This window comes from Pleurodeles waltl, chromosome 8 (genome assembly GCF_031143425.1).
Source record: "Pleurodeles waltl isolate 20211129_DDA chromosome 8, aPleWal1.hap1.20221129, whole genome shotgun sequence".
In the NCBI taxonomy this organism is placed as follows: Eukaryota; Metazoa; Chordata; class Amphibia; order Caudata; family Salamandridae; genus Pleurodeles; species Pleurodeles waltl.
Window position 1 is genome coordinate 11,828,980 of NC_090447.1, and position 144,179 is coordinate 11,973,158.

Consider the following 144,179-nt stretch of genomic DNA (forward strand, 5'->3'; position numbering starts at 1 on the left):
AATGGAGGTGGTGCGGATGGCGGAGCGGGGAGCTACCTGCCTGCAGAAGCAGGGTCAAAGGTTCACATTTTATGATGACAGTCTGCATGTGTTTGAGTGGGGGTGTCTCTACATCCTGCAGCCCTTAGGGACCCTCTTTAGTACACATGCCCTGGGTACCAGTGGTACCACTTACTAAGGACTTACAAGGGTGCCAAAGTCCTTACCAGTTGGGTTAAAATTGAGCATCACCTAGTTTTAGGGAAAAGCACTGGCACTGGGGACCTGGATAGCAGGGACTCAGTTCAACTTAAGGCAAACATCTGTCAATACTGGGGCAAAAAGTGTGGGTGACCATGTCAAAAAGGTCACTTTTCTACACAATGGAACCACTAGCAACATATGTATGCTTCAGTGGAAGAGATGAGGGAATCTCCTTACCTGACAGGATTCATGCAATTTCGCTGTTTGCGGATGATGTGCTGTTTTATCTTAAAGATTTGCATTCCAACCTTTCCAGCATCGCCCAACTCTTAACCACATTTGGGATACACTCAGGTCTTCAAGTTAGAGAGAGCTGGAATAAGTTCTGGCTGCAGCACAATTACATCTAGGGGAGGGCCCAGTGAGGTGGGAGGCCAGTTCATTCCAATACTTGTGAATTCAGATATTCCATACTGAAGAGGACGGTGCCTAGATGTAACCTTAACTCTGAGTTGCACCCCTACAGGCTCAAGTACATTGTGGCGATCCCTTCCCTTATCAGGTATGAGCTCAATCTCCATCTCCAAGATGGTGATGCTACCACAGCTCCTTTACCATTTTGTCAACTTTCTGGTGATACCCTATTGAAAATTCTTCTGGGACCTTGATACTTTACTTGGCAACTTCATCTTGCACAAATGCTGCAGTTGAGTGGAGATACCTAAATTACAGCTTTCTCCTGCTCAGGGATGATTGGGAGCTCCCAGTTATGGGTTCTACTATTTGGCAGCCCAGCTCCAATGGCTATCCTGTGGTTCGCTGGACATCTCCTCCAAAGACATGTGCGTTCTTCATCCTCCCTCAGTCAGACTGCTGTCTTGGCCTTGACCGCTTCAGTTGCCTACCCTAAGAGTGGCCAACCAGCCTGTTTCAGGTGGATCAGAAAGGCCTAGCTATACTAGGAATCTTCCCAAAGGCCAGATTGCCTCACTGAGCATGATCTATGGCCTTGGGACTGGGTCAGATTTTCGACTATGGGTGACCTATTTCATGGTGGCAAGCTCTTATCCTTTAAAGCTTTTATGGATCAATTTGTTCTTCATGGAGGTCAATTTCACATATATGGCCTGATGCGTTGCATCCTTTGAGATTTTCCTTACATCTGCTGAGGAACGAAAGACAGCTAGTTACATGGTTATCAAGGCGCTTGTTACTCACGTACAAATCTCATTGCTACAGTTGAGGTATACCTGGGAGACAGAATTCAGCAGAGGAATAGGCAAGAGTATCCTGGACCTTAAGCATATGCTGTTGGATTTCCCTACAGATGACTGATTTTGTGCAAAGATACTATAAGGTTAAGCATAGGTTAATTTAGTGACTTTTGTGTTTCATCCTAACTAGGACTGAGGTTGTCGCTTGAGAAGGGTTATTTAACACCCTCCATCAAAAACCTAGGGCCATATGTACAAAGAGTATAAATAGAGATTTCCAAATAGAAATGTATCTGAATCTCTATTTGGAAATCACTATTCCTTATGTATGACACTTGTCATTTCATACTTGCGATTCCTAGTGGGTTCCAAATCGACCTGCCTCATTTATTAATATTAATGAGGTAGGTTGCAGTTTGCGACCCATGGACATGTCTGCATCACAGGGATGGTGGCCTGCTGGGGTGATTGCCTTTGAATAAAGGTTCAGGCCTCACAGAGGGCTCCAGGCCCCACAACCACTCGCACCAGGAGGTGCTGCTCCAGTTGACAAGGAGAGGAACTCTCAACCCTCTCAAGCGCTACAAAGCTCCAATGTTTCATCTGCTGCTTGGGACACCCACGGGCCATGCTCGGGTAAAGCCCAGACCAATGGTGGGCCCATCCTGTGTCAGCACCAGGGCAGGGCAGGGCCTCGCCCTTGACCCCTGGATCCTCCAGAAGAGCCTCCTACGTTTCATCAACCAACCTATCATGAACATACTGTTCCCTAGGATTTCCTTTTTTATCCTTGGGTCAGAAGGTTTTTTCTTTATTTTTGGCACTTAGGCTGAGATGGGTAAACAGAAGTTGGCAGAGCCTGGTGGCCAAAGTGTACCAGATAGTACTCAGTATGGGTTCATTAAGAGAGCAGTGGTTTTAGTAAACAAAGAAATCAACTTGGTGGAATGTCGACTTTCTCTGACCCAATCCCACTCTGGACCTGCACCTTGAGAGGCTAGGTCACCGACCAGCCCTGAGCTGGGGCATTGAGTGGGTGTTGATGCTCCCTGCCCCAACTCAAGTAAGGAGCCAAGTGTCATACATAATGTAAGCGCAGCTCTAACTGGGCAACAAGAAGAGGGGCTAGCGCTCATAGGGAGTCTGTTATTAGTTCATGGAAGCCCCGTATCAGCAAAAGATGCAAGATGCAAGAGGAAAAAAAGTGTCTCCAATTTCCAAACCAAAAAAAATATGTTTGCCAGTGGGATCACTGGGGGATGGGCTCCCGGTCATATCGGTTGATGGCTCTCAAGATCTATGCGACAAACTCACTGCTCTGATAAGGGAAAGCTGAGAGTCCATCTACAAGAGATTGTGTCTGATTGAGTCTATGTTAAGAAGATTGAAGTTTGCAACGAGTGTTAACCAGGATACACCAGATCTATCCAAAGTGCCAATAACTAACAAGGTGAGACCCCCACCCCCGTATAAGCTGCCTCTTACTGTGCAATCCCCTATTACAAACATTCACCCTCCTTCGGGTGAGCTAGAAAGAGCTAACCAGTGTTGATTAGACCATAGCAAGGGTGTTGTGGAGGGAGGGTTGGGATAGAGATGCACTTTGCCCACCCAGTCCCCCAGATCAATAGACTCCTTGAATTAACCCGTGGACACTTGCCCCGAGGTTATCATTTTGTCTAATGTGCCTTGTCTAGCTGAGGGAATAGAGGAAACGTTTGTGTAATTAAAGAATAAAACATTGCATTGGCTATGCACTTATGCTGGCCTTTCCTACCAAGATGCTTGGCACATGCTAATGGTCAGGAGAGTGGCATGGGTAGGGCCACTACCCAAATTATACAGGGGGACTGTATTGTGAACGTTAGCCATCCCGCTCTGGTTTACCATCTACTTACCCATCACTAAGATCCAAATCAGCCATCCCCTAGCATTTTTCTCCATCCTTTGAGTTTTTTGTACTGCCACCCGAGGGGTAGGAGTGGGCCAGAAGCGCACCATGTAGATGATTTTCATTCAAACAGGGTGTGGAGAGCAGAGCCTGGTAAGCTGGTAAAGACTGTACCATCTAAGCCTTCCACCCTGATAACCGAGGTGGATTGACTCATTTAATTTCTTAAGGGACCTGCTAAAGGTACGACCAGCGTTGAGGTAGTGAGAACAAGCATGGGAATAGATTGTGGTAGAAAAGAGAACCCTAGACTTTTAGAGCATGATGTTCTGGACCCCAGATAGGCGAGATAAGATCTATGGATTGTAGGAAGTTGGCTCTCTATGCACTATTTCAAAGTAAGGAATAGTATGCACAGTGTCCAAGGGTTCCACTTAGAGGTAAGATGGTGGCAAAAAGAGATAATTCTAATGCTCTATTTTGTGGTAGTGAGGTCGAGCAGTAGGCTTATCAGAGGGTAGTGTTAAGCATTTGTTGTACACACACAGGCAATAAATGAGGAACACACACTCAGAGACAATCCCAGGCCAATAGGTTTTTGTATAGAAAAATATACAGTATGTTATTAGTTTATTTTAAGAACAACAGGTTCAATATTTACAAACAATACTTTAAATGAAAGGTACTTCACTTAGGAACTTTAGGAACTTTGAATGAGCAAAATAGCATATACAGTTTTTACATAAATGACATATAGCTATTTTAAAACTAGACACCGCAATTTTCAACAGTTCCTGGGGGAGGTAACTGTTTGTTCGTTTTTGCAGGTAAGTAAACCACCTACGGGGTTCAAGTTTGGGTCCAAGGTAGCCCACCGTTGGGGGTTCATAGCAACCCCAAAGTTACCACACCAGCAGCTCAGGGCTGGTCAGGTGCAGAGGTCAAAGTGGTGCCCAAAACGCATGGGCTTCAATGGAGAAGGGGGTGCCCCGGTTCCAGTCTGCCAGCAGGTAAGTACCCACGTCTTCGGAGGGCAGACCAGGGAGGTTTTGTAGGGCACCGGGGGGGACACAAGTCAGCACAGAAAGTACACCCTCAGCGGCACGGGGGCGGCCGGGTGCAGTGTGCAAACAAGCATCGGGTTAGCAATAGGATTCAATGGGAGACCAAGGCGTCTCTTCAGCGATGCAAGCAGGCAATGGGGGGGGCTCCTCGGGGTAGCCACCACCTGGGCAAGGGAGAGGGCCACCTGGGGGTTGCTCCTGCACTGGAGGTCGGATCCTTCAGGTCCTGTGGGCTGCGGATGCAGAGTCTTTACCAGGCGTCGGGTCTTTGAAGCAGGCAGTCGCGGTCAGGGGGAGCCTCGGGATTCCCTCTGCAGGCGTCGCTGTGGGGGCTCAGGGGGGCAACTCTGGCTACTCACTGTCTCGTAGTTGCAGAGGAGTCCTCCCTGTGGTGTTTGTTCTCCACAAGTCGAGCCTGGGGCGTCGGGTGCAGAGTGCAAAGTCTCACGCTTCCGGCGGGAAACGTGTGTTGTTTCAAAGTTGCTTCTTTGTTGCAAAGTTGCAGTCTTTGGGGAACAGAGCCGCTGTCCTCGGGAGTTCTTGGTCCTTCTAGATGCAGGGTAGTCCTCTGAGGCTTCAGAGGTTGCTGGACCCTGGGAACACGTCGCTGGAGCAGTGTCTTTAGAAGTGGGGAGACAGGTCGGTAGAGCTGGGGCCAAAGCAGTTGGTGTCTCCGTCTTCTCTGCAGGTTTTTCAGTTCAGCAGTCCTCTTCTTCTTAGGTTGCAGGAATCTATCTTGCTGTGTTCTGGGAGCCCCTAAATACTCGATTTAGAGGTGTGTTTAGGTCTGGGGGTTAGTAGCCAATGGCTGCTAGCCCTGAGGGTGGCTACACCCTCTTTGTGCCCCCTCCCTGAGGGGAGGAGGGCACATCCCTATCCCTATTGGGGGAATCCTCCATCTACAAGATGGAGGATTTCTAAAAGTCAGAGTCACCTCAGCTCAGGACACCTTAGGGACTGTCCTGACTGGCCAGTGACTCCTCCTTGTTTTTCTCATTATCTCCTCTGGCCTTGCTGCCAAAAGTGGGCCGTGGCCGGAGGGGGCGGGCAACTCCACTAGCTGGAGTGCCCTGGGGTGCTGTAACAAAAGGGGTGAGCCTTTGAGGCTCACCGCCAGGTGTTACAGTTCCTGCAGGGGGAGGTGAGAAGCACCTCCACCCAGTACAGGCTTTGTTACTAGCCACAGAGTGACAAAGGCACTCTCCCCATGTGGCCAGCAACATGTCTGGTGTGTGGCAGGCTGCTAAAACTAGTCAGTCTACACAGGTAGTCGGTTAAGGTTTCAGGGGGCACCTCTAAGGTGCCCTCTGGGGTGTATGTTACAATAAAATGTACACTGGCATCAGTGTGCATTTATTGTGCTGAGAAGTTTGATACCAAACTTCACAGTTTTCAGTGTAGCCATTATGGTGCTGTGGAGTTCGTGCATGACAGACTCCCAGACCATATACTCTTATGGCTACCCTGCACTTACAATGTCTAAGGTTTTGCTTAGACACTGTAGGGGCATAGTGCTCATGTACTTATGCCCTCACCTATGGTATAGTGCACCCTGCCTTAGGGCTGCAAGGCCTGCTAGAGGGGTGACTTATCTATACCTATAGGCAGTGTGAGGTTGGCATGGCACCCTGAGGGGAGTGCCATGTCGACTTAGTCATTTTATCCCCACTAGCACACACAAGCTGGCAAGCAGTGTATCTGTGCTGAGTGAGGGGTCCCCAGGGTGGCATAAGACATGCTGCAGCCCTTAGAGACCTTCCCTGGCATCAGGGCCCTTGGTACCAGAGGTACCAGTTACAAGGGACTTACCTGGATGCCAGGGTGTGCCAATTGTGGAAACAAAAGTACAGGTTAGGGAAAGAACACTGGTGCTGGGGCCTGGTTAGCAGGCCTCAGCACACTTTCAAATCATAACTTGGAATCAGCAAAGGCAAAAAGTCAGGGGGTAACCATGCCAAGGAGGCATTTCCTTACACAAACCCCCCCCCCCCCCAAACGAAAGAGGATGAGACTAACCTTTCCCAAGAGAGTCTTCATTTTCTAAGTGGAAGAACCTGGAAAGGCATCTGCATTGGCATGGGCAGTCCCAGGTCTGTGTTCCACTATAAAGTCCATTCCCTGTAGGGAGATGGACCACCTCAACAGTTTTGGATTTTCACCTTTCATTTGCATTAGCCATCTGAGAGGTCTGTGGTCAGTCAGAACTACAAAGTGAGTACAAAAGAGGTATGGTCTCAGCTTCTTCAGGGACCAAACCACAGCAAAGGCCTCCCTCTCAAGGGCACTCCAATGCTGCTCCCTGGGGAGTAACCTCCTGCTAATGAAAGAAACAGGCTGGTCAAGGCCATAATCATTTGTTTGGGACAAAACTGCCCCTATCCCATGTTCAGAGGCATCAGTCTGCACAATGAACTGCTTGGAGTAATCTGGAGCTTTGAGAACTGGTGCTGTGCACATTGCTTGTTTCAGGGTGTCAAAGGCCTGTTTGCATTCTACAGTCCAGTTTACCTTCTTTGGCATTTTCTTGGAGGTAAGCTCTGTGATTGCTGTCACTATGGATCCATATCCCTTCACAAACCTCCTGTAGTACCCAGTCAAGCCAAGGAATGCCCTGACTTGAGTCTGGGTTTTTGGAGCTGCCCAGTCCAGAATAGTCTGGATCTTAAGCTGGAGTGGCTGAACTTGGCCTCCACCTACAAGGTGACCCAAGTAAACCACAGTTCCCTTCCCTATCTGGCATTTGGATGCCTTGATAAAGAGGCCTGCTGCTTGCAGAGCTTTCAAAACCTTCTTCAGGTGGACCAGGTGATCCTGCCAGCTGGAGCTAAAGACAGCAATATCGTCAAGATAAGCTGCACTAAAGGACTCCAAGCCAGCAAGGACTTGATTCACCAACCTTTGGAAGGTGGCAGGGGCATTCTTTAAACCAAAGGGCATAACAGTAAACTGATAATGCCCATCAGGTGTGGAGAATGCTGTCTTTTCTTTTGCTCCTGGTGCCATTTTGATTTGCCAGTACCCTGCTGTCAAGTCAAAGGTACTTAAGTATTTGGCAGCACCTAGGGGCATATTTATACTCTGTTTGCACCAAATTAGTGTCATTTTGTTTTACTCTAATTCAGTGCAAAACTAACTCCATATTTATACTTTGGTGCTAGACCCCTCTAGCACCAAATTTATGGAGTTAAAGTCATTTTTTGAAAGTGGAGACCTACTTTGCCTTAATGAGATGCAAGGTAGGCGTTCCCGTGCATAAAATGACTCTATGGCCTTAACGCCATATTTAGGGGCATATTTATACTCTGCGGCATATTTATACTCTGTTTGCACCGAATTACTGTCATTTTTTTTTACTCTAATTCGGTGCAAAACTAACTACATATTTATACTTTGGTGCTAGACCCATCTAGCACCAAGGCCCTGATTTAAACTTTTTTTGCACCGCATTAACGTCATTTTATGACACAAAAGTGGCGCAAACTTACAAAATATTGTCCCTTATTTATACTTTTTGATGCAAAACTGCACTAACTCAGTTTTGTACCAAAAGGTTTAGCACCGGCTTGCACCATTTCTGTGCACCAACCGGGCACCATATTTATGGAATGGTGCAAGCCGGTGCAAAGGTTAGGCTAGAGTTTTAAAAAATGACTTTAGTCGGGTGGGGCAGGCAGTATAGAAGAACAGGGGTTAGCACCAAAAAATGGCTTAAGCAGGTTAGAGTAAAAAAAAATGACTCTAACAATATTAGTGTAATTTTATGGTGCTAAACCTACCATGCCACATGACTCCTGCCTTAGAAAAGGCAGGAGTCATGTCCACCACCCCAGTGGCCAGCACAGAGGACGGGGTCCCCTGGGCATGGCCATTGCACCCTGTGCCATGTATGGGGGCCCATTTCAGGGTCCCCTATGGCACTTTCAAAAATAAAATGCACTTACCTGTACTTACCTGGGATGGGGTCCCCCATCCTCGCAGTCCCTCTAGTGTGGGTGGGGGTGCCCCTAGGGCCTAGGGAGGGCACCTCTGGGCTTATTCCATGGTGTTCCACCATGGAAATAGAGCCACAGGTCCCCTAGCGCCTGCCCTGACCCAGGTCTTAAAAAATGGGGCAAAGCAAGCTTTGCCCCATTTTTTGACCCCTCCTCCCTCCCTTGCACCATTTTTACATGGGAGTATAAATATGGTGTTAAGGCCATAGAGTCATTTTTTTGCACGGGAACGCCTACCTTGCATCTCATTAAGGCAAGGTAGGTTTCCACTTCCAAAAAATGACTTTAACTCCATAAATTTGGTGCTAGACGGGTCTAGCACCGAAGTATAAATATGGAGTTAGTTTTGCACTGAATTAGAATTTTTTTAAAATGACGCTAATTCAGTGCAAACAGAGTATAAATATGCCCCTTAGCGTCAAAAAATGATGCTAATCTGGTCAGAATCATTTATTTTGACTCAAAACTGCCTAACATTATTTTTTTTTAAGATAGACTACCCTTTGCACCGGCTTGCACCATTCCATAAATATGGTGCCCAACTGGTGCTAAAAAATGGTGCAAGCCGGTGCAAAACTTTTTGGGGCAAAACTGCCTTAGTGCTGTTTTGCACCAAAAAGTATAAATAAGGCCCCTAGTTTGTCTATCAATTCATCTGCCCTTGGAATGGGATGGGCATCTGTCTTGGTGACAGAATTAAGTCCTCTGTAGTCCACATAAAACCTCATCTCTCTCTTCCCATCTTTGGTGTGAGGTTTGGGGACTAGGACCACTGGGCTAGCCCAGGGGCTGTCAGAGTGCTCAATGGCTCCCAATGGCAGAATCTTGTGGACTTCCACCTCGATGCTTTCCTTAACTTGGTTAGACTGTCTGAAAATGTTGTTTTTGTCAGGCATGCTGTCTCCTGTGTCCACATCATGGGTATACAGGTATGTCTGACCAGGGGTTAGGGAAAAGAGCTCAGCAAACGGTTGCAGGACCTTCCTACAGTCAGATTGCTGTTGGCCAGAGAGGGTGTTTGAATAGATCACTCCCTCAACTGAGCCATCTTTAGGGTCTGTGGAGAGGAGATCAGGGAGAGGTTCACTCTCAGCTTCCTGGTCTCATCTGTTACCATCAACAGATTCACATCTGCCCTGTCATGGAAGAGTTTTAGGCGGTTCACATGGATCACCCTCTTGGGGGTCCTGCTAGTGCCTAGGTCTACCAGGTATGTGACCTGACTCTTATTTTCTAGCACTGGGTAAGGGCCACTCCATCTGTCCTGAAGTGCTCTGGGGGCCACAGGCTCCAGAACCCAGACTTTCTGACCTGGGTGAAATGCAACCATAGCAGCCTTTTGGTCATACCAAAACTTCTGGAGCTGTTGGCTGCCTCAAGGTTTTTACTTGCCTTTTCCATATACTCTGCCATCCTTGAACGTAGGCCTAGTACATAGTCCACAATATCTTGTTTAGGCTCATGAAGAGGTCTCTCCCAGCCTTCTTTCACAAGAGCTAGTGGTCCCCTTACAGGATGGCCAAACAGAAGTTCAAAGGGGGAAAAGCCTACTCCCTTCTGAGGCACCTCTCTGTAGGCGAAAAGCAGACATGGCATGAGGACATCCCATCTCCTTTTGAGTTTTTCAGGGAGCCCCATGATCATGCCTTTCAATGTCTTGTTAAATCTTTCAACAAGACCATTGGTTTGTGGATGGTATGGTGTGATGAATTTGTAAGTCATCCCACACTCATTCCACATATGTTTCAGGTATGCTGACATAAAGTTGGTACCTCTGTCAGACGCCACCTCCTTAGGAAATCCCTCTCTGGTAAAAATACCAATGAGTGCTTTGGCTACTGCAGGGGCAGTAGTCGACCTAAGGGGAATTGCTTCAGGGTATCTAGTAGCATGATCCACTACTACTAGTATGTATTGGTCCCCTGAGGCTGTGGGTGGTTCAAGTGGACCCACTATGTCCACACCCACTCTTTCAAAGGGGACCCCCACCACTGGAAGTGGAATGAGGGGGGCCTTTGGGTGTCCACCTGTCTTACCACTGGCTTGACAGGTGGCACAGGAGACACAAAACTCCTTGACCTTCTGGGACATGTTGGGCCAATAGAAGTGGTTGACTAATCTCTCCCACGTCTTGGTCTGTCCCAAATGCCCAGCAAGAGGAATATCATGAGCTAAGGTCAGAATGAACTCCCTAAACTCCTGAGGCACTACCACTCTCCTAGTGGCACCAGGTTTGGGATCTCTGGCCTCAGTGTAAAGGAGACCATCTTCCCAATACACTCTATGTGTTCCTGTTTTGTTTCCTTTGGACTCTTCAGCAGCTTGCTGCCTAAGGCCTTCAAGAGAGGGACAGGTTTCTTGCCCCTTACACAACTGTTCATTTGAGGGTCCCCCTGGGCCTAGGAGCTCAACCTGTTAAGGTTCTAACTCCAGGGGCTCAGTTCCCTCAGAGGGCAGAACTTCTTCCTGGGAAGAGAGGTTCTCTTTCTCTTGTTGTGTTGATGCTGGTTCCCCAGTCTTCTTTCCTTTTCTCTTGGAGGGTTGGGCCCTTTTTCCAGGCTCCAACACCACTTTTTCACCCTGAGCCTTGCACTGTGCCCTTGTCTTGACACACACCAGTTCAGGGATACCCAGCATGGCTGCATGGGTTTTTAGTTCTACCTCAGCCCATGCTGAGGACTCCAGGTCATTTCCAAGCAAACATTCTACAGGGATATTTGAGGAGACCACCACCTGTTTCAGGCCATTGACACCTCCCCACTCTAAAGTTACCATAGCCATGGGATGTACTTTAGTCTGATTGTCAGCGTTGGTGACTGGATACGTTTGTCCAGCCAGGTATTGACCAAGGGAAACCAGTTTCTCTGTCACCATGGTGACACTGGCACCTGTATCCCTCAGGTCTTCTACACTTGTCCCATTAACTAAGAGCTGCTGCCTGTATTTGTGCATGTTAGGGGGCCAGGCAGCCAGTGTGGCTAAATCCACCCCAACCTCAGAGACTAATGTAGCATCAGTGTGAACCCTGATTTGCTCTGGGCACACTGTTGATCCCACTTGGAGACTGGCCATTCCAGTGTTAGCTGGAGTAGAGTTAGAAGTGGAACCTTTCTTGGGACAGGCCTTGTCCCCAGTTTGGTGTCCTGGCTGATTACAGCTACGACACCAGGCCTTTTTGGGATCAAAGTTTTTACCCTTGTACCCAAAATTGGATAATGAAGAGGCTCTGGGCCCTACCTCCTGAGCAGGTTGTTGGGGCCCTATAGAAGACTCTTTACTATTTTTCCCTTTGGATGTCTCAACACTCTTCCCCTGGGGAGGCTTTGTGACCCCTTTATTTTGGTCACCGCCTGTGGAAGTCTTGGTCACCCTAGTCTTGACCCAATGGTCCGCCTTCTTTCCCAATTCTTGGGGAGAAATTGGTCCTAGGTCTGCCAGATGCTGATGCAGTTTATCATTGAAACAATTACTTAACAGGTGTTCTTTCACAAATAAATTGTACAGCCCATCATAATCATTTACACCACTGCCTTGAATCCAACCATCCAGTGTTTTCACTGAGTAGTCAACAAAATCAACCCAGGTCTGGCTCGAGGATTTTTGAGCCCCCTTGAACCTAATTCTATACTCCTCAGTGGAGAATCCAAAGCCCTCACTCAGGGTAGCCTTCATGAGGTCATAGGATTCTGCATCTTTTCCAGAGAGTGTGAGGAGTCTATCCCTACACTTTCCAGTGAACATTTCCCAAAGGAGAGCACCCCAGTGAGATCTGTTTGCTTTTCTGGTTGCACAAGCCCTCTCAAAAGCTGTGAACCATTTGGTGATGTCATCACCATCTTCATATTTAGTTACAATCCCTTTAGGGATTTTCAACATCAGGAGAATCTCTGACCCTATTTATGTTGCAGCCACCATGGATGGGACCAAAACCCATCTCTTGTCTTTCCCTTTCTGTGGCTAGGAGCTGTCTCTCTAATGCCAATCTTTTGACCATCCTGGCTAACAGTAGGTCATCTTCACTGAGGCTATCCTCAGTGATTCCAGAGGTGCTGGACTCTCCTGTGAGAGAAGCAGCATCTCTGACTATCACATTTGGAGTCAGGGTTTGAGGGACCCTAGCCTCCCTAACTAGGACTGGAGGTGGGAATTCCTCCACTTCACTAGCTTCCCCCTCTGGGAGGTCATCCTCAGAGGGGTTGTTCTTGGCAAACTCTGCCAACAGCTCCTGGAGCTGTGCTTTGGTAGGGTTTGAACCAGTTTTAATCTTTTTGGTTTTGCAGAGAGACCTTAACTCTGACATCCTAAAATGCAGGTAAGGGGTCATGTTGAGTTCCATCACACTCTCTTCTGCATTAGACATTATGTTTCTAAAAGTTGGAATACTTTTTAAGGATCTAAAACTATCTCTAGAACTTAATTCAAACTTTTACAAAACTTTTAAACTCTAAAAGAAATGCTAACAGGGACTAACACAAGGCCCTAGCAGGACTTTAAAAAAATTAGAAAAATAGCTCAAAATCAGTTTCTAATGACAATTGTTGGAATTTAGTCGTGTGATCAGGTATTGGCTGAGTAGTCCAGCAAATGCAAAGTCTTGTACCCCACCGCTGATCCACCAATGTAGGAAGTTGGCTCTGTATGCACTATTTCAAAGTAAGGAATAGTATGCACAGAGTCCAAGGGTTCCCCCTTAGAGGTAAGATAGTGGCAAAAAGAGATAATTCTAATGCTCTATTTTGTGGTAGTGTGGTCGAGCAGTAGGCTTATCAGAGGGTAGTGTTAAGCATTTGTTGTACACACACAGGCAATAAATGAGGAACACACACTCAGAGACAATCCCAGGCCAATAGGTTTTTGTACAGAAAAATATATTTTCTTAGTTTATTTTAAGAACCACAGGTTCAAGCTTTACAAACAATACTTTAAATGAAAGGTACTTCACTTAGGAACTTTAGGAACTTTGAATTAGCAAAATAGCATATACAGTTTTCACGTAAATGACATATAGCTATTTTAAAACTAGACACTGCAATTTTCAACAGTTCCTGGGGGAGGTAAGTGTTTGTTAGTTTTTGCAGGTAAGTAAACCACCTACAGGGTTCAAGTTTGGGTCCAAGGTAGCCCACTGTTGGGGGTTCAGAGCAACCCCAAAGTTACCACACCAGCAGCTCAGGGCCGGTCAGGTGCAGTGGTTAAAGTGGTGCCCAAAACGCATAGGCTTCAATGGAGAAGGGGGTGCTCCGGTTCCAGTCTGCCAGTACCCGCGTCTTCGGAGGGCAGACCAGGGGTGTTTTGTAGGGCACCGGGGGGGACACTAGTCAGCACAGAAAGTACACCCTCAGCGGCACGGGGGCAGCCGGGTGCAGTGTGCAAACAAGCGTTGGGTTCGCAATAGGATTCAATGGGAGACCAAGGGGTCTCTTCAGCGATGCAGGCAGGCAAGGGGGGGGGGGCTCCTCGGGGTAGCCACCACCTGGGCAAGGGAGAGGGCCACCTGGGGGTCGCTCCTGCAATGGAGGTCGAATCCTTCAGGTCCTGTCGGCTGCGGATGCAGAGTCTTAACCAGGCGTCGGGTCTTTGAAGCAGGCAGTAGCGGTCAGGGATTCCCTCTTCAGGCGTCGCTGTGGGGGCTCAGGGGGGTCAACTCTGGCTACTCACAGTCTCGTAGTCGCCGAGGAGTCCTCCCTGTGGTGTTTGTTCTACACAAGTCGAGCCGGGGGCGTCGGGTGCAGAGTGCAAAGTCTCACGCTTCCGGCGGGAAACGTGTGTTGTTTCAAAGTTGCTTCTTTGTTGCAAAGTTGCAGTCTTTGGGGGACAGAGCCACTGTCCTCGGGAGTTCTTGGTCCTTCTAGATGCAGGGTAGTCCTCTGAGGCTTCAGAGGTTGCTGGACCCTGGGAACGCGTCACTGGAGCAGTGTCTTTAGATGTGGGGAGACAGGCCGGTAGAGCTGGGGCCAAAGCAGTTGGTGTCTCCGTCTTCTCGGCAGGTTTTTCAGTTCAGCAGCCCTCTTCTTCTTAGGTTGCAGGAATCTATCTTGCTGTGTTCTGGGAGCCCTTAAATACTCGATTTAGGGGTGTGTTTAGGTCTGGGGGGTTAGTAGCCAATGGCTACTAGCCCTGAGGGTGGCTACACCCTCTTTGTGCCCCCTCCCTGAGGGGAGGGGGGCACATCCCTATCCCTATTGGGGGAATCCCCCATCTGCAAGATGGAGGATTTCTAAAAGTCAGAGTCACCTCAGCTCAGGACACCTTAGGGGCTGTCCTGACTGGCCAGTGACTCCTCCTTGTTTTTCTCATTATCTCCTCCGGCCTTGCCGCCAAAAGTGGGGCCGTGGCCGGAGGGGGCGGGCAACTCCACTAGCTGGAGTGCCCTGGGGTGCTGTAACAAAAGGGGTGAGCCTTTGAGGCTCACCGCCAGGTGTTACAGTTCCTGCAGGGGGAGGTGAGAAGCACCTCCACCCAGTACAGGCTTTGTTACTAGCCACAGAGTGACAAAGGCACTCTCCCCATGTGGCCAGCAGCATGTCTGGTGTGTGGCAGGCTGCTAAAACTAGTCAGCCTACACGCGTAGTCGGTTAAGGTTTCAGGGGCACCTCTAAGGTGCCCTCTGGGGTGTATGTTACAATAAAATGTACACTGGCATCAGTGTGCATTTATTGTGCTGAGAAGTTTGATACCAAACTTCACAGTTTTCCGTGTAGCCATTATGGTGCTGTGGAGTTCGTGCATGACAGACTACCAGACCATATACTCTTATGGCTACCCTGCACTCACAATGTCTAAGGTTTTGCTTAGACACTGTAGGGGCATAGTGCTCATTCACGTATGCCCTCACCTATGGTATAGTGCACCCTGCCTAATTTTTGTTGGCTTTAGGACTCTTCACACTTCCCACTGCAAATCAGTGCTAAAGTGCATATGCTCTCTCCCTAAAAACATTGTAATATTGGTAAATACCCAATTGGCATATTTAATCTACTTGTAAGTCCCTAGTAAAGAGGACTACATGTGCGCAGGGCCTGTTGATTGAATGCTACTAGTGGACCTGCACCACTGATTGTGCCACCCTCATACGTCGCCCCTTAACCATGTCTGAGGCCTGCCATTTCCAGGCCTGTTTGTGTAGTTTCACTGCCACAGCGACTTGGCATTTAAAAGTACCTGCCACGCCTTTATCTCCCCTTTTCATACATATAAATCACCCCTTAGGTAGGTCCTAGGTAATCCACAGGGAAGGGTGCAGTATAGGTAAAAGGCAGGACATACATCTGTGTGTTTTTATGTCCTTAATTCATTTTCCACTGATGTGTGGCCTGCTCCTTTCATAGGACAGCATTAGGGCGATCCTCATATACTGTTTGAGTGGTAGATTCTGTTCAGAAAGGAGTAGACAGGTCATATTTAGTATGGCCAGAATGGTAATACAAAATCCTGCTGACTGGTGAGTTTGGATTTTATATTACTATCTTAGAAATGCCACTTTTAGAAACAGAGCATTTCTCTGCACTTGAAATCCATCTGTGCCTTACAGCCTGTCTCCAATCCTAGTCTGGGCTGGGCTGGGTGAAAGCTTCCTTGTGCATTTCTCTCAGACAACCACAAATGTCGGAAAAATTGACGCATTGTCTGTGAGCGTCAGGAAATCTGACGCAAACCTTCCTTTTTCCACACATCTTCTCCTCTGAGGTCTTTGTGCGTGTAATTTTGATGCACACCAGGTCCTTTGTGCACACAATAGATATTTGTTATTTTCTAAAGACTTAAGACTCTTCCTATCATTGCAAAAGTGATATTTCAAATTGTGCTTATCAAATCTTCATTGTTTTGACCTTAATTTACTCAGATAAATATCTTATATTTTTCTATACCTGTGTGGTGTATTGTTAAGTTGTTTTCACTGTGTTATTGCATGATTTATTGCACATATACTTTACAGATTGCCTTCTAAGTTAAGCCTGACTGCTCAGGGCCACGCTACCAGAGGGTGGGCACAAAATAATTTTGATTGTGTGTGACTTACCCTGACTAGGATTGTGGTTTCTTCTAGGACAAGGGTGTATACCTCTGCCAACTAGAGTCCCCATTTCTAACATGGAGCCTACAATTACATGGGGCATATGTGCTTGTAATGGGTGGTCATTGTCAGATAAAGTGCTAGTTGCGACCTTTTGGGGAGGTCTTTACTGCAGTAGAATCGACTACATCCTTGGTCGACATGGTTGTAATTGAGAGAGAGGAGAGCAACCACAATCCCCTGTCACTGAAGCTGAGAGTTCCAATGACCCTTCCTTATCTGCTGGACATTTAGATGGTCAGTTGTTCCTCATAAACAACATGAGGAATTTGAGGTGGGAAACATTAGCTTCCTTTCTGAAGGTCCTCATATATTCTGGCTTCTCATATGGAGAGTATACATGCCAATTGGAGGACAAATGATCTGATCCTTGTCGAACACGGCATTTTATTTTCCAAGCTGAGCAGTGTTCTAACTAGAGAGGCTGGGAATGGTAAAAAAATCAGCCAAAGGGATGGCAAATGACCAGTGTAAAACAGGTAAGGCACCTATTGATAGCTATAAAAAGGGGAGACACACAGTCTCTAAGGGGCGATCTATCGGACATGTCTAAAAGCAGCAAAAGTAGCTTGGGAGAAAGATATGTGGGCTGATTTGCTAGACTCCGCTGAGAACAAGGAACAGAAGAAGTTCTGGTCCATAGTCAGCAGGAGTGAAGGACGCTCAGGCCACCCTGCAGTATCCTCTATTTTGCCCTATGAGTGGGTTGCACATTTCAAGAGTCTGTATGTCTCCAACCCTGCAACTGAGGGACCACCTATAGCGTGAAGAGCCAGATCCATCCCACAGTAACATTTTCCCTCCAGGAAACCAAACGTGTGGTGGTCTTGTTGAAACCTAGGATGGCACTGGGTCTTAACAAAATACCTGCTGACATTTCTAAAGCAGAACTTGGGGTGTGGGTCCCCTACATCAATGTGGTCTCAAACATCATTGCGGCACCAGGAGCTATCCCCCCTTTAATGGAAAGAAGCAGAGACTGTGCCCGTTTAAAAAAAGGGAAACTCTGGCAAGCCTTCTAATTATCAGTCTAATAGACAATTTAAAAAACATTTTTTGTAAGCAGGTCCTTGAGCATCTCTTGGGATGGTGTGAGGACAACAGCTATTGTCAGGGATCCAGGCCAGATTCAGTGGGTACCAAGGGTACTTACACTCTGTACCAGGTCCAGTTATCCCTTATTAGTGTAGAAGAGGTGTTTCTAGCAGCTTAGGCTGATAGAAGGTAGCTATAGCAGAGCAGCTTAGGCTGAACTAGGAGACATGCAAAGCTCCTACTATACCACTGGTGTCATATGCACAATATCATAAGAAAACACAATACACAGATATACTAAAAATAAAGGTACTTTGGTTTTATGACAATATGTCAAAAGTATCTCAGTGAGTACCCTCAGTATGAGGATGCCAAATATACACAAGATATATGTTCACAATACCAAACATATGAAGTAATAGCAAAAGGAAGTAATGCAAGCAATGTAAAGTCACAGTAGATTGCAATAGGAGCACAAAGGTATAGGGGCAACACAAACCATATACTCCAAAAGTGGAAAGCGAACCACCCATGGACCCCTAACCTATGTGAGCTTGTAGAGGGTCGCTGGGACTGTAAGAAAACAGTGAGGGTTAGGAAAATAGCCCACCCCAAGACCCTGAAAAGTAGGTGAAAAGTGCACCTATATTCCCCAGAGAGCACAGAAGTCGTGATAGGGGAATTCTGCAAGGAAAACCAACACAAGCAATGCCACCAAAGTGGATTTCCGGACGAGAGTACCTGTGGAACAAGGGGACCAAGTCCAAGAGTCGCGACAAAGTCGAGATTGGGCAGATGCCCAGGAAATGCCAGCTGAGGGTGCAAAGAAGCTGCCACCGGATGGTAGAAGCTGTGGATTCTGCAAGAACGAAGAGGGCTAGAAACTTCCCCTTTGGAGGATGGATGTCCCACGTCGTGAAGAAGCTTGCAGAGGTGTTCCCACGCAGAAAGACCACAAACAAGCCTTGCTAGCTGCAAGGGTCGTTGTTAGGGTTTTTGGATGCTGCTGTGGCTCAGGAGGGACCAGGATGTCGCCACTTGGATGAGGAGACAGAGGGGGCACCCAGCAAGTCAGGGAGCCCTCACAGGAGCAGGCAGCACCCACAGAAGTGCCGGAACAGGCACTACGAAGAGGAGTGAACCGGAGCTCACCCGAAGAAACAAAAGGGAGTCCCACGATGCCAGAGGACAACTCAGGAGGTTGTGCACTGTAGGTTAGAGTGTCGGTGACCCAGGCTTGGCTGTGCATGAAGGAAATCCTGGAAGAGTGCACAGGAGCCGGAGCAGCTGCAAATCACGCGGTACCCAGCAATGCAGTCTAGCTTGGGGAGGCAAGGACTTACCTCCACCAAACTTGAACTGAAGAGTCACTGGACTGTAGGAGTCACTTGGACAGAGTTGCTGAGTTCCAGGGACCACGCTCGTCGTGCTGAGAGGGGACCCAGAGGACCGGTGATGCAGTCTTTTGTTGCCTGCGGTTGCAGGGGGAAGATTCCGTCGACCCACGGGAGATTTCTTCAGAGCTCCTAGTGCAGAGAGGAGGCAGGCTACCCCCAGAGCATGCACCACCAGGAAAACAGTTGAGAAGGTGGCAGGATCAGCGATTCAAGGTTGCAGTAGTCGTCTTTGCTACTTTGTTGCGGTTTTGCAGGCGTCCTAAGCAGTCAGCGGTCGATCCTTTGGCAGAAGGTGAAGAGAGAGATGCAGAGGAACTCTGATGAGCTCTTGCATTTGTTATTTAAAGAATTCCCCAAAGCAGAGACCCTAAATAGCCAGAAAAGGAGGTTTGGCTACCTAGGAAGGAGGATAGGCTAGCAACACAGGTAAGAGCCTATCAGGAGGAGTCTCTGACGTCACCTGCTGGCACTGGCCACTCAGAGCAGTCTAGTGTGCCAGCAGCACCTCTGTTTCCAAGATGGCAGAGGTCTGGAGCACACTGGAGGAGCTCTGGGCACCTCCCCTGGGAGGTGCAGGTCAGGGGAGTGGTCACTCCCCTTTCCTTTGTCCAGTTTCGCGCCAGAGCAGGGCTGGGGGATCCCTGAACCGGTGTAGACTGGCTTATGCAGAGATGGGCACCATCTGTGCCCACCAAAGCATTTCCAGAGGCTCCTACTATACCACTGGTGTCATATGCACAATATCATAAGAAAACACAATACACAGATATACTAAAAATAAAGGTAATTTGTTTTTATGACAATATGCCAAAAGTATCTCAGTGAGTACCCTCAGTATGAGGATGCCAAATATACACAAGATATATGTACACAATACCAAAAATATGCAGTAATAGCAAAAGGAAGTAATGCAAGCAATGTAAAGTCACAGTAGATTGCAATAGGAGCACATAGGTATAGGGGCAACACAAACCATATACTCCAAAAGTGGAATGCGAACCACGAATGGACCCCAAACCTATGTGAGCTTGTAGAGGGTCACTGGGACTGTAAGAAAACACTGAGGGACAGAAAAAGAGCCCACCTCAAGACCCTGAAAAGTAGGTGAAAAGTGCACCTATATTCCCCAGAGAGCACAGAAGTCGTGATAGGGGAATTCTGCAAGGAAGACCAACACCAGCAATGCAACCAAAGTGGATTTCTGGACGAGAGTACCTGTGGAACAAGGGGACCAAGTCCAAGAGTCACGACAAAGTCGAGATTGGGCAGATGCCCAGGAAATGCCAGCTGAGGGTGTAAAGAAGCTGCCACCGGATGGTAGAAGCTGTAGATTCTGCAAGAACGAAGAGGGCTAGAAACTTCCCCTTTGGAGGATGGATGTCCCACGTCGTAAAGAAGCTTGCAGAGGTGTTCCCACGCAGAAAGACCACAAACAAGCCTTGCTAGCTGCAAGGGTCGTGGTTAGGGTTTTTGGATGCTGCTGTGGCCCAGGAGGGACCAGGATGTCGCCACTTGGATGAGGAGACAGAGGGGGCACCCAGCAAGTCAGGGAGCCCTCACAGGAGCAGGCAGCACCCACAAAAGTGCAGGAACAGGCACTACGAAGAGGAGTGAACCAGAGCTCACCCGAAGACACAAAAGGGAGTCCCACGACGCCGGAGGACAACTCAGGAAGTTGTGCACTGCAGGTTAGAGTGTCGGGGACCCAGGCTTGGCTGTGCATGAAGGAAATCCTGGAAGAGTGCACAGGAGCCGGAGCAGCTGCAAATCACGCGGTACCCAGCAATGCAGTCTAGCGTAGGGAGGCAAGGACTTACCTCCACCAAACTTGGATTGAAGAGTCACTGAACTGTGGGAGTCACTTGGACAGAGTTGCTGAGTTCCAGGGACCACGCTCGTCATGCTGAGAGGGGACCCAGAGGACCGGTGATGCAGTCTTTTGTTGCCTGCGGTTGCAGGGGGAAGATTCCGTCGACCCACGGGAGATTTCTTCAGAGCTCCTAGTGCAGAGAGGAGGCAGGCTACCCCCAGAGCATGCACCACCAGGAAAACAGTCGAGAAGGCGGCAGGATCAGCGATACAAGGTTGCAGTAGTCGTCTTTGCTACTATGTTGCGGTTTTGCAGGCGTCCTGAGCAGTCAGCGGTCGATCCTTTGGCAGAAGGTGAAGAGAGAGATGCAGAGGAACTCTGATGAGCTCTTGCATTCGTTATCTAAAGAATTCCCCAAAGCAGAGACCCTAATTAGCCAGAAAAGGAGGTTTGGCTACCTAGGAAGGAGGATAGGCTAGCAACACAGGTAAGAGCCTATCAGGAGGAGTCTCTGACGTCACCTGCTGGCACTGGCCACTCAGAGCAGTCCAGTGTGCCAGCAGCACCTCTGTTTCCAAGATGGCAGAGGTCTGGAGCACACTGGAGGAGCTCTGGGCACCTCCCCTGGGAGGTGCAGGTCAGGGGAGTGGTCACTTCCCTTTCCTTTGTCCAGTTTCGTGCCAGAGCAGGGCTGGGGGATCCCTGAACCGGTGTAGACTGGCTTATGCAGAGATGGGCACCAACTGTGCCCATCAAAGCATTTCCAGAGGATGGGGGAGGCTACTCCTTCCCAGCCCTGACACCTTTTTCCAAAGGGAGAGAGTGTAACACCCTCTCTCTGAGGAAGTCCATTGTTCTGCCTTCCTGGGCCAAGCCTGGCTGGACCCCAGGAGGGCAGAAACCTGTCTGAGGGGTTTGCAGCAGCAGCAGCTGCAGTGAAACCCCGGGAAAGGTAGTTTGGCAGTACCCGGGTCTATGCTAGAGACTCAGGGGATCATGGAATTGTCTCCCAATGCCAGGATGGCATTGGGGTGACAATTCCATGATCTTAGACATGTTACATGGCCATGCTCGGAGTTACCATTGTGACGCTGTACATAGGTAGTGACCTATGTACAGTGCATGCGTGTAATGGTGTCCCCGCACTCACAAAGTCCGAGGAATTTGCCCTGAACGATGTGGGGGCACCTTGGCTAGTGCCAGGGTGCCCACACACTAAGTAACTTAGCACCCAACCTTTACCAGGTAAAGGTTAGACATATAGGTGACTTATAAGTTACTTAAGTGCGTTGGTAAATGACTGTGAAATAACGTGGACGTTATTTCACTCAGGCTGCAGTGGCAGGCCTGTGTAAGAATTGTCAGAGCTCCCTATGGGTGGCAAAAGAAATGCTGCAGCCCACAGGGATCTCCTGGAACCACAATACCCTGGGTACCTCAGTACCATATACTAGGGAATTATAAGGGTGTTCCAGTATGCCAATGTGAATTGGTGAAATTGGTCACTAGCCTGTTAGTGACAATTTGGAAAGCAGAGAGAGCATAACCACTGAGGTTCTGGTTAGCAGAGCCTCAGTGAGACAGTTAGTCATCACACAGGGAACACATACAGGGCACACTTATGAGCACTGGGGCCCTGGCTGGCAGGGTCCCAGTGACACATACACTAAAACAACATATATACAGTGAAATATGGGGGTAACATGCCAGGCAAGATGGTACTTTCCTACACAGGGTTAGTGCCGTTGACCAGGTCTTCTGGTTCATTTTGGATAGATGGAAGGAGGTTGACCCAGCCAGGGGCAACCTGTTTGTGGCATTCATTGACTGGCATGCCATATTTGACCTGGAGCCCAGAAGGATACTAAGTGAGGTGCTCTCGGGGATGGAGATTCCACCTGATCTCTTACATGTAATCAGGTTATTGCATGAGGGGAACTTTGCTAAAGTACTGTGTGAAGTCAAAGGAGAATTAACAGAGGCATTTCCAGTTAATCAAAGTGTTAGGCAGGACTGTGTGCTTGACCCCACCCTCTTTCTCCTCGACATTACCAATTGCATTTCCTACTTGACCAACTGTGTCAATGATTTCCCCTTGCTGGCAGGAGTAAAAGTTCTGGCCATCCTCTTTGTGGATAACATGTTGTTGTTGTCCAAAACCAGGAGGGGTCTGGAAAGGCTGATTGAAAGCTTCAACCAGTTCTGCAGTGATTTTAGTCTTAAAATAAATACCTCAAATACCAAATATATGACTTTCAACAAGAAGTGCAAAGGTGAATGGGGTCTTTACGGTGGGGCCAGAAGTGCTCGAAAGGGTGCAGAAATTTGATTACCTGGGTATCAGGCTAGACAACTCAGGATCTTTAAAGTACCCTAATTGTCAAGCAGCGGGCAGAAGCCATACTCAAGCTGGCCAAAAAGGCCTCTTGGTTCCCTGTATGGCCAGTAGTGGAAATTATTAAGGCCCAAGCAAGGGGCAGCCCTCTACGGGGCAGAATTATCGGGGCACTGCAATACTAGCACCTGAGCGCAGCAGAGAATAATTTTGTCAGAAGCTAAGTGAGCCTAGGGAAGGACACCCCACTTGTCCCACTTTGTCTGGACCTGGGGATTCAGCAAATCTCATCTTTGGTGGTGTTACCACCCTTATTTTATTGGATTAGGATATGGGGCATTGATGAACGACACCTCTTAAGAGAAGGCATGCAGGAAGTCATCTCAGCAAATGGTAAGAGGGAAATCAAATGGTTGGGTGCACTTAAAAAGGGTTGATGTTAGTTGGGGCTGGGTAAGTTCTGGACAGACTCACACTCCCTTAAGAGAAGGGATGCTGCCCTCATTAAAAAGATGATGGAAGAGAAGGCTATTAGACGTACCACCTGTTCTCATGCTCACAAGGGAGCCTAACAAGTGCTTTTCTAATTCTAAAATCAGTGTGCAGTGAGGAATTCCTGGATTGTATCATTGTTGTTAAAGCGCGGTCACTGTACCTTTAATTTAGGTACAGGTCACTTCCTTTCGCAGCCTGCACCCCAGTTAGAGTGAGATGACCACAGTGAGCTGATCAGTGCGCAGGGCTGGACCATGACACCCCTCTAACGCCTTATGTGTGGTGCTTGGACACTTATGACACAGTGCTTCAGTAATCCAATTAGCTCTTATTAATGTGCTCCCCGCTGTAGCCTCTGTTTTCCTCTGTCTGATCCCCTTGTGTTTATGCACAGGTTCACACATCGGATCTGCACATCTTTCACTGTTGGGTCCTAATAAAATCAAGCTTGTTTCATTTTTTGCAGATTGTTCTTCAGTCCAGGCACTGCACCACCCGCTTCCCTCAGGCTCTGCCTGGACGGTCACCCACCAGTCTTAGCAGTGCAGTAGTGGGTCAGCTGGCGGTGTGTGGTTTGTCCATCTAAAGTCTGAGGTGGCAGCGCCAACAGGTAGAGTTTACTGGAAGTTCATTAGCATCCAAATGATTAGTTCTTGTAGTGCTTAATGCTCTCTCAAGCGCTGTGATACTGAATATTCTGGTTAGCACAGTTGCTGGAGTCACAGTTCCATGTGTGACATCACACCTGAAACATACATGTCATACATCATTCTGAGATGCTACTCCTTGGGTATGATTTCTCTTCCAGCTGGCAGTGGCCGTGCCACAGTCTCATATCAGAGGCATCATGTTTGCAAGTTTACAATCTTCTGTTTCTGGGACATGATTCCTAAGAGCAGATGAGGCAACCCCCAGCCACTGTGCAGGATCAAGATCCTGGATGAGATGTGGAGACGTGGAGATGGCGCTTCCCTGCCAAGGATCTCTTGTGCCTTGTAGATGCTCTTCACTGACACTAGTTTCTTTTTGCAGCTCTGCACGTGCACAATGGAAGAAGTTCCAAGTCATTTACACGCGTCCACCTACACATGCATCCATCTCTCTACATGCACAACCACACACAAGACCCATATATATGTTCAAGTATGCATACACACCATATGCATACGTCTATGCATACCACAAGCACTAAGGCCCATATTTACACTTCTTTTGTGCCAGATTTGCGTCATTTTTTTACTCAAAACAGCGCAAACTTACAAAACATAATAGTATTTTGTAAGTTTGTGCTGCTTCTGCATCAAAAAATGACGCAAATGCTGCATCATCCCTCCTGGCTCAACTACCCACTTTCCCTTTTACAGACATTTCTTCATCCACATTCACCATTCATCTATTCATCCATCAGTTGCCACACTTCAGCTTTCATCAAGTATAAATCAGATGAGTTCTTGAGGCATCGAGCCGCCCGCTCACCAAATTGTCCACTAACTGACAGCACCATCCATGGCTGCATCTATTTACTCACCCAGTACAGCCGCTCGCCCCTCCATACATAACATACGTTGACATGGCACATTCCCCCTTTGGGCATCTTGGCACCAAAATAACAGATGTTTATGCTCAGCTATCCATAGTTTATCGCTTTACTTGCACAACCATCCAGGCTCCTCCTGTTCCAGACAGCCATCTTGGTCGTACCCTTCCAGTGGGTGGGTGTTAGCACTGCCCCGCCAGGCTGTTCCATGTGACATGAGACAGGGGCCTTCACTGACCCTTCCTGAGCCTGGCCTGTCATGCCACAGTCGGAAGCTGGTCCTGGTGCTGCAGTGTCAGGAAGGGAAACTTCAGCCCGAGTTACCATGGTGTACTTGTTTCGCGACGAAGGGCTCTTCCACAGGTTGGGTGTAATTTAAATTACGCCTCCATAGTTCATTTACTTTCGGGAATTTCACGATATGCTTGTTCTGCGAGATTGCTGCAATTACTCCATTATTCAACTTCTCATAATTATGCACCAATCTCAGTGTGAATTCACCAGGAATGGGCCCATCACCACACATGCACCCAAACAGCACAATGCGGGTACCATTGTTCGTTGTGCTTTTGTTAAATGTCTCTTTGTACCAAAAACTGAAAAAAGGATGCCCTTTGTGCTAAAATGTAGCTCGAAATGATGGATTTGCATTTTATTTAATTATTCATAATTTCGAGGAATTTTACAGAAATGTTGGCAATTCAACAACAACTTTCACACACACCTTCTCTTGCACTTCTGCCTAGGCTGTACCTGTCCATGAGGAGTGGAAGCCTGCACATGCTGTGTGAGGGAGGGAAGCTTGTACTCTCATGCCTCAAGAGCCTTACTCAGACCTGCTGTGTGAGGGAGGGGAGCTTGTAATCTCATGCCCCAGGATCCTTACTCACACCTGCTGTGTAAGGGAGGGAAGCTTGTATTCTCATGCATCAGGAGCCTTACTCACACCTGCTGTGTGAGGGAAGGAAGCATGTACTCTCATGCCTCAAGAGCCATACTCACACCTGCTGTGGGAAAAGGGAAGCTTGTACTCTCATGCTTCAGGATCCTTACTCACACTTGCTGTGTGAGGGAGGGGAGCCTGTATTTTCATGCCTCAGGAGCCTTACTAACACCTGCTGTATGAAGGAGGGAAGCTTGCACTCTCATGCTTCGCCAGCCTTACTCACACCTGCTGTGTGAGGGAGGGAAGCTTGTACTCTCATGCCTCAAGAGCCTTACTCACACCTACTGTGTGAGGAGCGAAGCTTGTATTCTCATGCTTCAGGAGCCTTACTCACATCTGCTGTGTGAGGGAGGGAAGCTTGTACTCTCATGCCTCAGGATCCTTACTCACACCTGCTATGTGAGGGAGGGAAGCTTGTTCTCTCATGACTCGGGTTGTACTCTCGTGCCTCGGGAGCCTTAGTCACACCTGCTGTGTGAGGGAGGGAAGCTTGTACTCCCATGCCTCGGAAGTCTTACTCACACCTGCTGTGTGAGGAAGGGAAGCTTGTACTCTCATGCCTCTGGAGCCATGCCTCAGGAGCTTTACTCACACCTGCTGTGTGAGGGAGGGAGAGGGAAGCTTGCACTCTCATGCCTCGGGAGCCTTACTCACACCTGTTGTGTGAGGGAGGGAAGCTTGTACTCTCATTACTCACACCTGCTGTGTGAGGGAGGGAAGCTTGTACTCTCATGCCTCAAGAGCCTTGCTCATAACTGAAATGACAGATGGTATGCTTCAGGAGCTTTACTCAGGAGCCTTACTCACACCAGCAGCAGCGTCCACCAGCAGAACACTACTAGGCCGTATCATTGGTCATAATATGGCTGGAAGCAGTCTACTGGTGTGGTAATGCTGCTGGCAGCAGCGCCACCTTACTGCGATCCGCCGGCATGGCCACAGCCGGATTTCCGCTATCCTTCTGGCAGAAATCCAACTGTGGTCATAATATGGTGGACAGCTGGTAACCGCGGCGGCGGTCTTTTGGTGGCCGTCACCGCGGCAGTAGGCATTTTTTTACTTCCACTGTCATAATGAGGGCCATAGTGTTAGACCTGACAGCCATAGGGTGGTCATCACCCAACTTTTTGCCTGCCTCGCTCCACTTTTCTGACACTGTTTTTGCTGGTTTTAGGACTCTGCACACTTTACCACTGCTGACCAGTGCTAAATTGGAAATGCTCTCTCTCTTAAACATGGTAATATTGGTTGATCCCCAGTTGACATATTTGATTTACTTATAAGTCCCTAGTAAAGTGCACTACATGTGCCCAGGGCCTGTAGATTAAATGTTACTAGTGGGCCTGCAGCACTGGTTGTGCCACCCATTTACGTAGCCCCCTAACCATGTCTCAGGCCTGCCATTGCAAGGCCTGTGTGTACAGTTTCACTGCCACAAGAAACATCCCCAACCACGACTCCCGGAGAACGAAGTCGTGAACAATGCTTCTGTTAACCACAACTTTGTTGTTCTGTGCCTTAACCACTCATGTGCTGAACAACTTACATGCGTGCTTAAGGCACAGAAGAAGGGAGTCGGCTTCGTCGGAGGATGTGATCAAGTAAGTGGGGCTGGGGCCTTTTTAGGGGAGGGGTGGGAGGACAGGGCATTTTTAGTTTTTGGGGCGGTGTGGGGGCTCAGGGTAGTTTTAGGGGTGGGTGGGGGTCGGGGTATTTTTAGTTGTTCAGGGCAGGGGTGGGGGGTCGGAGTAGTTTAGGTTTAGGGGCGAGGGTGGGGGGGTCGCAGTAGTTTCAGGAGCGGGGTGGGAGGTCGCTGTAGTTTTAGGGTAGGGGGTCGGGTATTGTTGAGTGCAGGGTGGTGGGGGCAGGGTAGTTTAGGTTTAAGGGGCGGGTTGCTGTAGTTTTAGGGGCGGGGGTGGGGGTGTCGCTGTAGTTTAGGTTTTAGGGGTGTGGGGGGTGACTGTAGTATTAGGGGGGGTAGTTTAAGTTTTAGGGGATGAGGGCCTCAGTAGGTTTAGGGGTGGTGGGTCATTGTAGTTTTTGGGGGTTGGTGGTCAGGGTAGTTTAGGTTTTGGGGGGATGGGTGTCACAGTAGTTTTAGGGGTGGGGTGGGGCTTGCAGTATTTTTAGTTTTTCGGGGCGGGGTGGGGGGTTGGGGTAGTTTTAAGGGTGGAGTGGGAGGACGGGGTATTTTTAGTTTTTAGGGGTAGATTAGGTTTTAGGGGAGTGGGGGTTGCGGTCATTTTAGGGGCAGGGTGGGAGGTCGGGGTATTTTTCGTTTTTAGGGGTGGGGGGTCAGTGTAATTTAGGTTTTAGGGGTAGAGGGTCGTGATAGTTTTAGGGGCAGGAATGGGGTGTCGGGTATTTTTAATTTTTAATTTTTATGTGGGTGGACAGTCGCTTTAGTTTTAGCAGTGGGGCTGTTTAAGTTTTAGGGGTGGTGGTGGGGGTTGGGGTAGTGGTATAATTGTTTTAGGGGTGGGGTTTGGGGTCCGATTGTTTAAGGGGTAGGGGAGTCACATGCTGTAACCACAAATGCCGTTCACACATGCCTTTACCATGAATGCCTTTACAATGAAAAATCATTGTTAAGGCATTTGCCGTAAAGGCATTTGTGGTAACAACACGGTCGTTGTTCAGACCGCATTGTTTAGACATGCGTGGTTCCAGCAAGCGTTGATCCGTCTCCTATTCCACTGCCACTTCGACTTGACATTTAAAAGTACTTGCCTGCCTTAAACACTCCTTTTTCTACATATAAGTCACCCCTTAGGTAGGCCCTAGGTAACCCATAGGGCGGGGTGCTATGTAGGTAAAAGGCAGGACATGTACATATGTGTTTCATATGTCCTGGTGTGGTTTTTCATGGCCTTGTAAATATGGACCCCTTTCATGCATAACACTGCGTGAAAGAAGCATTCCATGGGTGTTGATGTGGGTGTTCCCACGCAACACCCATGGAACCCAAAGGAATCTAATGCATTCCCAGATTTACAAGTCTGGGAATCCATTGTATTGCTACACCACCTCAGGAGTGGCGTAAGAATGATGCAACAGGGAGAAATATATTTAATTCTTCCTGTTTTTCCTCTATGTATGGTGCATTCTGCAACACACATAGAGGAAAAAAACACTTCTGATTGTTTTTGTGCAGGAAGGTGCCCCTTCCTGCACAAAAACAATTACCCTCCCAATAACACAGGCATCCTTGCATCATGGTGCAAGGGTGCCTGTGTTGGTTCTAGGCAGTAATTTGTGCGCCAATTGAGGGGGGGGGGGACAGAAATATCTTGAAGATACAGCACATTTTTGCCCTTTCCAAGTGGCTCAGGGCGGCGTAGCAAGGCATTTGCTGCACCGCCTTGCACCACTGGCCTCATAAATGAGGCCCTTTATTCTTTATGTGAACATTGACACAATTACGAGATGTGGTGTAATGGTGTCATTTTGGGGATTTCAAGTAACAAATGTAACGCAGTTTCCAGAAGTTGCGCAAATTACACTAGTGTAGTTTACATTTCACCCCGGTTAACAGTACTATGATGTGTGCCATAAACGCTCAAACGTGATAATATTCATAAATGCACATGCCTGGTTAACAAGGTGGTATTTCTACACTTCACAACACAACGATAACATATAGTAGTAGAAACGCATATATGTTGGCGTTTTGATCCCATTAACATCGAATTTTGCAAGTCATCATCAACACTCGTATGTATGCAAGACACATACCTCTCCATTTAAAACGCCAAAAAATGGGTGCATTTGTTTAAGGTAAAGTACAGTCCAAACGAATAGCAGAAATGCCCAAAGTGACTTATTGCCTCGAAGGGCACATGTAGGAAAACATGTTTACCCTCTGACCCAGGAAGGTGGAGTGAGAGGTAACAAGGCACTTAAAGGTGGTAATCTAAGGTAATTATTATCTATTTTTTAAACACGTGTACTCTGATGTTCCAGGGGCTACTGATTTGCCCTAGTTCTTCAAGCTGTGTAGGACATATGTAAAGCAACTCACTGGAAGACTACAGACCATCCAGAACGCTGCAAGCAGGCTCATCCTCAGCCTACCACATAGAACTCACATCAAACCACACTGGCTTCCAATTCACAAACCGGCTCAGTTCAAACTCCTCACACATACATTCAAATCCACAACTCAGGCTCCATCTCTCTGAACAGTCACATCTCCTTCCCTCAACAATCCAGACACCTCTGCTCTACAGAACTGCACCTTGCAACCATCCCACTCATACACAGAACCAGATCAGGAGGAAGAATGTTCTCTTCTATCGCTCCTAAAGCGTGGAACGACCTCCCACTCCACATCAGACCCTCCTTTTCACTTCTTGAATTCTGCAAAAAGCTGAACACCTGGCTTTTCAATTGACCAACCTACCATAAGTAGGGCTAGGCACACACACACCAACTAAGCGCCAAGATACCCTCAAAAGTGATAGGGGGCTTTACAAATACACATAACTTAAAAATAAAAAAGCCCAAATATGGAAATTATTGTAAAGCAGTGCAGTACTCTGTGATAATGTTGTAATGTCAGACTAAATATAGCTCAGTGTAGGAGGCAGGCAAGGCCAGTGCAGAATTGAATTATATTCCCACAAGATATTAAAGAGTCATATTGCAGAATGTCTAGTGTGAGGCACTTTAGCTCTGCCCCCTGGAACCAGAGGTACCGGGTACTTGAGAGACAAAGTTAACTTAAATGACAGGTGGTGTTCTGAGACTCCCATTAGGAATGTGGAGTTGCCGGGGGAATCACTAATTCCTGGCCCAATTCTACTGGTAACTTCACCTTGGGACTACATTTGTAAATACACTGTGGGAACCCCCCTTTCTGAGGGCATCCTTATAGCAGGTGCACCCCAGTGAGCTGCTTTACTTGAGCTTTAGTTCACCCTATGTGCAAACATTTCTTGTTTGACACCCTCTGTTCTTTGCAGCACACATGGATGCATTACAATGCTATAACATACTTTACTTCACAAATAATACATTTAAACAGAAACATGAACAAAGTCATGCACTATTCTCTTTATTTAAGATGTGTTTACAAGGATTGCAGGTGTGTTCATTCTAGGAACTTTGCTGCTCCTGTTGCTTGTGTTCATCAGGAATTCTAAGATACAACCTCATAAGAAGGGAATCTCAGGTACTACATCATCTGAAATCAATATGTGTACAAACCATAAGTATTTATTACTGAAACTGATCCAGGTGGATGATACTGTAAATGCCTCAACCCAGGTCTAAAATGGATATGTGAGACAAGTGGTTGATGGGGATGTGGGTGAAGAACTCACCTGTGTAGAAGATGAGGATTATGGAGAAGAGAATTAATGGACTGAGGACACAGAACAGGTGGATAATGTTGGAGTGGGTGTTAATCTGGACCATGTAAAAGGTAAGGAGTGAAAAGGAAAGGAGGAATGGGCCAACTATGAAGAATCAGTGTTTTATGAGGGAGTAGTCAGGGACATGGACTGTGTAAAAGATGAGGAATTTTCAGAAGAGGAGGGATGTGCTGAAGTCATAGAACGAGTGGATAATATTGGCACAGATGCAGACGTAGAATATGCAGAAAATAAGAAGTAAAGAGGGAGAAAGATACCAATGATGTTGAATCAATCGTTGATGAGGTAGTAGGCAATGATCTGGGATGTGTAGAAGATGAGGAATGTGCAGAAGAGGAGGGATGTGCCGAAGACATATCGTAAATGGACAATGCTGACTTGGGTGGAGATTTGGAATATGCAGAAAATGAAGAAAGAGCAGAGGAGGAATGGGCTAATGATGTTGAATCAGTGGTTGGTGTGAAACTGTAGAAATGTGAAATGTGTAGAAGATGGGGAATATGGAAAGGAGGAAGAATGGATTAAAAATGTAGAAGGAGATGTTAATAGGTATGTTGGAGATTTGGAATGCAGTGAAGACATAAAACGGGTAAAGAAATAGAACCTGGAAAAGATGAAGAGTTAGAATTATGTTATGAAATAAGTGATTGATGTGGCTGTGGATGGAGAATTGAAATGTATAACACATTAGGAATGTGGAAAAGAGGTGAATTTGACTTATGATGTAAAATCAGTAGTTGGCGTGGATATAGATGGATATTTTGGAATATAGAGAGAATGTGGAATGGAAACAATAGGGGGAAGAGGATACAGTTGAGAATTGGTCATACGATGTGGAATGAGTGGTTGATGGGGATGGAGATTTGGAGCAGGAAAATACTTTAAATTGAGAAAAATACATAGAGGGGGAAAATAGTGGCATTACAAGATAAAAAATGTTCTTTTGTGGGTAGTGACTTTGACATGTAGAGAAAACATGAAATGTAAGGCCACATAGACTGCAGAGAACACCAGAAAGATATGAAATCTACCCCCAGGCTAGGACTAAAAGAGAAATTACTAATGCCAAGAAATACAGCACAGGTGTGGGTGGAAGCATGCAATTTGTATCAGATGTGGAATGACTTGAAGAGCTGGAATGGGCAGAAGTCATGCTCATGCTGGAAACTGTATGAAAAGAGGAAGAAGTTGTGGGATTTGTTGTGGAATTTGTTGTGAGATTTGTTGTGGGCTTTGTTGTGGGCTTTGACTGCAAAACAGCTGGAGCAAAGCCAACCTGGTTGTTAGCTCTGTCAAAAACTGTGTAATATTCTCTAAGGAAGACATCTCCCAGGATCCAGTAAGATGGTGATGATGAGTTCTGGAATCTAAAGATGCAGGTATTCTGAAATGAGAAAAAACAGTAAAAGTTTACGACAATTTTCTTTATAATTCAATGTGACAGAGTTTCTGTTAGTTTTACAGCAGAATCCCTTGACCTCCTAATAACAATGTGGCCAAATATCCTAGAACACTGAAACTAGACAGAGTGTACAGAGGCATGCACATCTAGGACATGACACACCATATATCCATTTGCAGTAACAGCGATTAGAAAGGTAGTATTAATGTTACTCCAGTGGTCCATTGTAGGATTTTCTGCTCTTGAGGTGAGGTTTGTAAAAAGTCATCATCAATGGATATTTCCTGTGCTTCTAAGGAACATTAGTCACCAGTGTATCTGTTTATTGTACCATTTCCTAATGAAGTAATCTTGAATATTTAATGTCAATTAGTTCTGACCAAACATCAATTAAATGCAGTTAACAATACACCATCTGCCGTGGATCTGTATGAAAGCAGTTTGTCAACCTATGACCAAGAAAGTTTGAAATGTCCACGCAGGCACTTTGCAACTTATCTTTTTTATAGAGGTTTTATGTAGTATTTCTTGGAAAGGCCAGTCAGTACCATCTTGTGGCACTCATTCTAGGAGGTGCCCGGCAAGACGCAAGGCAACTGCATCACATGTGTTTGGGCAACAGTTGATGAGATATGCGTGTTTTAGAGCAGAAGTGCACCTCAAGAGACCAACATTTGGTTCATCCTAGGCGCTTGGATTCCTCACGTTGTACACCAAGATCTGCTTTTACATTGCCGATGCTGCATTGGGCGAATGTTAGACACACTAAGGAAGCTATGATCTACGAACAAAAACTATCTATGAATAAAATGTGCCACTCCAAACTGAATTTTATTAGATCTGCTACTGCAATTAGGAAACAATATGAATTGTTGACGTATATGAATGAATTAAATTAGAAACATGTTTATGTATTTAAAATGTCATGTAAGACCCTCCTAGTAAGTAGGAAAGGGTATGGTCTGATGGATGTACTTTTAAACTTGATATTTTACTTTTACTTGAGTCTCATATTCATGGGTTTAATGGTATAAGTTATATGTTTAGAATTTCTAAATTGTAATATTGCAGTTTTATGTGATTTTAAGGCGATTGTGGAATGAAGATTTTGATTGATTTTGACTGAACACTATTGATAAATGCTTCTTCTAGGATTAAAGACAAGTATGAAATTCAACACTATTGAAAAACGCTCCATCCATAATTAGAGACAAGTATGAAGTTATGAAGTTCACTACTATTGATACAGGCTTAGTACTGACTAGTTGACGGAGAGGTTACCTCAAATTCTTGGTCCCAAAAGCAGAAACTCATCTTTGGAAGCACTGAGGTGTAGTTCTAACTCATGCATCCAGCCTTTCATTCTCAAAAAGAGGTTCCGATTTGCTGATATCTCCAGAGCCTTCAGAGAGCTCCAGACGTAGCTGATACGTCAAGGATTAATGACGTAAGATATTGATTTTCGGTACGAGTGGCATATACACATCATCTGATCCTTGTGATCCAGGGGTGGCCGCAGAGCTTCAGAAATATGAACAGCTCTTGACCTGTTAAGCACAGTTTCCCAACAAAGAAGTACACCACTCTTGATTCATATCTTTATATCGTTACAACATGCTAAGGCATTTGATCAACCATGTTGATTGCTACCTAGAGGCTCAGTTGTGTGAGGATCTGTGCATGACTTAGGTTCGTTGAAGTCCTGCGTTGACCTCTTATATTGATATATATGGCAAGTAATCCCTGCTGAGGTAAAAGCCGGAGGCACGTTGATGATGATGATGATTCTGGATAGAAGAAGAGTTGAATATTGATAATTATATCAAGAATCTTAGCTATGGAAGGTGGGCCCTAAAATGTTCTAAAGTTGTCAAGAATGTCACTACAGGAGGTGTTTGAATAATAATGAGCCAGTGCTTCTGAGCTATTGCTCCACCACGGAACTGGTAAGCGTGGTGAGAAAGGGTATGGAAGCTAATTGTACCAGTTTTGAATGAAGCTCGTTCTGGCTTTCAATGAGTTTATATATATATATAGTCATTCCTGGGAATTTCTGAAATAGTGTAACAAATTCTGTTGAGCACAGGGTGGGGATGGCTCTGTACGTACACCCTACTGGGGTGGAAGGAAGTAATAGACTGTGGAAGACTTCACTTCTGTCCCATTTATATTGGTTGTGGGCTGGTTGTAGCCCAGTTTGTTGATGTGTTTTTGTGATACCTACATTATAAATGTAATGATCCTCCAATTGGAGAGGCCAGAATAGCAAATCATCTCACAGGTGTTGTCGTAGTTTGGACTCTTGCTTTGGGCAAGACTGCTGGTTCAAGGATGACAGTACTTATGCTTGTAGGTGACTATGCCTATCCTACAACAAGTTGCAACTGTAATCCCAACCCTCCCGGCTCACTAGCAGCACCTCCCAACAACCCAAACAGTTAAAGGTGATTTGTGGCAGCCTTTATGCATGGATTCAGAAGTACAACATCTCAGGGGTGTCATGGTTAAACGGAGATTACCCCTTTCTCACAGATATATCATGTCTCAACGAAACACAGGCAATGACGAAGATGCAGTAATGTTTCAATAGTTTTTATTTAATACAATGCGTTGAATCGCATGGGCTGCAATGATTAAGATATTAAGATAATGAACAGTGCAAGAAATAGAATTGTAAAGACGAGAGTCATAATTATGAAGACCCCCACCATCTTGCGTTAGCATGGAAAGACATAAAGTATGTAGTATGTCCTAGTACCCTATCATGATAGGTCTAACCTTCTACCTAGAGGACAGCTAGGCATGTTAAACCTAGTCTGCCAATGCCATGTCGCTGGAAGGAGCCCACAACCCTGGTTACCTTGAGTGAGGTCTCGAGCTCAGACATCGGAAGAACACGAAGTCCTGGTCAGCGTCAAGGCGACGTGCAGCATCGATAGCAGCGATGGTAGCAACAACATCAATGGCATCTGGTCGGAATCCCTCTGATTATCTGTCTAATGTGTGATGTATTTAAACAGATCTACTTGGACCCCTGACGTAGGTTGTTCCAAAACAATAGATAGCACTGTATGCTTGGAACGGTAATTTCTAATGTGAGCACCTACAGTTTGTTTGTCTTTGTTGTATGAGTTGACGCCTTAGCGCGGTGACACTGATAACATAACTCTAAACAAAAGGGCCTAACTATAAACAAGGCAGCCATCTTAGAAGAATTAATTAAATAAACAGTCTAAGACAGAGCAAGCTAAGTAGGTTAAAAGTCACTAGGTGACGTGGGCACGAGTCTGCAAGCCAAAAGGCTATGCTAACTCCTGTTATCCCATAAAAAAAAAAACTAGGATTCACTACAGTGTGTACAAAAAGTGCCATGTATTGGGAGAAAGGAAAGACACTGATTCATAACAAGTCAGGAATTGGAATTAAAAATTGGTAAGGTAGCATACACTTGCAAACTCATAAATGGGGGCTGATTTAAAATTCAGCAGACTCCCTTACAAACATGACAAGGTCCCCATTTACCAAATGTTAGACCTGACAGCCTTAGGATCATCTTCCCCCAAACCTTTTGCCTTACTCCTCCATTTATATGCTGATTCTGATTTTGTTGGCCCTAGCACACTTTAGCCTTGCTGACCAATGCTAAAGTCTGTGTGCTCACTCTCTAAAACATGGTAAAGTGACATTGTCTTACACCCAACTGGCACATTTAAGTTGCTGGTAAGTCCCAAGTAAAGTGATACTACCTATAACCAGGGCAAGTAAATGAAATGCTGATACTGGACCTGCAACACTTTTCGTGCCACTCACTTAAGTAGCTTTTTTAAACATGTCTCAGGCCTGCCATTATGTGCGGTTTTAAACTGCCAGTTTGACCTGGCAATATAAATCTTCTGCCATGCATAAACCTTCCGCTTTAATACATATACATCCTCCCTAGGATATGTCCCAAACAGCCCATAGGGGAGGGTGCAGTGCATTAAAAAAGTTCTACATTTTATAAGTCCTGGTAGTAAAAAACATTTAAATTTGTTTTTTACTATTGCAAGGCCTTCCTCTCCCATAGGCTAATATTGGGTTACCTGATTACATTTAATAAATAATAATTTTCAATTGGGAGCATGTAGGAATGTTAAATTTGGTGTCTGAAGATTTATAACTTTAAACCCTCTTTAATAGTAAAGTTTGCCACTTTTAGGAAATTGTCATTTTCTTGTCCCAACCAATTGGTGCCTACAGCCTGTATTCTGCATCACATGACTAGGTGTTGTTGGCAGCTGCCTTTTGTGTATTACTCCCAGACAGTGAGACAGGTCCTCACATTGCAGCCTGCAGCTTCTTCAGAACCACTGCTCTGGGCCACATATATTCGATTTAGGACACAAGCCTGCATCAGTGGCATCCTCAGTGGTGATGCAGGACCTCGCATAGAAGCCTTGTCGATGGCTTCATCATAACCGTCACTGAGTGATACAGCTCTGATACAAGACCTCGCATCCCGCAGATTCTCAGAACTTTTGCTGAGCAAATCATCCTCCACACAGAATCCCGGAAAGCTCTGCAACCAGTTTCTAAGGTACTTTGTTCAGTTGACTTAACTCAGTCCCTGTGTCCGGCCTGTACTCCAACATGGTTGACCTGAACTTGTAATTTTGTTTTAGTCTGGCATGCCCAGAAAAACACAATTTGTGCTTTGTGCTTTTAAGCACTATTTCACCTAAATCTTTAAAATTGCATATGCCCTGTTCTATTGATTGGATTTTTGTAATTTTCACCTCAAATAATGTATTACATTTACTCTATTTTTCTAAGTTGGTGTTGTGTTTTCACTTCATTACTGTTTGAAGTGCTGCATAAATTCTTTACACATTGCCTCCCAATTAAGCCTGACTGGTTTGCACCAATCTAGCAGAGGGTTGAGCACAGATTTATTTCACCCTGACAGGAATTGTGGTTGCTACTTGAGTAGGGTTTCACCCCCCCCCCCTCAGCCAGTAACCCAATTTCCTACACCAAACATTTAATCAGGTCCAATAAATTTAAACTGATTTTTCACACCCAAATTGCATAGCTGCAGAGTGTCAGAAAATGGTGGAGGAACTATGGAAGCAAAGAAGGGAAGCCCCACATTAAAAAATACTTACAGCCTTGACCAAAATAGAAAATAGAAAATCAGCTGAACTCAAACCTCAACCCTCAATGTAAGCCAGAGGATTGTACGCCAATAGACAAAGCATTGGTTTAGAGTTCATCTTCTTCATAGAAATCTATGGCTTCAATTGATTTGCACACACAGGTAAAAAAAACATTATCTTCATAAGCCCTCCAGTAGTGCAAAAGGCAACAATCCAGCAACAATCAATACTGTTTTGCCAAAAATATCAGGATCTCAACCGAAACCCATGACGCCCTAGATGCCGCTGAACATCGGCACTTCCAGATATACGTCAACGTCAACACCACCCTGAGAGGAACCCTTGTCTACAGACTCCCGGACCCGCCCACAATTCTGCGACGCCATCGCCGACACAATCAGCTCCCACTCCCTCGCCTCCATGTACTACATGCTCCTCTGTGACCTGAATTTTCACCTGGAGAACATCGGCGACAGCAACTCCTCAGCCCTACTGGACAACCTCGCCAACCTCGGCCTCAAGCAACTTGTCACCACGCCCACCCACTCAGCCGGCCACACACTCAATGCCATCTTCTCCTCCAGCAGCCACGTCACCTTCACTCACACCACCAAACTCCACTGGACCGACCACCGCTGTGTTAATTTTTCCTTCCAGAAAACCACCACCCACCAGCATCAGATCCCTCACCGCAAGTGGAACAAGATCTCCAAGAACCAATTGATCTCCAACCTCGCCCACTCCCTACCACCCAACACCAGCGACCGCAACACCGCCGCCTTCAACCTCAAGCAATGGCTCAACGACTGCACCAACACCCTTGCTCCACTCAGGAATGCCACCAACACGCGCGCCAACAAAAAAGCTCCCTGGTTCACCGCAGACCTTCAGGCCTCCAAACGGGAATGCCGGAAAGCCAAGAAGATCTGGTGCCTAGAACAAACAGAAAGCAACCACGCCGCCCTAAAATCCGCTATCCAAAAACATCACCAGCTCATCCGGACCACCAAAAGATCCTTCTACAAAGAACAAATGGACAATAACGCACACAACAGCAAGGAGCTCTTCAGCATCATCAAGGAACTCACCAACCTCAAGTCCTGCTCTGCCAACCCTCCCCACTCGCAAGACTTCTGCGACTCCCTTGCGACCTTTTTTCACTGCAAGATCACAGACATCCATGGCAGCTTCGCACCGCCGTCCCCCACCACTGCCAAGGTCGACGCCAACGCACCCATCCACACCAACATCCTGAATGCCTGGACCCCCATCAATGACGAGGAAACCACCAAGACCATGAGCACCATCCACTCCAGATCACCCGCTGACCCCTGCCCTCACCACGTCTTCAATAAAGCCAGCCAAATCATCGCTCCCCAGCTCTGGACCATCATCAACAGCTCCTTCGAGACCGCCATCTTCCTGGAGAGCTGGAAACATGCCGAAGTCAACGCCCTGCTCAAAAAGCTCAAAGCCGACCCCAAAGACCTAAAAAACTACCGGCCCATCTCCCTACTCCCTTTCCCTGTGAAGGTCATCAAGAAGATAGTCAACATCCAACTATATCGCTTCTTGGAGGACAACAGCCTACTCAACACCTCCCAGTCTGGCTTCCACAAGAACCACAGCACCGAGACCGCCCTTATCACTTGCACCGACGACATCAGGAGCAGCCTCGACAAAGGTGAAACCGTTGCCCTCATCCTCCTTAACGTTTCCACAGTCTTCGACACCATCTGTCACCACACCTTTCGCACATGCCTCCACGACGCCGGAGTCTGCCACAGAGCCCTGGATTGGCTCACATCCTTCCTCCTTGGAAGAACCCAAAGAGTCTGCCTCTCCCTGTTCCTGTCTAAAGCCACCAAGACCATCTGCGGAGTCCCCCAGGGATCCTCACTCAGCCCCACCCTCTTCAATGTCTACATGGCACCGCTCGACAACATCGTCCGATCCCACAGCCTCAACATAGTCTCCTATGCAGACGACAGTCAGCTCATCCTCTCCCTCACGAAGGACCCCGCAACTGCTAAGACCAACCTCCACACCGGACTTCACGCCATCGCCAACTGGATGGAAGAAAGCTGCCTCAAACTGAACTCGGAGAAGACCAAGATCATCATCTTTGGCTCCAACAGAGCCTGCCACTTTGGGGTCTGCCCCAACGCCCACCACCCACGCACGCAACCTCGGCTTCATACTGGACTCCTCGCTCTCTATGACCCAGCAAGACAACGACATCTCATTCTCATGTTTTAACACTCTTTGCATGCTTCGCAAGACCTTCAGATGGATCCCCATTGAAACCAGAAGAACGGTCACCCACGCCCTCGTCAGCAACAGACTGGACTATGGCAACTCCCTCTACGCGGGAACAACGGCCAAGCTCCAGAGGAAACTCCAGCGCATGCAGAACGCCTCAGCACGACTCATCCTCAGCCTCCCTCGCCACGAACACATCTCAGCTCACCTCAGAGACCTCCACTGGCTGCCCGTCAACAAAAGGATCATCTTCAAACTCCTGATCCACGCTCACAAAGCTCTCCATGATGCCGGACCTGCCTACATCAATGAGCGTCTCAACTTCCACATCCCAACACGCCAGCTCCGCTGTGCCAACCTCGCTGTCGCAACCGTCCCCCGCTTCCACCGGACCACAACCGGAAGCAGATCCTTCTCCCACCTTGCTGCCAAAACTCCCCATCAACCTACGCCTGACCCAGGACCTCCCGACATTCAGGAAGCTCCTCAAGACCTGGCTCTTCGATCAGTAACACCCCCCCAGCACCTTGAGACCCTTCCAGGTGAGTAGCGCGCTTAACAAATTACTGATTGATTGATTGAAAACTTAGTGCCTCGTATCATGTTTCCCATTAACATTGTGAGGAGAGATGGAGTCACAATTAACGATTCTGGTTGGTATCTCCCCATAAATTAATTTAGGATGAAGAGTTAAGCTCCCCAGAATGGAAATACAGAATAGTGAATAACCTGGTAGAGCTGGAATGTTCAGGTCATCTCATGCAGGGTTTGCCCTGTTAAGGGGTTTACTGCTTCCATGTAGCACCTTCTCTTAGTATGTGACATATGGCAATGCGGGTGGTGGTGCAGGAAACGGGAAGCGTGGTCATGGCAGGCTGTTGCCTGCTTAGGGAAGCACGGTCTGCTATGTTTGGCGATGAAAGGATTGGTGGGGTTTATGTTGCGCCTCTGTCTGCTGACCCAAAAAATAGAATTATTGGTACAGATCTGCATCCACTCCACCTTGGTTCTGTGTTCCCTGATGAAGTAATTTTGTGCTCCTGGAACACTGGACCTCATGAGTCCTCTGAAAGGTATTTCTGCCAAAAACGCGACTTTGGACAACTTGTCATTGAGCCCACAGAATCTTTATCAGTTGATGTTAGCTCCTGAAATTTCTGTGCTAAATTAACAATGTCAAAAGACATTTCCAAGGAGTAACAGGGCAAAATGATATCCTTACCTGCCCAATATTAAAAATATAAGCATCCTGAGTCACAGAGTAGGTCTGTCCATCAATGATGAAGACAACTGGTGGCATTAAGTTCCTTGTGCTGCAGTTCACAATATACTAGAAGTAAGAGAAAGTTGAAGGGTGGGTCAGTGACAGGTATGAAGTTTGCTTTATTAAGGATTCTCTGTAAAAGTCAAGACCATCTTTGCAAATAGGAGAAATACCTTCATGTGTACATCAAGAAAGAATTCCACTACAACTGACACCATCTTTTTTAAACTCTCACATACCATGGAATTCAACATGTGGATGAAAGGCTTCTGATAGTGCTTAATAGGTACAAGGCGTGAGGTGAGCAGAGATGGTTTGAAGAAAAACGAGGAAGAGGCCTTGCATTTCGGCAGGGAAGGGCAAGAGATTAAATTCATTCAGTCAATGACCCAGCAGCAGCACCTGATACTCTCCCAAAGTTCAAGCTGTTTCCATTGGTTGAGGTCACCTCAGCTGTCGGTGTGTTCCATGGGTTGGTAGGTGCACCAAAGAAGCTGCCCAGACCCCACCAGTCCACCACACCAAAAGAGGAACATGTGTGGGTAGTGTGCACCAAAGAAGATGTCCAGACACCACCAGTCCACCATATAAGGAGAGGAATATGTGTTGGTAGAGTGCACCAAAGAAGCTGTTCAGACCCCACCAGTCCACCATACCAGGAGAGGAATATGTGTTGGTAGATTGCACCAAATAAGCTACCCAGAACCCACCAGTCCACCACACCAGGAGAGGATTATGTGTAGACAGAGTACACCAAAGAAGTTGTCCTGATCCCACCATTCCACCATAGCAGGACAGGAACATGTGTGGCAAGTGGTGAATGTGGGTATACTCTCAGCTGTGCGCTGTTCAGGTGGGCTGACTGAAGAAGTTCAGAAGAGGTTCCCCACTGAAAAGGTAGAAGAGGAAGGAGGACATCCAAAATGGGGGAAACACTGAAGAGATCACTAAAAGAAGTAAGAGTAAGCAGTGGGAAGAAGGAAAACAGACTAAAACGCAATAGTTGTTTTAAAAAAAGAAGTAAGTCTTCAATAGACAGTTTACTAGAAGTCATCAACATCCTGAAATTCTATTGTCCAAAGTACTGTTAACCAGAGAAAGCAAGGCTTTGTTTGTGTTTTAAAAATGGAAAGTTTTATAGAGTATGGGCCTAGACTTCTTCGGGACTCAGAGCACTACACAACATTGTAATAGACTAGAATTTCAGTGATATGTCTGATAATTAAGGGATATGGTCCAGATGAAACATGGGTTTCAAGGAGGCTGCTTTGTAGTGATCATATCGTAGGTGATGGCGGCGTTGTTCAACCAGTAATCGTAGGCATGAATTAGTGACATTCCACATAGATTTTCCATTATACAAATAGATTTTTCCCTTATTTCCTTTTCCTCTAACAATTCTGTTGGAAGTGTTATTATAAGTGACTTGAGGCTAGATCTTAAGTTTTACTCAGAGTAGCAATTTGCACTCCTACTTCATCATTGAATGTTGGGAGCTCCATTAAAAACAATGGAGTGCTCGGACCTCTAATGGCCGGTGAAGCCTGGAGCCCCAACATTCCACTGTTGGTCACAGCTATTGCTGTGAAAAAAGGCCTCCCGGAGCCCATGGGGATTTTTCTTATTAGAACATTCTGCCCTCTTGTGGTGGAAGGCTCTAATAGTTTCATAGTCCTCCGTAGCTGGGCTATACCTGCATGAAAGTCCTGCTCCCTTGTTAAAGGCTCTCGCCTTCAGGTCAGACCTTTAACATTAAAGCGGGCCTTTAATGGCTGGTATAGCCCACTTCAGTTTTTATTCTCAAATCTGTCTTTACATGGAATAAATAATCTGACATCAACATGACTTCATATATTTGCACCTAGGGGCATATTTATGAGCCCCTTCTGCCGCTGTTGCATCACTTTTTGTGATGCAATGGCGGCACAAACCTTGTACTTATATATATTAGGCCACGCAAAGGCATTGTGTGTGGATTTGAATGGCCACATAGATATGGAGTAAGACACAGCAGCGTAAATCATTGCGTTGCCTTACGCTGCATCAGGAGGGGCATTCCATGGGCGCTGCAGTAGGTTTTCCCATGCACACCTATGGATTTTGATGCTGCCCCAGATTTACTTAATCACATAAAGGCGCAATGAGGTGAAATATCTTTATTTCTCATCGTTCTCTCTCTCTATTTGTGCTGTCTTCTGCCGCACACAGACAAAGAGTAAAAAGACTCCTAGGATGGTTTTTGTGCTGGAAAACAATCCTGCATGCTACGCAGGCACTCTTGCACCGTGGGGCAAAGGATGCCTGCATTGGCGCTAGGCAGCCAAAATAGCACCAGCGCAGTGGGAAAGGACAGGAATGCGCCCTATCGCATAGATACGGCACATTCCTGCCTTTTCCATTTGCCTCAGGTCAGCTCAGCAAAGAAACATAAATATGGACCCTCGGCCTCAACTGGACATAGACCGTAACACGACGGGACTCTGGTAGGATTTCAACCCGCTCGATGAAAACATGTTGTATGGCAGGATTGTCTTTGTGAGCGGGACTTGGGTAGCGCAGGTGTGAGGCAGAAGTAAAGCAAACTGGGGGTGCCCCTTGGTCTCCACCAGTCTGGGTAGAGCTGGATCATCCATCGTCACCATCACCACTACTGCTGTTATTGTCAGTGTTACTACTAGTAACAATAATAATATGGTAGTAATTATTATGATTATTAGTATCATTATTTTTACTAACAATAATAATAGTAACAATAATAATAATAATAATAATAACAGTTTTATTATGAATCAGCGCCATCACCATTATTATTATTATTATTATTAACAATTATTATTATTTTTATTATTAGTAGTAGTATTATTTGTATCATCAACATCTCATCATTGACGATCATCACCATCATGATGATGATTATTATTATTATTATTATTAATTAGAAGTAAAAGAAGCAGAAGAAGAAAACGAAGAACCCTAGTAAGCATAATAATACAATATAGGCATGATTGTCAATCATCACCATTATTGTTAGTATTATTAATGTTATTATTATTATTATTATTATTATTATTATTTTTATTAGCAGTATTATTATTCTCAATCATTAATATTATTAGCATTATTATTATTATTATTCACCATTATTATTATTGTTGTGATTATCATGCACAATGTTTATTGGTATTATTATTTTTAGTATTATTATTATTAACACATCATCAACCATCATCACTATTATGATGATAATTACAATCATTATCCTTATGGTTATTGTTATCTTTTTTTATTATTAATAATATTATTATTAATATTAATAACAATAAAACTAATAATTATAGCAATAATGATGATGATAATAATATTATTAATAATAATAATAATAATTGTAATAATACTAATAAGAAAAAGAACAATAACTATAACAATAAATGTAATATGATCAACCATCAGTATCATTATTATTATTCACCATTATTATTGTTGTTGTTATTTCAATTATTATTATGTTGTTGTTTTTGTAGTTGTTGTTAGTATTATTATTGAGTTGTCACTGTTATTACAAGAATAGTACCTCTTTGTATAGTAGTTACCACCACGGTTGTGGCTGTTGTTCGCGCTGTAGTTGTTCTCACTCAGATCAACCATAGAGAAATCCTAGAGCAATGAAACTTGCGTATACATTTAACTTAGCCAGCGTTTAACATTCCCATGTGACTGCAATCCTAAGTAAGGATGCTCTGGTAAAACGTAGTGCTGGAGCATCGTGAGCTAGTACTGGCTTACAGCCATCCATGGGGTGCACCTCGATCAGAAGGGCTGGGGCTACTAGATTCATTATGCAAATGTTCTGCCTCTGTGGCCAGAAGAGAATGGCTAATGGAGTTCTGCATCTCCAGTCGTCATGGTTACCTGAGTCCTAATTAGTATTTTTTCCTCAGCTTAGGGATGTGCTTGCAATGCGCTGTTCCAAGCAATTTGTCACGAACAAGATCTGTTGGAGATTGGAGGTTGTTCATTGGGTGAACACAACACACTACGACAGGTGCTTGATGGACATTTTTACTCAATCGGTGTGTGTCACACTCATCTAGTGGAGGAGTACAAGTGGAGTGCCTTATGGTGTTTACTGGTAGTTGTGCTATATACTGCTCCACCTGTACACTTACCTCTCCGTAAGAGTTCAGCGTTGCCCCTACTGTCTTCAGGAGCGCTGAGAAAGCAGTAGGGGGGGCAGCAATCTGAGATGTGCCAGTGTCTACAATGGCGTAGCAGCCTTCTAGGCAGCCTAAAGGAGCTTCATTCATTGTGACCCTGGAAAAAAAGAGATGAATCATTTAATAGGGTTAGAAAAGAAGGTGTACTTTCATATAGCTGGAAATCCCACACCCTTAACCATTTCAATCATCTTACATGCAGCAGATTAGATCCTGATGCCGAGCAGAATACTTTACATCCCTAGGGAGAAGTTTATCAAGATACTTTATGTTTCTAGGGAGAGGTCTTTCAGGATACTTAACATCTGTAGGGAGAGGTCTGTCAGGATACTTTGTGTCTCTAGGAAGAGGTCTATTAGGATACTTTACATTCCTAGGGAGAGTACTATCAGGATACTTTACATGCCTAGGGAGAGGTCTATCAGGATACTTTACACCTGCAGGGACAGCTCTGTGAAGATACTTTGTATTCCTAGGGAGAGGTCCATCAAGATCCTTTACATTCCAAGGGAGCAGTCTATCAGGATACTTTATATTCCTAGGGAGAGGTCTATTGGGATTCTTTACATTCCAAGGTAGCAGTCTATCAGGATACTTTACATTCCTAGGGAGAGGTCTATCAGAATACTTTACATCCCAAGGGAGCAGTCTATCAGGATACTTTACGTTCCTAGGAAGAGGTCAATCAGGATACTTTAGAACCTTAGGGAGAGGTCTATCAGGATACTTTGCATCCCTAGGAAGAAATCTATCAAGATACCTTACATTCCTAGAGAAAGGTCTATCGGAATACTCTACAGTTATAGGGAGAGGTCTATAAGGATACTTTACATTCCTAGTAGAGGTCAATCAGGATACTTTACTTTCCTAGGAAAAGGGTCTATCAGGATCCTTTACATTACTATGGAAAGGTCTATCAGGATACTCTGCAGTTATAGGAAGAGGTCTATGAGGATACTTTACACTCTGTTTTGCTTTCACTAATGACTGAGCTGACAAAAATCTATGTAATGCACCTCTTAGTTAAAAGAAGACATTTATTATTATTTCACCACAAGGTGCCTAAAAGGAGATTAGTGTGTTGAAAGCACACATTTAAAAATAGTCACAGCAATGAAAGGAAAGTATACCAAAATGATTCTCCACCGCAATGTACATAGCACATATATGCATTTATGTTATACTATAATGCAAAGCAAATAATGAAGTAAAAATTCATCACCATTGGGCCTGCCAAGCTCTTCATTATTCGCATGCCAGCAAGACCATGACCCCGTTCGACTGTGAAAGAGAAAGAGATCTCCACCCTCAAGGGAAAGATATCAGGCTTCCGACGTTGAGAATCCTGATTGAGGCTACTCACTCTCTCACTGTCACACTGGGTCTTTTTATATCTTTAAAAAAAAACTAATTTCGTAATTCAAACATGCTGGCTAGTTTAGGTATGCTTTGAAAATAGCATGTTGGGGTTTGGCCACAGTCTGACGGTATCAAATCAAAACAAGGCCGTTTCCTGCCATCTGAGTACATCCTTATCAACCAAAACCCTTGGTGTGAAAAAGCTTGAAAACAAGCACAGTTTACAATGCGGAAAAGTACGATCAGCTTTTAACATGGCAGTGTCTAATTCTATGATAAAGTCAATAGGCAGTTAAACTGAATACAAAATGTAGTCTGCAAATGGTGAACACTAGACAGCTAATCCAGGTGCAAAGTGGTGCAACACAAAGTCGGTGGTCAAAAACACATATTTCACTACACACTCCTAGGACGAGATCTATTAGGATACTTTACATTCCCATGAAGAGGTCTATCAGGATAATTCAAGTATCTAGCGGGATACTTTCCATCTGTGGGGAGAAGTGCAAAACCAAGCGATGCCAGTGGGGACAGTTTTGAGAGAGAGATACTTGGTGAGGTGGAGCGATGGGATGAACTAAATGCTGTTTGTACACAAAGCTGATGCTGTACCTCAGAGACATGATCCCCTCCCTCAATGTGTTTGTGTGAAGTGGATAGCATATCTGAAACTGTGAGGTATGAAAGACTCAGGGGCCTCTCATCACAATCTTCAGAGAGGCCCATCATTTTGAGTTACTTCACTGGTGGGGTTGTGCAAGACCACCCATTGTGTCATACGTTATCTTGGCTTCCTTGTCACTCAAATCCCTGTGTCTACTCCAATCCTCATTTTAAATATCCATCTCCCCTCTGTCCCCTCCTAGACATGCATCCACCATCTGCTCTGTGAATACAATGTTCTCTACTGTGGCTCGTGAACAGCTCCCATTCAGTCAAACTTTCACAACCTCTGCTTTGACAGAACATTTTATCGTCATTTAATAAAGACATCAGAAGCTCAATCATTGAGGCACTGCAAGGTCCACTGCACTGGAGCTATGGAGAAGATCATGATGCTGGAAGAGAGTATTGGAGGAAGAGGAGTGGTTGTGTGTATAGAAACCCCCTCTCACTGAGATCAGGAAATGTCCTATCTGTATTCACAAGGTCTTGATATGTGTATGGGGCATCCCCAGCTTCATATACAGATTTCTCAATTAAAGAATCAGAGCCGTTCCTGGATGGTGGAGGGCGGGGAAGTAGCAGAGCACATGTGTTTAGCAATATCCCATCGGCAGCAGGAGTTCCAAACCAATAACAGCGCACTCTACCCCTGAGTAGCCTTTAACTCCTAGAAATGCCAGAAGTGCAGTGTAGGGGACCAAGAACAGCCAATAGGACCTGGAGATCTATGAATAACAGCAGATCCCCACAGAATATACACAGCACATTCCCATAGAACATGCACAATAGATCCCCACAGATCACACACAGCACACTCCCATGGAACATGCACAGTAGATCCCTACAGAATATGCAAAGCACACTCCCACAGAACATGCACAGTAGATCCCCATCCAACATGCACAGCACACTCCCACAAAACATGCACAGTAGATCCCCGCAGAAAATGCACAGCACACTCCTATGGAACATGCACAGTAGATCCCCAAGGAACATGAACAGCACACTCCCACGGAACATGCACAGTAGATCCCCATGGACCACACACAGCACACTCCCACGGAACTAGCACAGCACATCCCCACGGAACATGCACAGCACATCTCCACAGAATATGCTCAGCACACTCCCATGGAACATGCACAGTAGATCCTCACGGATCACACATAGCACACTCCCATGGATCACACACAGCCCACTCCCATGGATCACGCACAGCACACTCCCACAAATATGCACAGCATACTCCCACGGAACATGCACAGTAGATCCCCACGGATCAAACACAGCACACTCCCACAGATCATGCACAGTAGATCCCCACACAACAAGCACAGCACACTTCCATGCAACATGCACAGTAGATTCCCACAGATCACACACAGCACGCTCCCACAGAACATGCACAGTATGTCCCCACAGAACAAGCACAGCACACTCCCATGGAACATGCACAGTAGATCCCCACAGAACATGCACCCTCCCACAGAACATGCACAGTAGATCACCACAGAATATGCATAGCACATCTACATGGAACATGTACAGCAGATACCCACAGAACACGTACAGCACACTCCCATGGAACATGCACAGCACACTCCCACAGAACATGCAAAGTAGATCTCCATGGAACATGCACAGCACATCCCCATGGAACATGCACAGCACACTCTGATGGAACATGCAAAGCAGATCCCCACGGAACATGCGCAGCACACTTTCATGGAACACACACAGCACATCCCCACAGAACACACACAGCACACTCCCACGGAGCACGAACAGCATACTCCCACAGAACATGCACAGCACACTCCCACAAAAAATGCACAGTAGATCCCCATGGAGCATGCACATCACACTCCCATGGAACAAGCACAGTAGATCCCATGGAAAATGCACAGCACACTCCCAGGGAACACAAACAGCACACTCTCACAGAACATGCACAATAGATCACCACAGAACATGCACAGCGCATCCCAATGGAACATGCACCATAGATCCCATCGAACATGCACAGCACACCCCCAAGGAACATGCACAGTAGATCACAATGGAACATGCACAGTACATCCCCATGGAACATGCACAGTAAATCCCCACAGAGCATGCACATCCCCACGGAACATGCACAGCAAATTCCTACAGAACATGCACAGCACATCCCTATGGAAGATGCACAGTAGATCCCCATGAAATATGCAAAGCACATCCCCACAGAACATGCACAGTAAATCCCCACAGAACATGCACAGTAGGACCCCACAGAACATGCACATCCCCACGGAACATGCACAGCAAATTCCTACAGAACATGCTCAGCACATCCCCATGGAAGATGCACAGTAAATCCACATGGAATTTGCTAAGCACATCCCCATGGAACATGCACAGCACATCTCCACAGAACATGCACAGTAGATCCCCACGGATCAAACACAGCACGCTCCCACAGAACATGCACAATAGATCCCACAGAACAGGCACAGCACACTCCACGGAACATTCACAGTAGATTTCCATGGATCACACACAACACACTCCCACAGAACATTCTCAGTAGATCCCCACGGAACATGCACAGCACACTCCCATGGAACATGCAAAGTAGATCCCCACAGAATATGCACAGTACATCCCCACTCAACATTAACAGCACTCCCATGGAACATGCACAGTAGATCCCCACTGAATATGCCCACTCCCACAGAACATGCACAGTAGATCACCACAGAATATGCACAGAACATCCCCATGGAAAATGTACAGCAGATTCCCATGGAACACGCGCTGCACACTCCCCCAGAACATGTAAAGTAGATGTGGAACATGCACAGCACACCTCCATGGAACACAAACAGCACACTCCCATGGAACATGCACAGTAGATCCCCACTGAACATGCACACTCCCACAGAACATGCACAGTAGATCACCACAGAATATGCACAGCACATTTCTTTGGAACATGTACAGCATATCTCCAGGGACACGAACAGCACACTCCCACGGAACATGCACAGCAGGTTGTGCTGAACTCAGGATTACGCTGCTGATTACAACCTGAGGCCCCTGCACTTCCCATGACTGTGGCATGGGTGGTGCATGGATCCCCCTGCCCAGCACCCTCATAATGTCAGTCTGTTATGCTTGGGGTCTGGCACGCTGGAGGTCATTTCTGGCATAAGTGACACCAATAGAATAATGTTAATGCTGGAACACCAGCATACGTGAGATAATTCTAGCCATAAGGACATCTGTGGTAAAATGTTGGTGATGGAATAGTAATGTAATTTTTGGCACATGAGGCACCAGTGCCAAAATGTTGGCACTGTCATTTTGGAGAGAATGCATAGTGTAAGCAGCATCAGTGCTAAAATGCTGGCACTGGCACACTATACGTAATTCTTGGCATAAGGGGCACCCATGGCAGAATGGTGGCATTGGCCCCGGTTGCATGTAGGATCATGCACAAAAAACAGCCACCTTCCTCTTTCCTTGTGTAATGCAGAATGCAGCACACATTAAAAAAGGACAGAAAACGAGTAGAAATAAAGATATTTCTCCTCGTGACACCTCACCTGGGGTGGCATAGGCTTTTGGCACATTCCCAGGTCTAACAATTCTGGTAAATCAGGGAATGCATTAAAATCAGTGGATGCTGCATGGGAACACCCATGAAACACCCACAGAATGCTTCCCTGGTGCAGAGTAAGGCAACGCAGCAATTTGCGCTGTGTTGCTTTGCTCGAGATTTATGAAACCAATCAGGACCACCGAAGCTGGCCTTGCGTGACTTCATAAGTCTCATTTTGAGTTGTATTGCACATGTGGCACATTGCGTGGTGCAAGTGCGACAGAACTGAGGTCATAAATATGGCCTGTGGGGTATGGGACTACCTTGGTAAAATCCAGGTCCTGCAATACTGGAAAGAATTATGGCCATTACAGGTGAACTACCATGGCATATGGTGGGCTGAGGGCAGGTAATAATGTCAAAATTCTGGCCCTAACACAAAGAGATAATTTTGACATATGGGTTACCTATGGTGTATGATGGATGGCAAAGTGCTCGGTCTGTCAGTTTGTGTGACATTATTGGCATAAGGGGACACCCATGGTATATGCTAGCCCTGGCAGAGCGCTACTGACATATTGGGGGCAACCCCTGTACAATCTGAAAAAATTAGGGTCTACACCTGGGGAGCATGTGTAGGTTCTGCACATCATAAAAGTACTTGATTATTGAAAGAGTATGGTTTTGATCCATATATGTGAAAATTATGTTTTAAACGCAAACTTTGATCCCATTTTTAAAAATGTTCTCATGGTGGCAAACCTCCTGGAAGATTTTGCGTTCTCTCTTGTCGCTGGAATGGGAGGCTAGCATTGCCAGCCTTCACTGACATCTGTATGATGGGAGAACTCTCAGTTGGCTCCAGTAAGTCTCTGTCAAGGGGATGGGGATGCAGAAGGGTCGGTCAGAAATGTGCATAGGCAGGGACTCACCGCTTCACCAAGCCATGCAGAGGACCATTCTCCCAACAGAGTGGAAGTCACTCATGAGGATAGCACTGAAGAAGAAGATATTCCGTTTGCCACCTTCACAGAATGAACTTTACCTTTTCAGTTCTCCTGCCGTCCTTTGTTAGTTGTATGTGGTAGTATGACATAGGAGCATGGCTGCACAGCAATTAACACAATGAACACACACATGGGCTGAACACGTCTCCTTCGCCCCACGGGTTACGACTACTTACTTCTCCACACAAATAAGCCAGAATTCTTCATCTGTGACTGGGACCCAGCTGATGTTTCCATGGAAGTAGGAAGGGTCACACCCTCCGAAGATGATGAAACTTCCATTCACACTTGAATAATCCCTATTGAAGCAAAGCACTGATTGTCAGTTATGTGATCAGGAAAAGGATTATAACAGGATGTGAATGAAAACACACAAGTCCAATATCACCAAAAGGTTGGAAAATGTGTTTACCAACTCTGCATAGGGGACAGGCTTACAACAAATGATGGGAGATCTGCAGGTCCTCTTCATCTTGTATTTGAATTTATGGACTTGATCCTAAAATTATTTAAATGTTTTATTGGTACTGTTTTTTTTGTTTTATTGTTATTATGTTTTTAAATATGCCTGTATGGTTTATTTTCAGATAAACCGAATAAAAGGATGTTGACCGACTGTTAGGAGAGGTAAAATATATCTTACGCCTCAGTATTGGAGCAGCAATAAAAAAGGGGTTCTCTTTAGGGGTGCTGTCCCATATAGCACAGAGACATCGACCCATCAGAAATAAAAGGCTCATTGTATGAGGACCTACATGTCTGTCGTCTCACTTCTTTGCAAAGCCAGTAACGTGTCCCCTAAGACCAATAGGTGCCAATGAGCTCTGGTGTGATTGGCTGCATTACCAAAAAAAATAGCATTGTGCAAATAGGAATACCTACGAGCTGAGAAAGACTGAGAAGAGATTCTGGGACAGTAATCCTTGACTCCACATGTTGTCAAAGACAGGGGTGACTCCATCAGAAGCAAGGCTTGGATATGCCAGCCCTAGGATCCCATCAAACTCCATGTAGTAGAAGAAAGAGGCTTCGGTTTGACTGAGGCCGAATGTCTGGTTTATGACACCGATGTCTCCCACCTGGAAGGATGTGAACACATATGAGATACACCCTATGCTACAATGCAGACATGGCAAGGACAGGTATGTGAGCTATATTGTTTAAAGACCCAGCGAAAAATTATACTTGTAGCTCCAACAACCCAACACAATTTACCATCACATATGCAATGAAGAGCAAAAATACCCCCAAAAGCAATTTAGCATACACCACAAGGTCTGCAGTGCACCTTAATACATTTATCACACAACACAGAGTTTTGTCATTCTCTTTTGTAACTCCACCCGCAATATTCTTTGATGGACTTTAGTGGATGAAATTGTACACCACTGAGGATCCATGTTTACACAACCATCAAGCAGTCAACAAGTGACATCTACAAATGTTCCCCACCAAGCATGTGTCCATACTAGTGTGACAGATAACTGAACCCCACAATGCCAGACAGATGCTGATGTGTTTGGGTTTTAATTTCAAAACCTGCTTGGCTTCATACCTTCAGAGAAATGGGAGCTACCGAAACTATTAAGTAAAGTTAAAGATACATTTATCTTGTGTTCTTTCATGCTGAACATCACTCAACAAATTCAGATGGTATTGTCCTAACAAAAACATAAAAGGATCATTCCAGCGAATAACTGGATTGGTTTAAAATAATCAAATTCACGAGTCACATATCATCAAGAGGGATTTGAAATATCACATAAGTAATTTCATAATTTTGTCACAGATGTTGTGCCTAAATTAAAGTACTTGTCAATGAATACCTCAGGATTTGAAAAGCACAACAAATCAACCCTGAGCGTCTCGAGGCCCTAGAGTTGCTAGCTGCTTCGTGGCACTCTGTTCATTTCAAGAGCCATGTCTTGAGCCCTTTCCTGAATTCCCAGGGCGATGCGGTGTTCCTGGCGGAGGGGAAGATTGTGTCAAGCTTTGGCCACCAGGTGTGAGAAGGAGTGTCCTCTGCTGTTGCATCACCAGATCTGGGGGAAGGGGTGTTTGGGAGGAAGAGAGAGGCAGATTGCAGGTGTCTGGTCGGTTGGTGGAAGGTCATTTGTTTGTTTAGTGAATCCTAAGGGGCTCATTCCATTGTTACCTAGGTTAAGGATTGTGGACTGTCTCAATTCTTTGCTGCTGACCACATGTGTCGTCGCCACTGGTGTTCACTCCTATCAAAGTGTTGAAAGTTTCACTAAGGAGCAAGTGTTTGGAGTCTTCAAATCACATATTTGCTGCCCCTGAAGCTGGTTTGCTATTCTAGTGGGCACTTTCCATCCCTGGCACAACTCTTTATTCTGAGGAGGTAGAAAGGACAACTTTGGCTTGATAATGAGAACGCACCTTTTCAGGGACTTTGGGTGGAGATATTAACATTGCTTACTTAATTAGGTAGGTTTGAAGATCCTTTGGTCAGTATTGATTGTGTGAATTTTGGGAAAGTAATGAAACATCTATGAATGACTAGACCCTGAAAAGCAACTCCTGAGTCTCATAATTTATGTGGATTTTGTTAATAAAAATCAAGGTTCACAGTTTTCCATTTTTACAGATAAATACAGAAGAAAAACAATGTGTTTCCTGTCTATATTTATTTTTAAATGTCGAAAAATATGGAAACTTGTGCCTCTTGCGGTGACTCTTCATGCTGTCTCTTGTGATGTCCAGGACAACAGCTGAGCACATAGACAGTAGGGGAGTTAAAAACACAGGAGGAGATTTCCCAAATGTTAACATATATTTCTACTGTAATGCTGGTTTTACCTCTGCTGTGGTATTTTGCTTTATTTGGCAGCTTAAGTTGGCAAAACGTACAGGGAGCGAAGGATGAGTGCAGGTTTATCAGTTAAACAAATGTGGAAATGCACCATTTTACTCTGTTAATTCTCAAAATACACAATACTTATGGATAAATACCAATAAGACGGCCAAAAAATAAAATGGATAGATACAGACGGAAATGTTAAAAAATAAACACCATAAGACCAGGAGCCCTAATTAAAAATTAACTTTGCTGCGTGTATCATTGCCTTCAGTGGCACTGCATGACGCAAGAAAAACAAGTGCTACTAATTAATGGGCAGTGATACTATGCACTGCTACATTTGTAACTTTTTTGTATTGAGAAGTGCTACTGGGGTTGACTTTGATATTTGTAAAATTTGTGTAGTATTTATATGTTTTATAGAATTACTCATAGTTTATACATTATAAAGTGAGAGATAAATGTAGGAAAGTCCTCCTTTTTTTGCCCTGGTCACCCCCAAACTTTCCGGACAGATACTGATGGTTACTGACTCTGACTTGGCCCTGGGTTGTGCTAAAAAGTCCCAGGGCCAGTTATCTGTGTAAAGTGGATATGCAAATTAGACTAATTATATTTGGCTGCGTCAACCTACTTCTAAGTCCCTAGTATATGGTTGGGCATGTAGGTTTAGGGACCTCAGCCTAGGTAGTGGACCAATAGGTGCACTGCTAAAATGCCCAGGGTAATTTTAAAGGCAGGCCTGCCTTGCTGGCTGCTTTTAAATTAAAGTTATATGCAAATTCGACTTTGGAATTAAAAGTAGTTCCAAAGTCTTAAACTACCTTATTTTTACATATAAGTCACCCCTGAGGTGTGCCCTAGGTGCCCTCAGTGTTGGGTGCAGTGTAACTATAAGCAGGGACTTTCTAAAAGACGTTTAATAAGCCCTGGTGAGGAAAAATAACTAAATTTGTTTTTCCCCTAGTGAATGGGCTCCATAGGCTAGCTAACACGGAGAGACTTTATTTTAAAAATTAAAAATATTGTTTTCCATATGAAGGAGCTAAATGTGGCATGTTTAGTATCAAATTAAAAGTTATAATAAATCCAACAACTTGCTACTGTTCAATGAAATATAACTTGTACCTAGAAAGAGCTTTAAAAGTTGCTAACTTCAGCTCTCTAGTGCCTTTTTCTGATTGGTCAGCCCCTGGGAGCCTGAGCCACCAAACTGGTCTTCAAAGGAGAGAATGACATCTGGGACAGCAAGTGTACCTTCCCAACTTCCTGCAAACCCAGATAGCCAGGTGCCCTATGGGTAAATTAGGAGGGGACTGGAAAGGGGTGTTCCAATGGAACCTTAGCCAAACCAGTGGGGGGGCTCAGCCAGACCTAACCTCTGAGATTGAATTTTTGCCATCTTGGATTTTTGGAGAATGTTGCTTTTGGGATTTCTTTTTTTGCACACTTCCCAGGAAATGCTCAGTCAAGAGGGTGGTGGCCTGCACGTGATTTGACAGAGCCCCTCCCCCCTGCCTTCCGTCCCCAGGAGGAAGGATGGAAAGCTGCACCCCACCTCAGATCCCTACAGGAACAAGACAAGAAGAAGAAGGACTGCCCTGCTGGACCACTGGCCTGTACCTGGACACTGCACTCAGAAGGCCTGCACCAGCTGCACACTTGTGCTTAGGCTAAATGTACCTTGAACTCATTGGAAGTATAGCGGAATGGCCTGAGTTCTGGAATCCACATCAACCTCCCCTTCTTCATCTCTGTCCTCTGTCCCCTCAGCTGCCACCGGTGGATCATGTCGTTCATCATCTTCTAGTAGGGGTACATGTCTCCTTAGTGCCAACTTGTGCAGCATTCAGCAGGCCATGATGATCTCGCAAACCTTGTGTGGGGTGTAGCACAGGGCTCCACCTGACAAATGCAGGCACCGGAATCTTGCCTTCGGTAGGCCGAAGGTCCTTTTTGAAAACTCTTCTTGTCCTGCCATGTGACTCATTGCAGCGAATGTAGCCCCCTGACCTGGGATACCTCACTGGTGTCAACAGCAAGGACAAGTTTGGATAGCCAGAATCAGCTGGGAAGAGTGGGAATACATAGTGCATGTCAGGATTGTGTAGATGGCAAAGAGTCAGAAAGGCAGGTTGTTAGCTACTGAACTCTCACATCTCACTCACCCACAAGCCAGACTCTCTCTCTTTTTAGTTGTGCCATCAGTTGTGGGATACTGCTGTTCCTCAAAATGTAAGAGTCATGCACAGATACAGGGAATTTGGTAATCACTTGGGAGATGTACTGGTCTGCAAGACACACCACTCGTACATTAATGGAGTGAAAACGTTTCCTATTCCTGTGCACTTGTTCATTTAACCTGGGAGGAATCAAGGGAATATGGGTGCCATCTATGGCCCCAATCACTTGTGGAAACCATGCAATGGCATGGAAATCTTATTTCACAGTGGGCAAGTCAACAGTTTGGGGAAATTTGATGTATGTGTGGAGGTGTTTCAGCAAGGCAGTCAGGACAACCCTTAAGATGTTACTAAACATTGGCTGTGACACATCTGCTGCCAAGGCAACTGTTGCCTAAAATGACCCACTGGCCAAGAAAGGTAGCACAGATAGCACCTGCACAGTAGGTGGAATAGCATAGGGATTACGTAGACCTGGCATTAGATCTGGCTCCAGCTGGGCACACAGTTCACGTATGGTCATCTGGTTCAGACGGTAGGTCGGTATGATGTGTCGGTCCTCCATGGTTGCCAGGTCAACCAGGGGCCGAAACACTGGTGCATTCCTCAGTCTCTGCAGGGGTCTGTACTTAGGGAGGGACAGCACACATATTTCACCAAACCACCACATTACGGATGATGTCAATGCACACACAACTGCACAAATGTAGCCTCCACATTATGGAAGGGTTGCATACAGCTAACACTGTGACAATCGACATGTGAACATGGTGCCATGCAACCTACAAATGCGGATAACTGATGCCACACATCACATATAACATGTATTGCTGTGTATGACTGGTGTTCCTAACATGTACAGAAAGATATGACAGCATGGAGGGCGCGTAGAGATTGCACTCTATTACATTTTACACATCAAATGGGGGTCGCCTGTCCTACATACTGAGGAAAGATGGAAGTGACATGACTCCGCTGGCGTAACTCATCACTGCATTAGGCGGTCTGTACCGCCGTGCAATTCCCAATTGGTTAACATTGGAGTCTATGGGGAACAAGGGCCAATCATGATCGCTGCCAGCGGTGATGGTGCGTATCGCCACAGTCTTCACCACCATTTTGATTTCCTTTAGCCACTTGATTCCTGCACTCACCACAACCACTACTCCACTGCGTGTGCTTCTGTGTCTTGCATCTGGTCGTGAAGATGGCACAAGCTACAGTGGAGAGGGCCCCAGCATTCATATAGGAGCAGCTGGCGAGGCTTGTGGACGGGGTCCTACCCCTGTATGCAAAGTTGTATGAGCGACCAGAGAAGCAGGCGATTGCTTGGGTGCAGGTATGTGTGAATGTAGGATTACCAAGCGTGTAGGAGTAGTGGAGTAGGCTATTAATGTGTACCTGTAGGAAGATGATGGAATCTATGGTTGTCCACTGTCAGTGCAATTGTATCCTATGTCAGCATGCATGTGGTCAGTCTACATTAATGTGTATTCCTACATTTCTCCCATGCAGGTCAGTGCCCATCAGAAGAAGGGGTTATGGCGAGCCATCCATCGCCAACGACATGCGGATCCTGGGGGTCTATAGCCAGCAGAGCATCCACTGCAGGAAACGGTGGGAGGATCTGAGATGCTGGGCCCGGAACACGGTGGAGGCCCAGCTGGGGATGGCCTTCCAACGAGGAAGGGATGCACTTCGGACTCTGACACCCTGCATACTGGCGGTGGCCTACCCAGTCTTGGATGGGCACTTGAAGGCATCACAGCAGCCACAAGGGGGTGAGTTCTCACACTGTCCTGCATGCCAACTGTATTGGGGGATGGTAGGCAATGTGTGAAAAGATTGCTGTTACAGTGACTCATAGGTGTCAGGGTATGCAGGTGTTCAACTTCTTGACCAGGTTACATTACCTTGTTGTGCAGGGGGCATGTGTACCCAGGAAAGGTGGAAATTGGATAGTACAGTCAGTCAGGTAGTGTTCCTGTTGTCTTGCTAAGTGACGTAGTGGTATTCAATACATCTGAGCATTAGACGGATACCTCAGTTGGAGTTGTAGGACATGTGCATTGATTCTGTAGAGCTCCACTATCAGTGTAGTGTACTCCAAAGAGGTAGGTGTAATCCCTATCAGTGGTACATTACTGTAGTGCATAGGCTATGGTAAGGTGAGTTCTGAGAATGAAGTGTACTGCATGTGTGCCTACCTGCATCATAGATGAGTTGCTCACAGCCTGCATCCCTTTCTTTGCCTCCCCACCTCCCTCTCTGTTTTCCTGTATCCTTGTCTGCATCAACATCATCAGGTGAAGGAGCAGAGGCACCGTTGAGTGGGGATGCTGCAGCCCACAGGACCCAGGAGGCACAGTCCACTGACACTGAGGGAACCAGTGGGTTGGAGGGTGAGGGGAGCACCACAAGGGAGCCTACTACCACTGGAAGATCAGAATCAGATTCCTAATCTAATGGCAGCTCCCTGGTGGTGGCAGACCCCTCTGGGACCACCCCAACTACATCTTTGTCCGCCACCCCCCACCAGCACTGCCTTCTCTGTAGTTCCCCACCGAGATGCCCATGCCCAGTCACCCAGAAGGGTGGGCATCTCCTTCGCCGCAGGCATCTCAGCCCCTGCCCCAGGCAGCCCTGCTGCCTTCATTGAGGAGGCTATTGACCTCCTAAGGACCATCTCTGCGGGACAGACAACCATCATAAATGCCATCCAGGGCCTGGCATCCCAGTGCAGTAGAGCAATGCCTACCTGGAAGGCATTCATGGTGCCTTGTCTGGCCCCCAGAGATCATTTCAGGGTCTGGCCTACTCTTTGATGGCAGCCAGTGTCCTTGGCACCTCCGTCCTCCCTCCAACCATCTGTGTCCCATGCAGCACCCCCCACCCATCCCAAGCACACAAGCCAAACAGCATGCACACAGAACAACACACACGCCGCACACGGACACACACAGGCACAACAAGTCACACCGCAGCCATGCACACACTCAACATACAGATGCAAACACAACATCAGCCACATCGTCCACTGTCTCCCCACCCCGTCCTTCCTTACTGTGACCTCACCACACACAGCCGCAAGCAATGCATCCTCACTCCTAGATCCTGACCCCATTGGCACAGTCACCACAACAGCACTCACCCAGACATGCACCTCAGATTCCACACCCGCACTCACAACAACCATTACAGACACCTGCAGCGCAAACACCAGACATTGAGACACCACCACAACTTACATCCACATGGCCTGTTTGTCTTCTCCCACTCTTTTTCACCCACTTCCTCTGTAAACGCACCCACTCAGGCACCCCACATTTATCCACCACACACAAGCGGACTGAGCACCCACCTGCATCCACGTCCAGCACACCCACACATCCTACGACCACTCCCTCTACCTCTACTCCCATGCCTGTTTCCAGAGCCCCTCTCCGTGCTCCCCAAAACTTTTCCTTTCCCACGTTGACCTGGTTGAAGCTTCCAGCACTTTTCCATGGCCACCCCAAACCCTGTACCTCCGCTTCATGTTCCTTCCTGGACCTTGCTTCCAGTTCCCATATCCCTTCCCCCTCCTAGAAAACACCTGTCAAGAGCCCTGATCCCGCTACCACCCACCGTTCTCCATCAAGCCAAAGCCATCCCCTCCCAAGCCAAAGCCCAAGCCACCCCTTCCAAAGCTGAAGCTCAGGCCCCCACTTCATGACCTGAGTCCCCACCACCAACACCTCCCCCTGCGCCCTGAGGTGCCTGCCACATTGATGCCTCGCCCTGGGGAGACCATGGTCGTGTCAAGAGTAAAGTTGGGACCTTTTTGTGACTGTTTGGCCACATGGTGATGGACCTCAGAACTGCCCAATGGGCCTATTTGTAAATAGCTCCCGTTTCCCATTTTGATTTGCTCAATAATATATCTGGCTAACGTGCACAATTGGTGCACTTTGATCAAGTTGTCCTGCATTTCACTATGGCTGTCTCGTGTGCACAGGTATGTGCATTGTTGTCCTCATCTGTGTATGTGTATTGCGCTTGTGTGGATGCATAGCTTCTATTTTTCAATTTTGCCCCTGTCTGTATTTGTGTGTGCAATGGTGGTTGTGTGGTGATGGTTTTGGAAGTTGATGTGGATGGTATGTGTGTGGTTAATTGGTTGTGATGTGTGTTCAGTTGTTGTGCATGGTGTGGGTGGAATGAGTGGTATGGACGATGGCGTCATGGTATGGTACCAGTGTGGATGGCACTTGTGGTTGTGTGCCGTATGTGTGTCTGGTATGCTGTCTTCTGCCTGGTATCTGTGTCAACCGTGGTTTTGTGATTAGTTTGTTTGTGGCTGGGTATGAGTGTTGTGACATGTTTATGGTTGGTGTTGTTTGGTATGTGAGTGTTGTGTGTATAGGGCGTGGTGTGTGTTCTGGCTGTGCTTGAGTTTATTGTGAGTGCGTGTGTGTGTGTATGTGTATATGGGTAGGGGCGTTGCTGTGGGTGTGTTTGTGTGTGGGTGTGGCAGTCGATGTCAGGTGTGTGTGTAGCATGTGGGTGTGTAATTGTCCCCTTCCCTCCCTTGCATGGTAGGTGGGGTACTCACTGTTGTCATCTTCGTCGGCGCTGTATGTCCTGGAGGTGGATTGCAAGTACCTGCATCTGGAAGATCTCCAGTTAACCCTCCATATCGTTGGGGGCCTCCTCTGTGTCCCTACGGTGAGTGTTTGTTACGTACTGTGCTGGACTTCTCACCTCTGGATACCGGGTTGGCGAATACACCAAGGCGGTGATTCTAACCGCGGCGGGCGGCGGTCGCCGCCCGCCATGCGGTTACCGCCAAATGACCGCACCGCGGTCACAAGACCGCGGCGGCCATTCTGGCTTTCCCGCTGTGCTGGCGGGCGACCGCCAAAAGGCCGCCCGCCAGCACAGCGGGAAAGACCCAGCAACAATGAAGCCAGCTCCGAATGGAGCCGGCGGAGTTGCTGGAGTGCGACGGGTGCAGTAGTACCCGTCGCGAATTTCAGTGTCTGCAAAGCAGACACTGAAATTCTTTTTGGGTCCCCCAGGGGCCCCGCGGCACCCCCTACCGCCATCCTGTTCATGGCGGGTTTCCCGCCATGAACAGGATGGCGGTAGGGAGTGTCTGAATCCCCATGGCGGCGGAGCGCGCTCCGCCGCCATGGAGGATTCACTAGGGCAGCGGTAAACCGGCAGGAGACCGCCGGTTTACCCTTTCTGACCGCGGCTGAACCGCCGCGGTCAGAATGCCCTTCGGAGCACCGCCAGCCTGTTGGCGGTGCTCCCGTGGTCGGTGACCCTGGCGGTCACCGACCGCCAGGGTCAGAATGACCCCCCAAGTCTTTTACAGGTTCTGGATACTCCCAGATAAGGGCGACCCCTTCTAGTAGCCACGGTGCCGCTTGACAGGCTATGCCAAAGCAGACCGTACCATCCAGAAGGAGTCCCAGAGGGAAAAAAAACAATACTGGGGAAAAAACCTCAAACAGGAACTCATGAAGAAAAAATAAGAAAAAACAGGACTAAACGACAGGAAACAAAAATAGGCAAAAATTTCCCAAAGCAAAAAGCAGGAACAGAGAACAGGCAAAAATCTCCCAAGGCAAAAAGCAGGAACAAAGAACAGGCAAAATCTCCCAAGGCAAAAAGCAGGAACAAAGAACAGGAGCGAACAGCACAACCAGAAGGAAGTGATTGCAACGCAAGGTGGAACAAGACTGACTGACTTCTATACTGAGAAAAGGGAAGTGACATCACAGGAAAAGGAAAGAGCACCATCTTGAATTGGGAAGAGTCCATAGACCAGTATAGGAAAAAGTAGTATAAAAGAAAAACAGAGCATGCTGGGACAAAAACACGAAGAAGACAAGATGAACACAACATGGACAGAGACAGGTAAAAAGACCAGACAAATCCACCAACAACAAAAAAGAAGAAAAAAGGGCTATAGGTAAGTGTAGCGTGACCGGGAGCAAAATATATGTTTCCCAGAAAGTGTAGTAAAAAAACGGGGGGAACGGCGCTCCGAATATCGGTAGCGCGTTCCATCCGCGAGGACAGAAAGAGACGCCGCGTCTGAGCGCAGCGTTACAGTAGGTCCCCTCCCAGAGGCACCAGGTTTGTCAGGATGACTGTCAAAAAACAGGCGGACCAAACGGGAAGCATGGACGGAGGAAGCATCCTCCCAAGAACAGTCACTGAGAGGGTATCCTTTCCAATGGACCAAAAACTGTAGTTTGCGTCAAAAAATTCTGGAGTCACAGATTTCCTGGACTTTATACTCAGGCTGTCCGTTAATAGAAAGAGGAGGCGGACGCTGGAACTGGCATTGGTATGGATCAGGAACAAAGAGTTTTAACTGGGACACATGGAAAACAGGATGAACCCTCCAGGTATGAGATAAGCGGAGGCGCGCAACTACAGGATTCAGGACTTGCAAAATCCAAAAAGGTCCATAAAAACGTGGCTTGAACTTATTGGTGGAAAACCGGGAAGGTAGGAATCTGGAGGAAAGCCACACCTTGTGGCCCACTTGATACAAAGGTGCGACTTGTCGATAACGATCCGCCTTTCGTTTCATTGCCTGTTTCGAAGCTAGGAGAGTTGTTGTCAAAGCCCAGCTCACCTGAGTTCTTGTTCAGTTCTGATGGAGGTTGAAGACAATCCGACCCCACCCTGAAACTGCTTGTTCCAGCACACTAGTTTTTAAAACAGTGCACTAAGAACAGAAGCTCAAGGGAAGGGGGGAAGTGGATAAAATAAAAAAGAGAGACAACACCGTTCTTGCGTTTCCACTGTTGAAGTGCTGCACAAATCTGCGGCCCTTTCTGACTTCTGTAGAAACTGGTGCCTAATGAAACATAAACAAAGAACAGATAAGTGCAACCTATTCCTAAATGGGTTCCTGACTATCCCTTTATTTATTAGAAATTCTCTTCTAAAAGTACCTCTTGGATCCTGGTCTCTAGTTTCCAGGTTTGGAATGTGTTACTGCTCTGGGATGTGTTTTCTATTACTGTAAAGCTTCTAAAACATTAAACAAATACCGTTATCAGAATTACCAATATCAAACATTCATCATAAAATAACTAAAGCCTAAATTCCCAATAGCAGACTCACTTTTCCCATATTTCCAGAATCTTTTATAAAACAAATACTGTACTTTTACATCAAAATACAGCATGTAATTTGTGCAAGTCCTTGATTTACTGTTTGCCTTGCTGTCAATGGTTTCCACTGTTCGATTCCCAAAAGTTCCATGAAAAAAAAACAATGTCCGCTTCACAAAGTTCCGCAAAATACTCCTGCAACAAAGAGCCTGAATCACAATGCTCGTGGAAGGCACTTCGCCTCAAACTGTCTATACACGAATCCAGAAATTGCCGTCAAAGCTCCCTCAGGTAATAAAAAGTTTTGCACTTACTTGTTGCTGGCAAGAGATACTGATCAGTCTAACCTTGTCTTCTTTCTCTTTTGCAGGTTACTCGTAGGAGAGAGGCTGAGGCAAGGAGGAACCGGAAACCGGAAGAAGGAAGAGCCAGCAGCTGCGCCCATTGAAGTCAAAGAAAGTCTGTAAAGAGCAGGAGTGCCAGCGCCGAGGGATCTGTTCTCAGGTAAGCGGGAGGTAGACGAGCACAAGCACTGGGTGAGGCTCGGGGGATGCCTTTTATAGACAGGGCTGGGTGTGGTTCGAAGAGCTGGGTGTGGTTTGAAGGGCTGGGTGTGGTCCTCACATGCTGCACATGTTCTTGGAAGGTGTGCAGAGCTGGGTGTGGTTTGAAGAGCTGGGTGTGGTCCTCACATGCTGCACATGTTCTTGAAAGGTGTGCAGAGTTTCAGTTATTATGCAAATGAGTTGGATTAACACATGGCCTAGGGAGGAGTGTTTTAAAGAAGCCTTGGTAAAAGCAAGGCCCAATGTGTAAACAAAACAGCACATTAAACAACATACACAGAAGCCTAGGGGGGGAGAGGGGGGTGAGATAACAAGAAAGGCTTTCAATAGTAAGTTTAAAAGGGAGCTATTACAGAACCCACTAGTGCAGTGAGAGGGGACATGCTCTTTGCTGTGTACACACCCTAACAGTTGCCCCCCTCAAAGGCCCTCCTACAGGACGGGGTTTTCCTGGATTTTTTAAATAAAACCGTCTAATCAGCTGTGGGGCATGTACATATGATGCTGGTTCCCATGAATTCTCACATTCATCATATCCTTTCCATTCTACTAAATAAAACAGACGTCCACTAATTCTTTTTGAGTCTTTTATGCTTTTCACTTCATATTCCAGATTTCCCTTAATTGGTATGGGTGGAGGTGGTGGTTCAGGTCGGGTTTTTGAGTTGTACGGCTTAAGCAAGGACACATGGAATGTAGTATGTACTGGATATTCTTTTGGTAAATCTAATTTTACTGTTACCGGGTTTACTATGGCAGTTATACTAAAGGGTCCAATGAAACGTGGTTGCAGCTTTCGGGATCCCTCTATGTTTAGGTTCTTTGTGGAGAGCCATACCTTGTCACCAATTTTATACATTGGGGCCTCAGACCTGTGTTTGTCTGCTTGTCTTTTCATGCTTTCCTTGTACTTTAATAAATGTTTTCTGGCTTTGTCTTGTATGTCACCTAACCTCGTTAGTCTATCCGTTACTGTAGGCAACAGGGAATCTTCTAACAAAATGGGTATAGCTCTTGGATGATACCCCTGCAAGAAATAGAATGGTGAGCAAAGTAGAGCTGAATGCTCAGTTTTATTATAAACAAACTCTGCTACAGGAAGAGCTTCCAACCATTCACTAGAATAATCAGCCAATAAACAACGTAGCGTTTGAAGTAAGGTTTGGTTCAGTCGTTCAGTCTGTCCATCTGTCTCTGGGTGGAAAGCAGTGGATAAGGCCACATCTATTTTCAGTTTTTCACATAATTTTTTCCAAAATCTGGAGTTGAACTGGCTCCCTCGGTCTGACACCACTTTGCTTGGCAAACCATGTAAACGCACAATTTCCCTTATAAAAATATCGGCAAATTCTGCCGCCGTGGGTAATTTCCGTAATGGTACAAAATGTGCCATTTTAGATAAAAAATCCACTACAACCAACATTGTTGTGAAGGATTTTACATGTGGTAAACCTACAATAAAGTCTACGCTCACAGTGTGCCAAGGTTGTTTGGGTGTTGGCATTGGTATTAACAAGCCGTCAGGAGCCTTATGAGAAGATTTATGTCTTGCACAAATTGGACAGGTAGTGACAAATTGCTTAATGTCCTTTCTTATAGTGTCCCACCAAAAGTGTTTTTGCACATTTTCCAGGGTTTTTACCCAACCAGGATGACCTGCCAACGGTGAGGCGTGATGCCAAATTATCACCTGTGTTTGTAATTCAGAGGTGGGCACTAACAGCATGTTGTCGTGATACAATAAACCTCGTTGTATTGTGTTATGGGAATCCTTTAACCAATCCTGAGGTGCTATTTGCATGTGTGCATTATATAGATCTGTGATGAAATCCTTCTGTTGTACTGGTGCCAACAACTTTTGGTGAGGAATAATGGGTTCTCCTATTTTATCTTGTTTCATGTCTGAGGTATGTCCGTATCTAGATAACACATCAGATTGAATTTGTTGTGCACCTGGTCTATAGGTTATAACAAAGTCAAATGTGCTAAAAAAATTTAACCAGCGCATCTGACGTGGTGTTAGTGCTTTAAGTGATCCAAAAAACTGTAGGTTCTTATGGTCAGAAAACATTGTAACTGGGTACTTGGCTCCCATTAAATGGTGCCTCCATTCTGAAAAGGCTACTTTGATAGCTAGTAGTTCCCTTTCAGCCACAGTGTAATTTTGTTCAGGTGGCAATAACTTTTTGGAATAGAAGGCTATAGGATGTAACTGGCCATCTACTGCATCTCGTTGAGAGAGAACTCCTCCTAAAGCTACTTGTGAAGCATCCGCTTCAACAAAAAAGGGCAAGTCAGGATCAGGATGTTTCAGAATTGGGGCTGAAGTGAACTTTTGTTTTAGGAGTTGAAAGGCGTGTGCCGCCTCATCAGTCCAAAGAAATCGTTGCCCTTTCCGCAACAAGGTAGTTATTGGGGCCACAATGTCTGCAAAATGTGCAATAAACCTCCTATAAAAATTGGCGAAACACAGAAATTTCTGAATATCTTTTACAGAGGATGGTTCTGGCCAATCAGCAATAGCACTGATTTTCTTTACATCCATAGTTATTCCTTGAGGTGACAGGCAGTATCCTAAAAAGTCCACCTTGTTGACATTAAAAGTACACTTTTCTAACTTAGCAAAAAGATGATTTTCTTTTAACTTTGATAATACTGCACGAACATGTTGGGTATGTTCTTCTGAGTTCTTAGAGTAAATGAGGATGTCGTCTATGTATACTATGACACAAACGTCCAGGAATTCGTGTAGGACCTCATTTATAAAGAACTGAAAGGCCGCAGGGGCATTACATAACCCAAAGGGCATTACTGTGTACTCAAATAAACCAAACTTTGTCTTGAAAGCTGTCTTCCACTCATCCCCCTCTTTTACTCGGACCAGGTGGTAAGCTCCCCGCAGATCTAGTTTAGTGTATACAGTAGAATGTCTTAATTGATCCAACAACACAGGTATTAGAGGAAGAGGATATTTATTCTTTATTGTAGCCTTATTTAGTCCTCTATAATTGATACACGCACGCAGGGATTTATCCGGCTTCGGGATAAAAAAGAGTGGAGATGACACCGGAGATGTGGAATGACGGATGAACCCAGACTGTAGTAGGTCATCTAGATAGGTTCTTAAGTATTTGGTTTCTTCGTCAGTCAAAGCATATACTCTGTTATTAGGTAAAGGGGCCCCTGGGATAAGATCTATACGGCAGTCATAAGACCGATGTGGGGGCAGCACACTAGCCTTTACTGGATCAAAGACATCTTTAAAGTCAGAATATTCAGGAGGGAGACTTGGTTCATCTTGTGTAACACTAGCACAGTGTAATACTGTGCTCTGTTCTGTACCTGCTTCTTGATAGCAATTGGTTCTACAGAAAGAGGAATCCAAAGTAACAGTTCTATTCACCCAATCAATTTTTGGGTTATGAGTTGTTAACCAGGGTACCCCGAGAATCAAACCAAAATTAGGAGTATCTATCAGATCAAAGCTAATCACCTCTGTGTGCCCGTTCTGACAGACCATAACAAGTGGACTTGTTTGTTTTGTGATTAATCCAGAGGTCAATTCTGACCCATCCACTGCACATACTGCTTCTGGACAAGGCTTTAGGCACATAGGAAGTCCTAAGATTTCTGCTAACTTATTATCCACAAAATTTCCTGTCGCGCCTGAGTGCAGTAGGACAGGGAGAGAATGCCTCACTTGGGTAGTAACAATTAAAACGACCTGAATTATGAAATTTCTAGGTATGTGCGGTACCCTGAAGGCTGCAGCATTAGAGGTTTGATTAAGATGTTTTCTCGAACAAGTAACCTCTCCCCTTGTCGAGCTTAATCGTTTCCCAATTCAGTTGAGGAGGTGGAGGAAACAGCACCCTTTCGTGGAGTTTTAGGCTTTACTGGACATTCTCTGGCAAAGTGACCTGCCCTGCCACAATATAAACATAATTGAAATTTTCTCCTTCTTTCTTTTTCCTCTGATGTGAGTGGACCTCTGAGTGTCCCTATTTGCATAGGCTCTGGTTCAGGGAGTTTATTATCTGTGTCTTTCTTCTCGTGTCTAATAAAAGTTAACCGTGATTCCAGTTTGTATTTATCTCCCTTTCTTTCTCCTAGTCTATGTTCTAATTTCACAACTAAATCTACAAAGTCCAAATAGTCTTTTGGCAAATCAACTATATGAGCCAGCGCGTCTTTTAACTCGTCTCTCAAACCTTTATAAAAAAGGGAGACACGCTTTTCTTCTGGCCACTGTGTCTCGGTGAGTAAAAGATTAAAACTAGTGAGATAGGTCAATAAATCCTTGTTACCTTGTTTAAGATTTAAAAGCTCATTATCACTTGCCTGCATGAAAGTGTGTTTTGCAAAAAGGCTGGTCATGGTATGTTTAAATTGATTCCAATTATGGAGGATGGGATCATCTCTATCCACGAAAGGAATTGACCAATTGGCTGCTGTGCCACCCAAATAAGACAAGACGAATGCCGCTTTTGTATCATCAGTAGGGAACTGTTGTGGCTTACAAATGAAGTGTAATTGACATTGATTGATAAAAACATGGAATTTGTTACTATCTCCATGAAAACGTTCAGGTGCTGCTAAGGGCACAACATTAGGAACATTAACAGTAACCTCAACTGGGGAAGGCAAAGTTGTATGTTTTGATGGCGCCCCTGTCTCTGAGGAGGTTTTAAACAAAGGCGTAGAAGCTGTGTTCCACTGAGATCCCCTACATTTATACCTGCTTAAATCCTGTTTTAAAGAGGTATTCTCCATCTTTAATCTCTCTATTTCCTCTTGCATATGTTGCAAGATGCCAGACACTGATTCATTATGAGCCAAGTCCTCATTTAGGGCCTGCGCCATATCCGTGACGTCAATGCCCTCTATTTCTTCCCCGGTATTCATCGTCCACCAGAACTGAAATTTTTTAAGGCTTGTGCTTCTGTCAAAGCCCAGCTCACCTGAGTTCTTGTTCAGTTCTGATGGAGGTTGAAGACAATCCGACCCCACCCTGAAACTGCTTGTTCCAGCACACTAGTTTTTAAAACAGTGCACTAAGAACAGAAGCTCAAGGGAAGGGGGGAAGTGGATAAAATAAAAAAGAGAGACAACACCGTTCTTGCGTTTCCACTGTTGAAGTGCTGCACAAATCTGCGGCCCTTTCTGACTTCTGTAGAAACTGGTGCCTAATGAAACATAAACAAAGAACAGATAAGTGCAACCTATTCCTAAATGGGTTCCTGACTATCCCTTTATTTATTAGAAATTCTCTTCTAAAAGTACCTCTTGGATCCTGGTCTCTAGTTTCCAGGTTTGGAATGTGTTACTGCTCTGGGATGTGTTTTCTATTACTGTAAAGCTTCTAAAACATTAAACAAATACCGTTATCAGAATTACCAATATCAAACATTCATCATAATATAACTAAAGCCTAAATTCCCAATAGCAGACTCACTTTTCCCATATTTCCAGAATCTTTTATAAAACAAATACTGTACTTTTACATCAAAATACAGCATGTAATTTGTGCAAGTCCTTGAATTACTGTTTGCCTTGCTGTCAATGGTTTCCACTGTTCGATTCCCAAAAGTTCCATGAAAAAAAAACAATGTCCGCTTCACAAAGTTCCGCAAAATACTCCTGCAACAAAGAGCCTGAATCACAATGCTCGTGGAAGGCACTTCGCCTCAAACTGTCTATACACGAATCCAGAAATTGCCGTCAAAGCTCCCTCAGGTAATAAAAAGTTTTGCACTTACTTGTTGCTGGCAAGAGATACTGATCAGTCTAACCTTGTCTTCTTTCTCTTTTGCAGGTTACTCGTAGGAGAGAGGCTGAGGCAAGGAGGAACCGGAAACCGGAAGAAGGAAGAGCCAGCAGCTGCGCCCATTGAAGTCAAAGAAAGTCTGTAAAGAGCAGGAGTGCCAGCGCCGAGGGATCTGTTCTCAGGTAAGCGGGAGGTAGACGAGCACAAGCACTGGGTGAGGCTCGGGGGATGCCTTTTATAGACAGGGCTGGGTGTGGTTCGAAGAGCTGGGTGTGGTTTGAAGGGCTGGGTGTGGTCCTCACATGCTGCACATGTTCTTGGAAGGTGTGCAGAGCTGGGTGTGGTTTGAAGAGCTGGGTGTGGTCCTCACATGCTGCACATGTTCTTGAAAGGTGTGCAGAGTTTCAGTTATTATGCAAATGAGTTGGATTAACACATGGCCTAGGGAGGAGTGTTTTAAAGAAGCCTTGATAAAAGCAAGGCCGAATGTGTAAACAAAACAGCACATTAAACAACATACACAGAAGCCTAGGGGGGGGGGAAGGTGAGCTAACAAGAAAGGCTTTCAATAGTAAGTTTAAAAGGAAGCTATTACAGAACCCACTAGTGCAGTGAGAGGGGACATATTCTTTGCTGTGTACACACCCTAACAGTTGTGTGTAGTAGGCCCTGGATTCGACGGATCTGTCGTGAAAAAGAAAGTGACAGCAGGCACAGAAGAGGATGTTCGGGAAACAGTAGTGAAAGTCCTCGGCTGAAATCCATAGGTACAATAAAAGGGTGTGGTCTTGGTAGCATGTATTGTGTTGTTATAGGAGAACTCGACAAGAGCAAAATACTCTGACCAATTGCTTTGTGTGGCATTGCAGTAACATCTCAGATACTGCTGAAGTTCTTGATTCACTCTTTCAGTTTGCCCATTAGTTTGTGGATGGAAACCAGAGGATAAAGAAATCTCAATGTTAAATAAGGCACAAAAGGCCCTCCAGAAACGTGATACATATTGAAGCCCTCTGTCTGAAATGACCCCTTGCGGAAGACCATGGAGGCGAAAAATATCCCGCAGAAAAATGCGACTCATTTCTGGGGCTGTCAGTAGTTTCTTCAAGGCTGAGAAATGGGCCATCTTGGTGAGTGAATCTACGGTCACCATGATTACTTAGTTACCAGAGGAGGTAGGTAGAGAACATATGAAATCCGTGGATAGAGTACACCAAGGAGCGGAAGGAACCAGTAAAGGTCTTAATAAACCTGCCACCTTAGTTCGGGGTGTCTTAATCTAAGCACAGACTGGGCAAGCTGACACATAGGTTTCAGTGTCTGTCTTAAGCGAAGGCCACCAAAAAGATCACTGAAGCAGCTCCTGGGTCTTCCTGATACCTCGATGACCGCCTATAGGAGAATCATGGCACATTTGTAGAGCTTCTGTCTGCACTTTCTTGGTAGGTAGAAAAAGAGCATGTTGATGATAGAAGTAGTTGTCCTTCTTCTGCAAAAAAGGAGTCACTCTATCCCATTCTGAAGCAGACAGAAACTGGCACTCTGATTGAACGCGTTCTTGAAAAGACTGAGTAGCTCCGATGATTCTGCTAGACTCAATAAGAGGTGGAGAGAAGTTCTGGGCTATGTCCGGATATCTGCGGGATAAGGCATCTGCCACTGAATTCTGGGAACCAGGAATGTACGTGATCACAAAATCATACTGGCTAAAGAAGAAAGCCCATCGAACCTGACGACTATTGCGACACTGAAAACTCCGAAGACATTAGAGATTACGATGATCAGTCCTGGCTTCAAAAGGCTCTCTGGAACCCATCAAGAAATGCCTCCATTCTTTACAAGCTACTTTGAGCGCGAGTAGTTCTCGTTCTAGTACAGAATAATTACGTTCAGCCTCTGATAGGATATGAGACAGATAAAAGATAGGATGTTCCAGTCCAATGTTGCCTTGTTTTTTGTAGCAGAACTGCCCCAATAGGTCTGTCTGAGGCATCAGTCTCAACAATAAATTTCTTGGTATTGACAGGATGACGCAGCACGGGTGCTTGGGTAAAGGCTGTCTTCAATTCTTGAAACGAGCGTTCAGCATCCTTGGTCCAAACGATACCCTTCTTCAGGTTCTCTTTCTTAATTGTTTGTGTTATGAAACTTTGTAGGTGGGCAAAGTTCTGAATAAACTGACGATAAAAATTTGATAAACCAAGGAAACATTGCGTTTCCTTAATGGACATTGGAGAAGGCCAATCTAATATGGCACGGACCTTGTCAGGATCCATGGATATTCAGTGTTGATTAATACAGAACCCCAAATACTTTACTTCAGATTTATGGAACTCACACTTCTCAGGTTTACAAAACAGTTGGTTTTTCTTAAGTCTTTCCAGGACTTGCAGGACATGATTTATATGTTGCTCAGGATCACGGGAATATATCAAGATATCATCCAAATAAATGACTATTGGTTGAGTACATCAGAGATCACCAAATCCATAAATCGTTGAAAAACAGAAGGGGCGTTGGTCAGTCCAAAAGGCAAAAGGCATAACACAGTACTCATAGTGCCCAAAAGGGGTACGGAAAGCTGTCTTCCATTCATCTCCTTCCTTGATCCGAAGGAAATGATAGGCACCCGTAAGTCTAATTTGGTAAACATCTTGGCTCCTTGAATGGCATCCAATATATCTCTGATTAAAGGCAGGGGATATCGATCCTTAATCGTTATTCTGTTGAGTTCACGAAAGTCAACACAAGGACGCAGATCCTTGGTCTTCTTTGGGACGAAGAAGAGAGGAGCCCTAGCCGGGGACGTGGAAGGAGCAATCAAACCGTTGTGCAAGTTCTTGCCTAAATATTCCTTTAGCACCTTCTTTTCTTGATCTGTCAGAGAATACATTCGACCAAAGGGGATGACTTCATCAGGAATTAAAGGAATAGCACAGTCATAACTGCGATGAGGCAGCAAAATAAGATTACTAGGTTTTCTGAAAAACCCTGATATATTCCTGATAACAATCTGGAACTCCCTGGATCATAATGATAGAGTTAGTGTTATCCTTAGTTGACTGACAGGACCTTTTGGGAGTCCAATAAGAAGTAGTGGAATAACAATTCTGTTGACAAAATGAAGACATAAGGGATATAGTTCTTGTTACCCAATTAATATAGGGGTTGTGTCGGGCTAACCAGGGTATTCCCAAAATCATGATGTGATTTGGTGAGGCTATGAGATCAAAGGCAACATGTTCTTGATGCCCTCCAAATGTCAAACAAAGAGTAGGAGTTGAGGCCACCACAGGTCCTGAGGTTAACGGAGAGCCATCCACCATGTGAACCTGCTCAGGAGTCTCTTTAAGAATGCGGGGAATTCCTTTACTCGTAGCCGAGGTCTCATCCAGAGAGAGTCCACTGGCTCCACAATCAAGGAGAGCCAGAAGGTGTTCTTCTTGATTTTGTGAACTTAGTAACTTGACTGAGAGGATAAACAGGGTGGACATGCTTTCTTTGGAGGAACATATTAATGGTACTTCAGCTCCTCCCGTCTCCTTCTTACAGGGGACAGGAGCTGTTGTTTCCCGCAGGTCTTGAGGGACGTACCGGACAACTACGGATCAGGTGGCCAGCCTTACCACAGTACAGACAAAGTCCTTTTCGTCGTGGTTCCTCCCTTTCTGACTCCGTCAATGGCCCACGAACCAGATCTATCTGCATGGGTTCTTCAGGGGGAGTTGGAGGGGCTTCGGATGGAATATCTTCCGTTCGCCGACTGCTAGCACGAAAGGTATCAGACTGGTATGGCGCTCGCATTCCATGTCTCTCCATCTTGCGCTCTAGAAGTCTATATTCGATGTTCATAGATTGATCCATTAATTCCTTCAAAGAACAAGCTGGTGAAGAATTTACCAGCTCATCTTTAATTTCTTCATGCAGGCCTCGGTGGAAAAGGGTTATGAAGGTGCGTTCCACCCAGGAGGTTTCATCTGCCAGCTGTTTGAAGCGGGTTATATACTGCAGAACATCCTGATTACGCTGCTGAATGTCACATAAGGCTTCTTCAGCTGCTGCTTCTACGCCAGGTCTCTCAAACATTTGTTGAAAAGAGTCAGGAAAGCGGAATAGTTAGCCAGGACTGGGTCTTCTGCAGAAACCAGAGGAGTCGCCCAATCAAGCACCGGACCAGACAAGGCGCTGATCAGATAGCCCATCTTAGCTTTATCCGAAGAAAACTGGAGTGGACGAAAGGCAAAGAAAACCGTCAGGGCGTCCAAAAATTCCTTCATCTTTAGAGGATCTCCAGAATATCGAGGAGTAGTGGCAGATACGGGTGGTATGTCCATGGATCAGGAAGACAAGACCTGTCGTAGCGCAGTGTTCTCTGCCCGTAACTGTTGTAACTCTTGGGCTTGTTGTTGGACAGTCTGCAACATGGCTTGAGCATTTTCTGACGCCTCTCCCTGTGGATCTTCCATGGCGATCCCGCAATGCAGAATCTTTTGGCGTTGCAATCTGTTACGTACTGCGCTGGACTTCTCACCTCTGGATACCGGGTTGGCAAATACCCCAAGTCTTTTACAGGTTCTGGATACTCCCAGATAAGGGCGACCCCTTCTAGTAGCCACGGTGCCGCTTTACAGGCTATGCCAAAGCAGACCGTACCCTCCAGAAGGAGTCCCAGAGGGAAAAACCCCCAATACTGGGGGAAAAACCTCAAACAGGAACTCATGAAGAAAAAATAAGAAAAAACAGGACTAAACGACAGGAAACAAAAATAGGCAAAAATCTCCCCAGGCAAAAAGCAGGAACAGAGAACAGGCAAAAATCTCCCAAGGCAAAAAGCAGGAACAAAGAACAGGCAAAAATCTCCCAAGGCAAAAAGCAGGAACAAAGATCAGGAGCGAACAGCACAACCAGAAGGAAGTGTTTGCAACGCAAGGTGGAACAAGACTGACTGACTTCTATACTGAGAAAAGGGAAGTGACATCACAGGAAAAGGAAAGAGCACCATCTTGAATTGGGAAGAGCCCATAGACCAGTATAGGGAAAAGGAAGTAGTATAAAAGAAAAACAGAGCATGCTGGGACAAAAACACGAAGAAGACAAGATGGACACAACATGGACAGAGACAGGTAAAAGACCAGACAAACCCACCAACAACAAAAAAGAAAAAAAAGGGCTACAGGTAAGTATAGCGTGACCGGGAGAATGTGTAGTCAAAAAACGTGGGGAATGGCGCTCCGAATATCGGTAGCGCGTTCCATCCACGAGGACAGAAAGAGACGCCGCGTCTGAGCGCGGCGTTACAGTGTTTCCTTTCATACTGTTACTTTCTGCCAGGCTTTGAGTGGAGGTTGGCCCGCCCTGGAAATCAGGGCGGTGTGCTGATCCCTAATACGGTGGGCGGTAAGGTCCTCTCCACCACACTGTAGATGGCAACCGCCATTGGCGGCGGTCAGCCCGCACTAGCGGTACAGGTGGTGTACTAGGTGTGTGCTGCCCTGTTCACCACTACAGTTGTATTACGGCGGTCTGCACCGCCAGTCTGTTGGCGGTCAGATCGCCACCGCCGGCGTAGCAGGCATGTGTCTGCCAAACTCGTACTGATCACCTAAATCTTAAAAAATTCATATCCCCGGTTTCCTTTATTGGATTTTTGTTGTTTTAATGTCATTTTAAAGATAAAAGTATAATCTATTTTTATCCATTGGTGTAAGATTTTTATTGTGTTTTGTCTTTTACTTATTTACTGTTTTGAGATTTTTAAATGCTTTACACACCTGTCTCCTAAGTTAAGCCGAACTGCTCGTTGCCAAGCTACCATGGATTGAGCTCGGATTAATTTATTGAGACCCTGACTGGAACCAGTGGGGGTTTGTGGCCTATTGCTAAGTGCAGGTACTTACCTGCCCTTACCAATAATTCACTTTCCAACATTAAGCAAATACATAGATAACTAATTGAATAGTGTACACAAGAATAATAGATCAAGAGACCCTAGTAAGTTCCCATGCTTCCACCTGGACACTAACAATAAGTCTTCCTTTACACATCACTGTTTGAAAGGATGATACGATTAATGTTTGGGTGATTAAAGTGTAGCTGCATGGAGTTATTGACTATATGTACCAGAAGTTTCAAGTCCAGAAAAGTTGTGAATTAACTTCTTGAAAAAGAATAAAGATTTGTGAACTGAAAAATAATATGATTCATTTGACAGAGCTGAACTCTGACTGACAATTGATAACTTATGATAGATTTAGAACTTTTGGTTGATTTCTGTAATTGGGGACAAATGTGGTGGCACTGAATGCTAAAATGAAATAAATAAAATGTTAAGATATGTCATATTTAGGCTGATTTCCACTGTTGCGCAATGCTTTATGGGAGGTAACCCATCTTACCTGAACAGTGTCAATGCCAAGGATGCCGTTCATACTCCCGGTGTTATACCGAATGTTGAGTACTTCACCTTTGGATTTAAAGGTGGACGACAGGGCGGGGTTAAAACGGTGTCGCTGTACTGAAGAAATAGAAATATGTTCATATTTTGTAATGTAATCCCTAAAATACATCACATACATTCTAGCCCTTCCCATATAGCAGTAAATTAACAGATTATGTTATGTTTAGTCAGTTACAGTCGGCAGCTATATGGTGATTAAAATACCCTACACCTTCAACCACTAAAGGGTTGGTAATGTCTCAGGTGAAGTGGCTGATAGTTCAGCATACATGGGTTAGTATCTTTCCATCACAGAGCAGTGAGACTTATCTGCAGTTTGAACACGTCACCCCTTGTGTGTAAAGGGAATTGTATGCAGGAGCCCAAAACTCTACACCCTCACATCAGTCGCCTACTGTAAGAAAACAAATACCATTGAGCACTGAGCTTACGCCTGAATTCTTAGCTGTGGACTGTGGTGGACACCCTGGTGAGTTTTTACAACATGTGTGATCTGTATCTTTTCATTTATCAGTGTGCCAGCAGGATCCTTGGAAACATGGCAGACACAAAGGTGCTGGGTTGTATTTAGGAAAAGGGTGAAATGTTTGTTGGGGCTTGGGCGGGGTCATCTTGGGTGCCTGAGGGTGGCTGAAGGCAGTCGCATTCATCTGCTTCTTTCGTGTCCACTTATGGACCAACGAAGGGTCGCATTCCTCTCATAAACATTTTTGATGATACTTTTGATTAAAGCCTATCCTGAATTGCAGTAAACCATGCATCCTTTTGGTACAAATTCTTCAGTAAATAATCTATGTCTTTTTCATCCAGCACTATCCATTTGTTTACATGATATAAACATAAATTGAACTTACAATTTTGTTTAAACATGCCTGTGTAGAAGCATGGGGGCAGGCATAGTGTGCACAGACATCATCACATGAAGAATGTGCACATGTTGCAGCGTGCACTGTGTGCGCAAGCACAGGGACCACCTTCATTTCACCACACGCCATGCCTGCTTCACTGGTGTGTACTGCCTGAGGGTTCTGTGTGGTGAGGTGTGAAAACTACATTCCTCTTAACACCATAAACAAGGAACATCAAGTCCAATGCTGCTCACTAGATTGGATTTCTCGTAAAACGCAAAGTGCACCTGAAGTGGTTTGTCAGGCTAGAAGGACAGCAAATGTCTCCACAAAGGACAACACAGCAGTTGCTAAAGGAGAGATGTTGATGGTCCCTCTGAGCAGCAGTGGGAGAGTGCTTCAAAGAGTGGGTTATATATCTAACCCGCTCTTGTTCATCCCTTGGGTTCCTTAGTAACAGCTTACCTTCTTCTTTGGTGGCAGTTCAGGGACTTATGCCGATAGCCAGACCAGTGACTTGGGATGTAGAGGGCCTCAGGGGGCAGGCAGCTGAATTTATAATGAGGGTTCCGCTTGACCAACCAATGTGCAATCCTTGCTGGGGGTGAGTCATGCTTCCTTATACCGAAAAGTTGATCCCAAAAGCCATGGTGTGCACCTGCTGTGAGTTAGACAGGGCGCATAATGGGAAGTCCAGGCAGTGATCATTACAGCAGCCCACCCAGGACAACATGCAAAGAGGTGCATCAATGAGATGGGACTCTAGGGCACACATAGAAGCTTGCCCACAGACAGCATTAATCTGTGTGCTCAAGGTTAGACATTGACCTAAAATAAAATCTTTGATTTTAGTCTTAGTCAGCTGTGCTGGTGCTACTACTGGGCTCCTTGGCCTAGTGTGCCTGCCACAGCAATTTATTTTATTGTCTGGTAGCTGCAGTCTATCTTGGTGCTTTTAATATCAGTTACCTTGCCGTCCATTGTGGAGACGCCCCCAAGGAGGTTCGAAGATCTGAAAATGAAGTCTGATGATCAGCTACATGCTATGTGTTTAATCCAATGCTTCTCATCCAAACTTTTATAGGTCAGACAAACACTTTTACAAGCACTGGTGGTAGTGTGGAGCTTGAGGCGCAAAGGTGCTACTGATCTATAATGTATGTGGGACACACCAATATCCTTGGTACTGGGCACCTGACTAGTCAAAAACATCAGATTCTTCTTTAGCTCCATTTCTATCTGACATTTTAGCTGGAGCTGAGAACATTGTGACTGGGTGGCATGAGATGACTGCACTTGGGTACAGTGCAGGTCTCTTGATGAAGGTGAAGTCACTTCTGCCACTTAACAGAAGCAGTCAATGAGATGCTCATGACATATACAGCAGTGTCAGTAATGGCCAGGTAAGTCATTTCCACATTTCTGCTCTGCGACTATCACCTTGAGAGCCTGAAGTACCAGCTGTCTGATGTATCACAATTTACCTCTCTATCACAGTACCTTAGCAGTGTCTATCCTGTACAAACCTGTGTGGTGCATAGTTAAGAACTTCTAGTTTCTGAGCCCTGATTATCTCCTGTTTTATAAGAGATTTGTTAACTCATAAATTGTTCTACCAACACTTCCAGCGCTTCTACCTTTGCAACTCTGTTTCTGGCTCCACAAGCCATATATGCTGTAAATATGTTTGAAGTTGCTTCAGTCTCTCCTAGATTTCCATGATTTTGGAGCATAGCATGGGGGTGTCTCTTCCATCTGCGTAATTCCTATTTTGGTGGGATGTGCCATGATTTTGGCTACAGCTTGGTGACCTATTCCTCTGCACTGATACTGATGGACAAGCCTATGTCTAGATGCATGTTTAACCCACAGGTTATTTAAACACTTTCCTAACTTATTCCTGGTAATTTGTTTCAGAAGAAGTCTGGCCTTCACTACGAAGATGCTTCATATGTTTCTATAAGGTCCGACTTTTCTTGACTTGCACTCATCTTGATCTGAGTAAACCTAAAGTCATCTTGGCATGGTCCAAATTCTTTCATCCTGTTGGTAGCAGGTCACTTGGGATGTCACCTGAGATTGTTCTCAGGTGCATTTTTCCTTCTGCTCCATACTTCAGTTGGTTTTTGTGCAACATTCTTGCTCTCTGTGTCAGGTTGCTGTTGCATGCACGCTACTTTTAAGAAGCTGTTCCGTGTTTGGTTGCTGTATCATCAGATCACAGAGTTCTGATGCCCAAGCAAGACCACCAGAGGCTCAGACCTCCTACCATGAGGTAGTAACTTGGTGGACTAGCCATTCTGGCCTACCTCAGCTCTTTCCTGACATAGAAGATTTGCTGCTCCGCAAGGGCTGGTCTGTGTCCCCATATACGTTCACTGGAGACCCAAACACTACCTTGAGGTCTTCCACTTCAGATTTCCATCAGCCAGAAGGTGACACGTAGCACGGTACAAGAACCATGAATGATTATGTGCAAGTCTGGCTATGTGTTTAATGAGATGCAGTGTTCAATAACTTTAGAAGAAATGCATGTATGACTTCAGTGGCACAAGCAGGATCAGGGAGTCCTTCCTTCTTGCATCCATGGGCTAATTCAGACACAAGGCTTTACATATGTTCTGGGACCTCTTGGATCCCTTCTGGGGACAGAGGTGATGGCAGTGTGATGTGATGCAAATAGCAGGGCGATGGAGACTACACAAAGGGCTGTGAGAGTGGCCAGGTCAGCATCACCCTCTAGCACCGTGATGGGCATTGGAATGTACTCTACCAGCTCATTACCGGTGTCATGTCCTGGATAGGGGAGCCCAGTGTGCTGCAGAGCTCACACCGGTCAACACATGATGAAAATGTGTACTTAAGTCACAAACTAATATGAAAAAATCAAAAATGTAACTGGAAGGATGGAGCTTTTCTGAATTCAATCAAGGACACCAATAGTCCATACTATACTGGATTTTGTGAACTTGAACTGTCCCATGAAGCCATACGAAGATACTAACTTAATTTTTAGCTTCAATTTCAATTTCATTCATATTCACAAAACGTTTTCAATTTTCCTCCTTTATATATATATATATAAATATATATATACAGGCCCGTATTTATACTTTTTTTAGCGCCGCATTTGCGCCGCTTTTTGACGCAAAACGGCGCAAACCTACAAAATACAATGGAATTTTGCAAGTTTGCGCCGTTTTTGCGTCAAAAAACGACGCAAATGCGGCGCAAAAAAAGTATAAATACGGGCCTCAATGTATTAATCTGTTAATACTCGTAATAAATTTGCTATCATTACCTGTTTATTTTCATTTGTAATGATTTCTTTTTCTGTAAATGTGATAATTTCTAAATAATATTTTTTAGTGGCTGGCAATAACATGTAGAGTACCCAGGTCATGTGCTGGCACTGCGCACTGATTAAAGAGTCTTTCTGCCCTAGAAGTATGCATCACTGCTGTCGTCATTAGTATGTGTCACTTTGCAAAACCCAGCCATGGCCTCGATGTAGAGTTCCTTTAAAATATGGAGGACATCCCAAGTGTGATCTTTACACAGAGAGCAGCTCCTGTCACAATAAGGTAGAGGTACCTGGAGAGGAGAATATTATGGCCGTGCCAAACTCATTTTCCCTGCTCCAGGTTAAGTTTAGAAAACCTTTGGGGGTCACCCGGCAGAGTTTCAGACCACACTGCCTGTGAAATCCTTTACTTGTTGGCCTCTTACTACAGGGCCACCAGGTCACAGAGACAGTAGCCCCACTCTATTTATGAACTTGATTTTTTTCCTTGGCTAGACAACTGGGCAAGGGATGGCAAACTCCCGGTTTTACATTGTGAAATGTCCCTAATGCACAGGGAGAAAAGTCCTTGTGTGTCACAGACTTCATTTTTCTGCATTGCAGCAACGAACTCCAAAAAACAGAATGCCAAGCGGGCATACTGACACAAGCACTTTCATCACAGAGGTCCCCATCAAGCAGGCGGGACCTCTGAACATAGGTTCTGCTCCATCACCGGGGGAGAGCAGGTGGTCTCGAGCCACATCACTGGCCACCTGTCCATCAATAAATGACCTCCTTTGTTGCCAGGGGACATTACCACAAACTCCCTTGGCAACAAGAGGCTGCCAGAGTCAACTCCAAGAATCAGGAGAGAGTGAGCAGTGTTACCAAACCACCTCCCAGTCAATCTCAGGCTTGCCTGTAGTGTGACAGAAGGGCAACAGTTGCCCATGACCAACATAATAGGCCTTTATCCTTTTGCGTAGTAATGATGGGATAACAGGACTTGTCAGTCATGTTGTACAAATGGTAGATATTGTCCTGCTGATAAGTTGGAGGCTTCAGTGTCACATCATGCAGTGGGAGAATAGTTGTGTCAAGGAGCTTGCGTGGCATCCTAAAGTGCCTGGAGAGGTCATGTTGGCAGTGTGGAAGAAGCCTCTGGCTTAAAGTGGTGAGTCAGACTGAAGCCTGCGATTGAGTGGAGTTTCTGGTGAGCCCCCAGTGAGTGAGCAGAGGTCCTACTTACTCTGTCATCACTTGGAAGATATTTTTTCCACTCATTCTCCCCCCCAACAGTGTCTGACTCAAGCCGGATGCCACTGCTCTGTATTGTTGTCAGTCATTTCCATAGATGGAGATAGTGTGTTGCACATTTAATATTCATTTCACGCAACACTCACAGGTATACATGGTCACACATGTTTTGTGGGATGCGGGAATCTAATTTGCATTGGCCGCATAAATACTTATGATATGCAAGTATAGAATCAACCTCTCACTGAAACATTCTGGCTTATACCCCACAATGCCCACTGTAGGAAAGTACCCTCTTTTTGCCATTGTTACCCCCAGTTTCTGCCTGATGTCAGTGTGCTTGACAGTGTTCACTGTGATCCTGCTAACCAGGACCCCAGTGATTATGCTCTCTCGCCTTTAAATTTGGTTGTTGCATACTGATAACCCAGTAGTCCACCCACAATTGGCATACTGGGGCCCCCTTACAAGTCCCTATATATGGTACCTAGGTCCCAGGACATTGGAGTTCCAGTGGATCTCTATGGGCTGCAGCATATATTTTGCCACCCATAGGGAGCCCATACAAAAGCTTCTGCAGGACTGGTATTGCAGCCTGTGTGAAAGGGTGCAGGCACCCTTTCACTGCCATTTACACTGCACCAGGTCACTTACAAGTCAGCCCTATGGCAGGCCCTCCAGCCATGAGGGCAGAGTGCAAAGTATCTGTGTGTGAGGGCACCCCTGCACTAGCAGAGGTGCCCATATGACCTCCAGGACCATTTTTTCACACTTCGTGAGTGCAAGGACACCATTTTACATGTGTACTGGACCTAGGTCACTACCTATGTCCAGCTACATAATGGTAACTACGAACATAGTAGTGTTTGGTATCAAACATGTAGGAATCATACCCACATGCTTTTGCAAGCATTGGTTGTATGATACCATGCACTCTGGGGGCTCCTTAGAGGACCCCTAGTACTGCTGTTACAGCCATCTGAGGTTTATCAGGCAGCCCCAGCTGCTGCCACCTCATAGACAGGTTTCTGCCCTCCTATTGCTTGAAAAACTCGAGCCCCGGAAGGCAAAACAAAGAATTTCCTTTGGGAGAGGGATGTTACACCCTCTCCCTTTGGAAATAGGTGTGACAGGCTTAGGAGGAGTAGCCTCCCCAAGCCACTGGAAATGCTTTCAAGGGCACATTTGGTGCCATCCTTGCATAATCCAGTCTACACCGGTTCAGGGACCCCCCTCCCCAGTCCATCCTCTGATGCAAAACTGGACAAAGGACAGGAGAGTGACCACTCCCCTGTCCATCACCACCCCAGGGGTGGTGCTCAGAGCTCCTCCAGAGGGTCTCTGAGTTTTGCCATCTTGGATTCAATGTTGGTAGGGAACTCTGGGAGCATCTGAGTGGCCAGTGCCAACAGGTGACGTCAGATCCCTCCTCTGATAGGTGTTTACCTGGTTCGCTGAACAACGCCCCTTTCAGTGCTATTTAGGATCTCTCTTTTGAGTGGCTCTTCAGATTTGGATTGCAAGACTCCAGCAGGAATCCTCTGCATCCTCCACTTCAACGTCTAACTTAAAAAACTGCATCTGGACCCTCCAGGAACTCTACAAACTGCAACAAAGAAGCAAGATGCCTTCTGCATCATTGTATCTTCAGATCCTGCCAGCAACTGCAAGTGTTTCCTGGTTGTGCATCCTCTGAGGACATCCCATCTTCAGCCTACACCAGAAGAGTGAAGGACTCTCCCTTGGGGTGAAGGAGTCACTTCCCTGCTTCAGCAGGCACCTACTGCAAAGACGACTGGCTGCGTGGATCTCCTCTCCCGCTGAGCTGCGTGGATCCTGCATCACAGGTGGTGGACTGAATTCCCAGCAGTTCTGATGTCCTACTGTCCTACTTTATTGGAGATAAGAGCTTGCCATCCGCGCAAGACAGTACCCCCATGCACTGCATGTTTTGCAGTTGCCAAGGATTGTTGGCATCCTTCCCTAAAGTTTTTCATGCATCTTGCAGCTCCAACCCCCAGCACTCTATCCTGCAACGCACAGCTTCCTGAATGATTCTCCGGCAGCGTGGGAGCCTTTGTCGTTGTGCTGCATTGGCCTCTTTTGCACCTTCTTTGTCCTAGTTTGATAATTGGACCTGGTATATGGTGTAAGTACCTTAGGTGCCCACTACAAACCAGGCCAGCCTCCTACAGCCACTCCTTATAGATATTATTTTAGAAAACGTTAGGGAAAACAGAAGTCAATCATAATCTTCCTGGAGTGAAATAAATAGCCTACTTATAAGAGAAGAGTAACAGAAGCTCTCTGCTGCTGTGCATACTCAAATGGTGCCAACATTCACAGCTCTGCTGACCGAGGTAAGGATGTTCACTGCCACATGAAAACAACATCATAAAGTTTTGGACAAGTACAACCTAATGCATGGCTGATTTTCAGCCCAGTTTTTGCAATGTGTACATCCTTGTGCCCTCCAGTATTAAGTCAACATCTGCAATAATTACATAGTAGACATTATTGCGCAAAAATCCATACTCACAGCAGATCGTGGTGTTGCACTTGACGGAGGGGACCCACAGGTTGGAAGAGCCAGTGTCAAACAGCACAGTAAATTCCTGTCCAGGGGTTCCAATGGAAATGCTTCCAACATAATAATTCTGCAAAATGGGAGATTAGGAATTGTGCTTATTAACAACACACTGCAAGTGTATCGTTAGTTGCCTGGTCAATGATATGAAACAGGTGCATTGCAGGCTCTTCACAGGCACATCGCTACACACCCAAGTTTCGTTACTTTGAGACAGACATGAAACTGCATTGAGGAGCCTTTCTAAAGGGTACTGAACATCTGATGACCATATTAACAGGGATGCCATTCGACCCTGATTGGCCTAGATGTTGAAGGCATGTATACCAGTGCACAGCAAGAGGAAAGCTTAAGGGTTATGGAGCATCTGCTTCAAGAGATAACAGGGATCCAGAAGGCATCTCTCATGTTCATTGTGAAACTCACAGGACTAACCCTCACTAGAAACGCTTTAAATTTGAGGGCACCGTATATGAGCAAAGACATGGCACTTCAATGGGCAGCACATTTGCACCAATCATAGTCCATTTATATGTACGAGTCAATAATCTCTACCACAGACACACAAGCTTACGGCAGTGTCACACTGATGATGTATATGTGATACGATGAGGTTCAAAAGGCTCAGTTCAGGAGTTTATAGAATGGCTGAACCTACAAAATGAATTCTTTAAATTCACCCTGAATGTGAGTAATAAGGAGCCCTCCTTTGTGGAGCTAGTAATATGAGCAGAGACAGACATTCTCATGACCAAACTGTAAACAAAACCTAATGAAAAACAAACATTCAACTTTACTTTGAAACGCTTTGATTGTTGTGCCAAGGGCGTTTTACTCATGTGGACTGAAGCACTTTGATTGTTGTGCCAAGGGCCCTTTACTCATGTGGACTGAAGCGCTTTAATTACCATGCCAAGGCCACTTTCCTCATGTGGACTGAAGCGTTTAATTACCATACCAGGGACGCTTTACTCCTGTGGATTGAAGCGCTGTAATTACCGTGCCAGGGATGCTTTCCTCATGTGGACTGAAGCGCTTTAATTGCTGTACTAAGGGTGCTTTACATGTGTGTCCTGAAGCGCTTTGCTCGTTGTATCAAGGGGCGCTTTACTTCTGTGCTCAGAAGCGCTTAATCTTCGCGCCAAGGCGGCTTTACTCTGAAAACTGAAAACACTTTGCTTGTTGTGCTAAGGGGCGCTTTACCTTTTGGAAATACAACTCCCTTCAAGATTTGGCTCATCTAGACCTACTCGTATCTGAATTCACCATAGAAACAAGGGTACTCCAATTTGCAGTCCATCTGCCATGCAGGAAATCTGCTCTTCTTCAGAGGAACCCCCACGAGGTCTGACTGCATCGAAGTTTTCAAAATAGTGAGCAACGTGCTGGGGTGTGGCTGGGCTTTATAGACCTACCACACCCCATGATGGCTGCTGTCTCTAAAAACATGGGAATTGTAGTCCCTTCATGGAAAAGCACTGATAAGTGCATCTTGTCCGCCAATGTCCTGAACCTGCAGCTCTATGAGCTTTGCCACAGGGCAGACAACACTGATGGCCAACTTTGGAACAAGAGGGGATGACAAGTGGTGCACATAAAGTGCCACAGAGCTGCTCAGCGGAGTTTCGGGTGGGACCTGACTGCACATGGCCTTATTCCTGACAGATGTGCTCCTACCTGCTCCTACCTGCCACTGTCAGAGTACTAGTATATACTAAGGTCTTGCAAAAATAACCAATTTTCTAACTAGATCTGCCACCACCATTGCCTAGGACAGTGTGCAGAGTTACACTATGAATGTTCACTGCTAGACCTGGCATCCTTTGTGTGGCCTTCCCCCAAAATGTTTGCCATCACTCCTCAGGATGTCTGAAATTCATTTTTGTTGGCATTATGACTCTATGCACTTTACCACTGCTAATCAGAGCTAACGTGCTTGCACTCTCTCCCTAAAACATGGTAACATGTTAATATTGCCTAAACCTGATTGGCACAGTTAATTTACTTATACATTTCTAGTATATTGTACTACGTGCACACAGGACCTGTAAATCAATTGCTACTAGTGGACCTGCAGCACTCATTCTGCCACCCACTGAAGCAGCACTTTAAAGCATGTCTCAGGCCTACCAGTGCAGCCTGTAGTTAAATTTTAAACTTCCAATTCCAACTGGCAAAATAAACCATTATTCCAAGTCTAAAAATTCCTTTTTAATGCATATAAATTACCCCCAATATAGGACCTAAACAGCCGATAGAGCATGGGGCATTGTATTTAAAACATAGGACATGTGTTTTTAAGTTTTACATGTCCTGCTAGTGAAAAACTCTTAAATGTATTTTTCACTACTCTAAGGCCCACTCTGCTATAGGATAACATTGGGTTACCTTATTACATTTTATTAGTGCTAACCTTTGATTGGGAACAGGTCAAAATGTCATGTTTGGTCTCAAATCAATTGTAATTTAAAACACTCTTTAATGCCACAACTGTGAAAATGCGGCTATTAGAACATTGGCATTTTGTTCTCCTAACAATTAGGTGCCTGCTGCCAGTGTTCTGCGTCGCATGACTGTGAATAGCTTAGCTGTTGGGCTTTGTGAATCCCTCCCAGACAATGAGGCAAAGGTGACTGAGAGTTGGCAGGGTAGGCCATCCTGCCAGGATAGTTGGGGCACAGCTGTTCCATGCCTCACTTACATTTCAGAGGGTAGCCTCCAGCAGACACACAAAGGAATCTGACACTAGTCTTTTGTTGGCCCGAACATCTTAGAGCCTGGAGGGGAAGGGTAGCCCTTTCCATAATCAGATGTGGGGGTAGTCTAGAACATTCCCTCACTTCAAACAATGGCATTAGTCATAAATATTGCACCCTCTGAGCACATCTTCAGTACACTCTTGGACCTGTGGATATTACACAAGGAGGGCTACCTTGTTCCTTAGAGAACTACCCTGCTGCTTGCGGCCTGCTCTGTTCCCCCAGAGCACTGATCTGCTGCTCCCAGAGGCCTGTTTGCTGCATGTTGCCTGCCCTGCTCTCTGAGTAGGAAGATTGGACCTGCTCCCTTCATCCCAAGCTAATCTGAGTTACTCCTGGCCTTCTGTTCCGAGCTACAGGAACATTACACAACATGCTCCAGAGGTTTCTCTGCTAGAGTGGGTCCCTGATCCTCAAGAGGTGCCTCTCCAGGCCCTGGACCCTTAGTTTGCACCAGAGAGCACTCCTCATGAGGAAAGGAACAAACCTGACGTTTGGGACTTTTCACAAATTCTATATCTCCCTTTATACTGATTGGATTTTTGTTGTGTTGGTCTTGTTTAATTTATTATATTTCCTCTATTTACCTAAATTGGTTTGGGATTTTTCTTCTGTTGTGTTTTCACATCATTACTGTTTGTGTGTTGCTTTTGTGCCTTCCTACCATAGGGTTAAGCACAAGTTAATTTAGTGACTATTGTGGGTTACCAAGACAAGGAAAGTGCTTGTGGCTTCAGGTGGGTTCTCATCCCCCGCAAACAGTAACTCAAATTCATACATTCACTATATGGTTTTCATGCACATACCAGTCACTAGAGCTGTAGTGTTGTCCCACATAAGGGTTTCAACACTGCATCGGTGCATGCATCTGTGAAGTGCTTTTGTTTTGTCCATTCCTTGTTTTACCTAACATAGGGACCCACAATGTGCATTAGCATATAATAGGAACTCTTTGCCTCTGTTGATCGTAATGTTCCCCACAGGCATTGATAGATTATCTTTGAATATTTGGCAGATGGCCTGATGTTACGTTTTGTATATTGTGTTTCTTACATGTGCAGACTAACAAGGAAATGACTATCTGAACAAAAATGCAAGCAGACTTGAAAAGTCTGACGAAAGCTGTGGACCCTAAGTGGCCTAACTGTGAGGAATAAAACATGTTGATGATAGCTGCGGTGTAAGGACACTTTATCCACTTAGACAACCACCTCCATTATTTTAAACATACAAAAGGCATCCAGTATCAAAGGAAAACTGGGTTGCCCTTCAGGTATTTTTATACCTAACAGACCCTGTTGGATTGATATCACAAGTGCGCCATGACAGCTGCCTGAGCCCATCCTGGATTATATGACCTGGGGCAAGATATGATGATGAAGCATCGCACTAATAGTGTGTGTGAAGGTCCATAAACGCCCCATTGAAGCTCTGCTCTTAGGTTTGGGCTCATATGGATGGAGATCTGACATTGATGGTTACAGTGTACCTTTTCATGTTGTGTAACAGGTATTGAGACAGTGTGCTGGATTCCCAAAATACACTCTCCTCTTCCCAGAACAAGCGAGAACTGTCTAGGATACTGGTGTATAATTCAAAATACAATGATAAGAACTCACAGCCATGCCACACATGGCTGGGCACAACCTGGCAAATGACATGAGACCGTATTATATAAAGTGCTTCAGGGGTTCAACACATATGCACCCACTTTTTAGTTCTCTGTGGTACCTTGGTATCACAGAAGGGACTTATTCTGTGAAGCAGATCGAGCTGGCACTTAAATCACCATAAAAACAGCATATTTAAGACCTGGGTACAGAGACAAAGATGTCCTCAGGAGGTGCACTTTTTGTGTTCCCCCATTCACGTGTCCCACAGTCAGTGGCCCTTCTAGGGTGCTCCTTGTTGGGAGAAGTGTGCCCCAGAAACCCTATACGCTTCCCCTATGTAGGTGGATTCAGTCACTATGGACACTCGCATGTAGGGGGATCTCCACCCACATTCAGGCCTGGTTGCTGCCTGCACAGTGAAAGCACCTGCACCCTCAACACCACATTCAGGCCCATATTTATACTTTTTGACGCACAACTGCGCCATCGCAGTTGTGCGTCAAAAAGTTTACAACCGGCTAACGCCATTCCAATGCGCCATGCGGGCGCCTTATTTATGGAATGACATTAGCCAGCGCTGTGGACTGGTGTGCGTAAAAAAAAATGACTCACACCAGGCAGCGCCGGCGTATGGGAAAATGGGGGTTGTGCGTCAACAAAAAGGGGCAAGTCAGGTCTGAGGCAAAATTCAGGCCTCAAACCGGATTTGCGCCATTGTTTTTGACGCCCAACCTCCATTGACATGACTCCTGTCTTAGCAAAGACAGGAGTCATGCCCCCTTGCCCAATGGCCATGCCCAGGGGACTTATGTCCTCTGGGCATGGTCATTGGGCATAGTGGCATGTAGGGGGGCCCCAATCAGGCCCCCCTATGCCACAAAAAAAAACAGAAAAAAATACTTACCCGAACTTACCTTTATTTCCCTGGGATGGGCCCCTCCATCCTTGGGTGTCCTCCTGTGGTGGGCAAGGGTGGCAGGGGGTGTCCCTGGGGGCAGGGGAGGGCACCTCTGGGCTCCTTCCGAGCCCACAGGTCCCTTAACGCCTGCCCTGACCCAGGCATTAAAAAATGGCACCCATCGGGCTGTGCGCCATTTTTTAAGGCCCACCCCCTCCTGTGCGTCAAAATGACGTCAGAGTATAAATATGGGGCACAGGGCTTAAAGTCATTTTTTGGAAGGGAACGCCTACCTTGCATATAATGAACGCAAGGCTGGTTCACCCTTCCAAAAAATGACGCACATGGTGGAATTTTGACGCCCGCGGGGTCGGACGTCAAAGTATAAATATGGGGCAGGGTTTGCGCCGATTGTGCGTCAAATGTTTGACGCACATTCGGCGCAAACAGAGTATAAATATGCCCCTCACTGTATCAGGGCACTCGGCTCAGGATCTGCACCCTTCACACTCAGTTAAGAGCACTGCAGTGGCCAAGGTCCGAGGACCTCTTTTCATGCACATAGCTACAATATTGCTGCTAAAAACAGCTTCCACCCTTCACTGCAGCATGTTAAACTCACCATGAGCAGCTGACATCCAGACCCACCACAAGACACCACATGAAGATGCCACCTTGTAACCAGTGTTGTCAAATATAGCTTGTAGCTGCTAGGGAGAGTAACAAGGCAGTCAAAATATTGTTTTGCTGGGGATGTTTTCACAGGAGCTGGTTTCATGCGCACTGCTAATATTACACATTCAAATGACACAGTGGCAACCCCCAAATCCACTCTGGGTTGCTCTTGGCCTAGGTGACATTCTCTTTCAATTGAAATTTATGAATAGTGATGTTTGAGCAAACATCACAATGAATATGTGCCCTAATCTGTGAGAGGAGTGCGGGCAGGCGTGATCCCTGAGTCAAAACGTAAAAACGATGTGGAGGTGCTATTTTGCTCAATATAACATACTGTGAGGATGTGTTGTTTTGTATGTTTTCTCTTTGCAGCAGTAGGCATTGTTTTGCAGCAGAAAAAGTATACACGTGATCCAGTTATATCCAAAGAGCTAGTGCCACCTCACCGTGCAGGTGGCCCAGCTGCTGAGATCCCAGACTAACCATCTGCAGCTTATTTTTTCACTAGGTGGCCTAGACCTGAGGGGACTGCATCATTCATTACAGAGGTGCTTTTTGTGAAAGTTTCTAGATTCCTGCTATGTTCTGCAACCACCAGTGACATTTTCTGGATTTAGGAGGTCCAGGGCAAGAAATATTTTGGGGCCCCTGAGTTAAACAACTTTGAATTTTATTACAGGTTTTCTGCTAATTCACTTCCCATGATACCAAACAATATTGAATTGCATGTGAAAGCCAGAGATGGAGACATAGACAAAAGGAAAATATAGACCAAGTTTAATTTTCCAGAGGCCCCAGGGAAGGTGGGGGCCCTTGACAATTGCCCACTTTGCCCATGCCTTAAATCATCTCTGACAACCACACCTGCTCCTCCTAGGGACATTATTGAGAGATAAACTCTGAGAGAGAAGTGCAGGTGGCCCTTCGTTGGGCTTCCCATGCTACCCGCTTTTTAGGTAGAGATTAGGTAGAGCGCATGCACATGTGGTAATCTACTTCTGTGGGCTCTCACCACACCCATCACTTTCATTCATTCGCCTGCTTTTCAAAAATGCTTTACGTATGTCCCGCCTTGAGGCTGTTTTGTTACCACCTTAGAGACTGAACATGTTACAGTAATTATTGCATGATCGGCCATATACCTTAGTGATAGCACACTACTTTTTTCTTTTGCTTCTCTGCTTAGAGCTCCATAGCAGTATGTGGTTTCTTCTTTTTGCTTGTTTTCGGGCATTAATATTTCTCTTTTGTTTGCAGTATTATGTAACGCAAACTCGAACAAAATATTGGAAAGCCACTCGGAGATTAAGTCATTTGCCCAGAATCACAGGATGTTGAGTCGATGCCAAGACTTGAACCTGGTTCCCCAGCTCTAAAGTCGGCAGCTCTGGCCTTATGCCACATCCACTCCCTTATGCTGCACTCTGTCTGAGATGCTTGTGCTACATTAGTTTAGCAGTTGAAATATATACAGGAGGGTGTCTTTTAAACAGAAAAAAACACAAGGGAAATCCTCCACAGCTCCCCCCGCAAAGTGCGAGAGCTGATACAACAATATCCACTGCACTCAGGAAACTCACCCCATAATGCATTGCAGGCCATTCCTTTTACAAACACTTTGGCCCATAATGCAGCCCGTGGTTGTCCTGTGGCAATGGGACCATCACCAAAATGTTCAGCACAATGGGATATGTCTGCCCAGGTCATCTTCTGGGTCCCCACACCAGGTTGGGTGTCATCTGGTGAGAAATCATAATCTCTCCTACCATTCAATGTCTTTTAAGCTCTCTCATGGCTGGAACCTTTGTTTTACAGCTTGGAGTAGTTTGGGATTCTAGGAGACTTGTTTGTAATAATAACATACCAGCTGTGCAAGGCCTAAAAATGTGTAACGCACCATGGGCCAGATTTACAAAGCCCTATTGCCATCGGAATGTCACTTTAAACAGTAGATGTTGTAGCACCCAGGATAATGTGCTGTATGGCTAAGTACTTATAAGGTCCCAAGGGCGAGAGCCATTTGCTATGCCAATGCTTGTTAAGCTTGGATTCTGACTTTTGGGGGGTTTCGGTGGTCATGCTGTTTATATGTCAAGCAATACTCCTACTGAGCACAATTTAATCAAGACGATGTTTTATTAATTGAAATTTTGCAAATGAAAATTATGCAGCAATATCCCTTTGAATTTTTACACTCCACATAGAATATTCTTTCACACACGGCATAAGCCATACTCCCTTTAACATATGGGATTGATGTGCCTTTTTCCACTCCGGGAAGTCTTACTTCTGTCCTTAACAAGAAGAATTGCACCTATAAAAATGAAATGTGTGTCAAAAAACATAAAACTGGGAACTCTACTGGGATGTACGAGCACCCATATTCTGACCACTAAAAATACATTTACATTGAAGAAAAAAAAAACTCTTCTTGAGTGCGCTTCATGGCAAAAAAACACTTTTCTTCTTTCCATGAATATCAATGTGGAATATGGAAAAGTAAAATGTTTTTTTGTACACTTACATGTGCTTCACATCCCAGATGTGGAGCTCTCCTGCACTTCACAATGCACTATGTACAAAGGGCTTGATGTTCACAACTTTTTAACAGTGCTAAATACTCTGATTCGCTAAATTAGAGGCTTTGGCCAGATGTACAAAGGATTTTTGCTTTCGCAAAGGGTCCGATTTGGAGAATCGGGCAGTTTACGAATACAAAAAAACATTTGTGCATGTACAGACCCCATTTTGAAGTTCAGTAATCTGTTACCAAATTGCTAAATGTTTTTGCGAGTGACTATTAGGTAGGGGCGTGCCAAGGGCTTCCCTTCCTAATAGCGAATGGCACTGGTATGAGTGAATGTTTTGTGACCGGAATGAGGTCGCAGAACATTTGCAGATTACCACCAACTTAAAATTGGTGGTAAACTTTGCAAAGGGAGGGAGGTCCCCAAGGGACCCCTTCCCCTTTGTAAATGGGGAAGCAAAACTTTTTTCAGAGCAGTTAGTGGTCCCATGGACCACAGCCAACTCTGAAAAAATGAAAATAAAACTTTTCATTTTTTTTTTTTTGTAATGCATCCTGTTTTCCTCTAAAGCTGCATTAAAAAAAAAAAAACGCTTTATTTAAAAGAAGTCACAGACAAGGTGGTTTGCTGTCCCCAGGAGGCCACCATCCCTGTGAGTGTGGCCATTCCCAAAGGGGTCACAAATTGCCATCTACCTCATGAATATTGATGAGGTAGGTCATTTGCGACCCCATTGGGAATAGCAAACAGTGTACTTAACACTGTTGTACATTTTGTTTTGCGACTTGCAATTTGCGATTCCCAAACGGATCGCAATTTGTGATTTTCAAAACAAAATGTCACACAACTTGCCCTTAGCAACCGTGGAAAAACATTTCAGCATTTACTAAACGCACACATTGGCAGCTGTAGAATATCTTTTCTGAATCAGTGAATGGGTTTAGAAATGGATTACTAGTCGCTACTTGGAAAGGGTGTGAAGCTATTGTGAGTAGTGCCCTGACGTATCATTGGTTTGAGACTATAAACCGGATACAACATCAGTTAACCCTTTTGCCCTCAAAAACCTAACTGTTATGTCCTGGTAGAGGTCCTCTGGGGAAGCGCTAGTGCTCCCCCGAGGGCCTCCCCTCCACCCACCCCCACAGCAGGGCTGGAAGGGGAATCGCTTCCCCTGACCCCCCTGCAGTGACATCCCCCCCCCAGGGACATCTGATGACGGCAGCGCTCAATCGCGCGCTGACCTCATCAGATGCCAACCCCACCACGCTGGAAGCTCAGCTTCCAGCACGGATCGAAAGGAAATGCTAAATCATTTCTCTTCCGATCACGTGCTGGGTGGGGGAGAGGCCTCACAGGAAAGGAAATGCCTTTCCTTTCCTTTGATGTCTCTTTGAGCATTTCTGCAGTCCGATTGTGATGTGATCGGGCTGCAGAAATGCCCACTAGACACCAGGGATTTTGTGTTTTTGTTTGTGGAAATTGAGCAAGGGTCGCACCCCTTGAGCAAGGGTCGCTCCCCGGGGGAGCATTTTTTATAAGGCTTTTTCTGCCCCCCACGGGGGCACATCGGCCTATTTTCATTAGGTCGATCTGCACCTGGGGGGCGGAGCAGAAGCCACTAGACACCAGGGAGTTTTTTTCATTTATGTAAACAATGAAGGGGAGCGACCTCTTTAGACAGGGACATTCACCTGGGGGCAATCTGCCACTGGAGGGGGGTTGGGGCAGAAGCCACTAGGCACCAGGGATTTTTTTTTTTATTTTTTTTTTACAGATGGGGAGCGACCCCTAGGCAAGGGTCGCTCCCCTGAGAGGCAAATTTATTTTAGGCCATTTATGCCCCCTGGGAGGGCAGAAACCACTAAACACCAGGGATTTTTATTTTTGACATCAGTTTCACACAAAAAGAGCGACCCCTTATGCAAGGTTCGCTCCCCTGTGGGGCAAATTTATTTTAGGCCATTTCTGACCTCCTTGGGGGCAGATCGGCCTGTTTCTATTAGGCTGATCTGCCCCCAGGGGGGCAGAAACCACTTAGGCACCAGGGATTGGTGTGTGTGTGTTTTTTTTGGGGGGCAGCCACTTGGGCAAGGGCTTTTCCCCATGGGGTCACATTACTGTTGGCCATTTATGCCCCCAGTTCGGTCTATTTTTATAAGGCCCATCTGCCCCCCAAAGGAGGGGCTGAGGGGAGGAAAGCCCACCAGAGACCAGGAAAGATTTAAAAAAAAAGAAGAAAAAAAAAAGAGGGTGGGGGTATGGCCATACGGCCCCACCCAAAATAAACGGGGACAAAGTTGTTCTGCCACTCCCCGGGGGGGGGCAGAAAGCCTACTAGATGCCAGGGAATTAAAAAAAAAAAGTATTGGGGTGGTGGCTACCAACCAGTATGGGCAAGGTTATGTTCCCACCCCAACTGAAGGGGGTAACAGTCTTTCAGCTCTCCCCCTGCACACTAAAATATCTTATCCCACGGTAAGCAAGAGGACATTTGATAATTTTGGGTTTTGGTTTTACATTTGGGCCCTTAGAGCTTATCTAACTCTCAAAATTGTCCCACTTGGAATAGTGAGGGCTGCAAGTTTTGGACTCTGGGACGCTGCCATGGAGAAAAATATACGAGAACTGACACATCTGAAAACTAAACATCTGGGTGAGTACAGGGTGATGTGCTTTACATGCACCCGCACCATTTTCTTACCCACAATGCCCTGCAAACCTCCAACTTTGCTGGAAATCACACATTTTCCACACATTTTTGTGATGGAACTTTCCAAAATCTGCAGGAATCCACAAAATTCCTACCACCCAGTAGTGTTGCATTTAAAGTGATAAAAATTCTTCCCCACTTGTCATCCTAAAAACGTTTTTTTCCAAACTGCCCTTTTGGACCCCCTTTGGTTCCCCCTCAATTTTGACATGTTTTTGGCTCTTCCCTGTCACAGGCACTTGGCCCACCTACACAAGTGAGGATTCATTTTTGTCAGGAGACTGAGGGGAATGTTGGGAGGCAGGAAATTTGTGCTGTTGTAGTGATCCCACACAGAAATGTGGGAAAAATTAGACTTTTAAGCTAAATTTGAGGTTTCCTGAGGATTCTGGGTATCAACACAAGTCACACCTCCCTGGACTCCCTCGGATGTCTAGTTTTCAGAAATGTCTGGGTTTGGTAGGTTTCTCTAGAAGGCTACTGAGCCCAGGACGAAAAACACAGGTGACCCGCAAAAACAGGTAGTTTTGTATCTGATAATTTTGATGTGTCCACGTAGTGTTCTGGGCCATTTCCTGTGGCGGGCACTAGGCCTAACCACACAAGTGAGGTACCATTTTTATCAAGACACATGGGGGAATGTTGGGTTGAAGGGCATTTGTGGCTCCTCTCAGATTCCACAACTTTCCAACACCACAATATGAGGAAAAAGTTTTTATTTGGCCAAATTTTGAGGTTTGCAAAGGATTCTGGGTAACAGAACCTGGTCAGGGCCCCACATGTCACCCCATCTTGGATTACCCTAGGTGTCTAGATTTCATAAATGCACAGGTGAGGTAGGTTTCCATCGGTGCCAGCTGAGCTAGAGGCCAAAATCCACAGCTAGGCACTTTGCAAAAAAGAGGTCTGTTTTCTTTGGGGGAATGCTGGGTGGAAGGAAATGTGTGGCTCCTCTCAGATTCCAGAACTTTTCATCACCGAAATGTGATGAAAAAGTGTTTATTTTTTGCCAAATTTTGAGGTTTGCAAAGGATTCTGGGTAACAGAACCTGGTAGGAGCCCCACAAGTCTCCCCATAATGGATTCCCCTAGGTATCTAGTTTTAAAAAAATCTATAAGTTTGCTAGGTTTCCCTGGGTGCTGGCTGAGCTAATGGCCAAAATCCACAGCTAGGCACTTTCCAAAAAACATGTCAGTTTTCATTGGAAAAATGTGATGTGTCCACGTTGTGTTTTGGGGCATTTCCAGTTGCGGGCGCTAGGCCTACCCACACAAATGAGGTACCATTTTTAGTGGAAGACTTGGGGGAACACTGGGTGGAAGGAAATTTGTGGCTCCTCTCAGATTCCGGAACTTTTCATCACCAAAATGTGAGGAAAAAGTGTTTTTTTTATTACAAATGTTGAGGTTAGCAAAGGATTCTGTGTAACAGAACCTGGTAAGAGCCCCACAAGTCACCCCATCCTGGATTCCCCTAGGTCTCTAGTTTTCAAAAATGCACAGGTTTGGTAGGTTTCCCTAGGTGCCGGCTGAGCTAGAGGCCAAAATCTACAGGTAGGCACTTTGCAAAAAACGAGTCAGATTTCAATGTAAAAATGTGATGTGTCCACGTTGTGTTTTGAGCCATTTCCTTTCGTGGGCGCCAGTCCTACCCACACAAGTGAGGTACCATTTTTATCGGGAGTCTTGGTGGAGCACAGAATAGCAAAACAAGTTTTTTTGCCCCTTCTCTTACTCTACATTTTTTCCTTCCAAATGTAAGAAAGTGCGTAAAAAAGACATCTATTTGAGAAATGCCCTGTAATTCACATGCTAGTATGGGCACCCCAGAATTCAGAGATGTGCAAATAACCACTGCTTCTCAACACCTTATCTTGTGCCCATTTTGGAAATGCAAAGGTTTTCTTGATACCTGTTTTTCAGTCTTTATATTTCACCAAATATATTGCTGTATACCCCGCATACAATGAAAACCCATTGCAAGGTGCAGCTCCTTTATTGGCTCTGGGTACCTAGGGTTCTTGATGAAACTACAAGCCCTATACATCCCTGCAACCAGAAGAGTCCAGCAGACGTAACGGTATATTGCTTTAAAAAATCTGACATTGCAGGAAAATGTTAAAGAGTAAAACGTGGAGAAAATGCTGTTTTTTCACCTCAATTTCAATATTATTTTATTTCAGCTGTTATTTTCTGTAGGAAACACTTATAGGATCCACACAAATTACCCCTTGCTGAATTCAGAATCGTGTCTACTTTTCAGAAATGTTTAGATTTCTGGGATCCAGCATTGGTTTCACACACGTTTCTGTCACTAACTGGGAGGAGGCTAAAAGCTAAAAGAAATTGAACAAATGGGGTATGTCCCAGTAAAATGCCAACATTGTGTTGAAAAATGTGGTTTTCTCATTCATGGCTGCCTGTTCCTGAAAGCTGTAAGATGGCGATTTTAGCACCCACCAGCCCTTTGTTGAGGCCATTTTTAGGGGAAAAATACACAAGCCTTCTTCTGCAGCCCTTCTTCCACAGTTTCTTTAAAAAAAAACTATATTTTCACTGTATTTTTGCTAATTTTTTGGTCTCCTCCATGGGAATCCACAAACTCACAAATTTGGCGAGGGTAGCTTATGTGGACAAAAATTTATGAGGGCCTAAGCGCGAACTACCCCAAATAGCCAAAAAAAGGCTTGGCACCTGAGGAGGAAAAGGCCTGACAACGAAGGGGTTAATCACTTCCAGGTCGAGGTGGTAACTGATTTGTGAAGGGGAAGAGGTCCCTCTTAGTTCTCTTCCTCTTTGTGAATGTTGAAAAAAGTTTTAAGCACAGTAGGCAGTTGTCCATGAGACCACTGCTGCCTCTCAGTGAAACTTTAAAATAAAAGACATCTATTTATTTAAATATAATCACCTTGCCTGTAATTGGCTGCATTAGAGAAAGCTTTTCTTCATTTAAATTCATTCATAGACATGGTGGCCTGATGACCTTTGCAGCCATCATCCATGTGATTTTGGTCAATGTTACGGGGTCATAGATTGCTACCTCCCTAATGAATATCAAAAAGGCAGTTAGTTGTGTGACACCCAGTGATTCAATATTTTGTGAACCAACCTACTCATAACACTGAATTTGCAAAAAATCTGTGTGCTTCTTGGGACCAGTTTTTGTGAATGTTATCTTAGTACATACACCCATATCTTAAACCCATTAACTACTCTCAAAGCTATCGCACACGCTCCTGGAAGTCTATCACAATGTAATATAACATGCTTACATCCACAAACATTTGCCTGATTGGTCAATATTTACTGCAGCATTAACAACTCAGTCATCAGGTCCCTGGCACCACACACTATGAAGAGCAGCTTACGTCAAATATGTTGGTCATTGGTGCAAGGTCCACTCTAGAGCCATTATGCCGCTTGTATTTGTTGGCCAGGTCAATGTTGAGGTTCACCTGGAAGTCCTTCAGCCTCCCTTCTTCTCTGAGCTTCTCTCTTACAGACTTTACTCTTCTAAGAGGGACCCTAGACAGGAGTAAATGACAGAAGGGTAACACTCAAAAATGTAAAGATAAATAACACAGAATGCATAATACAAATTGAGGATTTTCTTTGAAAATTTAACTGGAGAATCAAGATTGTATTAGTCATCGAGAAGGCCATGTTATTCCCGCCCGTCCCACATGGGATGCAGCCACGTGCCAATTTGTGTTAATTTTGCGCTCAGACGGGGTTCACAAGTCTCTTGTGTATGCCTGCTACAACCTCACACTGACACAGCCTTGTTGAACAGGAGTATTAATCTCAAATTGTTTTAAGTGGGCGGCCTTTTTCTTCTCTCATTTGTACTTAAGCTCTGTTTTCTTTTAGTTTTCTTTCAGCTCGCTCCATGCATCCAGACGGTAATGCAAACAATGCCTACAGATTGTGGAGAGATCAATGCAGGAGGTGCCACAACCCGTGAATTATCTTACTGTGTCTGGAGCCTCTTAACTGCTGATTACACTCAGTACTACGGTGCAACTAAATCAACACTAAAACATCTAACTGGGATTGCAAAGTGCAAAGTGCAAGTTACACGCATAGACACGGAATACATCAACAAACACATGACAATCCACCAACTGACCAAACACCTACGATCCACCTCCCTCTTCCTCACGGACACCTGCGGACACTCCTTCTCCTTCTCTTTCCTGGTGTCCCGCACCTCAGGACCACCTCACCTCTCCAGCAATTCAGGAAAGGACTCAAGCCCTGGCTGTTCGAATGAACAGACCACTAGAAAGCAGCTAGCAACTCCAGTGCCTTGAGACCCTCACATGTTACTTGCAGTGCGTTATAAACTCTTGATTGGTTGACACAGCTTCACTTTGTGCTTCAACCCCCATGGCTAAATTGCTGGCATTGCAATGTGTGACATGTGGTAGACAGCTTACTTTCCAAGATTCATTAACCCACGGAGCTGTCTTAATCATCTGAAACTTGTGACATATCTCAGTAGTGAAACGTCAGCTGGTTGAAACTCCCTGAAATGGATTCACTGGGATTTGAACAAGTTACAAACAGATCAACAAAGCATGTGTTGTCTACCCATCAGCAACAGGCCTCTTTAGCAAACACATCACTTTACAACAGTAAGATAAACAGTGGCTTCTGGGTGTCGACACAGAGAAGTGCAGGATGCTAAACTATAAGAAAGAGGCATGCTTTTAAGATGAGACCATCAGCAGTAATATTTAATGTATGTTGGAAAGTTTGCTCACACACTAAACCTGATAAAGTACCCATCTTTATTGATATGGCTTTACATATGCTTGTGTATGGCTAATTTTGAGTTGTAACACCACTTAGTGATTGAAGGATTGATTGGTTTGTTAGCACATGTACACCAGTGGTTTCTTGGTGATGGGCACCAGAGAACACTACCATATTGTTCCAGCAGAAGGGGAGCTGAGGTCAACAGTTTTTAGTGCTTTCCATAACCCAAGGTGATTATAAAGTTGTCAGACATGAGGACTCTTTTAAAGCTTGGCCCTTGGAGCTCTGGATAGCCAGCACCACGACCAGTCCTCAGGAAGCAGGTGACCTGTAAAAAAACAGTTTATCACTTGATTCCACATATCTGGCAGGGGTGTCACCCTGTGCTGGGGGAGGCATGGTGGGCAACACTCTAGGCTTTGAAGGGAAAAAGCAGCCATTGACTTAAGTGATGAGTCTCTGAAACATCAGCAAATTTTCCTCATCTTCCTTATGCGCATGCTCCTCTCACGGCAGGGTATTTAATCCACACTCAAGCACGTCTATTCTGAGATTTTAGCTGCTGAGTGCCCCCGCTGACAACATCTTCTTGTTTTAGGACTGTGATCAGCACTCTTTATATACCTTTGTTTTTCTTGTAAAATTATAAGTACTAACTTTGATTCCACCGGTCTACACAGGGTCCCCATTACTTTATTATTTTAGTTATAATCTAGTTTTATGTCTGGTTCACACATTTATTTTGTATTATCTTTGTGCTCCCAGCAGGTACTGTGGTCGGAGATATGATCAATTGCACCAAGAACATCTGAGCTGCAAGTTGACTTCCTTTGTCCATTCCTTTTACCATCTTGTGCCTGGCTGCCTGGCTTCCTGGGTTGCAGACTTGCCCAACTTCCTTTTGCCACGCCCATTGGTCCCTCATGGTGGACCATTTAATCCATTCTTGGGCTCAAGGGGTGCCAAAGGCAAGCACTCAATAATAACTTTTTTTTTTTGCTCAAAGACTTTTATTTAATTTTTACACAAATAATACATGAAAAAGAAAAATCATCAAAAGTAATACACTTGATACATTGCGGAAAAGAGTGCTATGAAATATAATCCTTTGTACAAGGATATATAGTGTAGGGCCTAAAAAACATCAGAGAAATGTAATCAAGAAATTATACTTAATAATAAATAGTAAAATATGTTAGAGCATCATAATACAATGCAAGTCAGCCCAGTGACAACTGTAGTCATGCTTGATCTAGGATTGAGGGAGACAATATCTACTAGCAAGGAGAGGTGCTTGAGGTTTACAGGGTAAGTAGATATGGGAGGTAGCTCATGGTGATTGGCTGGTGGCAAAGTAATTGTCAAGTGATTTCCAAACGGATCTAATCTGTGGTCTCCAGGGTGAGTTCTGAGGAACTTTATTGTCGTCCCCTCTTAGGTGTGAGACGCAGTTCAGCCAGGATGGAAAAGAAGTGTCTGCAGTATTTTTCCAGTTACTCACAACAGGTTTACAGTCTAAATTCCATAGTATATCAGCTAGGAGACTGGTGGAATGTGATTTGATTCAGGGGTCAAGGAAGCCCAGATGAGTGAAAGAAAGTCTTGTTGGGAATGTATTCCGACTAGATTGCGTCTAAAGTCAAATGTGAAAGGCCTCCGATTGCTTTGCTTTATTGGAGTTCCAACAAGTTGGTTCGCATACAAGGGACTGTAATCTGCAAGGGATCCAGAATGTTCTATGTAGAAGCCAGCTTTTTGTTTGGGATAGAGAGGGGAAGATTTAGTGAGAAACTACAGATTTCCAAATTAATTCCCAGTTATTTGGGGAGATAGCTCCCTGGGTTTCCATTTTTGCTAGCAGTTTTGATTTCAAGGGAGTAGATTTAGGGTTTAAGAGGCCATAACATTTGGAGGATTGGTGATCCGTTTTATTTAAGGATCTTATGAGATTGAGGAGCGAGGATTCTTTATTGTTAAGTTTGGTTTGAGAAAGATAGTCCTTGAGTTTTAAGGAATCATAAAAGTCTACATCTGAAAGGTTATATTGTTGTTGCAATTCTCTAAAGGAGAGAAGGGAGTGTTGTGACCCTAACTGGTGTGTGAATTGAATGTCCTTAGAAGCCCAAGACCTACAAAATGTAGGTGTACCAATAATCCTGATTTTCAAGTTGTTTGAAAGTGAGATCATATTAGAGCGGGTAATGGGGGCTTCTAGCAATCTTTCAATTCTTAACAGTATTCTTTTTGTGTTATTAAATATGCATTTGGCTGGTAAGGAGGTCTTTGTTTTGGTGGAAAGGAGCATTACAGGGTGGAAATCACCCAGTATACCTTTTTCAACAAGTAATCAAGAGGGAGTGTAGTCCAAGGGGGGGAGAGCCAAAAAGAACCTTGGCGGGCTAAGAATGCAGTTTGGCAAATTCCGGAATCAAGAAGATTAAGGCCTCATACATTTTTAGGTTATCATAGTTTCTTGATTGATAGTCTAGAATGTTTGTTTTGCCAGATGAATTTTCTTATTAATTTGTCTAGTTTTTGATGAGATTCATCAGATAGCATTAAGGGAAGCATACTTATTAGACAGTTAACTAACGGGGTGACCAACATTTTATTGGTCTCTATCCAGCCATCAAGAAGATTCTGGATTTTCTTCAGTGTTAAGTTTTCATTGTGAAGGATCATTTCTATTAAGTCAGAACCAAATTCTAGATCTGAATATTTAATGAAATGAGGCTGCCATGATAATCCTGAGGAGTTTAATAGTTCCCTGGTGCAAAGATTGTTTAGGCTTTAACTTTTGATTTATCTCTGTTGAGTTTATAACCTGAAGCTAGAGAATGCTCATCAATTGTTTGAAGTAATGGAGGGATAAATTGACTGGCATTTTCGGTCAAGATTGGAATGTCGTCAGCACAGGCTGCCACTTTAACTATGGTGTTATTGAAAGAGACCCCTGAAATTAGGTTGTTTGTTGGAATGCTATGTCGTAAGGACTCTAGTGTCAGGATAAATGAAGAGGGAGATGGGGGAAGCCCTGTCTAGTACCTCTCTCTAAATTGAGGGAGGAGGATAATCATCCATCAATCCTGATTTTGGCAGAGGGGCCATTGTAGAAGGCTGTGATCATCCTAGTAAAGGATGTACCTAGATTAAGGGGCAGATTTAAGTAAAGTGGCGCTGCACATAGTGCAGCGCCACTTTACATGCACCACTTAGCTCCCCACTACCACCACCATGTGTGCGCCATATTTAAAATTAGACTCCACAATGTGTGTGCCATGTTTATGATAAGGTGCACCATGGCACAGGATATGGAACTAGCACCAAAAATGATGATGCTAGTTTGGCGCTTTGCAGGATTAGTGCCAAAAATATTTACGCTAACCCTGCCAAGTGAAAGGAGGCCTACTGAAAACAATGGAAGGCTCATGTAAACATCTGCCGTAGGCAGGTGTTAAAAATTACGCTAGAATTGGCACAGTGGAATAGATTCCACTGCGTCATTTTTCTGGGCCTCCTAATGCCGGAACGCCCCCCTTACATAGGTTATGCCTGGTGCAGGTATAGTGTAGCGCAAGGATTTACAAAGTGCTGCAATGCTAGCGTTGCGCCACTTTGTAAATATGGTGCAGCATTTTTGCCAATCTATCACAACATTAGCGTAAAGAAAATGACTCTAATGTAGCACAAGGTGGCGCTAGGGCCTTATTAAGTCTGGCCCTATATGTATATTTGTTGATTGCATAGGCGAATGATTAGTAGTGGTATTAGTACAAGGGTGAGCTTAGTGAAGTTTGGGTACCAGAGTAACTGAGAGGTCTATAGCATCCAGCAGATGAGGAGAAGTGTGAAGATGACTTGTGCCTCAGAAGTATGTGTCGGTGCATTTTGTAAAGTCCAGCCATACCAATTTTCAATATCAGTGACTTCGGCAACTGAAGAGAAAACCACCAAATAAAGAATCAAATTACAAATAAGGAACATAAGAAGAAACCTGTCGCCTGTCCCCACCCCAAGCGACTCATCCACCCACCCACACATCCCGTCCGAGACGTTGACTGTGAGGGGGACGACAGCAGGGAGAGACCCAACTGACACAGGCCTCAAATGCAAATCAGCAATGGATGTATCATGGTCTGCAAAAAGGTAAATCTTGAAAGGTATAAACCATAGGGTAAAAGGTTATGAGGTCATGTTTAGGCATATCCAAAAGTGAATTAGGGCCTTACAATATGCAGCACATGTTTAAGTGTAGTGCACCAGAAATTGTGAGAACACAAGTGTAAGACAGAAGGAACAAACATCTGCTGAGTAGGATGTTGGAGCCTGAACATAGAAGGTATCATTTATTTCCTTATTGCTTTTTAGACTTCTGCAAATAGTAAGTGAGTTGTATAACAAAAGACAGTAACAGCATGTAGGTAATCATTAAGCTGCTTCAACTTGAACCTTACATCAGGTACGTAACAAAAGGAAATCCTAAATTATTGAAGTCAGTGTCACTAGAAAGCTCAGCGTTTGTAGTATACAACAGATTGCTTAAAGAAGTAATTAAGAGCACAGGCATCTTAATGGCAAATCTGGCAGGGCAAATGTAATACAGCTTGAGGATGACGAATTAGAGTTAGAAGAGGATGCCTTGGAGCGTCCATTATAACACCATCTCTTTCATCAAGGAAAGAGTGTAAGTCTCTGAGGTCGCTCAAGATGGGATGTTTCTGCATCTGCCAGGGCCAATGAAGGAGTACCGAAGATTAGAGCTTTTGAGTCTGGGCCTGAGTTAAAGGAAACACTTGCTGTTTTCCACAGTTAGTTTTGAGTAATCCTGCGAGATGAAGATTGTGTGGTGAGCTCTGCATGTTGCTAGCGTAAAGGTCAACAGGCAATCAGGCAAGTGATATGTTTGTTGGTAGGTTTGAACGTAGGTACATGATGTGCCCTTTCCAACTCAAAGTGTTTCGTGAAATTTAATCCAGTTATTTGTGGGATCCATTTTTCCAGAAAGGCAATAAAGGACCCTGAGAAGCCCTCTGACCCTTCGGGTATTTCAAAAATATGCAGATTCTCCCTGCGATTTCTATATTCCAGTTTGGCTATATCCTTTTGTAAAATGTTGGTAGTCAATTGCAGCTTCTAGACGTCCTTGTTAAACATATTGTGGCTGTCTTTCAGTGTGCACACTCATGACTCAGCAGCAGACATTTTGGCATTGATCGTGTTAATGTCAGATCTAGGCCGCAAGTTATTCGCCAGTGCTGGAAAAAGACAAGAATGTGCGGCAGAATGTGAAACAGGGGGCGTTTTTGCCCTTTCACACATCCCAGCAAGGTGGCTCGCTGCGCCGTGTGATTTCTTGATAAATGTGCCCCTGGGACTCTTTTCAAGTTTTATGCATGATAGATACGTTTTTGTATGGGAATCTACCCTTTTTCTGCCATAAAATAATCAACAGAAATCTGAGTAGAGCTCTTTACTCCACATCATTTAGCCATACCTCTCTTCAAACGAACGAGCCTGGGGCGCCAGCGTTCTCTCTTTTGGCTCATGGAATGCTTGTCCTTTTATTTGCAATCAGTTACTTTTCACTGTATATTTTGGTAAACATTAAATACTCACTTATTCAACATATACATGGTCTCTCTTCAGCTTCTCCCCCTCCCTACCCCTGGAAATCGCCTTGAGATGGCAGCGCACTCTATAAGATCTTATTAACCTTAACATTCCTACATGCTCTTATGCTGCCTACCCTGCTCATTTCACTGTACCCTTAAGAGGCTGCATGAAGACACCTAATCAAACAAAGAAAGACAGAAGGAAGGGACGAAAGAAAGAAAGAAAGAAAGAAAGAAAGAAAGAAAGAAAGAAAGAAGGAAAGGAAGAAAGAGAGAAAGAAGGGAAGAAGGAAAGAAAGAAAGAAAGAAAGAAAGAAAGAAAGAAAGAAAGAAAGAAAGAAAGAAAGAAAGAAAGAAAGAAAGAAAGAAAGAAAGAAAGAAAGAAAGGTTTATGGTAGACCTGGCAGCCTAGACGTGGTTTTCCCTGACGTGTTCCGTTCAGACCTGGCCTTTACCATTGCTGACCAGTGCTAAAGTGCTTGTGCTCTTTCCCTAGGATGTGCCAACATTGGATTATCCCTGATTGGTACATTTAATTTGCTTATAAGTCCCTCGTAAAGTGCACTACATGTGCCCAGTGCCTGTAAATCAAATGCTACTAGTGGGCCTGCAGCATGGATTGTGCCTCCCACTTGAGTATCTCTCTCACCATGTACCAGGCTTGGCTGTGCTGACCTGCTGTCCTCTTGTCTGGGAAGGAGAAGGACTGGACCTGCGTCTCTCCAACTCAGACCCCAGAGTGACTCCAAGGGCCAGCTCACTGGTCTCCTGATTGAAGTCTCAAGGACATAAAAGACTTACAACCAACCTTCTTCTACACCCAGACTCCACAATCTGTGAGTCTGAACTGTTAAGTAGTACCACCCCAGTTCTGGACCCTTGCAAGTGGGCTTAAGGTGTCTGCTGCAACTGAAATGAGGCATCACCACCGCTGCATGGATCAGAATCGACACATCGCCCCTGTTGCGTGATTTGAGCTGACACATTGGTCCCATTGTGTGGATTGGAGTTGAAGTACTGTCTCTCTACTGCGGATCAACCTCGGTTCCAAGCCTTAGGAACTGTCGCATTTCAAACCTGATGCATCACTGCTGTTGCGTGGAGAAAATCGATGCATCATTGCAACTGCGTGGGAGAGATTGATGCATTGCCTCCACTGTGGGGATCAGCATTGATGAATCACTTCAGCCTGCTGCCTGCATCTTTAACGTAGATGCAACCATGATTAAGGTACTTTGGTTCAATGGGGTCCCAGTAGCCTCCCATGCTCTATCGCGGTCAGTTGGAACATTTAACTAACCAGCTGTGGTATCTTTTTGTGTGTTTTGTTTTTACTGTTTTACTGTTTGAAGTTTTGCACAAATACTTTACACATTGCCTCTAAAGTTAAGCCTGACTGCTCTGTGCCAAGCTACCAGAGGGTAAGCACAGGTTAATTTAGGTTGTGTTTGTGACATACACTCACTAGGATTGTGGTTGCTGCTCAACCAGAGCTCACACCCCAGTCAACAAGTAACCAAATTTCTAACAGTTTAGATAATACCTTTTGTAAAAGTTTGAGTTTTTAGATTATTCCCATCATCTTTTGCTTTGTAAATAATTAACAATAAATGGACATTCAACTAAACGTATCTGCAACTCAAATAAGTACAAAGAAGGTAAACAAACATGGCAAGTCCTAAATGTTTTTTATTGGTCAAATTTCCTCTCTTATAGATACTTACTGTTCCTAAGCGCACCACTAGCAACAAGCTCCTCAGATTCTTTATCAAGAAGAAGCCTCTCTTTCCAGTAGTGAGTTGCTAGAATGTCACTGTCAGAGTACTTCCTGTCACACGTAAGTATAATGTTCTAGGTAATTACAAAACAGGTGAATTAACAAAAGAAAATCTACACTCAATGTGACAATAATATGTAAAAAATAGAAAATCTACACTCAATGGGACAATATTATATAAACAATATTTTGGTATATGATTCTCTGAAATATAACCCTCTTGGAACAAGACTTTAGACCACCCTTTTAAACCCTGGTCCTAGAGAACTTAGGGGCGTATAGCGCAGCTCCATTTTTCTTGCGCCCCTTAGCCACCATATGTGCATCGTATTTAAAATATGGCGCACCATTGTGGTAGTTAGGGGACTACCGTCATAATTGTTTATGGTAGTTTGGAGCTTTGCAGGATTAGCGTAAAAAATGTTGATGCTAATCCTGCAAAGCCCATTGAGGCCCATTGTAATCAATGGTGTGCCTCCTTTTAGCGCCTGCTGTGAGCAGGTGTTAAAAGTGCTGAAAGAAATGATGCACTGAAATCTCTTAGATTTCCTTGTGCCATTTTTTTGGCCCTAATGGGGGAACGCCCCCTTTGCTTACATCTTGCCTGGCGCAGGTATAATGTAGCACAAAGGGTTACAAAGTGGCACAATGCATGCCTTGCTCCACTTTGTAAATATGGTGTGGCATTTTTGGCCTTCTAACGCCACATTAGCATAACAAATGATGCTAATGTGGGATTGGAATGGCAGTCAGGGCTCTTAAATATGCCCCTTAGAATGGTTGCTGGTTTCAGTGCTGCCTTAGTTATGTCTGAATCACACCATACACTTTTAACTTCATTCAGAGGGTGGTGTTTCCCAGAGTAAAACACGCATTCTGTAGTATCTGGGCAAAATGTTCCCAATTTTTAAACACAAATTCTTAATGCATTTGATCATTTGATTTTAACAGTTTCAGGTTGATAAATTTCATTCCAATGCTACCTTTGTTCCTCTAGGAGTTTTGGGGTTTTGATTTATTAAAAATATTCTATAAACATTAAAAAAAAAATTGTAAACCATTAGTTTTAAAAAGTTGATTATGTCATACCTTCCCAGCTGCCTTTACATTAGTTTTATTTCAACCTCAAATAATTGATCAATGCATCCTCATCTTTAAACCACTTACACATACCTCTGGACCCTCATGTAGGTCTGAATTTGGGCAACCAGGCCATTGTAAAAAACAGAGGGCAGGGTATGCAGGTGTGTGACCAGCTGCTTGACAATTATTTCACCTGAGCAACATGTTGCGTCATGGCCTTCATGTGTTTGCAGTCTGTTGTCAATGATGATAGTTGGACTTTTGACACTCTGTCCATATATTCCATTCTGAGACTACTTTGTAAGCCATACATGATGTCAGTAAACAACAGCCATTGCCAAGAGTCAAGAGATTGGCCATTCAATACGTTATGTGCACATGTCAGGGATTGGTGTGGAAAATGTCTCTTAGGGTCTCATTGACTCTGGGGATAGAAGTTCTGCATGTGTGAGACCTCCCTGGACAGTTTCACAAGAGGAGAATGATTGAGAAAGGGCCTTTGCCCTAAGGATGAAGGTACCAGATCAGACGATGACTTCTTGAACCCAAGGGGAAGTTGCTGCTCTGAGATTTCAAAGTGTCGAGATCCTGCCCCAAGTGAGGAGACTTCCCCAAAACTGTGTGGCCTCTGCCACAAGGGCAGAGGCCCTTTGTTAAACCATGCCCCTCGTATGTGTGTGTATGGCATATCATGTGGTAACGTGGACAGATGTCTGTCATATGTACACCATGGGACAAGTGGGCAGTGTAGATGTGCCACTCCAGGTCTGTGGTTAAATATAGAGCCAGAGATCATCATAATCATCTGACGTGGATCAGCACAACAATAGGGACCTGGGAAGCTTGGCAGGGCTGTGTGATCAGAAAGAATCTTCCTCTTGAACCAGACTAACACCTACTGGCCACATTCAAAATGGTTAGCAATTTTGTATTGTGTGTAATGGAGAATGCATCACACATGCAGGTGTATGTATCCCTATGATGACATGTCTCTTGTCAACTAACCGGTACCTTGCAAGATATAGGACATGGCTGCCTCCATCTGAGCAGGTAATGTTATTCTAATACACACACTCTGCTCTAATGGCACATCTAGGCCTTTCACAGGTTAAAAGACACACTACCCTGCAGCAGGCAGCCAGTAAACTCTTTTGGCTGTAGTCTACAAAGTGCCCCAGGTACACAATGTCAATGTGCACCCCCCAAAGCACTTCTGTAGTACGTAAATGGCAGCATACGCTCATGCTGCACTTTCTGTAATATGGACAGAGCTGGTGTATACAGAGTGCCTGCACTAGCACCAGTGGGTGTTCACTCATTAGCATGGGGGCATAGCCCCATGCTATTGAAGGAATCACTTTGCCACTGTAGCCACACCACATATTAAATGCATGTGCAGAGGCAAGGAAGCTGTCAGGAGGTGCATTTTCAGTGGCCATTTAAAAGGTGGGGTGCTGTTAGTGCATACCCTAATGGGAGCCCCCTGTAGAGGGGGAAGGTGGTTCGATAGACACTACAGGCATACCTTTGCAGGTGGGTGTAGTCACTTACTGCACCTGCCTGCAAGGGCATCTCCAATTCCCCTCAACTGTGCAGCTCCTCTTTTTGACTTGATTGTGCGGCCCCCAGGGCAATGTGAGTGTGTGGCTGCCCTAGGTGCACTGCATTTAATCTAATGGGTCACACTTTCCCACTCTGCACCTTTTTAAAGCTCTGTCATGGTGCAAACAGAGATAATGTGTCCTATGAGTAATAAGGTCCCAATTATCAATGTAGATAGCATCATGCATCTGTTTCTCTAGAACCTCATAATGCTGGGACTACCTATCAAGCACCCCCTCAGTGAGTATGTCCATATCAGTATCACTGAGTGTGTGGGTCCCTCGTCCACAGATCCTTCAGCCAGGTGGGTTCAACAGTTCAGCAGGATGGCAGAGGATTCTGCTTGGAGGTGAGGCTGACTCTGAATGATCATGAAATGGATGTCAGCCCTTCTTTGTATTGAAGGGGTTTTGGAAGGCTGCGCCCTACTGATTTTGGATGAAATCCCAAAACTAAGCCTGATTCACAATGGACCCCAACAGTTGGAAGTCTCATTGTGGAGATTCTGACCCAAGTGCAATGACTGAGGGGCTTCCATCTTTAGTGCATAGGCCATTTGCAGGGCCAGACTGGCCAGAGGGGGCATATGGTGTTTCCCCATGGGGCTGGAGGGGTTTGATGAAAGTGCCATATGTTGACCACGTGTACTATCATGCAAAGGGCCAAGCTGTGCTGGGAAGTAATGTAGTGTAGTGTGTACATATAAACTCTTCCTTTCCTGAATCGGACTTCCTGCCCATCTTACACATGTTGACATTCGTGACACTTGTTCGACCATGTTTCCCATCTTCAGTGAAGATTCTATGCCGATTCTATGCCTGGGTGTGGCTTCTGCACCCCAGGAGCAGATTATACACCCCAACACAATGTGGATAATACACCCCAGGTGGGGATATAACGGGCAGGAACCCAATGAATTTCCTCAGGGAAATGGCACAGAGGAAGTACAAGGCAGGAAGTTCATAACACGAAGTTGCAGGCAGCCATTCTATAGTCATTTTAAGTCATCCCACCTAAAGATAGGATTATCTGCCATTCTGCTGCTCTGTTTTTCCTAATTGCCCCCAAAATGGCTGAGGGACTAGATGAGAGGGACCATGCAGACAAAATGAGAAATTGCTGCAGTAGCCATAAGGCCAATGTCTAATTGGAGCACATTGGATGCACTGACCAGAGTACATCCTGGGACCTGTAGTGTTCTGAACACTATTGGGGAAATGAGCCTCATTATTGCATTTGAATGAGGAAATGCAATGCCAACACCATGACTGGTGAAGAAAGGGCCTTATCACTTGCGGGTGCACTGGCAAAGGGATGGGCCACACAATGTTCAGTGGAGGGTCACGTAGCTTTTGGATGTTGGATGTGGTATCGTGCATGCTTTTTGTGTGTTTTATCAGTGTAAAGTATTTTTTCATGTGTCTTTGGGATACTTGTCTCACACACAATGGTACCCACATTTACAAAGGAAACCAAATACACACATCTTTCACAGTGGCTCGTATATCATGTGTAATGTCTAGCTAGCGGCATCAACTATGCACATGTGTCAACTAGTGTACAGCACAAATAAACAGTCTTGACATTCCAAATGTGGCAACTGCCAAGTAGATTATCTGATGTTGCAAGGGATCTTCCAAAATATAGATCCACAGCTTATCAAAGGTAATAACCAAGGGCAGCTTTGTATATGTAAATCCAATCAAGCATTTGTGTAGATTCAGACCATGCTACACATCAGATGACATGTGATAGTCAATGTAAATGTAAAACTATCAAGCCTGCACATTACAGGATGATAGATACATGCCTAGGTGCCGCCATATCCATCCAGACTGTGCCCCATCTCCACCTGCAGATTGAGTTTGGAATATAACTAGGTAGCCTTTGTGAATCAGGCCCAATTATTGTAATAGTGCTGAAGGTGAGGCTTCGTCAGTACAGAAGTATATACTCCTCACAATTGTGACAGATGTCAATATGTGAATAATGTCCGGATGTCACAGTCATAGTACACAGACATTTTGGCTCCAAGTCACCTCGAATTGGATAGTGAGATCAAAGGAGAACAAAGTCAGCACTCGCTTCATGTACTTATGTGCCTTGCAATGAATTGTACAACAACTGCATTATATTCTTACTTCCATTTCAGTGGCTCAGCTGGATAGGGGCACCAGGGAGAGGACTCAGGGCAGAGAAGGGCATTCCCAGGATGTCGGCTCTCACATTGTCTTTCACAATGAAAGAGGAAGAGGAGGAGGAGGAATTTGGAACATCTTCAGGCAGGAAGAGTGCACTCACCAGGATGGACACTACATCATCTGCCACAGACTGTGTGGAGACGGCTGACACTGTTGGGGGGGGGCACCAAACTGGACACCTCTGGCCAGTGGGGGGGGATTTGAACAAACACACAAGATCAGGAACCCCTTGAGGTGTCCCCGGAGCAGGCCGAAACAACACCTGGGCCTGCCACAGACCCATCTTGAAGCCCCCAGTCCATCAGGGCACCCAGCTGCACCTCATGCCACTAGTTTGCTTCCAAGTGCCTGCCCAGTGGACCCGAGGAGCAACCCTGTCCCTGACACCCAACATCCCTCATGTGCGACCCAAACCCCTTCCTGTAATGTTATCCCTGGGGATGCATCCCAGGAAGCAATGGTGGCATCTGAGGGGGAGGCAGGTATGTCCTCTCGGATCCTACTTTGGATCCATGAAGAACTGCCGATCCATAAAGGATTGCATAGGTTATATCACCCTCCATGTGTTTCCCTATTCGTCATCCCATACTGTTTCTCCCTGTATCTCTCATACCCCCAGTGTATCCTAGTCCCATGGGGTGTCTGGTCCTTCACCGGCCAGCCAGGATGAGCCCACCGAAGCAGAGGATCTGATCATCGTGCAGAAGTAGGATGACCAGAATGACGATTGACTGGACTGTGTCATGGCAATAGACATTTGTTTTACCCCGTTGTATACAGACTGGGTCCCCTGACATTCTTTGACGTGTTTTATTTATTTTGTCCAAGCCCATCCGTGGACCCTGCCCATTTGGCGTGAAGAGCATTATTTGATTTTCTTTCTCCCTTCCCAATGGATTTTTTTCCTTCATTTCTTCCATTAAATTTATATAAAAAAAATACTTTATTCAAAATGCAGAGTGTTGTGAAGTTCCTTGTATTTGCTGGAATCAAAGTATGGAAGTATCTGACTGGAGTGGTTTAGTTTTGCCTTCAACATTATGGCCCACATTTGGACCTTGGCGGTAAAAACCGATGACCGCCACGGCGATGGCCGCCAAAAGATCATTGCCGCGGCTGCCAGCTGTCCGTCGGATTATGACCACAGCTGCCAGCATAGCGCCAGACCAGTAGATCACCGCCAGCCGTATTATGAGAAATAATATGGCCTGGTGGTGTTCTGCTTGCAGACGCTGCTGCTGGCAGCAGCGCCGCGTCCAGTCTCCTGCCAGAGGACCCCCTCGACACAGGTAAGTGGGAGCTCCGACAGGGGAGGAGGGTGTTGTGTGTGTGTGTGTGTGTGTGTCTGTGCATGCGTGTATGCAGGTGTGTGTTGTATGTGTGTGCATGTCTGGAGGTATGAGTGCGTGTATGTTGAGTTGTGTGAATGCGTGTCTGTGTGTATGTATGTAAGTGTGTGCGGATGTGTGTTTGAATGGATGTATGCATGAACGGATGAATGTGGGAATCGGTGTGTGTATGCATGTGTGCATGTGTGAAGGGGGGGCGTAAATGATGGGGGGGTCTGGAGAGGAAGGGGGATGGGGAAGACCCCTATTAAAGACAGGGAAGGAATTCCCTGTCACTGATAGTGCCTACCGCCATGGTTTTTGTGGCGGTAAGGAAGCCACGAAAACCATGGTGGTATGCGGGGCCATGATCCTGCAGGCGGTAAAGTGACAGCCACTGGGCTTGAGATTACTATCTCCAGCCCGGCGGCCATAACCGCGTTGTGGTCGGTGTGGTACATTGGTGGTTTGGCTTCAGCCAAACCGCCAATGTCATAATATGGTGGAAAGCACCGCCAGCTTGTTGGCAGTACTTTCCACCATATTACCGCCAGGGTCATAATGAGGGCCTATATCTTTGTACACAGATGGTTCTAATAATGAACATTTCTCACCCACATTTATTAACACATATGTGCTCTACAAACACAATAAGCATTTGACTATTAACTACTATTACCCCACTCAATTCAAATGAAGTATATCTCTTTTATTTTCATAGTTCTGTGCAAACATATATTACAGTGCTCATGGGGGATCTCGCTTCTATCTTCTCAAGTTTGGTGATGAGGATTGTTGTGAGGAAGTACATTTCCTTGGGTTATGAGGTGCAGATGGATGTGGTGTCTGTGTACAGGTGGGATAGGTACCTGGCCAGGAAGTGGTGGTGCCTGTAGATGGAGGGGAGCTTCCTGGATAGGGAATGGTGATGACTGTACAGGGGGGAACTTCCTGGACAGGGGGTGGTGGTGCCTGTACAAAGAGGGCAGCATCCTGGACATGGGGTGGTGGTCCCTGTGTGGGGAGTGCTTCCTGGACAGGGAATGGTGGTCTCTGTACGAGGGAAGTGCTTCCTGGACATGAGGTGGGGGTACATGCACAGGGGATGACGTGACTGTGCAGTGGGGCAGGGTGCAAGGAGAATATAGCTGTTGTAGATTTGATGGGGGTCCTGTGCAGGTTTTCTAACCAGGGGCTAGGGGTGACATGGTGCAGGTAGGTGTGTTGGCTGCCCTCCGTGCATTGACTGTGAAGGCTGATTCGGTATCAGTTTGAGTATGCTCTCGATCATCTTCATAGCCAAGGCATGGTGTCTGGAGCTCTTCCCTTGGTATGGCTCTGATATCATTCAGTCTCTTCTCCATGTCTTGCCAGGATGTATCCATCCTCTCCAATATCTGGGTCATTCTGTGTACCAACCTTGGGAGTGGTTGCATGTCCTGAATAAAGCTGAAGATGTCAGACAGTGTAGCACCTATGGGACACATGTCCTGCCTCACGTCAGACTGTTGTTGGATGAAATCCTCCTCCCACTCTCCACCATCAACATCTGACAGCCCTCTCCACCTGGAATGATCTTGGATGTGACCGTCAGGTCGACCAGCAAGTTGGGGGGGGTGGCAGGTGGGAGGTTGTGAGGAAGAGATTTGTAACCTACAGGCTACCTGCTCCTCACCAGGGCTGGCATGTATCTCAGATGTTGGACAGAAGCCCTAGGAGACATTGTCTGAGTAGGAGTGTGTAAGGGAACCAACATGTCTAATCTGGATGTGAGGGCTGTGAGGAGGTGTATTGGGGTATGTGAGGAATGGCCAGTCGTTTGAGGTGTAGTAGGAGACGCTATGCTGACCAGAGGCCTCTAATCCTTTGAAATCTGGGCCTGATCTCCCACCTCCTCTGCTTCCTCCTCCTTATGTGCATTTCTGGCACATGGCAAGGCACCTTGGAAGAGGAGTGGGTTCTCCTGTTGCATTGCCTGTCGCCCACCACTGGTGGATGGTCCTTCGTCCTGGCTCAACTCATTGTCCTCAGCACCTGTAAAGCAGAGGTCGCAACAGGCTAAGTATTTGCCTTAGAATATCATGCAAACCAACACAAAGTCAAACTATCTTCACATCAACAGATGTTACACATTTGACCTGGTTAGTGTACAACTACACGTGATAGCTCACTCTGGCATTAAAGTGTACAATGCAGATGGACAATGCACCACAGCAACCCTGGTCAGATGTTAATTGAACACAGCCCTCACATCAACTAGGTATCACACTTACAGGCAAACATGTATTTGGAGGTTATTGAAAGATCCAAGGCATAAATAGCTAGGGTGTCCTGCACTGCTTACCTTTGGTCACACCTTCATTTTTAGGAGTTTCATGCATCATGAGTATGATGTGGTATGTTTAAATTTCCAAAGTAGTCTTCAACAACATGCAGAGCTGGTTCATCTTTGCACATCAGATTTTGTCAGTGCAGTGCAGAGTTTTAGTTTGAAACACACACTTATCAAGCAAGGTTTGGGTAAATGTCGTTCTATTTACTACCTATCCCCACCCCAGGGACAGCATTGCCCAGTGTGGACTGGGAGGTCAACCATTTCTTCTGTGCCCTCTTTTTCTTGCCTGTGATCCCAATGTACATGGACAACATCATGGCCTATTTTACCTGATACTAGATATGGCTATGTACAACACACATCCTGAAGTCCTGTATTACAAGGTTTTCTCCTTTGTGATTATGGGGGAGGGGTGGCAAAGTGAAATGAACTTTGGTCTAGCGTCCCACTATTTGGTCAAGTGGGCAAGCTGGGCTGATCCCAACCTTTACTGGTTTCACGTCTTACAGTACAACCATTCTATGTATATGCTTCTCCTCCTCTACACCCACATTATCCGCACAACCCCCCTCCCCAAACACAAGCCAGCTAGCATCAGCACACCATTCATTCACATTGTTACTTTAGCTTTTGGTTAGATTTTGTCAGCAAGTATCCATGTCATGGACGTACAAACCGGTTGTGACTACTCCTCTCTATAAGACCTGGGGACATGAGCCCCTTGAGGCACTGGAGCATCACTTTTTGTGCGAAACCGGCTGCGCACAATAGTAAATCATGATGCCACGCCAAGCCACTATGCATGGTTTGGAATGGCCTCCTAGCTATGGAGTGAGGCAAGGCTGCACAAATCACTGTGTTGCCTAACTCTGCACTTGAGTGGGATTTCATGAATGTGCTGCGGTGTCCCCACACAACATCTATGGAGTGACAGAGCCATGCACACCTGGGGAGACAAAAACACCTTAATCTCCTGAGGTTAGGCGTAATGGCCTGTAATGTATAGACTTGCTGCACTGACCCACACAAAATCCACCAATATGAGGGCCAGTATAAACACATATGTACGTACTGTACACATACATTTCAAGTCAACCTTTCATTACCCAAAATGTTAGGATGTGGTAGACGTTTATGAGACACATGTGAGCATATGGAGATGAGTGAAAACAGACAACACATGCTGCTGACATTTCATTCGCAGTTTAGGAACATAAGCATTTGGTAAATCCATTTTTAGGTATACTTACCAGAGTCTGGCATATGCCCAGTGTGCGGTGCCTGACCAGATGTCACACCCATATATGTTGCAGAGGTCACTGCAGGCTATTTATTTCTGGACATCGTCACAGGACTTAGAATGATATGTGTGTTTTCAAATTACATTCTAGTTGACACGTGATACACAAAATTGCCTAGTCCATTTCACAGGTGTGGTATTGTTTATCCATTCCATGCAATGTATCTATGAGTTAACTGACCACAATGTGGGAGTTAGTGCCATCTCCTGGCCATATTGTGCTGATGGAATGGGTTGATGTGCTCCATGATGTTGCATCCCTGAATGTGCAGCGACCTCTGCTCCAGTGTGTGACTGTACTCTTGCTGTATGTGGCAACAAAAGGGAAAGGTCATCAGACTCAAAAAAGTTATTTGAATTTGTGCAATCTGTCACATATGTACACAATTGCATCTACATGCCAACAGCAGTGAAATGTGAATGATGGACATTATCTATTGCCATTTACCAGTGTGAGTGGATGAGGCAGCAGTGACGGGCCACTGTTTGGGACTGAGGAATTGGAAGTTTCAATTGCCATCACAAAGGATTATGGGACTTGTGGTGCACTGAAATGATGAGAAACATGAGGGTCTAGCTCACTGTTGGAAAGTCGATTATTGGTAAGAGTGGGTAAGTATCTACACTTAGCAATAGGCCACTAACCTCCACTTAGGGCCAGTTAGGTCTCAATAAATTAAACAAGGCTTAACTAAGGAGACAAGTGTGTAAAGCATTTCAAAATCACAAAGCAGTAAATAAGTAAAACATAAAACACAATAAAAATCCAACACCAATTTATAAAAATAGATTCTATTTTTATCTTTAAAATGACACCTAAATTATTAAAATCAGATAAGGGGAACCAGAGAATTTTCAAAGAATTAATGTTTTCTATCGCATTGAACCAACTAGCGCTCAAAGGGTTAAAAAAGGTCACACTGGAAAGGGGAAAAGTACAGAGTTCAGGCCACCCACGAGGTAACACTGTCACACTTACTTTCAGAAGTGTTTCTTGATTCAGGAAAGTGGTCCACAGCACCAGCCAAGGGTTCAGAGGCTCTGGTTTGCCTCTTGGGGTCTGGGACTACAACTCCCACAATGTACCTCTTCAACCTATGGAGTTGTTCCAAACTTCTCCAAACTTCTGGATCTTCTTCCAGAGGTCCTCTTTGGGTCCTTTAAACCAAGTTTCCAAAAGCTCTGAGTTGCTCCTTGAGAGTTGGGACTACAATTCCCAGAATGCACCTAGTCAGAATCCTCAAATGGCCACTGGACGCTGGTCAGCTAGGCTCTGCTTGCAGGACTTGATGCAGGGGGCTCTGGGCAGCTCCTTTGTACCTGTAGCAAACAGGGAGTACCTTCTTGAAGCAGTAGAAGACAGACAAAGTCCTTCTTGTGGTGGAGCCCAAGTGTGCAGCTGGTGCAGTACTTCAGAGTGCAGGGTCCAGGTGCAGGTCAGGGGTCCAGCTGGGCAGTCCTTCTTCTTCTGATGTTCTTCCTTGTAGGGATCTGGTAGGGATCAGAGTTGTGGGTGGAGATTGCCATATTTACCCTTGCTCCTGGGTAAAAAACAGGGGGGTCCTAGTTCTCCAATCAGATGCAGGGTCCTTCCCCCTGTGGTGAACACTTCCTGGGAAGTGTGGGAAAAATCAATCCCAGGGAGCAATATTCTTCAAAAATCCATCATGGCTAAAACTGATTTTTGAAGGTTACATCTGGCTGAGCCCAACCACTGGTGTAGCTAGGAATCCTAAACACACTCCTCTCCTGCTCTCTCCTAATCCAATCAATAGGGCACCTTATTGTCTGGGGTTGCAGGATGTGGGGGAGGTGCTGGGTTGCTTCAATGTCTTTACCTGCCTTTGAAGACCAGTTTGGCAGCCCACCCCGCTTCCTGCTTCCCCATCTGCTGAGGTAGTTCTCGCCCACAGGCACATCTCTTTGTGTTCAGCTCAGGCCACTTCACACCTCATCAAGGCAGCCTGGCCAGACTGCCAGAGGCTGGCCAATCAGAGAAGGTCAATACAGAGCTGAAGTTGGCAACTATAGGGAGAGTTTAAAACTCTTTACCTGAACTAGTTATATTAAATCCAACAATTGTGGGAGTTATTCTAACAATTAATTTGATACCAAACGGGAGCTATCTGACACTAAAAGGGACTTAGTTAATTAAAATAGAGTCTCCCCATTCTAGCCTATGGAGGCCATTCACCACAGTGAGGGAAAAATGAATTTGGTTATTTTACCTCACCGGGGCTTATAAAACTATTTTTATAAGATCCCTGCTTATAGTTACATGTCTCCCAACTCTAAGGGCACATAGGGCACACCTTAAGGGTGACTTATATGTAAAAAATAAGGTAGTTTAAGACGTTGGAAGTACTTTTAATTCCAAAGTCGAATTTGCATATAATTTTAGTTTAAAAGCAGCCAGCAAGGCAGGCCTGCCATTAAAATGACCCTGGGCATCTCAACAGTGCATTATAAATAGCCTAATTTGAATATTTATTTTATACAGAGCACAGGCCTGGGGACTGGTTAGCGTACACAGGGCACCATCAGAGTCAGGAAAACACCAGCAAAAAGTGGAAAATGTCAGCAAAAAGTTAGGGGGTCTCTGCAATAAGCCCTGTGTACTCACACTCACCATGCAGATTGCAAATACTTGGGACACACATTCATTTGTGGAGTATCACAAACATTGGTCATTTAGGCCCTCATTACAACCCTGGGGGTTGGTGATAAAGTGGCGGTAATACCGCTAACAGGCCGGCGGTAAAAAAAATGGAATTACGACCATGGCGGAAACCGCCAACACAAACAGTCACTTTAACACACCGACCGCCACAGCGGTAGAAACAAACACCGCAGCGGTAACCGCCAACAGCCAGGCGGAACACAATGTACAGCCCACACTATTACAAGGCACCAATCCGCCAGCTTTTCCGGGACGGTACCAACGCCATCAAAAGCACGGCGGAAACAGTCTTTGGAAGGGAAACCACTCACCTCTCGACACCCAACGAGGAACCAGGACATGATGGAGCCCGATCTACAGGTGTTACCAATGTTGGTGTATCTTCTCATCTACCAGCAGTACGAAGGAAGGCGGCGACGACCACGGTGAGTACTGCACCTAGCACACAGGGGAGGGGAGGAGGGAAAAGAGAGTGACACACACACGCAACACCACCACCCACAACAACACACACACACACATACCCAATCACATCACAGATACACCCCATCCCCCTGGAAGAACGCAAGGACCAAACAAAATGAGTTTAACGAGTGTAATATTCGAACAATCAGATAGCCCAAGAGAAAAGTAAATAATCATTATATTCAGATATTTACGGCAAGTACACAAGTCAGTACACTGTCCCATGAAATGTCCGTGGACCAGGGGTCACAAAAAGCATGGGCGAAGCCCACACATGACACCTGCCTCAAAACGGAGAGAACACTGCAGGGGCATCAGGTTGGAAAAAAAACAGGCCCCTCAGGGGGAAGGGGAGGGGGCACACCTCAGCCAGATGATGGGACGATGCCACTGCTCCTCGAGAGGGCTCCATGCCCACCGTCTGGTCCTGGGGAGTGCAAAGCACTGTCTCTCAAGTGGGTGGTTTGCCAACTGCTTGGTCCTGGGGAGTGCAAAGCCACAGTCTCTCAAGTGGGTGGTTTGCCCACTGCTTGGTCCTGGGGAGTGCAAAGCCACAGTCTCTCAAGTGGGTGGTTTGCCCACTGCTTGGTCCTGGGGAGTGCAAAGCCACAGTCTCTCAAGTGGGTGGTTTGCCCACTGCTGGGTCCTTGGGAGTGCAAAGCCACAGTCTCTCAAGTAGCTGGTTTGCCCACTGCTTGGCCCTGGGGAGTGCAAGGCCACAGTCTCCTAGTGGATGGCTTCTCCACTGGTTCTGGAAGGGGCTTTGTGCCTAGAGTGCTTCATCCTGCCAAGAACTGGGTTAGTGGATGCCTTTTCATCCTGCCAAGGACTGGGTTAGTGGATGCTTTTCTCCACTGGTTCTGGAGGGGGCTTGGTGCCCAGAGTGCTTCATCCTGCCAAGGACTGGGTTTGTGGATGCTTTTCTCCACTGGTTCTGGAGGGGGCTTGGTGCCCAGAGTGCTTCATCCTGCCAAGAACTGGATTAGTGGATGCTTTTCTCCACTGGTTCTGGAGGGGGCTTGGTGCCCAGCGTGCTTCATACTGCCACGGACTGTGTTGGTGGATGCTTTTCTCCACTGGTTCTGGAGGGGGCTTGGTGCCCAGTGATGCTGCACCTGGGGTGTGGCAGTTCCCATTCCCTCACCTTGGTGTCTGAGCCACGAGATTTTCAGGGAATAGGTAGCATGATACTCCACAGAGGGAGAGCCACAGTCCACCTTGCGGCGACATAGGCTGCAAACTGCTAGTAGTGCCAGTGCTGGTGGTGGTGCCTCATGTAGTGTGTGCAGGGTCCAGGATGTCTCCTGCAGCCTCGGATGGCTGCCCACTGGGGATGCTGATGATGTCCGCTGTAGTGGCACTGGCTGGGCACGTGGCGGGCAGGTGGCGGTGGCTGCGGCAGTGTCTGTGGCGGAGATGTAGGCGGTGCTGCCCGTGCTGCAGGTGTCTATAGTAGTGGAGGGAGACATCAGGCCATCTCCAGCAGCCTCGGACAGCTGCCCACTGGGGATGATGCTGGTAACTGTAGTTGTGGCAGCTGCCGTGCAGGTGGTGGTGCAGATGGCGGTACAGGTGGCGGTCGTTGCGGCGGTGCTCACCATGGTGCAGGTTGCTGGTCTGTCATGAGAAATGGGGTCACCAGTCCCTCACCAGGAGGCTCCGTGCCCTGAGGTGACTTTCCTTTGCTTTTGTGTCCCCTCCCCACCTTGGTAGTCACTGCTGAGACCTTGGCACTATCCTCTTTGGTTCTGGATGAGGCCTTGCTGAGTGGGTGGTGCGGCTTTTCCCTTCTGCATGCTGGACCCTTCTTTACCTTGGCAGGTGGCGGAATCGGGTGGTCCTTAGCTTCAGTAGGTGGCACACTGGCAGCCCTGATGGGTGCCCCCTTCGATCCTCCTGGACTTGCAGGGACCACGGTGGACGACGATTTGGTGGCTGAGGTGCTGGTTTGCGCTCTAGACATCCTGGCCCTAGGGGAAGGACTGGGGAGGGAGGTGTAGGGAAGAGGTCAATGTTAGGCAGGAAAAGTTTTTTAGACACACTGGGACGGGAAGATGGAGGGGGTTTGGGAGTGGAGGAAGAGGTAGTGGCTGTAGGAGGTGTACGTCTGCTGAGTTTGGGTGAAGGTGCATGGGCTGGAGACTGTTGTGAGGTGGATGGCTGTTGAGTGGGTGTGTGCCGGTGTTTGCGTACTTTGGGAAGAGGGCTCATAGACATACTAGGAGACGACACAGGGGACGTGTGAATGGTAGTGGGGTGGTGACTGCATGTGAGCGGTGTGTAGTGATGGGCGTGCTAGTGATGGAGGTAGTGGCTAAGGATGTATTGCATGCAGGTGTGAGTGGAGACAAGACTGGGAGGGAGGTGGAGGACTTGGAGGAGGGGGACACAGTGGAGGCAGAGGATGTTGGTATGTCTGCATGGGTATGGTGCTTGTGTGAGTGCCTGTGGGATGTGTGGTGCTTATGTTTGCCTGAGCCACTTTTGTGTGTTGATGTGTGTGCATGATGGTCTGATGGTGTGCTTGGGATAGGTTGAGGTAGAGGGGATTGGGTCTGCGTAGTGGAAGTTGGATGGGGGAGGCTGGATACAGGGACAATGGCTGCCATCAGTGCTGAGGCCAGAGCCTGAAATGCTCTCTGGGCTGCCACGCCAGAATGAATGCACTCCAGGTATGCATTTGTTTGTTGCAAAAGCCTCTCTACACCCTGGATGGCATTCAAAATGGTTGACTGCCCAACAGTGAGGGATCTCAGGAGGTCAATAGCCTCCTCACTGAGGGCAACAGGGCTGACTGGGGCAGGGCCTGAGGTGCCTGGGCCGAAGGAGATGCCCACCCTCTTGGGTGAGTGGGCACGGGAAACACGCTGAGGGGCTGCTGGGAGGCTGGTGCTGGTAGGGGGGGTGGCAGCTGTATTTGTTGTTGCAGTGGGCACAGAGGTGCCCGCCACCGCAAGGGAGCTCCCATCAGAGGAGGAGTCGCTGTCGCTGGTGTTCCCTCCTGTCCCCGTCGTGGAGCTCCCCTCAGCCTCTGTCCCACTGGTGCCTTCAGACTCTGTAGATTCACCCTCCTGGGCCATGTGGGATGCAGCTCCCTCCGTCTCCGGTGCCTCTGCTCCTCTGCCAGATGATGCTAATACACACAAGGACAGGGTGACAAAACCAGATGGGGGGGAGACAGAGGAGACACATGGTCAATGCCAGAAACACCATTATCGTTGGCGGACACAACACACAGGGAGCAGGCCTATGCACTAGGCCATGCACTAGCAGTTAGTAGGAAAAACACCTGCCCATGGGGTACTATGCCTAACCCCATTTGCTGCACACCTGGAACCCACAGGAGGCTGACTAGTTGTAGATGGCCACTACCACTATTGGGTTTGGAGTGCCACAGAGCCTGCCTAACAAGGGACCTACCCTACCAAGTTCGCCCTGGCCTGGGGGAACACACATCCCACATACCCCACCCAGACACCTCCTAAAGCGCGCAGAGTCAGCTGAATGAGACTGTACTCACCCCCTTGTGGCTGCTGTGATGCCCTCAAGCGCCCATCCAACTCTGGATATGCCACTGCCAGGATCCGTAACATCAGGGGGTCGTGGTATGACGGGCACCCCTTCCACGTTGGGAGGCCATCCCCAGCTGGACCTCTGCTGTCTTCTTGCTCCAGCAGCGTAGGTCCTCCCATCTCTTGCGGCAGTGGGTGCTCCGTCTATGATAGACCCCCAGGGTCTGCACACACATACACTCACCATCCTTTCATGCAGTCCTCAGCCCCCAACCACACATGTATCTTCCATCCAAACCACTCCATCCATTCATGTCCCATGCATCATGCTCACAGTTTACTCACCTGTTTGTCTGGAGGACCGTAGAGTAGTGTGTAGTGAGGGAGGACCCCATCCACTAGTCTCTCCAACTCCTCCGAAGTGAAGGCAGGGGCCCTTTCCCTAGACACCCGAGCCATTGTCGCTTCCAGACACAGGTCGCAGCAGCACTTGCAGTGGAGGTCCTCTCCTGTTGAAGGTCTGGTATCAAGTGAGTGAACAGGAAGAAAATGGCGGTCACGTCTGTGGCGGTGCGTACCGTCACCGCCGGCGTACATCATCATTGGCTCCTGGAGCCAATAGGACCCAATGATAACCAATGCTGAATTGCGTGGCGGTCTTCCACAGCCTACCACAACGTTGCACAACACCAGCGCAGTTACCTCATTTCCCCTTGCCCTTCCTTACAGGTCAGGCAGCCACTATTTCAGGGTGGCACATGGCATGGCACCTAACTGCATCACAGCACATTTGGGCAGAAATACGGACAGACAACGCCACACACGGATTTACTCACATTACAGCAAAAACACTTGTGAAACCTATGTGGTACATGACCCTCTGCTCATCATTCTCCTCCATAGGGCACATCCACTGGGGCAGATGGTGTCATCCTCCGGTGTACAGACCTCTGGTGGACCTGACGACAATGGAAGACAGACACATCATTATCACCTACAGACTTGATCGTGCCACAATCCAAGAACTGTGTGTCCAATTGGAGCCAAACTTGATGTCAGCTATCCGCCATCCCACAGGTATCCCACCTCTACTGCAGGTCCTGTCAGTGCTCCATTTCCTGCCAAGTGGTTCCTTTCAAACAACAGTGGCCACGGCATCAGGCATGTCTCAGACAATGTTCTCTAACGTGTTGACCAGAGTGTTATCTGCCCTGCTGAAACACATGCGCAGCTACATCGTTTTCCCCCAGGTGGAGGATTTGGCCACAGTGAAAGCTGACTTCTGTGCCCTGAGACATATCCCCAGCATCATTGGTGCCATTGATGGTACACATGTGGCATTTGTCCCCCCGCAGGAATGAACAGGTGTACAAAAATCGAAAAAGCTACCATTCAATGAATGTGCAGATGGTGTGTTGGCAGAACAGTACATCTCTCATGTGAATTCTAAGTATCTTGGCTCTGTGCGTGACGCTTACATTTTGAGGAATAGCAGCATCCCTTATGTGATGAGCCAACTCCTGAGGCACCGGGTGTGGCTAATAGGTGAGCCCAGGGTCCCCACACAGTATGAATAAGTGTCTAGGTATGTGGTATTCCCAAGGGTTGGTGTGTGTCTAACAGATATCCATCGACATTTGCAAGTGACTCTGGTTACCCCAGTCTCTCATGGCTACTGACCCCTTTGAGGAATGTCAGGACAAGGGCAGAGGAACGCTACAATGAGGCACATGGGCGAACTAGGCATATTATTGAGCGTACTTTTGGCCTCCTGAAGGCCAGATTCTGGTGCCTCCATCTAACAGGCGGCTCCCTATACTACTCACCGAAGAAGTTGTGCCAGATCATCGTGGGATGCTGTATGTTGCACAACCTGGCTTTGCGACGCCGGGGCCTTTTCTGCAGGAGGATGGGCCTGATGATGGTCTTGTTGCAGCTGTGGAGCCTGTGGACAGTGAGGAAGAGGAGGCAGAGGAAGAAGATATTGACAACCGAAACAACATCATCGTGCAGTACTTCCAGTGAGACACAGGTAATAGACTGGCACTGCTCATCTCATATCTGACTACTGTAGGACATTGTCTAAGTCAGCCTCTTAACCTCTGTGTATGGACACTGACAGTTCACTTTGGCTTTCCTTTTCACAGATCTGGGTACCTCATTTTGCCCTCTGCTATGTTTACTGCTGCCCAACAACTGTCATACATTGGTATGTGCAAATGAACATTAACATTGATATTTGTCGAAGAAGTTCTAATAATAAATTTGTGAAAGTACAGACTGACTTGGTGTTTATTTCAGTGCTAATAAGTAGAGGGGGGTGTGCAATGGGCTGGGGTTATGGTGGAGGAATGTCCAGGATAGAGTCCAGTCTATTTGTATCACAGGTGCATTGTCCAAAGGGCCATGGCAAGTGGAGCAATGGCAGTTCAAGGTGGGCAGGGTGACAGAGTGAGACAGAAGGATGACAATCAGGAGAGTCCTATTTCCTGGCGGGTGTCTTGGCAATGTTCTCTGCTTTCTGCCTGGATCGCCGGGACCGTTTGCAGGGAGGTTCTCCTTCTGCAGGGGGTGGGGTGCTGGTGGCCTGTTGGTCCTGTGGCTGGACCTCCTGTCCACTAGCGCTGGTGGACGTGGAAGGCTGTTCATCGGTTGGGCTAGTGTCAGGGGCCCAGTGGTATGCCACTGTCTCCCTCATGGTGTTGGCCATGTCTGCCAGCACCCCTGCAATGGTAACCAGGGTGTTGTTAATGGGCTTCAAGTCCTCCCTGATCCCCAGGTACTGTTCCTCCTGCAGCCGCTGGGTCTCCTGAAACTTAGTCAGTACCGTGCCCATGGTCTCTGGGAATGGTAGTATGCTCCCATGATGTTTGAGAGTGCCTCATGGAGAGTGGGTTCCCTGGGCCTGTCCTCCCAGCTTCCCTGTTATCCTGTGCCTCTGTCCCCTGAACCGTGTGCCCACTGCCACTGATCCCAGGTCCCTGATTGTCCTGTGTAAGTGGGGTTGCCTGGGGTCCCTGCAGTGGTGGACACATTGCTGATTGACGTGTCCTGGGAACAGTGGCATTAGCCCACTGGGTGGATGCTGTGGTGGTGTTTCCTGAGGAGGGAGGTTCAGTGGTGGTTTGGGACTGTGGCATGGGAACCGACTGTCCAGAGGTCCCTGATGGGCCGAGCTGGTCATCTTGATCCTGGCATGCAGAGCTATTGTCATCACTGTGGGCCTCTTCTGTGGGGGGACTGGATATGGCAGGCACCTCCTGTCCAGTGACGTTGTGTAGGGGTCCTGTTGAGGTGTAAAGGCATTGTTATGGTATCTGTGTGTGCCATCTTGTGCATGGGTGTGTTTCCCTGTATGGTTGTGATTTCTCTGTCAGCTTGGCCTTGAGTGAGTGGTGATTTTGTGGGCTGGGTGAGTGTCTCTACTGGGCATGCTGTGGTGATGGGTGTCCATGCAGGTCTGTGTTGGGGGTCCATGCTTTGGTGTTGCATGCAGGGCTTGGTATTGGGATGTGTGGGTTGTGTTAGTGGGGTATATGTGAGGTGTTGGGGTGATGGGTGTGAGGGTAGGGGTACGGGTTTGTGATGGCATGCAGGTAGGGTATATTAGTAGAGATATGACTTCCCAGAGTCCAGTCCTCCTGCTACTCCTGCGAGGCCCTCAGGATGCATGATCGCCAAGACTTGCTCCTCCCATGTTGGCAGTTGTGGGGGAGGAGGTGGGGGTCAACCGACAGTCCTCTTTACTGGTATCTGGTGTCTTGAAACCATGGAATGCACCTTCCCCCGTAGGTCGTTCCACCTCTTCCTGATGTCATCCCGTGTTCTTGGATGCTATTCCACATGGATGCTGACCCTGTCGACAACTCTCTGCCGTAGCTCCATCTTCCTTGCAATGGATGTCTGCTGCACCTGTGATCCGAATAGCTGTGGCTCTACCGGGATGATTTCCTCCACCATGACCCTGAGCTCCTCCTCAGAAAACCTGGGGTGTCTGTGAGGTGCCATTATGTGGTGTGAGTGATGTGTGAGGTGATGGTTGATGTGATGTGTGGGGTGATGTGTTGTGGTGTGTGGTGTTTTGTGCTTGGATGGTGTATGAGTGATGGTGTTGTGTGCCTGTGGATGCTGGTGTTGTCTTTGCTTTTCTCTCTATCTGCTTCTTCCAAAAATGTTGTTGTAAGGGGTTGTGGGTAATGTGGGTGTGTGTTTTATAGTGGTATGAGTGTGTGGTAGTGATGTGTGTATGTGTGTCAGGTGTGTGTTTTTTTAATTGTCCAATGTGGTTGTGTTTTGTAAATGTGTCTGTATTTTGAGCGCAGCGGTGTGTACTACCAATGGTTTACCGCAGTTGAATGACTGCTGCGTTGATTCATGGGTCGTGATAGTGTGGGCGTATTCCTGTTGGTGTAACAGTGTGGGTTTTGGTACAGCCAGTTTATCACTGACCTTTGGTGTGGCGGACTTGTGTGGGTGTCTGTATTGTGGAGGATTTTTAAGTGTGGGTCATAATACCCATAGCGGATTCCCGCCGCGGACACGGTATGTTGGCGGCCGTCAGCACGGCGGTCAGCGGACTTTACCACCAGGGTTGTAATGATGGCCTTAGTGTCTTTGTTAGTATCGTCACATATTACCTGCCACCACATTGAGGTCATCAGGCACAGGCAGCCCATAGAACACCTGCAGAGGTCTATGGTGGAGAGGACATTGCTCTCAAGAGGGATGAGTCAGAGACGGGCTCCAGTTTGTACACCTGGGAGAGCTCTGTCCACCCCTATCCTGGTGTACTTTTCTTTCACCCTCCTCTTCTCATTCTGCCACTTCTTCTTGATTTCATTCATGGTCCAGATGTCCTCCCCTAAGGCAGTGACTGCTGTGGTCAACTGCTGCTGTAGGGTTGCCTTCTGTGTGAAACTGCTGCTGCAGGGTGGAGACCATGCAGCCTTTTTTTAATCCCTCACTGTGAATTTGAGGATCATGGTGGTTTTGTCCTCTGTGTAGTTTTTCTTCCTCCTAAGAGATAGCATGCCTTCTGAATATTCAGAGCAGGCAGGCAGTGTTGTTGTGAAAAAACCAGATCCCTGATTGTGTGCTCCTTTTATCTGTTTTTTGGTGTACAGTTGCAGGTGGCATTGAAAATGTGAAGGTGCATGTAATTACAATGATTCCGACTTAAGGTTGGATGATCCACCCCAAGTGTGGATGATCCGCCCTGAGTGCGGATGGTCCTCCCTGAGTGCAGATGTAAAGTTACGACTCGTAACTTGTCTTACAAAAAAAGTCGTAAACTTAGACTTTTGGTCTAAACTTAGAACAAAAGTTTGTGAATCTGGCCCAAAGTTGTTGTGTTGCCTATAAGGGAGAGATCTACTAACTTATAGTGCCATTGTTCTGCCTCATTGTGCAGGCTGCCATGCACCAATACACTCACCTGTGCACCATAGTTAGGACTACTGGAATTGTACAACTCTGCTACGGTTCACACTACTATGGATTTTCAGCATTTTCCACATAATCATTCATTTGCTGCATAATCTGCGGATTTTAACAAAAAAATTGTGTTTCTATCTCAAACAGATCAAAAGTTGCTAAAACGTGGCGACGTGTTCATGCACACTGAAAGGCTCGTCGCAAAGGTTAACTGGATATCTTTCAGTTGCTTAATACTGTATATGATTCTAGAACTGGTACTAATGATATGCAATCTTTTCCCTGACCATATGCAACAATTACAAATTAATGAAGAAATACTATCAAAAAATGTGTTACATTATTATTCCATATATTTTGACTTTTCTTGCCAAATAATTTCATCTACCCTATTGAATAGTTTGGTGCTTTCCTGCCCCCTAATTCCTATGGCCTTAGGCACAGTGCACGTGTGTGTCCGTCATGTCAAGTATAGTTTCTGTACTGAAAGACAATCCTTCCAGAACAAAATAATATGCTTAGACATAGTTCAATATTTTTCACACTTGGTATGTTTGCTGTACAGTGCAGCATGCATGCAAAATTTCCAATGTTTTTAGAAAACTTCATGACTGCCTCTTGAAGACATTATTTTCTTTCCAAATATTGTCTATCTTTTTAGTAGATAGGGTTTTGCATCAAAATATGTGGTTGTTTTCAAGCAAACATCCACTTGCCACCCTTGTAACACCCCCTTGACGCAATGTAGCACAAAGTAGCAGAAAGCGCCACATTGCATTACTTTAGGGCTACTTTCCAAGGCAAGTCAAGATTTGTGCTGGAAAGTAAATCCCAAAAAACACTAGAGTGCTCCTTGGGTTTAGCACCCTCAATATTCAAATATTTTACAACTGGACTAGGGTTTTGAAGTAATTGTGTGACAAATAGTTCATGACTGCGTTTTAGGTTTGGCCTTAAACTGCTTTGGGTATCTTGCTAGCCCCATATTTTCCATCAAAATAATCTTAATACAAATAATAGGGGTTATTCCTCAATCCTTTCTACCCGTTATGTTACTGAAATGGTACTCAATCGTTGCATCCTCCCCCCACACCACACAATACCACAGTCAGGGAGCCCGCCTCCAACTGTGGATGCCTTCACTACGAGTGACTGCATTTTCTTGTCCACATGTACGTATCGACTTAAAAAAAAGAGTCCTCCAAGGATAGAAATTTGACGGCTGGTTGCAACATTAGAAGAAATGTTGCAGTCCCCATCAAAGGAGAAGGGGACAGAAAATGTTTACAAAATACCATATATGAGGGTAGAGTAGGTGTGGGCCAAGGTCCCCAAATTAAAAAAACAAATTTCTTGGGGGGTCGCTGTGATCCTGCATGGCTACCCGGGACTCCTGAGAGAGTCCAGAAGATGTCTCAAAGGACTACTGAGGGACCAGAAACATGAAGTAGAAAAAAGAAAATGTGGGGTTGGTGTCGACGGGAGGTTGGTCAGGCTGCCTGCCTGACCCTGCTCCCAAATGAATGCAAGACAAGTCTGTGGGCCTGATTACAACTTTGGAGGAAGGTGTTAATCCGCCCCAAAAGTGACGGATATACCACCAGCCGTATTACGAGTCCATTATATCCTATGGAACTCGTAATTCGGCTGGTGGTATATCTGTCACATTTGGGACGGATTAACACCTCCTCCAAAGTTGTAATCAGGCCCTGTAACCTGTGAGCGGCATTGGCATCGGCTGGGGGTGAATTGTGTTAACTCCACGCTGAGCACAGCTGGAGGCAGTTGGCCGCCCACGGGGGTTGGGAATGGTAATAAAATCTTAGTATACCTTAAAATAAAACTGTAAATGTAGTAAAAAACTAAGGTTAAAGTGATACTATAGTTAGATATAGTGATAATAGCTACCTGTACATTAAAAAACCTCAGAAATTCACGAAAAGTAACAAAGGTTACGGTGATGCTATAGGTAGGTGAAAATGGCAGTTAAAATGTAACATTTTAAACTAAAGAAAACCTGAAATTCATAAGTTAGAGTCGACTGTGCTAAGTAGAACTTGTGCCCCCAACATGTTCTGATTATGACCTCACAGATTGCATCACTCATGACATGTTCAATGGCATCATTGATGACAATATTGGGCAAGGTGGGGGCACCTTTAACAGAAAAGAGCTTTGGCATATTCATTTATCTACAGAAAACAAATACAATACTCCAGAATAAGAAAAAGATACCTTTTTATGTTGAAGCCACAAGCCCTCAGCATTGTGAAGAGCATGTCAAGCAGTTGCAACAAATAACCTGAGAGGGACATCTAGTAATGACTTGGCAAACTGTGGCTTTGTGAAGATTCCAAGAAGTTGGATCTGACTAGAGAGGGGTGTCTATTAATGCCATGTGGCACTGCGGCCCTGTTAAACTCTTTTTAATCAGTTAATGTTGACACAAGAAGGTCATCTATTCATGGTCTGGGGTGCCACCACATTGTGAAAGATCTTCTCAGCAGTTGCTTCTGACTAGAGGCAGACCTGTAGCAAAGTCCTGAGCAATTGCAGCCTTGTTGAAGACTTCAAGCTGCTGCTTCTGACTGTAGAGTGACATGTAGTAATGATTTGAAGTGTTCTTGCTATGCGAAAGGCAAGACATTATTGAATTTTTCAAATCTTGTGTGAGTATTTATTCCTTTTCAGATAAAAGTTCAGCTTTCTGAAACTCTCTTTCAGAATCACTGGACAATCTTTTAAAAAAAATATAACTTGCATACTTTAGGAGATGATCCACACCAAGAGACTTTCTAGGTAGTGTGCTCATGAAAAATGGCACTATTGATTCATAGATCCTATTGGTGTGACCTTGCCAAGTTACCGATAAACAAATGTCAATGTCATTGACAGCGCACAGTGTACATAGATCTTCCCAAGGTCATCAGCCCTTGCAGTCACTGACCTATCTACTGTGTATGACAGAATGGACCACACAATTCAGCTGGAAAGTTTGGAACAATGTCATAGTCAGATCATCACACTCATATATGCTGTTGTTTCTTCCCAACTGCTGTGGAAAAATCAAGATTGGGTCAGATGTATCATTCATACACTCTGTGTTCTGTGGCGTGCCCCAAGCATCATCTGTATTGAGGTTTTGTTGAAAATCAATATACATTCGGTGTTGCAGCTTCTAGATCAATGCCACATACAGTGGCAGATAAATGCAGATGACACTAAAATGCACTTGAACCGTGTGCTCTTCCAGGTGAGGGTATCTCTGCATCACTGGGGATAACCCTGAGATTCTATTTGTGGGTGCAACCAAGTTATGTTCTGAATCTTTCTGTTAGACACCAGGTCATAGAACCTCTCCCCCAACATCCTTGAAATTAAATATTTTTTTTATTTTGAACTTTTGTTCGCTTGTTATATCAAAGCCATAGTTGAGGCTGTGAGTCACCATCCCTGAAGACTCACAGCACTACTCCACACTGACGAAAGGCTAAACTGACTCTCCTGGCATGCCTGAGCCCCTTACAGATTAATTGCCAGGGTCCAGAGCTGAATGATCAGGCAGGGAGGACACGCCTAAACTTAAGTAAATGTACCCACAATACACCAGCAGAGAAAGTCATACACAGGCTTCTGGTTGATGTTAGGATCATATGTAGAGTCCTCAGTGCCATCCACAGAGATTACTGTGGCCAAACATACCTACAGTAAGGAGCACTTCACTACTTTATTCAATGTCCACCCACTCAATCAACCATTGATCCTTCATGTCAATGAAACAGGGAAACTGATCTCTGGGAGTTCACAAAACATTAATGTGGAAAATCCACAAACTCAATCTGAGGTCACAACTCACTAACCACGCATTTCAGGAGGCTTCTGAAAACCCAGCTCCCGCCCGCACTTTCAATTGAAGCTCACTCAGATTTTGTGGGTCATGACCAAACAGCATTGGCCATGGTTACAAACTATCCGATTGGAGATGGAATCTTTCATCCTCTCTCCTTTCCTCTTCACTTTTTAATTATTTTCATTGTTCTGAATTAAAGGCTGTTACCCGTACAAATTTATAAAAATTGCAAATAAAAAATGTACAAAAGAAAATATGAAAACAAGACTGCTTTGATTAGAAAGAACATAATCCAGCAACTTTGACGCAACCATATCATGGGTTGAACTAAAGGTACACCACGAGTGGTGCATCGTGAGGTGCTGTTATTGTTTTTGTGTGTGTGCAACAGTCCCATTCATCCTCACCCACTCTCATCCTAAGCCGCATGCCCCTTACCCTCTCCTCTGCAGAGGGAAGACGGGGGTGGACCAAGCACTTGCAAGGTAGCCAGATACAGAGGAGAAGGTGATGCTCAGTACAAACAAGAAGGAAAGGTGACTTTCATCACCCTGAACCACTGTGGTGGTGATTGAGGGGGCTTCATCTTTTGACCACTCCTTGGTCGGCTGCTTAGATCCTTGAAGTGGTTGCATCAAGCCCAGATGATTCCAGTTCCTTCTAGGTGTCCCACTCAGCAGAACACAAGGCCTCCAGACCCACGTGGATTGCACAGTTTCGAGTCATAGACTTACCTCCTCAGCCCACCAATGATGTCTCCAGAATGGCCTCCGTGGTCAGAAGGACATAATTTAAAATGCTGCTTTGCTCAGGTGAACCAACTCTGGAGCCCATCAGTGTCTCCTCACCTCTTCAACTGAGCGGATTCAGGCTAGTGTCACTACTGACCGGCCAAACATCCCGTTACATCCATGAGGTACAGTGGAAGAGGGCTTCAAACGTCACACTCAGCAGTCTGGGATTTGTCCCCCCCCCCTCAGGATGGGAGACAACGTTTCACAGATAAGATATATGTTAAAACCCATCTATTTGTTTCAGCCCACATTCTGCGAATGTGAATAAGGACTTCACCACAACACTACACAATGCCTCCCTGTTCCTCCTCTCCTCTCTACCAACACTCCCATGCAGTTGTGAAGAAATAAGTTTGAGATCTATAAAACCTCAAATGTTAAAAAAATACATGAGATGAAAGCACTTGAATCAATAACAGGAGATGAGCACCCCCAGGTAACCGCACGCTCACGCGTGACATAACAGGGACTGCAGTAATTACAAGCTAGAGAACCCCTTCCTTGGGTTCTCTCTGCACCCCTGCCCTCTCTCTGCCCTCACCCCAGGCCTGGCAGCTCAGTACTCACTGTCCAGATGACCCACCACCTTCATTTCATGTACCCCCCTGCAGTCTACAGCTCTAGGCTGCTTTGTGGCGCTACACAAATTGCCGTACATAGATAATATACCTACAAACGTGCACAAACCAAGGGTAAACAGCAGATATGGGACCGGGGGTGAACCTACCTGAGCAGGCACTCTCCAGAGGCCACGAGCAGCAGACCCAGCAGCCACCTCATGGTTCCTCGCCAACGTCCGGAGACTGATGTGAGGAGACCCGCACGAGCCCGGCCTCGGAGGCTTTTAACCCAGCCCTGTCTGCCCTGCAAACAACTCTCACTGGCCGATAAGATGTGAGAGCCCAGACAATGAGGGACTTACACAGCTGGCTTTTAGGGGTTCCTGATAAGCGCCTGGTGTTTGTTTCAGTGAGCAGAGAGAGAAAGCGTTCATTATCACTCAAACAAACCCGTGATAAGAGATCACATGCTCAGGGAATTACAGCCAAATGTGAGCGACCCTGGCAAGGACGGGTGTCCTATGGGGACGGGCATTCCTGGGCACCAATCTCTAACAGAGGGGTGGCTTCTGTTCTGGGAGAGTACGTCAGACACGATGAGCAGACAGCAATCTCTGCCATTTCCAACAAGCCTGGGTAAAACAGGGAACCTGCTTGTTTGTGTGATGGTGTGAGTGGGTCACCAGGTACCTGGAGGGCTGAGTTTGTGCAGGTGTGTGGTGGCAAAGCTGCCAGGGATACACTGGGAGCCACGAGCAGCCCTGGAGAAAATCCTCCCTCCCCTAAAAACGTTTTAGAAAATTGAGACCAAGCGGTGCGTTTTATCGCACCCTGTTTAAAGAAATATTGACTAAAATCATGGGTTTTCCAAATGGTCTGAAAGGGATCTAATGATATAATAATGTGACATGCACCACCTTACCACCCTGCTGTGTAAGGTGCCCACCCCACAAGACCCACGGGCTTATTCAAGGCCTGCACCACCCAGGGCCGTGCCTACCACTTAACCCATCCTGGCCCTGTGCAAGGCTCGGCCCACTGAGGGCCTTCCCTGCCCCGCAGAGGTCTAAGGAGAACCAGGCTGGGCCCACTTCATGTGCCAGTGCCGCACGCCTGCGGTGGACGAGGCAGACACGTCTTCCGTCACTTTCCAGGGATTGTTGCTGTCAGAGCTCCTGTGCACGTGTCAGAGAAGACGAGCTTTATTTTAACTTAAATGGATTATTCATTAACATTTATATTGCACTTCAGTTTGTTAAATGGCTTTTTAAAAGGAAGAGATTTATGTGTCTCAGCTGGTGAACATTCTCTTTCTGGCTTTTATAACGTACTCTCGCTGATAGACAACACTACACAAAGAGTGGGTCTCATTGCCAAAGTACTTTGCCACCACCTTCCTTACAAAATCACATTTATTTAAAAGTCAGAATAACAAAAACTTTACATAATCAATAGTTTGATAAAACTGATACCCAGAGGATAGAGATTACCTCTACAACCCCAGTAAAACATTTCTGGCCCACAAACAGAACATTTAGGGCCATTTTTACAAGAAATGATGCATCACTGCATGGCAGCAGGGATGCGTCAAAATTATTTATAATGCACAGGAATTTGTTACGACACCATTGATGCACCATATTTACAGTATGGGGCACTATGGCGCAAGGGCCCAGAGTGTGTCAGAAATACAGAAGGATCTGTGGGAACGTTGCCGTAACAATTCTGGCCATAAAGGGGCTCATCACTGAAGCTGACCTCACAGCTGATGCAACTTCAGCGATGCGTCAATATTTAGAGGTGCTGCGTCAGTTTGAAATGACGCAAGTAGCCTCATGTTTTAGGACCAAGTAAAAGACTGCTAAATGGTGAAATATCACCATATACACTTTTACGTTGGTCCTGGGTTTAAGAGGGTATGCATGCAGTATGTCTATGTTTCACATTGCAGTGGGCATAGTGTACTCACGTGTAAGTAGAGACCTGCCTATATGTGACACAGTGAGTGACAGTGTGATGTAAGTAAATACAAATATATATTGGAACTAGCAGTGGAAATACATGTATTACCTACATTATGTGTGTTCTTACCCATTGTGCTTTTGGAGTACGCAGGCCTGGACTTGGCGACCCCTTCCTCCATTGAGAAGTGGCAATCCTGGCCAACCCATTGCAAAACGTACACAATGTCACATTGCCTTGCTGCAGAGGATGACAGAATCATAGATGCCATGGTCCCAGATTGGCCAAGGGGTTCTACAACATGATTTGTAGACCACCACTAGTAGAGGGGAAGTGAAATACAGACATACTGCAGTGTGTAAAGTGACTTCAGCTGGTCACATCCCTATTGCAAAGCCAATGCTTCAAATTTACGCCTGGGTTAAGGAGGCATAGGAATTTTGGCATATTTTAGACTCATTTGCCAACAATGCATCATTTCCCTGAAAACTTGTAAATATGGAGGTTTTGGTTTTTAGTGGGATTGAAGAAAGGAACTCCTACCTTGCATATATTAATTCTAATGCATCTCAGCCGATTCTGACAAAGGAAACAAGCATTTGCAATGCAATAGGTCTCACACATTTCAAACAAGTTAATTGTCATCTTTTGACAACAGCGCCCACAAGTAAAAACATAAAAAAACAGTGGAAACTGAGAAAAGCCGACTTAACAAAATAAAATAAAGTTAACTTAAAAAAGAAGTTGCAATTTTGTATGTCCTGCTGGGCACGTTTTTTGCCAGTCACAAACCTGTTTGCGGGGCACTAGATGTTAGGACAAAATAATACCTTGATCATGTTGGGAGCAGCGGATGGGCACTAATTAAGTTGAATCAATTAGTGCTTGATCCCTGCTCCACGGAGAGGAATGGAAATGATGCCAGATGTGCCTTGATGATTTGCAAAGCCGTAAAGATGAGTGCCACACAGGCCAACAAATGGTGAGCGGCAGGCGGGCTCCAAGTCCTTTACTGAACACAATTAAGTCTTCCATGCGAGATGCATGCACAAGCGCATGCACTTGAAGGCTCGACCCTAAAAAACTACGCATCCTGATGAAAAGTAAAACATTTACCTATGTGCCTCCCTTTGTAAATATGGAGCAAAGAAAGCGCCGATGGTGCATCTAAAAAAGTTATGCACCGGCAGGAGCTCCTTTTAAATATGGGCCTAAGTTTTGTTCCTGAATGGTGCATGCTATCTATAATAACACTTCTAGGCACAACGCTTCATTAAACATCTTGTCATCGGTTTTAAGACTGCTTTATTTTGATATGTATTAATATCAGTGCATTGAAAAATGAATGCAGCTATACGAAAGAGGCCAAGCTGGTGCTATAAGACTAACTATGCGCCTGATTTAGATATTGGCAGATAGATTACTCTGTCACAACGGTGACAGATATCTCATGCGTCGAAATGTAAATCTTATTATTTTCTATGTGATTTAGATTTCGGCGGATGGGATATCCATCACCGTTGTGACTGAGTAACCCCGCCGCCGAGCTATAAATCAGGCCCTCTGTCGGATGTGCAATGAGGAGGCTGAGTCTCTTTATTTAATTCTCGCTGAGAAGCATATTACCTCCAGTTTGAAATGCCAAGAAGAAAACAAAATCTCTTTATTTGATCACAAAATGTTTGATTTCTGCTTGGTGTCTGTGGGAACAATTCCAGGAGTCCCAGGGCAGTCAGGAATTACTGACCTCAGATTATAGGAATCATTAGTCGTTACCAGTGAACCCACACCTGAGCCCCAAGTGCACCTCTTTAGCACTCGACCACCATGGTAGTGAGGTCGAGCAGTCCAAGGTCTGCTCAGGGTGGGGACTGTCAGCGGGTCACAGTCCCGCATGTGAATCACGCCTCGGTGTACACTCTCCTGCCAACGAGGCAGCTTGCGCACTTGCTCACAGTCCAGCATGGGAATCACGCATCGGTGTACACTCTCCTGTCCCTACTGTGCTTGGGGAACCACTTCAAATAGTTGAGCTCATCATCAGGCTGCAGCATTTTGTGGTCCCCCGGTACCGCACCACCCTGCGTGAGACACCCTCCGCACAGCTCATGGAGAGGGCACCATCCCAAGCAATAGCTTCAGGCTTGGCAAGGCAAGACCAGCAATACAGATGAGTAGAGTCAGCACCAGAATTAGTTGAAAAGAGGATGTGGCTACTGCGATCTTGTGGCTGGGGTTCTTCCTTAGAATCAACCACAAACCCCCCATCCACACAAGTTCAGTGACCTTCTCAGGTCGCAGCGGTGCGTACACTAGTTGATACATTCTACTCTGCTGATGTTGATTTCTTCTTAGACTTGATTTCTTTTATATTTTCAATGCAGGATGGTGCTTCCTAGTTTCCAGCGCCCAGAGGCTTCTTTGAGCTTCAGTTTCTTGCCAGCGCTCACACCTCCATGAGTTCCACAGTACCGTCTTCCTTAAAACTTTGATGCAGTCATCCACTCTGTGTGGACACACCAGGGACTTCACACCTTACTTCTTCCACAGTGATGCAGGTCACCTCGAGTGCTGCAGAGGCAAGTCTGAGTCCTTCTGTCTAAACTCCTTTATAACCCTGTCCTCCACAGTGTGGAATCTTCTTCTTGCCAGGGCCCATCATGAGAAGTCAGTCAGCTGTCTTCCCCTGATCAGGGTCCAGGCAGCCTGTCCTGGAAGACTTGAAGGGTCTTCCCCAGGTTATTCGTCCTCGGCGTGGCAACAGGAGTTGGACAATATTCCAACCCTGCTGTTCTAAGGAATCTTCCTGTCACAACTAGTGTGGGATCCAAGAATTCTGGTAAGGACATTTTCTGCACACTTACTGGATGTTTCTGTCCCATTTTCTATGCCCAATTTACAGAGAGTTTTTCATTGTTCCAACACTTTAATTCTTCTGTGACCAGTTCTGGGCAGTTCTTTACTTCTCTTATTTCAACACACATTGGTCCAGCATGTGTGATCAGGATAGCAGGATGTAGCTGGAAATATCTTCTCAGAAAAAAATACAAGAACTCACAGGCAAGGGTGGTGATGCCAATGAACTACCTGCCAACCTGTTGAGGTGGTTCCTCACAGACAACGAGAGACTAGGCGAGAGCCGGGGGGAAACAGCATGGAGGAAACTCCCTAGCTTCAAAGAGATCCTGCATCTCCTTCCATAGCCTGGAATGCTCTGGACACAACCCCCACCCACATCTCCTGCTGGGACACCCCTACTTTTCTCCATCTTAGATAACTTTTAGCTACAGCCTATGGAATTGGAACCAGTGTGGCACCAGGGACACATGTCATGTGCTCTCCACAATCAGCCGTTTCAAACATACAGAAGTGAGGCAGAAGCTCACAACATCCACGTCAGAAATGGAGGGCAAAGGACATGATTGGAGAGAACTTGCAATTTAAAATAAAGGAGATTCTGTCAGCTGTTCCCCTAGCAGGCAATAGATAAACAGACCTGTCCTTCTAGTTTAATCATTTCAATGCCATCACTATTTGTCCTCTACAGCTGATGAGGTGACAATGCTTGATCTCTTTGAAAAGAATAGGCACGTGGTATGTCCTTCGGACCACAGAGCCCCACTCGAAGTCTCATTTCATATTGTGGAAATGCCTCCATGCACATGCAAGATCATTGTGTATGCTGAAGTAGAAGTCAGAAACATTACAGCTTTTGGTGGGGGATGGTTGGATGCAGCTCTAGACAGGTGGTTCTGATCATAAGTGGGAAATCTCTCAATTACTCTCAGTTTAATAAATGGCGGAAGCCAAGGATTTAACAAAGGCCCACAAGCTCCAGGAGGCCCCTCAGCACAGTACCCTGTGAACAGGTGGCAGGCCCCTGACTGGCCCAGGGGGGCTCCTCCAGGTACTTTGCAAGGGCCCCCCTCAAGTTTCATTACACCTCTGGTGGAAATTACACTAACTCAATAAAAACACTTTCCTATTTTGAACAAGCCTCACACACAGATACACACACACCACAACCCCACCCACACACACACACGCCCAGACCAATGAAAAAATAAAAGATCACAAAACCTGAAAACACTGGAAGTCACAAATATGGGAAGTGACCTCAGTGGTAAACAAGCATTTGCAATGCAACGGGTCTCGCGTTTGCTCATGTTAGAGCTGATAGCGTTGTAAACTCCTAACCCGACTTTTCACCTATCGGCAAAAGTGCATTTATGTACGTAACCCGAAAAAATGCAATTAACTGTGTAAAGCGCTCGACTTCTGCCAAGCGAAATCAAGCTAGTTAAATAGAGAAAAAGTAGTCCACGAGCCAGACAGAAAACAGCGAGCCTCGCATGTTTTCTGTACTTGGTCGATGCGCTCGAGGAGGGCTAGCCACCGGAAAAGGCATGACGTATGCATGCCTTTGACTAATGAAAGCAAGCAGATTTTAATAGGCAAGCCCAAGAACCAATGAAAAACACTGACGTGACGTCGACAGGGCTCCGAGCTCTTTTCTAATACCTAAAGCGTCTCGCTGCGATACGCATGCAACGCAGGCTCGACCCTAAAAAAACAATGTTACATTGTTACTCAATTCTATCACAAGGAAACAACACTGATTCACTCCATGAGTTGGTCATAAGAGACTTGAACAAACTCAAAAAAGCCCATGTGAACTGGAACCTAACAGCTGATGTAGAAAAGCATTGGTTTTCTTTATAAGTAGATAAAGCCATAGAGATAAAACGTGGTGAAAAAGTTAGCACCATAATAATCATGAACAAATGTGATTACATTCAAGAAGCTAAGTGGCAACTATCAGACAACACACGCAATCAGGCATTAGCAACAAATGCAACATCACACCTAATCGAAGAATAGAAAGAAAAACTGGAATCATGGGACAACTCAAATCTAATTGCTAGTGACAAACAGAAATGCCTAACAGTGGAGCAGTCACTGGTGCCAACAATCTAATTTTTACCCAAGAGCCAAAAAAAACAGATAACAACCAGGGAGTTTATGGTCTAGGCGAAGGGATTACTTCATGAAGCCAGCTTGATTTACATTGGCATCTTGGCACCACTAGTAAGACACCTCAGTTGCTGTCTCTGCCACTTAGGAGTCCTACAACAACAGTTACAAAATATACAATGGCAAAGAGGTTACAAACTTATAACAGTGGACTTGACATCATTGTACACAAGTATTCATCATCACTCCATCAGCTTGTAAACACTTTCTGGGGGGAATAAATATGCACCTGCAGGTATACAATTAGATAGTCAGGGAAATGATCCTAATGAGTCTCAACAACAACATATCTCCAGGTAAGCAACACATTTGTAGGGAGACAAAGGGACAGTTATGGGATTCTCACTGTTGCCAAGCTACGTCAACCTCACAACAGACTGATGGGAGCAAGAAATTGCATTAACATCTGATAATTAAAAAATGTAAAAGGAACTATTATGTGGCTGCAATTTATTGGTGATTTATTCATCATGGGGGATGGAACAACAGAAGAATTTGAGGCATACTATCAAATCCTCAATAACTATTCTGTATATCCAACATTTGCATATGAAATAAGTGAATCTAAGGTGACATATTAAGATGTAGAAATCTACGTAGAAGATAGTATGATAAAGACCACACTACATCATGAATAAACAGCATCAGATTCCATTTTAGCCTGTGAATTTGAAGTGGAGCATCGCTTATGAGAGATTCTTGGAATTATTCAAAGGACAATGAATTTAAGGAATAAAGCACTGACGCAATTTGCAGATTTGGAAAAAGTAAATGTCTGACAAAAATATTAGAATCAGTTTACACAAAGGAAAGCTGCAAAAGCAGGAAGACATTTTACAAGCCAGAACCAGGGCCCCAGAGACAAACACAATGTGAATGCTTACTGATTTTTCAGCAGAATTCTCAAAGATCAAACAGATTTTGAAGAAAAACAACATGGGCACATTTTTCGAATGGACAATGCAGTGGTAGAAAAATAGGGAGGAATCCAACAATAACCTATAGAAGAACAGTGAGCCTAAAAATAAATGGGTACACGTCACTTCACAATTGCTGGTGCAAATGTAAACAAACAGTTGTCTCAAAATCAGTTCTGGGAGTGTTCACAGAGTAGAGCTTGCAAAATTGTAATAAACAACAAACATTTGCAATGCAATTGGTCTCGCATTGGCAAGAATGCAAGCTATTGGTGTTGTAAATGACAATGTCTTTTATTTATGTGTTTTGATTTGGAGTGTAGGGGATGTATGTGGTGTGGAGTCAAAATCTGTGGTTTGTATTTGAATTGTTACTTGTGGAATTGTGCAGTGTGAAATTGTGTGGTACGGAGTGTATCTGTGTAGTGCAATTATGTGGAATGGTAAAAATATATGGGTGAGAGCTGCATAGAATAGATGGAAAGGACGATAGAGAGGGATAGGTAGTTTATATCTTAACTGAGAAGATACAATGCAAGGTTCCCTCACATACAAGATACAATGCAAGCTTCCCTCACAGAATTTACCATGCAAGCTTCCTTCACAGACAGCAGATACTGCACAAGCAGCAGTGCAAGCCTCCCTCACACA

At 45.7% G+C, this 144,179-nt stretch overlaps 1 protein-coding gene across 1 annotated transcript; it reads right to left on the reverse strand.

The window, feature by feature from the left end:
* Nucleotides 1–31,781: 31,781 nt before the first annotated feature.
* Nucleotides 31,782–117,067, reverse strand: LOC138249012 (pepsin A-like). The gene is made up of 13 exons (XM_069203069.1): nt 117,031–117,067; nt 116,578–116,720; nt 108,420–108,546; nt 107,345–107,474; nt 99,691–99,847; nt 85,086–85,203; nt 77,094–77,212; nt 53,123–53,319; nt 52,417–52,539; nt 45,578–45,722; nt 41,370–41,477; nt 32,625–32,732; nt 31,782–31,952 (listed from the first exon to the last, which is right to left on the reverse strand). The coding sequence occupies exons 1-13, from the start codon at nt 117,065–117,067 to the stop codon at nt 31,782–31,784; spliced, it is 1,683 nt and encodes a 560-aa protein (XP_069059170.1).
* Nucleotides 117,068–144,179: the final 27,112 nt, after the last annotated feature.

Bases quoted from the DNA above. Each gene is read 5' to 3' on its own strand.
- LOC138249012 (XM_069203069.1), bottom strand. From the start codon at position 117,067: ATGCATGAAACTCCTAAAAATGAAGGTGTGACCAAAG. The intron at 85,204-99,690 runs GTAAGCTGCTCT...CCCATTTTGCAG, and splicing joins CAATGACCAACATATTTGAC to AATTATTATGTTGGAAGCAT. The intron at 32,733-41,369 runs GTAAGGATATCA...TTCTCATTTCAG, and splicing joins ATATTTTTAATATTGGGCAG to AATACCTGCATCTTTAGATT.